Source organism: Balaenoptera musculus, chromosome X (genome assembly GCF_009873245.2).
Source record: "Balaenoptera musculus isolate JJ_BM4_2016_0621 chromosome X, mBalMus1.pri.v3, whole genome shotgun sequence".
Lineage (NCBI taxonomy): Eukaryota > Metazoa > Chordata > Mammalia > Artiodactyla > Balaenopteridae > Balaenoptera > Balaenoptera musculus.
In genome coordinates, this window is record NC_045806.1 from 32,707,666 (window position 1) to 32,824,759 (window position 117,094).

Sequence of the window (117,094 nt, forward strand, 5' to 3'; positions counted from 1 at the left end):
AAGGCCAATCTTTCAGATGCTTTTACACTCCTCATTTATATATACTTACCTATTTATCTCTTTTGCATTCGCTAGTACTCTATATCTGAATTCCAATTTTGTATATCTCATGCGAAACTTAAAGTCCAAATGTATGGTGTTCTTGACAGAAAAAAGGCTAAATGTCCCCATCTGAATAAAAACCAATTTTACTGAGTAGTGGTGGCCTAAAGGTTCAGTTATGTGGAGGTTCTAATTGTGAATTTCAAGTGACCATGTATGAGCCACTCTCACCCGCATGTTCAAGAGAAAGATAATGTTGACGTTTTTCTAGAACATTTAATTGAAAGAGAAAATATAATTAAAGACTGAAAATACTGATTTCTTTTCTTAACTAAGTTTGTCTTGTACAACTTCCAGCCAATAATAAAACCAAATTTCTCTATCAATCTTTCCAGAAGCAGCTCAAATAACCCAAACAACCAAAGATATCTTGCAGGTTTTCTTTTAAAAGTTGTGAGAGAGTGATAAAGTAAGGAGAAATGGTGGAAATCTTCCACTGTATTTAAAAGATCGAAAACCACTGAGTCAAATATCCCCCTCATGTAGTGCCCGCCTACCCCTCTTTGCAGACACGCTCACCAGCATGGCTTTATGTCACATGTTTTTACTTTCCTGCCCACTCGTACCACTGTAGAACCAGAAAACCTCGAAAAAGATTAATTTTATTCTGTCTTATGCATTAGCAACAAAAATTTGTCAACTTGAATCTTTATTACCGGCGATCACATCAAGGCTGAAAAACACAGCATAATCTCTCTTTTCACCTTAGAAGTTGAATTTGTCACACTAAAAAAAAAAAATTCTTTAAGCTTGTAAATGGAACATGTTTGATTTAGGAATCATTGAGAAAGAATAAGCAAAACAACCCCCCACCCCTGCCCCATGACTCTCTTCTAAGGAGAACCAATTTAGAAAAAGACAAAGATACAAGAGGTTAGGTGGTAAGCAGGCAGTGGGAATTCACTTTTTGAAGGAACTACATGCAGAATAATAATGATTGTGGACAAATGCTAACATTTATTCAGTGTTAGACAACAAGTTATACCCTTTATAAGCTTTATCCTAACCATTTTGTGAGGCAGATTCTATTATCACTACCAATTTCTAGATGAGAAAACTGAGGTTTAGGAAGGTTAAATAACTTTCCCAAGGTCACACAGTTAGATTTGGTGGAGCAGGAATTTGACATCAGGTCTCAATGCAACACCTCCACTAATTCATTTCTCAAGAGCTGTTCTCAAAAAGCTCTTATTCTCAATCATGTCCTCCAACGTGACTTCTACAACTGTTCCAAACATTTTCCCTTGTTCCTCTCCCTACCTACCCAGCTTCTCTAAACAAATCACGGCAACTACTTTAAATGATCAAAAACCCGAATCAGTCCAGACCTCTTTCTTTTGCAAATGACAGTCACCCACTTGAGCAAAAGAAAAAATGTACTGGGCCTTATAACTGAATAGTCCTTCAGATAAGGCCAGGTACAGGCATGCCAACAATGTCATCAGGTCACACTTTTTGTCCATTACTCAGTTCTGCTTCCCACTGTGTGGCTTTATCCTCGGCTTGATAGGATGGCCACCAGAAGCTGTAAGTTTAATCCTTTTACTTTAGCAATCCCAGCTTTCCCAATGTTTCTAGTGGAGAAAGCTCAGAATTACTTCTCCTAGAGCAGGCCTGGGATATATGCTTCCCCTTGGGAACATGGAAATCGTTTAGCTCCACTCAAATCACACGTTATGGTAATGCGGGATGGTTGTCTTTCAAAGGAAACTCAAGATATTATTGATAGAATGTAATGGAAGCTGGGTTGGCAAGCACAACAGACCTCGTTCTGACGTCTAGCTGCACGCCTTTTCCCATATTATCACTATATCCCATTTCCAAAGCTTACCTCCATCAGCCTCCTTTAGTCAGTCTTACTGAATTTTGAGTGCATCTTCAGGACTTAAGTGCTGTAATTTTATATCTATATATATCCCATAATAAGACTATAAAGTCATACTCAACAGTTTCAAAACTGTATTAGCCGTTGTCCTTCCCCTCCTGCCCCATACCTATTCTACTACCTGTATCCTTTGGCTTGGTGTAGAGCACCTCCATTGGCCCAATTGTCCAGAGCAGAAAACAGCCATAATCTTTGACTCTTATCCTACATTGCTCCCACATCTAGTTGGTCACCAAACCCTGTAAATCCTATCTGCATAATATCTCTTGACTCGTTCTAAGTCCCTCCATATTTCCTGCTACAGACCTAGCTCAGATTTCCTCATTTCTTGACTATTCTACTTACCATCCCAATACATCTTACTCCTTTCAAATATATTGTCCAATTTTCCAGAAAAATAATCTTTCTAAATCACAGATATGATCCCATCACTCTCCTCTTTACAACCATTCAGTGACTCCCTGTTGTATGACTGCCAGGGATCTCAGTTTCCTTATTGTTAAAGGAAAGGATTAAATTAATGATCTCTTGGATCCTTCCAGCTCCATAATTCTTTTAATCTTTGCCAACCTAAAGCAGTTATTTTTCTTTGGCCATCTGGTAATGGCTTTTTCTGCCTTTTGGATTATGGGCTAAGACTCAGGTTCTTTCTGGGTATCACTCCTTATTGTACCTCATAGGAACGCTGGGTCAAGCTATCTTGAGAAGTCATCTCACATTGAGAACAGCTGGAAAAGTGTAAGCATGGGCATTGCAGAGTCAAAATCAATATAAATTATTTGAGACATATCTGATTCTTTAACTACCACCACTTACATTCATGAAAATGTCTAGAGATCGACTGTATCAGAGAATAAACTCTATGTTATATTTCTGATATTGGAACTTCTTCCAACAATGAGAACTATATAGATGCAGAAGTAGAAATATTGGTTTATCATAAGATGAAGAGCAGAAATGTTAATGCATTATTCATTACTACGTTATTATTTGACATCTGTTGAACTATACCACCATAGAGATCTTTAATCACTCCTTTCCTCCTAATATCCTGAATATTGGAGAAAACCTTAGAAATGACTACATGTAGGAAACTGTTATAACTTTCAAGTTAAAAGAATTTACTCTAACCAAATGAACACCTCCATCTCCACTTGCCGATTTAAGGTAACAACACAGATTCATCAATTTAAAATAGAGGCATATAGGGGCTTCCCTCGCAGTCCAGTGGTTAAGATTTTGCCTTCCAATGCAGGGGGTGTGGGTTTGATCCCTGGTCGGGGAGCTAAGATCCCACATGCCTCGTGGCCAGAAAACCAAAACATAAAATAAAAGCAATATGGTAACAAATTCAATAAAGACTTAAAAAAATAATAGAGGCATAAATTTGCTGTACACCTGAAACCAACAAATCATTGTAAATCAACTATACTCCAATATAAAATAGAAATTAAAAATAAAATAAAATAGAGGCATACCTGTTTTAGCACTGTCCCATACAGCAATGGTTTACTATAGTACATTCAAATCTTATATACATACACACACATTATAGTACCCATAGAAAAATAGTAAATATATTTTTCTCACATCCAGTGTGGTAGGGTGTGCATTATTACTTGCTCTTGGCCAATGTGACTGATCAAACTGGGCTGCCCCTCCTTCAGATGGAGCAATGAGTGCCAGTGCACTTACTTATTGCACCTCGTTTCTAATTCTGCCATTACAGTGTGTGATTATGTTTGACTTATAATGGCTAGAAAAAGCTTCAAATTGATAATACTGGAGGTACAGAAAAAGAGACAAGAAAAAGAATCAAATCCTATGTTAAAAATGCACGTTTTTATGGCCGCCTGTGCAGAGGAGCACAATCAGGAAACTGGTCAAGAAAGCAGACAGCAAAGCTCAGCCATCAGTTTGGGATCGGTGGAAGTTTTTGATATTATCAAGGGTATCACAGACATCAATAAATATCTACTGAGCAAATATTCTGTGCCAGGCATTAATCTAGATGCTGGGGATAAAGCAGGGAACAAGAGAGATGAAAATTCCTGCCCTCATGGGGATGACATTCTAGTGCAGGGAGACAGAAAAGAAAAAACATAAATCAGTAAAAAATTTTTGGACACTAAGTAAATACCTCTTAGACACTAGTGGTTGGGGGAAGGATTGTAATTTAAAATAAGAAGTCCGGGGACTTCCCTGGTGGCGCAGTGGATAGGAATCCGCCTGCCAATGGAGGGGACACAGGTTTGATCCCTGGTCCGGGAAGATCCCACATGCCACAGAGCAACTAAGCCCATGTGCCACAACTACTGAGCCTGCACTCTACAGTCCGTGAGCCACAACTACTGAGCCCATGCGCCACAACTACTGAAGCCCGTGCGCCTAGAGCCCGTGCTCCGCAACAAGAGAAGCCAGTGCAAGGAGAAGCCCATGCACCGCAACAAAGATTAGCTCCCCCTCGCCACAACTAGAGAAAGCCTGCGCACAGCAATGAAGACCCAATGCAGCCAAAAATAAATAAAATTTTTTAAAAATGTTAATTATCCATTCTGTGTAGCAAAATTTTTTTAAATAAATAAAATAAAATAAAATAGGAAGTCGGGGAATACTTCATTGAGAGAGATTTGACGGGGCAAGACATGAGTATATCTTTTGAAGAGTATATCAGGAAGAGAAAACTGCAAAGGAAACTCTCTAAGTTAAAGCTATGACTAATACGTTTGAGCAACATCAAGGCAGCCAGTGTGGCTAGAACTGAAAGAGCAAGGGGAAGAGGAAAAAGAGGAGAAGTTGGGGAAATGATGAAGGTGAGATGGCTGTGAGCCTTTTAGGCCATCCTATGGACTCTGAATTTTACTTTGAGGGACAGGTGAAACATTGATATCATCAGTTAGAAGATGATACGGCTTATATCATTCTGGCTGCTATTTTGAGAAGAGCCTATAGAGGATGAAAGAGCAGAAGCAGGAGAAATCTCCAATTAGGTTGCTGAGCTAAAAAATCAGAGATGTGGCACCCGGTTTGGGCTGGGAGAGGCAGCCCCAAGGCCCCAGCTGGGCTGTCCCAGGCGGCAGCTGTTGGTGTGCCATGGGAGAACTGAGAACGGTAAGCTGGCTGCACCGCACTCCTTGGCTCTTAGACGCCAGAAGATGCAGATCTGAACAAACCACTTGACCGGAGGGTGGAGACAAGATGCGGAATGAGCTCATCCCCCATCATGAAAACCCCAAAATCACTACTAACTGCTGAACAACCATTGATTAAAAAAAATGCTGGAACCTATCAAAAAAGATATCCTACATCCAAAGACAAAGAAGAAGCCACAATGAGACAGTAGGAGGGGCGCAACCGTGATAAAATCAAATCTCATACCTGCTGGGTGGGCAACTCACAAACTGGAAAATAATTACATTGCAGAGGTTCTCCCACAGGAGTGAAAGTTCTGAGCCCCACGCCAGGCTCCCCAGCCTGGGGGTCTGGCATTGGGAGGAGGAGGCCACAGAGCATCTGGCTTTGAAGATAAGTGGGGTTTGATCACAGGAATTCCACAGGACTGGGGGAGACAGAAACTCCACTCTTGGAGGGCACATACAAGTTCTCGTGCGCACCAGGACACAGGGGAAAAAGCAGCTGCCTCCTAAGAGCCTGGGCCGGACCTACCTGCTGGTATTGAAAGGTCTCCTGAAGAGGCGGGGGGTGGCTGTGGCTCACTGCGGAGGCAAGTAAACTGGCAGCGGCAGTTCTGGTGAGTACTCATGAGAGTGAGCCTTCTTAGAGGCTGCCATTTTCTCACCAAGACCTGGCCCTACCAGGCAGCCTGTAGGCTCCAGTGCTGGGACACCTCAGGCCAAACAACCAACAGGGTGGGAACACAGCTCCACCCATCAGCAGACAGGCTGTTTAAAGTCTTCTGAATAAACAGCTGCCCGATAAACACATCCCCTGACATGGCCCTGCCCATCAGAGGGACAAGACCCAGTTCCACCCACCAGTGGGCAGGAACCAGTCCCTCCCACCAGGAAGCCTGCACAAGTCTCTTAGACCAGCCTCACCCATCACGGGGCAGACAGCAAAAGCAAGATGAGCTACAACCCTGCAGCCTGCGGAATGGAAATTACAATCACAGAAAGTTAGACAAGACGGCAGAAGAATACGTACTAGACGAAGGAACAAGATAAAACCCCAGAAGAACAGCTAAGTGAAGTGGAGATAGGCAATCTACCTAAAAAAGAACTCAGAGTAATGACAGTAAAGATGATCCAAGATCTCGGAAAAAGAATGGAGGCACAGACCGAGAAGATACAAGAAATGCTAGAAAGAGCTAGAAGATCTAAAGAACAAACAGAGATGAACAATACAATAACTGAAATGAAAAATACACTAGAAGGAATCAATAGCAGAAAAAATGAGGCAGAAGAATGGATAAGTGAGCTGGAAGACAGAATGGTGGAAATCACTGCCACAGAACAGAATAAAGAAAAAAGAATGAAAATGAGGACAGTCACAGAGAACTCTGGGACAATATTAAACACACCAACATTCGCATTATATGGACCCCAGAAGGAGAAGAGAGAAAGGACCTGAGAAAATATTTGAAGAGACAATAGCTGAAAAATTCCCTAACCTGGGAAAGGAAACAGTCACTCAAGTCCAGGAAGCCCAGAGAGTCCCATACATGATAACACCAAGCAGGAACATGCTGAGACACATATTAATCAAACTGACAAAAAGTAAATACAAAGGAAAAATATTAAAAGCAACAAGGGAAAAGCAACAAATAATGTACAAGGGAATCGCCATAAAGTTATCAGCTGATTTTTCAGCAGAAATTCTGCAGGCCAGTAGGGAGTGGTATAACATATTTAAAGTGATGAAAGGGAAGAACCTACAACCAAGAATACTGTACCCAGCAATGCTCTCATTCAGATATGATGGAGAAATCAAAAGCTTTACAGACAAGCAAAAGCTAAGAGAATTCAGCACCACCAGACCAGCTTGCCAACAAATGCTAAAGGAACTTCTCTAGATGGAAAAGAAAAGACCACAACTAGAAACAAGAAAATTATGAATTGAAAAGCTCACCAATAAAGGCAAACATAAAGTAAAGGTAGGAAATCATCCACACGCAAATATGATATCAAAACCAGGAATCGTGAGAAGAGGAGAGTACAAATGCAGGATACTGGAAATGCAGTTGAAATGAAAAGACCAGCAACTTAAAACAATCTTGTTTATATATAGACTACTATGTCAAAACTTCATGGTAACCACAAACCAAAAATCTACAATAGATACACACACAAAAAAGAAAAAGGAATCCAAACACAACAGTAAAGTTAGTCGTCAAATTACAAGAGAACAAAAGATGAAGGGAAGAAAAAAAGACCTTCAAAAACAAATCCAAAACAATTAACAAAATGGCGGGAATTCCCTGGTAGTCCAGTGGTTAGGACTCTGCACTTTCACTGCTGAGGGCATAGGTTCGATCCCTGGGCCTTTGCACAGCAAAGGAAACCATAAACAAAGCGAAAAGACAGCCCACAGAATAGGAGAAAATATTTGCACACGATGCGACCAACAAGGGATTCATCTCCAAAATATACAAACAGCTCATGCAGCTCAATATCAAAAAAATAAACAACCCAATCAAAAAATGGGCAGAAGACCTAAATAGACATTTCTCCAAAGAATACACACAGATGGTCAAAAAGCACATGAAAAGATGCTCAACATTACTAATTATCAGAGAAATGCAAATCAAAACTACAGTGAGCTATCACCTCACACCAGTCAGAATGTCCATCAACAAAATGTCTACAAACAATAAATGCTAGAGAGGGTGTGGAGAAAAGAGGACCCTCCTACACTGTTGGTGGGAATGTAAATTGGTGCAGTCACCATGGAGAACAGTACAGAGGTTCCTTAAAAAACTAAAAACAGAACTACAATATGATAAAGCAATCCCACTCTTGGGCATATATCCAGAGAAAACCATGGTTCGAAAGGATACATGCAACCCAATGTTCACTGCAGTGCTGTTTACAATAGCCAAGACATGGAAGCAACCTAAATGTCCATCGACAGATGAATGGAAAAAGCAGATGTGGTACATATATACCATGGAATATTACTCAGCCATAAAAATGAATGAAATAATGCCATTTGCAGCAACATGGTTTGACCTGGTGATTATCATACTAAGTGAAGTAAGTCAGACAAATATCATATGATATCCCTTATAAGCGGAATCTAAAAAAATGATACAAATGGACTTATTTATAAAACAGAAACAGACTCACAGACCTAAAACACAAACTTACGGTTACCAAAGGGGAAAGGTGGGGGGAGGGATAAATTGGCAGTTTGGGATTGACATATACACACTACTATATTTAAAATAAATAACCAACAAAGATCTACTGTATAGCACAGTGAATTCTGCTTGATATTCTGTAATAACCTAAATGGAAAAAGAATTTGAAAAAGAATATATATATATATATATATATATATACATATGTAACTGAATCACTATGCTGTAAACCTGAAACTAATACAACATTGTAAATCAATTATACTCTAATATAAAGTAAAAATTTTTTAAAAATCAGAGATGCATCTCCAAAGAGAATGTGCTATAAGGACTGGACATAGCACTGATTCAGTTATCTAAACCATTTTCAAAACGCACGCTTTGAGCAAAACTTTGGAAAACTTTCTGAAAGTAATTTTAAGATGGTTTATCCCATAAAATGTACTAAACCTTACATGTTGAGGTTTGACAGTTATACAACAATTTTTTTTTCATATTCACCCTTAGATAGCAATGATGTTCATAAGAGAAGCCCTTTAATTTTAATATGTTTTTCCTGGATAGTTTTGCATAATTTTTACATGATTTCCTTGATGAACCCACTAAAACTATTTTCCATCCATAGTTTTCCATAATCTGCATACTAAGGAAATACTGAGGAAGAGCTAGGAACTGGGCAATTCAGCAGGATCACAGAAACCACGTGCTGGGAGCTGCCTGTCAGCAAATGCTGCTAGAGATTCTGTAAATATCAGGAAAAGTCTTGCAGGTAAGGACAAAATAAATGGCTTTGGCAAGTTTTGTATAGGTTGCATATTTCTTGTGGGGTCAGTGCTACTTCTAAAGAGTCCAAGTAGATTATTTTGGAACACAACTTTCTGTGTGCCTGAGTACTTGCTGTCTCCCTGCTTAGATTCCTCCATAAAAAGCCTCTTGAGTGCACTATTGATTACAGGGACTTTATGGCATTGGATGATGGGAAGCTAGCAGGATGTTCTAGTTACCATTGCTGAATAACAAATGATCTTCAAACTTAGTAGCTCAAAACAACTATTTTATTTTGTTCATAATATTGTGGGTCAGGGAATTCTGGAATGGTTTGGGATGGGGTTCTCATGGAGCTGTAGTCATCTGAAGGCTCAACTGGGCTGTATATCCAAGGTGGCTCACTCACATAACTGTCAGTTGATTCTTTCAGCTGGGCTGTTGATCCAAGCACCTACAAATGGCCTCTTCATGTTGTCTGCACTTCCTCACAAAATGGCAGCCTCTCTTAGATTCTTACAAGGTGGCTCAGTGCTCCAAATATGAGTGTTTCAGCATGTAACACGGAAGCTGTATCATTTTTTATGACCTAGCCTTGCATGACATGCAGTGTCATTTTGATCACATTCCATTGGTTACAAGTAAGTCATAAGCCCACTCAGATTCCCACTCAGATTCTCAGCCCACTCAGGGGGCACATACCTTACCTCCTGATGAGAGGAGTGTCAAGGTCACATTGTAGAGGAGCATGTGGCAGAGCAGATATTGTTGGGGCCGTAGTTGGAAAATATAATCTCCCACGCAGGGTTAGTTATTAAAAATAGAATGTGTGAAGTCACTGAATTCAAGGTAGAGTATAGAGGTCACCAGACTTCGTGGAGAAACAAAGTAAGGAGGCAGAAACTGCACAATGTTTACATCCTCACATTCAAAAGAGCAAAAGGATCCAAGAAAACAATGGGAGTTTAATCAGGTCAGGCTAAAGTTTCAATAAAGGCTTCACTGCATGCTACACCCCAGGTGACCTGGCTAACGGTTCTCTTATGGCAATTCATACATCATTTCACAAACTTTTAGTGAGTGCCTACTACATGTGCCAGGGACTATTCCAGGCTCTTGGTGCAGATCAGTAAATTAATGTAGCAAAAAGCCCTACCCTCACGGAGAGTATATTCTAGTGGAGTCATGATATTAAAATAAACAATACTGCTTGCAAATTAAGTAAATGACAGTTAGAGGCGAGGCTTCACGTGGTCTAACTAGCTAACTTCGCCCTGAAGAAGGTTCTGTGCTGAGATTTTGCCAGGTGATTGTGCAACAAAGTGGCAAGGTCTTTGGGAAAGAAGTTTACAGGTAAAAGGGTTAATTTGTCCTGTGAGTTTAAGAGGGCTTCTAGATACCACTAATTTCTTGCTTCTCCCAAACCAGGCTGTTTCTCATCCATCTTGCGACCTTTGTTCTACTTGTGGGCATCACTGAAGAAAAGAAACCCCTAGGAACCCTAATACTTCACCCCACCCTGTATACAACACCCTTTGTCATGCAGCTTTGGAGGTACATAAAGACACCCTGTATTTCCTGATGTAATTTGCCAATAGAATAAGGCAGACAAGAGTGTGTCAGCTCTGAGACCAGACCTAAAGAAGTCTTGCATGTTTCCTCTTGTGCTCTGGCCCCTCTGCCATTGCCATGCAGTCATGCCGGAGTTGAACTGCTGGAGGATGAGACATGTGGACCAGAGCCCAGTCAACCCAGTCTCCCCAAGCAACAGCCAGCCCACCCCCAGAGCGCAGCCAAGATCCCAGACGCATGAGCAATAAACTTATTATTATACGCTACAAGATTCTGTGATTGCTTGTTATGCAGCATTTTTTGGCAGGAGGTGGGAGGGGAACACAAGTGGGAAAAAAGCAGAGCTCCTTCTCTCGGAGACTTGCTTCCATTTTATTTTGAAGGCTATCAGCCCAAGTCCCTTTCATTGCTGCTGGTGCTACCTTGGTGCTGGGCTGTGTGGAAGGATAATCAGAGCCAGAATGAACAGAGTTGCCTCTAGATTCATGATGAGGGTGAGGTGGGGAGGAATAAAGTAGAATAAGGCTTCATTTCTGCTTATGCAGGTTTGCATTTGATGTCTCCTTGCCCAAAGGGGCAAAAATCACTCCTAACGCCTACTACGACTGAGGGATGAGGAAGAAGCCCCAAGGAGAAACAGAACATTCCAGATGCTCCTTTGATACCGGTAGCCCATCACACTCCCTGCCTAAAAGTGGACTTAGCTTTTTATTATTATAATTAAAAATGAACCTGTTTCGGCACGTTACAGGAGAACGGAGGCCATGCCATCCGCTCTATGGATGTGTCAGTCCTGGCGGTCATCTTGGCAAACTGAACTCCTTCTCCAGAATACATCAAGCAAGGACAGAGGGACAGCCTATTTAATCTCTGCTTCCAAATCATTGCGACAATTAACACTTTTGAGGAAAAAAATTACCTCCAAGCAAAACTGGCCTTTCAAGTAAGTGGAGCTGCTGCTCTCCCAACAAAGGGTCAGAAACTTTTCCATGAGTCACTCATTCTTTTGTGTCTTGCACCGTCCCTATCAAAATGCAAATACCCCTGGGAAAGGTGAGCTCTTTGGTCTTCACTAGTCAACACTTTGGGAAAGGAAGAATTATTTCAAAACAGCTGAGCAAAAGAAAGGCAATTCATTTGTTTAATTGTTCATTTTCTGTCTTTCCCACTGGACTGTAAGCTCCAAGAGGTCTAGGACCATGTCTATTTTGTTTATCCATCTATTTTCAGGGTCCAGGACCCATAGGAGACACTCAATACGCCTGCGGCGGGTGTTGGGGGGGTTGGAGCAGAAGGGAAGAAACATGGGAAGGAAGGAAAGGAGGGAAGGAAGTAACTAAGGACACACAGAAAAGGGTCAAAACGCCTAATTAAAATTCTCAGCAGCGTTTACCCTTATATTCACTAGTTAATGGCCTCAAGACATTTACGGGGCGCTCAGTATTCATGAATGGGGGTCGGGGGCGGTCTCTAGAGTAGGAGAAAGACAGAACCCCCATCCCTTACCTTATCCTGGTGTGGTTCTTTGAACTTTTACTCCTGGATAGTCCAAGAAAAACAACACGACAGCCAAGGCCGAGAAAAAATTACCCTATGGGGCATTTCACCGTTTTACTGCACGAAACGTGCGTGATGCATTCAAATCCCTCAGCCGTTGGGATGAAACACTCAGCATGAGAAAGCCAAGTTAACCAAGACGAAAAACAAGTTTCAGGAGAGCGCTCAGTTTTTTCCCAGTAGCCTCTACTAGTTAAGTGGCTTCTCAACCTTTACTGTGCATGCGAATCACCTGGGGATCTTGCTAAACATGCTGATTTTGATTCACTAAGTCTGGGGTGAAGTCTGAGCTGCTGCAGTTTTAACATGCTCCCAGGTGTTGCTGATCTGCTGACTCGAGGAGGGCCACCCTGGAGTACACGAGGGACTCGAGGTCTTCGCCTCCGCCGCCAGGTGTGCGTATGCCCAGCCTCAGCGTTCCGCATCGGTGTCCCGCGCGTTCCTGGCCTTCCGCCGAGAGGGGAGGAGCCGGGGGCGGAGCGAGAGGAGTGGCGCGGCCCCCGCGTGGGTCCTGCCGGAGATCACCTCGGCCCCTAGGAGAGGCGGCCGAGCTGCGGCGGCGCAGGAGGGGGCGGGTTCGGCAAGGGCGCGGCCTCTGCGAGGGGAGCGCGAGACGCGCATCCCCCGCGCTCGCCGGGGCCACTCGGGAGCCTCGCGGCAATCCGGTGCCCCACTTGGCAATCCGCTCCGCGCTCCTTCCTCGCGCCCGCCTCCTCTTGTCACCTCCCGTCTCAGCCTCCTCGCTCCATTCCGGCCGCATCCACCGCCATCCGAGTGCCTCAAAGAGCGAGAGGTGGTGCGCGGGACCGCAGGGCGCGCCCTCCGGCAGACCCCGGCCCGGCCTTGGGGGGCACGGGCGGCAGCATGGACACCAAGCGCTGCTTCGCCAACCGCTTCGATGACTACCAGGGCAGCCTGCTGGCGGGCCAGTGCGAGGAGGCGGTGGCGCCCTTGGTCACCGCCACCATCGAGCGCATCCTCCAGGAGCTGCCCCCGCTGGGGGGCGGCGCTGAGGGCCGGGGGGCGGCGGCCGCAGCCAGCAGTTGCCAGGGAGGGCTGTACGGCGGCGTGGCCGGGGTGGCCTACATGCTCTACCACGTCTCTCAGAGCCCGCTCTTCGCCGGGGCCCGGGAGCGCTACCTGCGCTCGGCCAAGCGCCTCATCGACGCGTGCGCCCGCGCCGAGGAGTGGGGCGAGCCGGACGCCGACACCCGCGCCGCCTTCCTGCTCGGGGGCGCGGGCGTGTACGCCGTGGCCACGCTCGTGTACCACGCCCTGGGCCGGTCCGACTACGTGCAGCCGCTGGGCAAGTTCCGGTCTCTGTGCGCCGTCTGCGCGCCCGTTTCCTTCCTCGAGTGCGGCTCCGACGAGCTGTTCGTGGGCCGCGCGGGCTACCTGTGCGCCGCGCTCGTGCTCAAGCAGAAACTCGCCCAAGAGGTAAGAGGCAGCCCCGGCCGCGAGGCGGCGCTCGCCGCCTGCCCGGCCCTGACCCGCCGCCCTGCCCCGGACTCGCGGCTCCGGGAACACCGCCCCTGGCTGTTCTCCACCTCTCTTTGTTACTCTTTGTCTGACATTGTCGTTTCTTGAGTCTCTTGAGGTTTATTTGAGGTTTATCTCCTGGTTTTTTCCCCTCTCCCTCTTCTCTCCCCCCCCTCCACTCTCAGTCTCTCAGTTGGGATTCTGAGCCTTTGCGCTTTGCTGGTGTTTTACAGCGGACGTGGCACCTCCCCAAAAGCCTCTTTGCCCAGTAGTTTTCTGGAGGCCCTTTTAAATGAGTTTTTTTTTTTTTATCCCAAATGAAAGAGATTTCCCTTCCTTTGACCCTCCTGTCAAAAGCTGAAGCACCCTCGAATGTTAGAGTACTAGAAAATAATAGAAGTTTGGGGGGCTGATTATGCTATTATTGTTCCCATCATTAAGGTGAAGGTAAGTTGCTTCTGCGACCCCCAGGTCTGTAACCCAGAATAACTGCCCAGCTATAGGTCTGATGTGCTTCCTGTGTTGCTTTCTATTCAGTTCATTTCATGGCTCTTATAAAATGCAGATCTGATGGGGTGTCCTCTTTTAAATAAATGTAGACAGAATTTTACCCCATTGTGATTCAATGTGTTTTTGTTTTTTTCATTTTCAAGTGCGTCTTTAGGATTGTCAAGACGACAGCATACTTGACAGGGCAGGTTTTCTTAATGAATAGCTTTCCAGTGGCTCCTTGAAATGAATTGGATTTCACAGCTACATATGGGGTGGGTTTTTTTTTTCCGGATTCACTTTGAATACAGCGTGTGGATATTAGAAGAGAATGTGCCAGTTCCTGTAGAGTAGGCAAAAAAAATCCTCCAAAGGATCATAGTAACTAGAACTGAAAGAGAGGCACTTTCATTCATAACCCACTGGAGCCAAATATTGTTCTAGGGAGGAAGTGACACATTTAACTTGGCTCTATTTGGGCGAGAGCGGCGTTTGAAGAAAAATTAAAGGCACACAGTGTTTTTAAAGTGTAATTAACTTAGATAACCTCTACAGAGGCAGGCTTGATTTTTGTTTTAATTTATAGCAGGTGAGGTTAATTCAAGTGAGAAAAAAGATTACTAAAGACTGCACTGTGCTAGCAGGGAAGCAAAGGGCTGTGTGACCAAGTTGTCTTGAAATAGTTCACTCTGCTTCTGAGTCACTGTTATCTGCTAGCGGTTTCCCAAGGGCCCTTCCAGTTGTATAAAACCTTTGAGAAGGCCACAGGGCTATTTACATATCATTTGCATTATATTTGCATCTGCTCCTCAGACCTTGCTGTCTGGCGGCAGGCAATTTTCAAATTCGTGGGTTTTTTTTTTTTCGCCCAGTTGTTTTCCTTAAACTTACTGCTTTCCCTTTCTATGCTTTTCTCTGGAATGGAATGGCAGGGTGGGAGACCCATCAGGCTACGCAGGTGGCAACAGATCAGAAGGACTCCTTGCCCCAAGACTGGTGGCCCAGGGCCAGTCTGCAATGCTGATCCACAAAGACATTTATTAAGACCTCTCTTTTGCCCTGCTGCCAAACCAGATCTCTCTTTTTATACTAATCAAGTTGAGGTGCTCTGGCCCCTGCTCCCAGGACATAGAACAAGCTCTGAGAGTAAAACAAAACACAAAACAAAACCCATCTCTTAGCCTGAGCAAATCAGCTAGTCTCAGTGCCAGCCTCAGCTGTGGTAACCCAAGAAGTTCAGGCTTGAAAGGTGCAGGGCAGAGGCTAAGCATGCCAGGCTGGAAGCCCTTTGAGGGGAAAATACGAGTTTTCTGCACCATCCCCACCCCCATGTCCTAGCCTGCATATGGCTTTGCCCTCAGTAGATGATCCATAAACCTTGATTAAATTGAATTGTGAACTCCTGTCATTTCTCTATAAATAACCTGTCATTCTGTCCTGGGTTTCTTTTCCTCCAATGTCATTTATATTCACTTTCCTCTGGCCCGGTTACCACCCTAGTCTAGCTCCTCCCTACCCTACTAGGCACATCTTTGCCATCTCATAAGTAGTTGGATGAATGAATCACCCTATACTGGGATTAGTGCAATATATGTACTCTGAGCTGGCTTCTCTCACTCAAGCCATTCCATGTATCTCTGAGATACTAGGTTTCTTAAAAACACTTTTCATTATGTCACTACCCTGCTCAACATCCTGCAATGGCTCCCTATTACCTTTTCTCTAGTGGCTGCTCATCTCACTCACAGTTAGAGCTAAGATCCTTTTTGCTCACTCTGCTTCAACCATACCAGCCTTCTTGCTGTTTCAGGTATTTATTGTCTCAGAGTGTTTGTACTCGCTGTTCCCTCTGCTTGGAATACTCTTCCCCTAGCTATTTTTATGGTTAGCTCCCTGACCTTGTCCAAGTTAGCTCCTCAATGAGACCTTCCCTATCCACCCTATTTAAAACTGCCACCTGTCCCCTGACTTATGCCCCTTTCTTACTTCATTTTACTTATTTTGTTTATGTCTTTTTTTTAAATAACAGAACATACTTTATTTTTTAAATTTATTTATTTATTTTTGGCTGTATTGGGTCTTCGTTGTGGTGCGTGGGCTTCTCACTGCGGTGGCTTCTCTTGTTGCAGAGCACAGGCTCTAGGCGCCCAGACTGCAGTAGTTGTGGCACGTGGGCTCAGTAGTTGTGGCTCACGGGCTCTAGAGCACAGGCTCAGTAGTTGTGGCGCACGGGCTTAATTGCTCCACGGCATGTTAGGATCTTCCCGGACCAGGGCTCGAACCCGAGTCCCCTGCATTGGCAGGTGGATTTTTAACCACTGCACCACCAGGGAAGTCCCTGTTTATGTCTTCTTAATTAGAATGTAAGTTTCTTAAGAGTAGAGAGTTTTTGTTTTATTGCTGTACTTAAGCATTAGACAGTGCCTGGTGTATATTTGGGTACTCAGCTTTCCTTGTTTTGGTGGTGGTGCAAATATTGTCTACTCTGTGGCTTGCTTCATCACTCAGTTTTAATGGCGTCCCATTTATCAATATCTTCCTTTATGGTGCTGCTTTTGGTGTTAATGTTTTAAAAAATCCTTTCCTATTTCAATAAAAACTTTAAAAAAATCCTTTCCTACTGCCAGGATATCAGTAAATATTGGTTGAATGCGTGAATAAATGAATACTAGTTTCTTACAAATTTGACCTCAAATCAAACTTAACCACTAGACCAGTGTTTGTTAAACTTTAACATTATAGGCCTCACCTGCAGATCTTGTTAATAAAATACAGATTCTGATTCAGCAGGGCTGGGACTGGGCCTGAGGTTCTGCATTTCTGACAAGTTCCCAGGTGATGCCACTGGTCCAGGGCCTACACTTTGACCAGCAGGGCAATACAGTGCTGCATAGATTTCGGCATTACACCAGCCATGTCTAGTAAGACACCATTTTGTGAAGCTTGATATATTTATTTGTAAGGTTTTAGTTTAGAAGACTGATCGCTGTATCCTCCCATGCTTTCATTATAAGGATCCACAAGAGGAATTTCTGTCAAGGCTTCGAAACAGGAAGAGTTGTGCTCCTCCTGGAAATTGATTGAATTTTTTAAATCTCCAGGATAAGTTGTGTAACTGATTGTGTTTCTCACTTTATGTTGGCTACTAGGAAGCATATGGCAGAATTGTGGTCCACACAGCTTAGGTACAATACCTTATCACGTGTGTTTTTGCATACTAAACTTTGCCCTGGGTTTGTCTAATTGTTTTTCGTCTTTCATTTACCGTTTTCTGAATTTTCTTCCTTACATTTGATTTTATCATTTGTATTTGTTTATAAGATTCATACATTAAAAAAAAGTGTGTGTATGTAGAGAGAGAGACATACATACAGACAGAACGAACCACTCTATCCAGGTAATATATTTTTGGTTAATTTGGCCCTCCTGGAAATACTCAAGGGAAATAGCTTAGAGGGTTTGTTAGGCAGATAGCCTTGAGCAACGGAGCACTAAAGTCTCAAGAAATCACACCATAAAAACTTGCATTGGGTCTATTCTGCTTTCCAGATTGGTGGAAATGTTGCAGGGAAAAGGAAGTTAGAAAGTATGGTGGAGGGATTAAGGGGGAGGCCTAGGGACCACAGTTAAAATAATAACTTTTGCCCCCAGGTGACCTTGGACAAATAATTTAACATCTTGGAGCCTTAATTTCCTCACTTGTAAAATGGATTAATAATAGCTTCCTCCTTCGCTTAGTCTGTCATTCATTCATTCAGTGAATGTCAGGTTTCCACGTGTGCCAGGCACCTTGCTAGATGCCAGGATTGAGGAGTGAACAAAAATCAATATATAGTTATGTTGTCAGAAGGGCTCGGAAGGAGGCAAACAGGAAATAAGTGCAGGCGGGGCTGGAGAGGGGAGGGGCGCTGCCTGGCATGCATTAGCGGGGAAGCATTCTCTGCGGAGGTGATGTCCTAGCTCATCACTGAAGCATGAGAGTGAAGTGGCTGCCTTAAGGGCAGGCATTCCAGGCCTAGGGGACAGCAGGGACAAAGCCCCCGAGGTGGGCAACTGCTTAGAGATTTCCAAGACAAGGAAGGTGGCCTGCCCAGCTGGAGCAGAGTGCGCAAGGGCTAGGGGGCTAGAGACCAGGTAGGAGCTGTGAGCAGGGGAAAAGCAGATCCTGCAGGGCCGGGGCAGTCCAAGTTAGGAGTTCGCATTTGTTTCAGGTTGAAACGGGAACGTCTTCGTCTTATTCACCTTTCAAAAAAAGATTTCCCTGGTTTTCTGTGTAGATAATGGGTTGACCAGTATTAAGAAGGGTCACAAGGGGGGCTGATTAGAGGGGGTCTAAACCCCTTTTGTGCCAAGGACTCCTTTGTAAATCTTGTGAAACCTACAGTACCTCGTTTTAGAAGAACATTTTTAGATGCATAAAATACACAGGATTACAAAGGAAGCTAATTATATTAACATTCGGTTACCAAAACATTTTAAAAATGTGTGATGCAGTAGCATATGTGCTGCTTGATTAACACATTCAATAAGGTTTTGCAGCGGGGCCTAAGGATTATTGTACGTTTGTATCATGAGGGTCAATGATATTTCAAGATATCTTCAACAACTGCAGTGTGACATGAATATATCTGATTTCTATAGGTGGCAAAGTCACAAGTACTCCTGGTGGTTCGTGGTCTGCATTCATAATGAAAGGAAATGTCAAGCTGTTTAAGTAAGATTGAAGAAAATATAGATGTGATTTTCTTTTCCCAAAGGGGACTGTTCTGGAAGTTGCTGCAATGACTCACCCTAGATAAAGTGCCTAGTGTAGTGCTTGGCACAAAGTAGCTGCTTAATGAAATCAGTGTTATTTCCCTTTGCACCTACTAACAAAAAATCAAAAGTGATTCTGAACATCACATAGAAAATTATACCCAATACAAGGAATCTATCTTACTGCCATGATTAAAGGAAAACACCTTTTGCCAGATTGTTAGTTGTGTCCTTAGCTCATTCCTAAGGCAGGTGGTTGGCAGCTGTCTAAGCGGGGATGCCTTTAGCTGCAAATAATGGAATGTCCAGTAGAAAGTGATCTAAATCAGGTAACTGGGCCGCACAGCAGGAGGTGAGCGGCGGGCAGACGAGAGAGCGAAGCTTCATCTGCTGCTCTCCATCGCTCGCTACCACCTGAACCATTCCCCCCTCCACCCCCCCCCCCCCCCCCCACCCCCATGGAGAAATTGTCTTCCACGAAACTGGTCCCTGGTGCCAAAAAGGTTGGGGACTGCTGATCTAAATAATGGGAACACTATTACCTCACTTGACAAGGAGTGTAGAGCTAGGTCATTACAGGATTGGTTCAGCAACTCAGGAAAATCATCAGAACCCAAGCCCTTTCCAACCTTTTTCTCTGCTATTCTGGGTGCTGCCATTCCAAGCATTGTGTTCCCATACAACTGGGTCTGAGGTTTTTTTCTTTGAATTTTTTTCTTATCGTATGGAACATTCTATCCTTGAAGAATTTCCCTTCTGCCTCATTACCCAGCACTTGGTTAACAACCCAGCACTGGCCACTTCTGGTTTCTGGGGATGCCGAAAAGGCTAATATCCTTCATTTCTAACCTCTGACCTCTAGCGGATGCAGGTTCTGACAAGAAGAAAGGGGAGGGCAATGGCTGTTGGGTGGTTACCAAAGTGTCTGCCCCTTGGCTCCCTTACCAAGGTCTGTCTCATGACCTCCCACTTGGCTATTGTCAATAATGCTGCAGTGAACATGAGGATGCAGATATCTCCTCCAGATCCTGTTTTCATTTCATTTGGATAAATACCCAGAAGTGGGAATTCTGGATCATATGGTAGTTCTAGTTTTACTTTTTTGAGGAACATACAGATTGTTGTCCATAGTTGTCGTACCAACTTACATTCCTGCCAACAGTGTACAACGGTTCTCTTTTTGCATCCTCACCAATACTTGTTATCTCTTGCCTTTTTGGTGATAGTCATTCTGACAGGTGTGAGGAGATACCTCATCGTGGTTTTGATTTGCATTTCCCTGATAGTGATACTGAACACCTTTTCATCCAACTGTTGGCTGTTTGTATGTCTTCTTTGGAGAGATGTCTATGCAGTTCCTCTGCCCATTTTTTTAATTGAGTTGTTTGTTTTGCTGTTGAGTTGTATGAGTTCTTTATATATTTTGAATATTAACCTCTTATGGTTCACGAATATTTGCTCCTATTCCATAGGTTGCCTTTTCTTTTTGTTAGTAGTTTCTTTTTGCTGTGCAGAAGCTTTTTAGTTTGATGTAGTTCCACTTATTTTTGATTTTGTTGCTTGTGCTATTGATGTCATATCCAGAAAATCATGACCAAGACCAGTGTCAAGGAGCTTTTCCCCTATGTTTTTTCCCAGGAGTTTTACATTTTCAGGTCTTATGTTTAAGCCTTTAATCCATTTCAAGCTAATTTTTTTAAGTGGTGTAAGATAGGGGTCTGGTTTCATTTTTCTGCATGTGGTTATCCAGTTTTCTCAATATCATTTATTATTGAGACTATCATTTCCCCATTGAGTATTCTTGGCTCCCATGTCAAGTATTAGTTGACCATATATGTGAGGGTTTATTTATGGGCTCTCGATTCTGTTCCATTGGTCTGTGTGTCTGTTTTTATGTCAGTACGATACCATTTTGATTACTATAGCTTTGTAATATAGTTTGAAATCAGGAAGTATGATGCCTCTAGCTCTGTTCTTTTTTCTCAAGATTGCTTTGGCTATTCAGGGTCTTTTGTGGTTCTGTATGAATTTTAGGACTGTGTTTCTCTTTCTGTGAAAATGCCATTGGAATTTTGATAGCAATTGGATTGAATCTATAGATGGCTTTGGGTAGTATGGACATCTTAATATCAATCCTGATCCACAAACACAGGATGTCTTTCCATTTATTCATCTTTAATTTCTTTCATCCAAATCTTAACAGTTTTTAGTATATAGATCTTTCACCTCCTTGGTTAAATTTATTCTGAAGTATTTTATTTTATTTTATTTTATTTTTTAAGATGATTATTTTTTTTTTTAATTTATTTATTTATGGCTGTGTTGGGTCTTCGTTTCTGTGTGAGGGCTTTCTCTAGTTGCGGCGAGTGGGGGCCGCTCTTCATCACGGTGCGCGGGCCTCTCACTATCACGGTCTCTCTTGTTGGGAGCACAGGCTCCAGACGCACAGGCTCAGCAATTGTGGCTCACGGGCCCAGTCGCTGCGCGACATGTGGGATCTTCCCAGACCAGGGCTCGAACCCATGTTCCCTGCATTGGCAGGCAGATTCTCAACCACTGCGCCACCAGGGAAGCCCTGAAGTATTTTATTTTTGATGTTATTATTATAGTGGGATTTCTTTATTTTTCAGGTAGTTTTTTTTTTTTTTAATTTTTATTTATTTATTTATTTATGGCTGCATTGGGTCTTCGTTTCTGTGCGAGGGCTTTCTCCAGTTCCGGCAAGCGGGGGCCACTCTTCATCGCGGTGCGCGGGCCTCTCACCATCGCGGCCTCTCTTGTTGCGGAGCACAGGCTCCAGACGCGCAGGCTCAGTAATTGTGGCTCACGGGCCTAGTTGCTCCGTGGCATGTGGGATCTTCCCAGACCAGGGCTCGAACCCGTGTGCCCTGCATTGGCAGGCAGATTCTCAACCACTGCGCCACCAGGGAAGCCCTCAGGTAGTTTTTTTAGTGTACAGAAGCACAACTGATTTTTGTATGTTGATGCTGTAACCTGCAACTTTACTGAATTCATTTATTCTAGCAGTTTTTCGGTAGACTCTTTAGGACTTTCTATATATATGATTATATCATCTGCAAACAGACAATTTTACTTCTTCCTTTCTGATTTGGATACCTTTTATTTCTTTTTATTGCCTAATTGCTCTGGCTAAAACTTCAGTACTATGTTGAATAAGAGTGAGAGTGGGCAGCCTTGTCTTGTTCCTGATCTTAGAGTAAAAGCTTTCAACCTTTCACCATTGAGTATGATGTTAGCTGTGGGCTTGTCATATATGGTATTTATTATGTTGAGGTATATCCTGTCTATACCCAATTTGTTCACTTTTTATCATTAAAAGATGTTGAATTTTGTCAGATTCTTTCTTTATCTGCATCTGTTGAGATGATCATGATTTTTATCTTTCATTATATTAATGTGATGTGTCACATTTTTAGAGGAAAACATTTTTTATTTACTCACTCATTCAATTACTTATTGAACAGACTATGTGCCATGGAGTGTCCTTTGTGCTATGTATACATTTTTATTTCATAATTTCAGCTGTACTGAGGTACAATTGGCAAACAGAATTGTAAGATGTTTAAAGTGTGCATCATGTGACTTGATATATGTATACATTGTAAATATATGTATACATTGTAAAAGGATGCTCACCATATAGTTAATTAACACATCCATCACCTCACATATTTGCATTTGTTGAACCATCCTTGCATCCCAAGGATCAATCCTACTTGATCCTTGGGTATGATCCCATTAATGTGCTCCTGAATTCAGTTTGCTAGTATTTTGTTGAGAATTTTTACATCTATATTCATCAGGAATATTGGCCTGTAGTATTCTTTTCTTGTAGTGTTCCTATCTGGCTTTAGTATGAGAGTAATGCTGGGCTCATAGAATGAAGTCGGACATGTTCCCTCCTTCTTTTGGAAGAGTTTGAGAAGGATTGACATTAATTTTTCTTTCAATGTTTGGTAGTATTCACTAGTGAAACCATCTTGTCCTGGACTTTTCTTTGTTGAGAGGTTTTTTATTACTGATTCAATATCCTTAGTCATTGTTGGTCTGTTTAGACTTCTATTTCTTCATGATTCAGTCTTGGTAAGTTGTATGTTTCTAGGAATTTATCCATTTCTTCTAGGTTGTCCAATTTGTTGGCATATAATTGTTTATAGTAGTCTCTTATATTTTGTGTTTCTGTGATAACAGTTTTAATGTCTCCTCTTTAATGTCTAATTTTGGGTCTTCTCTCTCTTTTTGTCTTAGTCTAGCTAAAAGTTTGTCAATTTTGTTTGGCTTTTCAAAGAACCAATTCTTAATTTCATTGATTCTTTTCTCTTGTATTCCTGTTCTCCATTTCATTTATTTTGGCTCTAGTGTTTGTTTATAATTTCCTTCCTTCTGCTAACTTTGGGCTTAGTTTTTTTTCTTTTTCTGGTTCCTAGAGGTGTAAATGTTAGGTTATTTGAGAGTTTTTTTCCTGACTTTTTCTTAAAAATTATTACTGTCATACTCACAAGGTAAGCACAAACAATAAGAGGATACAGAAAGATATACAGGCATACCTCAAAGATATTGTGCATTCAGTTCCAAACCACTGCAATGAAGCGAATGTCTCAATAAAGCAAGTCACATGAAGTTTTTGATTTCCCAGTGCAGATAAGTTATGTTTACTCTTATATTGTAGTCTGTTGAGTGTGCAATAGCATTATGTCTAAAAAAAACAATGTATACACCTTAGTTAAAAAATACTTTATTGCTAAAAAATGCTAACCATCTCAGCCTAACATTAGTGAATCATGATAGTAATATCAGAGATCACAGACCATCATAACAAACATAATAATAATGAAAAAGTTTGAAATAGTGGGAGAATTACCAAAATGTGACTCAGAGACACAAAGTGAACAAATGGTGTTGGAAAAATGGCTCTGATACATTTGCTTGACACAGTACCGCCACAAACCTTCAATTTGTAAAGAAAAAAAAAAAAAGGCAATGTCTGTGAAGCACAATGAAGTGCATAAAACAAGGTATGCATGTTTAAAAACATGTCTTCTTTGAACATTTTTAAAGAAATATTCTGGTATATAAAATACCTATATTTTTATCCATTTATGTGATATTTTGTGTGTGTGTGTGTGTATGTGAGTGTGTGTGTGTATTGGGTTGGCCAAAAAGTTCGTTTGGGCTTTTCCGTAAGATCTGATGGAAAAACCAAACGAACTTTCTGGCCAACCCAGTATATACATACACACACTACAGCTTGTTCTCTTATGTGCCTTGTGCATCTTTGCACATTACTGTGTAGAGAGATCTCATTCTTTATACTGGTTTGATTTAATAGCTATACCATAATTTAACCATTATTGATGGACATTAAGTTGATTCAAACTTTTTTCCTTTTTCACTATCAAAATTAATGCTTTAAAGTGTACACACTAGTACATATAATGTGCATATATACGTATACAACATCTACATGTAACATATACATACATACATATGTCTGTATATGTATCTTTGCTTTCTGTTGCAAGTATATATGTAGGATAAATTTTTAAAACCCAATTGCTGAGTCAAAGTTTATAGATATTTTTCACTTGATGGAGATTATCAAACTGTTCTCCAAAAAGGTTACATCAATTTCCATTCCCTCCATGAGCATTTGGGAGTGCCTGTTTTCCCACATTATTTTCTTTTCTTTTTTTTTTTTTTTACATTTTATAATCTAAACTGGGATTTTTTTGAATTTTTGAATTTTATTTATTTATTTTTTATGCAGCAGGTTCTTATTACCTATTTTATACATATTAGTGTATACATGTCAATCCCAATCGCCCAATTCATCCCACCACCACCCCCACCCCCACTGCTTTCCCCCCTTGGTGTCCATACATTTGTTCTCTACATCTGTGTCTCTATTTCTGCCTTGTAAACCAGTTCATCTGTGCTGTTTTTCTAGATTCCACATATATGTGTTAATATACGATATTTTTTTTTCTCTTTCTGACTTCACTCTGTATGACAGACACTAGGTCCATCCACCTCACTACAAATAACTCAATTTCGTTCTTTTTTATGGCTGAGTAATATTCCATTGTATATATGTGCCACATCTTCTTTGTCCATTTGTCTGTCAGTGGGCATTTAGGTTGCTTCCATGTCCTGGCTATTGGAAACAGTGCTGCAGTGAACATTGGGGTGCATGTGTCTTTTTGAATTGTGGTTTTCTCTGGGTATATGCCTAGTAGTGGGATTGCTGGATCATATGGTAATTCTATTTTTATTTTTTTAAGGAACCTCCATACTGTTCTCCATAGTGGCTGTATCAATTTACATTCCCACCAACAGTGCAGGAGGGTTCCCTTTTCTCCACACCCTCTCCAGCATTTGTTGTTTGTAGATTTTCTGATGATGTCCATTCTAACTGGTGTGAGGAGATACCTCATTGTAGTTTTGATTTGCATTTCTCTAATAATTAGTGATGTTGAGCAGCTTTTCATGTGCTTCTTGGCCATCTATATGTCTTGTTTGGAGAAGTATCTATTTAGGTCTTCTGCCCATTTTTTGATTGGGTTGTTTGTTTTTTTAATATTGAGCTTCATGAGCTGTTTATATATTTTGGAGATTAATCCTTTGTCCGTTGATTAGTTTGCAAATATTTTCTCCGATTCTGAGGGTTGTCTTTTCATCTTGTTTGTTGTTTCCTTTGCTGTGCAAAAGCTTTTAAGTTTCATTAGGTCCCATTTGTTTATTTTTGTTTTTATTTCCATTACTCTAGGAGGTGGATCAAAGAAGATCTTGCTGTGATTTATGTCAAAGAGTGTTCTTCCTATGTTTTCCTCTAAGAGTTTTATAGTGTTCGGTCTTACATTTAGGTCTTTAATCCATTTTGAGTTTATTTTTGTGTATGGTGTTAGGGAGTGTTCTAATTTCATTCTTTTACGTGTAGCTGTCCGGTTTTCCCAGCACCACTTATTGAAGAGACTGTCTTTTCTCCATTGTATATCCTTGCCTCCTTTGTCATAGATTAGTTGACCATAGGTGTGTGGGTTTATCTCTGGGCTTTCTATCCTGTTCCATTGATCTATATTTCTGTTTTGGGGCCAGTACCATATTGTCTTGATGACTAGCTTTGTAGTATAGTCTGAAGTCAGGGAGTCTGATTCCTCCAGCTCCATTTTTTTCCCTCAAGACTGCTTTGGCTATTCAGGGTCTTTTGTGTCTCCATACAAATTTTAAGGTTTTTTGTTCTAGTTCTGTAAAAAATGCCATTCGTAATTTGATAGGGATTGCATTGAATCTGTAGATTGCTTTGGGTAGTATAGTCATTTTCACAATATTGATTCTTCCAATCCAGGAACACGGTATATCTCTCCATTTGTGTCATCTTTGATTTCTTTCATCAGTGTCTTATAGTTTTCTGAATACGGCTCTTTTACCTCCTCAGGTAGGTTTATTCCTAGGTATTTTATTCTTTTTGTTGCAATCCCACATTATTTTCAGTACTAGGTTTCATGAGACTTTTTAGCATATGACAAGCTGATGGGTAAAAAATGAGGATGGAAATTTCTCAGATAGGAAATGTGTCCTCTTATCGTTCCATTCAGCACTCACTGAACAAAATGCATATGCAAGATTTCACTCAGTCCGAATTTGAGTGGTCCCTGGTTTGTAAGCAGCTGTGTGTTGTTCATTGCATAAGTAAACCCTGCAGTTGGGCTTGAAATGACAGCAGGTTGGGGAAGCTGGATTTTTGTAAGCTGAGTCCAGTTCCTAATTGCTCGATTATAGACCTCTCAGGAAATGGGGCACTTCTGTGGGCTGCATCTTAGATCCTTTGTTACTCTTGATCCAGAACCCTGTGATGGCTAAAAGGACATAAGAACTAGCACTGCTTGATCCCTTGTTGTGCACACTGTTGTAAGCACTTTACAGATATTATGTCATTTAATACTTATGACCTAGGCACCAGTACTATCTCCATCCTCCCCAGTGAGGGAACCGAGGCACAGAGAGGCTGTGGAACTTGTTCCAGGTTACACAGCTAGTCAGTGGCAGAGGGGGGTTCCATCCCCACAGGCTGGTCGCCAAATCTGTGCTTTCAGTGCGCACTCTTCACACTTTAACGTGCACGCAGATCTCCTGGGGATCCTGGCAAAAATCAGGTTTTGATTCAGCAGGTCTGGGGTGAGGCCCAAGATACTGCATCTCTAGCAAGCTCCCAAGTAACGCTGCTGCTGCTGGTTCATTGAGAAGATTTGAGTAAAAAGCTTGAAATCACTAATTTTTTTTTTTCAATTTTATGGGATTGCCTGTCAACAGATTTGACTGATCCCCCCCACCCGCCTCCGCCAAACTTCATGGTTTTCATCATTTGGCCTTTGTACTGAAAATGATTTCTTCCACAAATGCCAGAATATCAGCTTTCCAATTCGTGGGTGACGCTGAAGGAAAGAATCACTGCCTGGCACGTCTTCTTGCAGGTTTAAGGACTCTGAGTGACTACATGGATTTCTTTTTTTCTGATAAATGTAATTTTGCACTGTATACACAAGGATTTTGTTGTTGTTGTTGTTTGTTTTTTACATTTCTTTAAAGGCCCAAATAGACCATGCTCCAGCAGTTTTAAATCCTTTCATAATAAGAGACACTATCATTCCCAGATCAGATCGAAAACATGATGCTCATAGAACTACTCCCATTTTAGAATCATTCAATTAAATTTACCTGTGTGACATAAAGGAGTGCTGGCCCAACTCTAAATTAAATTGAAGATGCGTAGACTTTTTTCCTTTTTTTTTTTCTGATACAGTGATTTAACAGAATAATCTGGATTTCCTTAGAGATAACTTGTTTACCCCTTTTAATTAATCTACTAATATACATTCCACTAAAACCTAAACTTATCATTTGTCTTGTAATTATTTGGAGAGAGCATGGTTCATAATTTTCTTATTACTGAAGAAGTAAATTGGGGAAATGTGCATAGTAAAAATTATTATTTTTTTCCTGCACCTCGTGGCATGTGGAACTTTCCCAACAAGGGATCAAACCTGTGCCCCCTGCATTGCAAGTGCAGAGTCTTAACCACTGGACCACCAGGGAAGTCCCAAAATTATTTTAAATGTACTGAATTATTTGTTTTGCCAATAACCTGACCTCCCAGTGTTCCATAAGAAGGTGGTTTTAATGGAATTTCACTATATTTATTGACTTCTGAAGGTGAAAATGATAGATTGTATTAATTTCTCATTAACTTGGCTAATTTCCTCTTTGCTGGTTAATGAGAGATGTTTGTCACTCGACTGGCTCCTACACAACACACAGTGGATTTCCTCCATGTGTGGAGGGGGTCCTTTAATATCCCCATGTGGTGATGGTCTCTTAGTAAACTTGCCAACAGTCCATGATGTGTCCAAATAAGCATTTCTCTTCGTGATTCACTTTTACTGATTACTCTCTGACCTACATTCACTAATTAAGTACAATGCCTTGGACGTTGGATGTTTGGTTTGTCTCAAAGAAAAACATGTTGTTCTCATGCGTTATTTATATATATCTAAGTACCTCTTATCTTTTCCTAGTTACTTTCTCTATGGATTTAGCTACTAAGGAAACCTACCAAGTTAACAGACTTATTATTCTTGGGGTGCTAGCCACTTGGACAAATGGAATTTTCAAGAAGTCATTTGATCCATTCTTTCTTTTAGCAAGCTGAACAAAGAAGTGTTTTGTGTAAGGTCACATTTCCTTTTCTGAATAGGTTTAAACATTCAACAACCCAGACAAATGAATGCCTTTGACACTGTGAAGTGTGAGCATTGCTACCTGGGCCATAAAGAAGCTGTTTCCCAGATGAGAGGCAGTCTTACAGACTTCATGGGTGAGAACATCATCTGAATGAGAGGTGGCAAAACAAATATTGGTCATAGCATTATGTGCAGTTAGCTGTTACTGTATCCATCTGCTGGCTCCATTGCTTTGCATGGAATGGATTCCCCGTGCTCAGTGGTGTATTGAAGTCTGGTGTCCATGGCAACCGAAGCATCACCAATCTCAAAGCAAATACTATGGGGACCAGCTGAATCTCCGCTCCTACAGTGACTTTAGGAGGGAGCCACATTCCTAACAGACTTTACAGCTATCTAAGGCTGAAGAGAACCAGTGCTCAACCAGAAAGGAAGTATTGTTCTCATGCACGTTTCAGTAACATAATTTTACTATTTAAAATGTTTCCTCTTTCCTTGTAAGGCAAAGAGAATTGCACGTGTATCACCAGTTGCAGCTGTTGAAATAGGTTAGCGTCTCAATGAAGGCATTAAAAGATGATGGTTAAGAATAGGGCTTTTGGGACTTCCCTGGTGGTCCAGTGGGTAAGACTCTGCACTCCCAATGCAGTTCCCTGGTCCGGGAACTAGATCCTGCACACATGCCGCAAATAAGAAGTCCACAGGCGGCAGCTAAGAAGCCCAGGGCCGCATACCGCAACTAAAGATCTGTGTGCTGCAACTGAGACCCAGTGCAGCTGAAATTAAATAAATAAATGAATATTTTTTTTTAAAAAGAGATTACTTAAAAAGAACAGGGCTTTCAGTCATAGAGCCTTGGGATTGAATCGTGTCTCCATCACAGTAGCTGGTTGACCTCAGCCATGTTACTTAGCATCTTTGAGGCTTGATTTCCTCATCTGCAAAATGTAACACAAGCAGCACCCACTTCATAGGTGTGGTATGAAGATCCACTGAGAATGTGCATGTAACATGCTTAGCAGAGGGTCTGCTAGGCACAGAGTAAAGACTCTGTATAAATCAGTCCTTGTTTTATTAGTATTTTGAGTATTATCGTCATTAATGTGAGACCCTGTGTTGACTAAATAATACAAGTATGTTTTTTGGACATTCAGCCTGTCTAATATTCCCTGTGGTGGTAGTCAGAGCTGCTATGCCCCTGATCACATCAGCAAAGCTTTGAGATCTTCAAACAGAGGCCATAAAGGGCTGGAGGGAAATATCCTCTTCTCTGCCACACAGGAGATTAAGCTGAGCAGCTCACAGAGATTATGTGTCAAAGTAAATTGAGTGGCTGGTCATCACCCCCGAAACCCGAAGCCATGCAAGTTACCCTTTGCACTTTGCTTCCTCCAGGAGGGTGTTCTTTTCTCTTTTTAAAATTTCAGACTCCTTGAAGACTTAATCTAGGAATTGGCTTTCCTGTGTCTGATTTGTACTCCTCAGAGTAAATCACCTAATTGGCTTTATCGGCAGTAAATTGCTATGCAGGTGTTGTTGGAATGTTTGCTTTTTGCTCTCTTCCCCCAGAATCTGAGTGGTAGATTCAAGGACCTCTTTCCTGCTCTTAAGTTCTCTTCTTTGCTTCTAAAGATCATTTGCTTGCATGGCGCTAATTCAGAATTTCAGACAAATTTCAGTAGTTGTGTCTCTGGCGAAAAGACAACTTCAAATGAGTTTTCCTCAGCAAATGTTCCAGATCATGTACAGTCGGTAGCTTGTTTCAGAAAAGGATTAATACAATTAAGGATTCTTCCAAGTGTTTCTTCAGCTTCTGGGCCCAGAAATTATGTTTTTCTTGCATTAATGCACTTTTCTATTTGCATTTCAAGGCTATGTCATATAGACTCACTGTCAATTGTACAAACTTAAATCTATGTTTTACTCTTTAGCTGCTATTCATATTCATTTATGACATGATGATCTTGATATGTATAAACTATACTACTCTATTAGTAGAGGCATCATTATGAGTTCTTACCCCTAATCATTGAGTTGTCATGTATAATCGTTAGTTCTGCTTACAATCTGCAATACCATACCAAGTGGCTCTAGGTCTGTGGCCTTCATCTCCATGGAGGTCTATTATATCTTTCTCTGATCTGTGGCCTTAGGTCAGTGTTTCACACACTTCAGTGTGTATTAGAGTCCCTTGGAGGGCTTGTTCAATCCCCAGAGTTTCTGATTCAGTAGGTCTGGAGTCGGGCCTGAGACTTTGCACTGCTAACAAGTTCCACTGATGCTGCTCGCCTGGAGACTACTTTTTTAGAACCACTGCCTTAGACCATACCCTTAACCTTGGCCGAGCATCTCTGAAATGTGGGAACTGGGTGAAGGCATGTGGTGGTAGTACCACAAACTTATCACCACCACCAGAAAAGAACTCAAAAGACAGGACTCGGACTTTCCTGGTGGTGCAGTGGTTAAGAATCCGCCTGCCAATGCAGGGGACACGGGTTTGAGCCCTGGTCCGGGAAGATCCCTCATGCCGCGGAGCAACTAAGCCCATGCACCACAACTACTGAGCCTGCGCTCTAGAGCCCGTGAGCCACAACTACTGAGCCCACGCACCACAGCTACCGAGGCTGTGCTCTAGAGCTTGTGAGCCACAACTACTGAGCCCGTTCACCACAACTAGTGAAGCCCGTGTGCCTAGAGCCCGTGCTCCGCAACAAGAGAAGCCACTGCAATGAGAAGCCCATGCACCACAACGAAGAGTAGCCCCCGGTCACCGCAACAAAGACCCAACGCAGCCAAAAATAAAATGTAAATAAATAAATAAATTTATATATATATAAAAAAAGATAGGACTCACTATATTACAGGCACTGTGGTTAACATATTATATCCATTTCAGGGGAGAAAACTGGGACTTAGGTTCAGTAACTTGCCTGTCATCACACAGCTGGTCAAGCAGTTAAAGCCACATTTTTCAGACTACAGAGCTTCTTTTAGAGATTTAAGTCAGGTTAGATTTCTGCATGTTTTTCTAGTAACGTATACACTGCCAAGAGGAGAGTGAGTTGTACCCCAAGCCATCTGGAAGGATAGTTTTAACTTGGCTCTCTGAACCTCAGGGTGTTTCTGAAGTTCAGCTTAAGATGGAATAAAAGTGGCAGTACGGGAGAGTGCTCTACATTGGTCCCAAAGTTCCAGAAGCCTGTAAGACTCAACTTCAACTCGGTCATTTACAAGTTTGATAGAGTGGGTAGACTCCCGGATCCTTTCCCAAACCCGAGCAGCTAGATGATGGTCTTAGGCCAGGTTCTCCAAAAGCTGACTCTGAGATATGGGCATGCTCCATTAAGGAGGAGCTCTCAGGAGAAACCAGTATGGGAGTGGGGGAAACAGTGAAGGGTCAGAAGCCAAAACAAAGCTGTGATTTTAGGCTAAGCCCCAGCTTTCTGTCTCATTCTGTAGGGGAGCTCCGGAGTGTAAACCACATCTCAGAGTTTGTCCTGACTAGAGGTGTCGCTCTCCCACCAGTAATTCACTACAGCTGCATGGGGGGGTGTGGTCCTCCGGGTACTTCAAGGCTTCTGGAACAGTGGGGCAAATGTGAAGCACATGAGTTGCTGGATTTAAGGGGCCCACCAGCATGTTGGACGGAAAAAGAATAAAAAGAGATTCTAAACGCTTCTAAGAAGAAAAACAAAACTGCTTCCTTAAAAGGATTTGCACCGGACTTTGAATAGCAACTTAAGAAGCTACAGGACAATGGAGCAAGGCCTCCAAAGTTCACTAAGAAAATTCTCAACTAGAATTCTATAGCAGCCAAAACTATCAAATGTGAGAGTAGAAAAAAATCTTTGCAAGTTCTCAAAAAAACAAAACATTTTTTTTTTCTTTCAAAAGCATGAGGCAGAGGTAATCTAGCTTCACAGAATGTGTTAAAAAAACTTAGGGGACAGACGTTCCAAATGAACCAGCCACCATGTGGAACACTGCAAGAGCTGGTAAAACATTTTTGAGGGGGGTCCATTGCGATGGGAGAATGAACCAAGAAATAGGAAAATATGAGATCTCAAAACCTGGAGCTCCAATGCAGGTGGGATCAGAAAACTTCGAGAGTGATGGTACAGGACAGCCCGAGATGGCAGCTGGGTATCAGGCCTTGAAGGCAGCTGGTAAGTACTGAAGCAGAGCTACAGCCAGGATGATGCTAAGAGAAAAAACAAAAAATAGAACAGGCGGCTTACCTGATATGTTTGGCTGTGCCAAACAGCTTTTAGGGAAGTTTTGCAAATTTTTTGGAAAGTTCGGGCATGAATTTGGTGTAGACAAAATAGAAAACCGAACAATATAATAAGAAAAGGAAATTGGGCTTCCCTGGTGGCGCAGTGGTTAAGAATCCGCCTGGCAACGCAGGGGACACGGGTTTGAGCCCTGGTCCGGGAAGATCCCACATTCCACGGAGCAACTAAGCCCACGTGCCACAACTACTGAGCCTGTGCTCTAGAGCCCGCGAGCCACAACTACTGAGCCTACGTGGCACAACTACTGAAGCCTGCGTGCCTAGAGCCCGTGCTCCGCAACAAGAGAAGCCACCGCAATGAGAAGCCCACGCACCAAAACAAAGAGTAGCCCCTGCTCGCCGCAACTAGAGAAAGCCCATGCAGCAACAAAGACCCAACACAGCCAAAAATAAATAAAAATAAAATAAATTTTTTTTTAAAAAGGAAATTATTAATTTGTGCGGCGGACACGGGGAGAAGGGAAATGGTAATCACTGCACATGGCTTTGTTTAATGAATATTGATTTAACCTCATATTGCTTGGGGGAAAAAAAGTGATATAACTGTTTTGGGTATTTGGGAAAGGAAATGTATGTGTGGAGAGATTATAAGAGAGCTAAGTCTTCATCTTCCATGTTAGGAAATTAATAGATAACACCTTTGATGGAAAAGTCAAGAAATAGCTGTACAAGCATCTCATCTAGAAATATGAAGATAAGTAGCTAGAAAAAAATGCCAAAAAAATGTTTTCAGTTTTTGCCTTGAAGGAGTCAGAATGTGGATGGGGAGGGGTGGGGCAGGAGCCTGCTATTATTTTAAAGAACTCTTCACTTTTTAAGTTATGCACATGTATTTCTTTGAGAAATATAAATGCCAAGAAAATAAGAACTGTTTTTCTTAATCTCACCTGTGCTTTTTAGCTGTGGTTTCTCCATATTCTCTTCTTCACATATATCTTATTTCTGCTCGATGATTGTTCTCAGAGAACATCTATGGAATGTTCCTAATAATAGAATTGATGTCACATAGAGATAAATTTTGTCAACAGATATTTCCCCATCAAAAATATAGCTTGATATATGCGTTTTATTCTTATAAATAATACTAAATTAGGATTTAATGATGACATTTTATTAGTTTGAATGGTCGAATAGCTCTGTCAATTAAAATCTTCATATGGTCTAATTTAAATAGTTGTGCCTTCCTTAATAAAGTATTGAGTAAAATAATGAGGATCAGAGCTATATTTATTTATTTATTTATTTTTTTTTTTTAAATTTTATTTATTTATTTATGGCTGTGTTGGGTCTTCGTTTCTGTGCGAGGGCTTTCTCTAGTTGCAGCAAGTGGGGGCCACTCTTCATCGCGGTGCGCGGGCCTCTCACTATCGCGGCCTCTCTTGTTGCAGAGCACAGGCTCCAGACGCGCAGGCTCAGTAGTTGTGGCTCACGGGCCTAGTCGCTCCGCGGCATGTGGGATCTTCCCAGACCAGGGCTCGAACCCGTGTCCCATGCATTGGTAGGCAGATTCTCAACCACTGCGCCACCAGGGAAGCCCCAGAGCTATATTTATTAAGCTGCTACCCAAGAAGAAGGAGGAGAGAGCCCAGTTAAAATTAAAAGTGAAAAGATAGATGGTTAGAATACAATGAAGACTTGGTGGAACCACTTACATAAAGCAGAATAAGAATAATTTTTTTTTTTTCGAGGCAGTAGCTCTAAGATGCTCCAAGATTCTAAAATGCTTCCAAGTCATTGCAGCCAGTGGTAACTAATTATTATATAGAACATTAAGTCAGCTAAGTACTTTTTACGTAAGCTGTCCCATTTAATTCTCACAATATCTCTTCGAGTTACATATTATTACTACTACCATTTTCTGAACAGAAAATAGAAAGCATTGCAGAGAGGTTGAGTAACTTTCCTGAGGACGTAGGGTCGAGAAGTAGGATAATAACATTTATTGCCCAAGTAGGATACTTTTGGTAGGAACCAGCCAGTTGAGAATCTAAGACAAGAGAGAGAAACCAAGACTTACCTATGGGACTTACGGTCCCCAATTGATAAGGGGTTAAATCTAGTCTAGAACTCAAGTTCTTCTGCAAACTCATGCTCTTTCTGCTGCCTTGGGCTGGTGGTACCCTTAGTGTTAAACAAAGTTCCCCATTCCCTAGATATACCGATAAATGTTGACTGATAAATGGCAAATAATTGTTTCTGTTGAGAGAACCCTCGAGGGAGTAGGTGGAGCTTCTGAATCAGTTCTGGGGCTTCAGGACCAAATTAGTTGCTCACTCTCACCCCAGATTCCACATAGTAGCTTGAAAACTCAAAGAGAGGAGGTGTCTGGAAGGCATTCAGGTACAGGTGACAAGCTCCCAAATAGAACATGGTAAAAAAAAAACTGGGGGTGTGATATTGGAGCCAAGCATGGATGATTAAGTGTGGGAATTGAAAGTGGATGGCAAACTGTGAGGGAAAGGATGCTCAGCAGGAAGTGCCTAACACCACCTGAGCTTCTTTTGTTATTTTTCTTTTTTGTTTAATTATTTACTTTGGCTGCATTGGGTCTTCGTCGCTGGGTCTTCGTTGCTGTGCGTGGCCTTTCTCTAGTTGTGGCGAGCGGGGGCTCCAATTCGTTGCGGTGCGCGGGCTTCTCATTGCGGTGGCTTCTCTTGTTGCAGAGCTCGGGCTCTAGGCATGCAGGCTTCAGTAGTTGTGGCACACGGGCTCAGTAGTTGTGGCTCGCGGGCTCAGTAGTTGTGGTGCACAGGCTTACTTGCTCCGCGGCATGTGGGATCTTTTGTTATTTTTCTCACAAGCCTTTTTTCTCAATCGATCCCTTTCCCTGGCACCTCTGGCTGCCCTTTTTGGGTGTACTGTTCAATGCACATATCGTGTTTGTTTCCATTCTACATGTTTCCGAGGGAGCCTTGCCTGCAGCATGGCTGGGGCAGCTCTAAGCTCTTCATCTCCGCTCCGTTTTTACTACTACTGAGCTGAATAATAGGCAGACTCCCGGCAAACAGAAGATTCTTAATACATATTCACGGAAGGAAGGAAGGAATGAAGATGAACTGTTTTTAATTTCATGAAACTAAATAATCCCCTTTATTTGAGGCTCAGGCAGGGACAACCCACATTTTAAAAGGAGCTCCTATTGAAATGTGTTTTAGCTTTTATGGGTCTGACAGCAGAGCCACATAGGATGAAATACCTGATGGACAGGATAGTTGATTGGTCGTGCATATTGTCATATTTTCATTTGCACTCAGCCTTGTGACAGCCAAGGGGTGGTAAAATTCTACCACTTTTACATTACAAAATGAGAACAGTGCCCAGCTTGTGACAGGTCAAAATGATCCACTTATGCATTTCTGTGCTGGCACACAGAACTGTCCGATTGTTAACATTTAATAGACATTTTAGGAAACTCTAAGTCTGGACCTGTACAGTACGTGACATCTAAAAAGGTTTTTGTTTTTAAAATAATCTGTTACTTTTACATTCATGCAGGTAATAAAAACTTGCGTGTGTTTCTCAACCTTTATCTCTCTCTCTTTAAAACTTGCATTCACTCTTGATAAATTAACCATTGACAGATGTAGACACATAATCAGCTGTTAGAATTTCTTTTTTGTTTGTTTGGAAGGACTTACGCTTTTCCAGAGAAGGAGAACTGAATGTAGAAAACTGTCCCTTTAATTGCATATCAAAATACCGTTCCTCAAACAACTGTTAAAGTAAATATTTATGAATAAGAATATGTAGGGGAGTAGAAGAATCAAAGCCAGTTTTCAGTAAGTATACTTTTACTACAGCTAAGAAATGAATACCTCATCACGTCCGTCGCATAGTGAATAAACAGATACCTGAAGAGATAACTAAGTCAGAAATTAGAAGGAAAAATGTACCCTCAGAATTTTTCTACAGCATACTGTGACTTAATATTTCTCTTCATCTTAGATAGCATGAGCTTTTAATTAGCAAGGCGGTACCCTGTATGGCACAGCTATTTCTGATGTATACTATTGAATATTGACCAACACGTAACTAACTCCCCATCAGTATTTTTAGCAGTCAGAGAAAAGTCCCCAGTTCTTCTTGGTGCAGATGACTTCTTAGAGATTCTAAATAAAACTGTGTAAAATGGCTTTTGACATTTAGCTTTCAAGCTTGAGGCATTCTTTTTTCTTTAGGCAAGCCGTGTTCCTGGCCAAATGTGAATCAAAGACAGAACAATACTCTTTTGATTTCTGTTACTGCCTAGTGTTTTGGTTTTTCTAGAGATTTCAGGCCAAAGGTGCTACCTTCTGAGTAGTCTCTTCTCCTGAAGTTCTGGCAGTTAAGGTGCTATGATGCTTTCAATGTGTTCTCAATGCGCTCTGAATTTTGATTGCCAGGGATTTCCTTGTTTGGGGCTATCTGCAGTTTCACCATAGTGTGTCTAGAGTAGATTTCATGTTAATAACCCTCCTTGTTATAGGTTGTGCTTCTTATATTTATGGATTTGTGTCTTTAATCAGTTCTGGCAATTTCTCAGTCATTGGCCCTTCAAATATCACCTCTTCATTTTTTAACAATTTTACTGAGATACAACAATTCACACATTCGAACTATACAATTCAGTGGTTTTAATGTGTCCATAGGGTTGTCCACAATCGATTTTATTTATTTATTTATTTTAAACATCTTTATTGGAATATAATTGCTTTACGGTGGTATGTTAGTTTCTGCTGTATAACAAAGTGAATCAGCTATATGTATACCACAATCAATTTTAGAAGATTTTCATCACCCCAGAAGGAAACCCTGATGCTGTTAGCAGTCACTCCTCTATTCCACCCAACCCCTCCTCCTATTCCCACTGCTCTAGGCAACCACTAATCTACTTCTTTGTCTTTATGGATTTGCCTCTTCTGGACATTTCATAGGAATGGAACAATACCCTATGTGGTCTTTTGTGATTGGCTGCTTTCACTTAGCAAAATGTTTTCAAAGTCCATCCATGTTAGAGCATGTATCAGTACTTCATTCCTTTTTATTACCAAATATATTTCATTGTACGGATATATCACATTTTATTCATCCTGTTATGTGTTGATGGACATTTGAGTTATTAAAAGTTATTGGCTACTATGAAAAATGCTTCTGTGAACATTCTTGTATAGGTTTTTGCTGTGGACATCTGTTTGCAATGTTTTCACTTCTCTTGGGTGTATACCTAGGAATGGAATTGCTGGGTCATATGGTAATTTTATGTTTAACTTTTTGAGAAACTGTCAGACTGTTTTCCAAAGCAGCTGTGCCATTTTCCATCAACACCAGCAACATACAAGGGTTCTAGTTTCTCCACACCCTCACCAACACTTACTATTATCAGACTTTTTGATTATAGCCATAAGCGGGTGTGAAGTGGTATATAATTGTGCTTTGATATGTATTTTCTTGATGACTAATGATGTTAAACATCTTTTCATGTACTTATTGGCACATCTTTGGAGAAATGTCTTTTTAGATCCTTTGCCCTTAATTAAGTTATTTGTTTTTTATTATTGAGTGTAAAATTTCTTTGTATATTCTGGATACAGATCCCTTATCAGAAATATGATTTACAAATATGTTGTACCATTGTGTGGGTTATCTTTTAACTGTATTGATGGTTTCCTTTGAAGCACAAAATTTAATTTTTATAAAGCCTTATTTATCTACTTTTTCTTTTGCCAGATGTGCTTTTGGCATCACTTCTAAGAAGAGTGACTAAATCAAGTTAGTGATCTTCGCCATTTTTCTTTTTTATATTAGTGCTTCTCTACCTTGGCTGCACATTAGAGTCCCCTGAAGAGCTTTAAAAATTCCTGAAGCCCAGGCCATGCTCTAGAACAATTAAATCAGAATGTCCTGGGAGTGACCTAGGCATCAATAGTTTTATAGCTCCACAAGTGCAACCAAGGTAGAGAACCCCTGCTCTACGTCCTTCTGAGATCCAGATGCACGTATATTCCATCTTTGTATCACTTCATGTTGCTTATCCTCTCTTTTATGTTTTCCATTTACTTATTTCTTTGTGCTGCATTCTAGGTAACTTCATTAGATCTATCTTCCAGTTCACCAGTTCTCCCTTGAGCCGTGTTTCACCTGCCATTAAACCCATCTGTTGAGTTTTACATGTATCAATTTTATTTTTCTTTTCTGTAAGTTCCAGCTGAGCTTTTCTCATGGTTTCATATTGCTTGTTAAGTTTTGTGATTTGACCTTTTTGGGGGAACATTTAATGCATTTTTGGGGGGTACTTCATATCTGGTAATGTAGATGTTGGAAGTCCTTGATGGTGTCATTTTCTTGTTTGTGGTTTCTGCATACTGTCCCTTATGGGGGCATGTTTCCTTGGGTCCTTGATCTTCTACCACGCACATATATTTGGTTGATTTTAATATGTGGTGTCTAAATTGAGGATGCTTCTTTGCAGAGATCTGTGTTCGCTGCTTCTGGGATTCAGGGATACTGCCAGCCTGGAACCATTTTAGCCTTTTTCCTTGGTGTCCCCAGCTTGATGCAGGAGATAGCAACATTTGCCCTCAGGGCGACCTTGCCTGGCTTATCACATATGGTTCTGCTCAAGTTTTTTGTTTCGTTTTGCTTTTTTAGGGGGACTTGGGGCTTCCCCTTGCTGTATTTGAGCCTAACTATATACTGGTAAATAAGTCTCATAAAGGATATGCGGTATTTAATCAATTACAAGATTCTGCCAAATTAAGATGCATTTTTTGTGTACCAGTAAGAAAGAAAAAAAAGGTCCATTAAACTGACATAATACTTCTCATCACTAGCATTTTACACTTATTGAAAGAGCTCGTTTAGAGTTATTTAGACAGTGATTTTTATCATATATCACTCTTGTGTATACCTAGAAGAAAAATATAAGCAAAATAAATTGGTTTATGATATTCACAACACTTTCTTACATTCATACAACAACAGGCTTTAATTACTTTCTCCTTAGAGTCACTAGCATCTGTGATTTTTCTGCAAAATATCATCCTCTGTGCTGTCAAAAGCACTGGTGATGCAGCAGTTCTTTAAAAAGTGTTCCACTTTGTCTCTGGAATTTTTCCAAGTGCTTGACACCCATTTTGGAGGTTTTGATGCACCATGCACAGACCAGGAGAGCTAAGTCCTACTGCATCTAGGCAGATAGTGATTTTGAGATACATTTTAATTACAGAGATATTAAAATTTTTTTTTAAATGGTGCATCTTAGAATCAATAAAATTATGCAGTTCCTCTGTTATAGGGAAAGGCCTTTCTGAGTATCCAGATGAGTGCTACTGAAAGTGTGGCTTGCAGGCCAGTGCCATTCTGCAAATTTGTTCCTGGTCTAAAAGGGTATAAGTACAGAAATGGAGAGTTAAGCATTTAGGAACTTTTTTAGTAATTATACCAAGTAATTTTTTTGTCAGTTGGATCTAATAAAAAAAACTGGGACTCATATTTCATATGTCTTTTTAATTTTATTTTCTGGCAATATATCAATATGTTATTTTACAAAAACATCGGTTCATGATGTATTAGAAATAAACAAAATTGGTCTTTCACCAATGATAGTTGGTAGATAGCCTTGATCTTAATGGGTCTCAAAGTTTAACTTCGGGCAGAATCACCCGGAGGGCTCATTAAACAGGTTTTAGGTGGGTCTGGGATAGAGTGTGAGAATTTGCATTTCTAACAAGTTCCCAGATGATGCTGATGCTGCTGTCCCAGGGACCACAGTTCCAGAGCCACTGCCCTAGACTACCGTATTGCTGGAAGCAGAAAGCTTATCGCCAAGGATTTCCGGCTTGGTTTGTAGGACAAGAAATCCTGATGCTCTCTTGGAAAGTTCCTGCTTCCAGTGATCACTTTTTTTTTTTTAATGAATTTAGAATAACTTCTCTAAACTTGAGTTTGTTTAATCTCCATTCCTTGGTACACCGTTCAGAACACCACTGACTTTCAGGGCTGTCACAATCAATGTAGGCTGCAAGGTATATGCGATCGTATTTGGTTAGATGTTCACACTCTCCTTAGGAAGAGCAAAATGTGCATTTTATTTTTTCAGTGAATTGATGCCATGGTTGGGCGTAAATAAGCTCCCAGTTCTTTTGATAATGCCATGGACAATCCATTGACAGCATTTTAGGGTCTGATCAAATAGCACCAGTGCCCAAGATAACCCTTTCCAGTGGTATAAACCAGACCGCACACCAGACTTCTGAGCTATTTGTGTTGCCTTGTTGAGGTGAGACAGGAGGAAGCATCTTCATGAAAAATTGGTATTGCATATCCACTGCATAGTTCCCAGCAACAACTCTTGTTATCACTGTCATCTCGAAGAATATGTATTAACCTCAGAGACCTTGATAAATGACCCTTTAGGGGAAAATTAATATCTTTAGGTGAGCCAAATATGTTAATCATTGGTGCCGCGGGCAGAGTAAATTTCCTTCTTGCTGCCATGGCAAGTGCCGTAAATCCTTGCAAGGTCCACAGGCAACATTTGTGACCCTCTGAATATTGGGCAATGCCTGCCATTCGCTGGGGTGGGAGTAATTAACATCTCCTGATTTCAGGTGTTATGTTAGGAACATTTTTAGTGTTCTAAACCAGTGCTTCTCAAACTTTAATGTATCTGAATCACCTGGAGAATCTATTAAAGGTCTGTGATGGGGCCTGAGATTCTGCATTTCTTAGAAGCTCCTAGGTGATGCCAGTGTTCCACTGAATGGTCCTTTGCTGAACACTTTTGAACAGTGTGCTCTCATAGAGTACCCCTTCTTGCAAACTAGCAAGTGGGGTACTGGTATAGCTCTTCACCCAGAAGCTCAGCCTGGTCACCTAAAGGCATTGCCTGCTTCTTTATGTTCATTTAGTAAAAAACATTCTGCTTACTCCGTGGACAGTATTCAGATTAGCAACTACTGCTTTTATGTCTGTGTCCTTTACGAACTTTTTACCTTGGTCATTAGAAAGGTCAACTTTATTTTCATCAGAAAATGCTGTTGGGAGACTTCCCTGGTGGTCCAGTGGTTAGGACTCCACGTTTCCACTGCAGGGGACACGGGTTCGATCCCTAGTCAGGGGACTAAGATCCTGCAAGCGGCGCCGCACGGCCAAAAAAAAAAAAAAGAAATGCTGTTGAGGGAAGAGTTGTCATGAATGTCATATTGAAAGTAATTCCATAGCGTTGTATCAGAAGAAAACCCCAAATCCCAAGGAGAGAGGTACGATGCAGACTCTGTGCTGTGCCACTTAATGATGTCCTCAGAAGGCCACAGCTTTCCTTTGTAAACTTCAGCTTGTGATCAGTGATCAGTGGTGCATGAGACCGAGTACTGCTTTAATAAAACGGTTTCATTGCTTGCTTTGGTCTTGGGTGAAACAGCAGTGATGAGAGATATTATTAGAGCCTGTGTGCGGCCATTGCTTACTGCGAGGCGCTCATATGTTTCTATTCCCAAGAAGCAAATTACCATAACCTAACAGGGATTATTTCAAACAACGAAATCTACTCAGATCTGAGGGTGGAAGCTGGATTCCTTTCCTGGCCAAATGTATCACTTACCAGTGCTTTTAGCTGTAGGTGACAGAAAACCTGACTACGGTGGCTTAAACAGATTAGGCTTATTATTCTAACATGTGAAGAGGTCTGGCATTAGATGGCTGCTGGTATTTGTAAAATGAGTTGGTGCTGTCAGGGTCTTAACCAGGTCATAGTTGCAGAATCTGTGGGGAAGCTCCAGACACCATGATTATATTCAAGGCAGGAAGCAGAGGGAAGGCTGTACTAAGTATGTCTGAAGTGACCAGGGAAGCAAAAGCTGTCCAAGACATCACCAAATTTCTCCTTGTATCTGTTGACCAGGGCGCTTGCATGGCCACACAAGGGAGATTGGGAAAGCTTTCATTTATCTGGGCCACGTTGAAAACTGCTGGGTTTCTGTTAGGAAGAAAGAAGGGATAAATGGATATTGGGTAAGCAACTAACTATATGCCACACCTAAAGTAACTAGAAGTAAAATGTCCCTGCCTCTGTGATTCAACTTTGTTCTTAGCAGAATCCAATATTCACTACTAGGAGAGAGAGCCACTGTCTGCTGGGGGTAGGGGGTGGGTTTGGTAGAGTGAAGAAGCAAAGGTCAAACAGCCTTTCAACATCCAAACTCCATTTCCTCCGGGTGAGATAAATATACATATTGGGTTTTGAAGGCACAAATTACACCTAAAATCAAAAGGAAAGGTAATAGACATCACACTGTACACACAGAGTAGTTTGGAAATTCAACAACAGAATTTCCAAAGTCATAAATATGGTGGTACCCCTTATCCTACAATTGTATTTGACAGTTCAGGTATTAAACAGCTTCTGTTGGCAGCTTAATGAATCCCTAAAGATTTGGAAAAAAACCCTTGTACTATTAATTATAATTAGACTGCCTCTTGGGACACTTCAAGATTCAGTTCTTGATAAGGAGCAGTTGATAAGGTCTTTTGATAAAGAATGAAGCAACATGGAACATGAACATATTGGGGGTATTATATTCCTTTTAGAAACGTTCTTTGGACATTGATTCTTAAATAATGACTATCTTTCCAATGATGTTACTACATATTTTCTGTTGATTTTTAGATGACCTTTTGCATCAATTAGAGTTAATTAGACCTGCATTAGATTAGGGTTTTGGCCACTGTGGAGCTGGGTAACTGCTTTTTTAATTCTTCTTCATTTAACCTTATTAAAATAATTTAGTTGCTAGGAGTTCACTCTTATTTTGAAGATGAAGGAAAATACGGTTTGGTGGGGGAGAGGGTGATGTATTTCTCCTTCTTGATTAAAAACAGTGTGTGTATATGGTCAAGATCAGGCCTTTCACCTTGGCTTTGTAACATTTTGAAGGTGATTGCCTTGTTTAATCCTCTCTCTCTGTGCTTTCTGGCTCTGCATTAGCTCATACATTTTTATCTGTAGCCTGGTCACTGGGTGAGAGGGAATGATGATTTGTGTGGTGCAGATTTTAGAATTTGGAGGAGAAAAGTGCAATAAAAGACAACTTTTCATTTTGTTTCATTCGTCTAAAGGCTATAGAAGTGTTTCACAGATTCCCATAGAAAGTCTGGCAGAAGATGGAGATTGGGAAGAGAGATGGGTGCGCTTCTTTTGCTCTGTCTCGAATCAGGAGATTAGTTCTTACACAGACTTCCCATTCCTGCTTTCCAAAGAGAATGCAGAATAGCTTGTGTCAGGTCTAAAGGCCCGTTGGGGTCCTGGTGGGATTGTGTGGCAGAGATAAGACAAAGTAGAGTTTTAGGGTTTTCCGTGTGTACCTCCAAATGGATGACCTGAACTCACACACCCTGGAAGAGGTGAACGTCGGAGTGCTGTGCTCAGATTTCACATCGGTGCCTCCGCCCTTATTGACAGACCTGTAAGCACGACTCCCTCTTTTGTGTTTGCCTAGAACCTGGAACCTGCTTCCATCATAGCGCTTGGCACTTTGGGTCCAGAGCTCTGCCAGGGCAGAGGGCTCTTTGAGGGTAGACCCAAGGCCTCAGACTCCAAAGGGCAAGGAGTGTGTCCTGTCCTGCTCCTCACCGTGCATGGTACCGAGTAAACAGACGCAGATTGAAGCAGCCCACTGTGATGCTTCGATTTGAGTTCGTCTCTCATCTTATGATCCCCATTTTCATGGGAACATTATGCCTGCTTTCACTGTACTTCTTCGACTCATGTTGAGAGAGTTCTTGGTGTGACTTCAAAAGGCACTCAAAATATCTTGACCTTTTCTTTTCAGAGCACAGTGATTAGAAGGGGATACCTGGTGCAGCAGTCAAGCGAAAAAAAAAAAAGTGGGGAGTTGAGGAGAATGAAAAAAGCATGGAGGTTGATGGGCATGGATACCTTCAGGTTTTCAATTAACTTGACATGTCGCTGTCCAAGAAGCATACAGTGAAGTGGGCAGCTCTGTTATTCTTGGGAGATGAGAATATTCTCTGAGCTCTGCAAAATGAGGCTGTGATATTGAAACGCTGCCAGTCTCCCCTCTGGGCAGCTTGCCTGCATTTCACCCAGGCCTTGAGTTCTTTCTCAGCTGCTCTGGCGTCTGTGCCCTTCCTGCTGTTCCCCGCTTTGCCAAAGGCCAGCCTCCCTGAGCTGTGAGAGAATCTGCCCTTTGTTGTACTTGAACAGGGACTGTTTCCAACATTTCAATCGCTCTTCTCCTAGGGAGCCAGAGAGAGAGGGAGGGAGAAGCCGCGTGACAATTGTTTGACTCTCAAGCCAAAATGTAAGGGTTTTCCGAAGCTAAGCATCCCATCTTTAAAGTGAGTGGCCTCCCTCCAAGTCCTTCCGGCTTTGAAATGGTTGTCAGACCTGCCTTTGTCCTGAGAGAGCCCGTGAGAGATTCTGCAGTGATTTCAACTTTGAAGCCCCTGTCAGGAGGCATCTGGAGAGCTTTTGCAGAGACATTCAAGCTTGGGCATGTGTCTCAGTTATCTGTTGCTGCCAAAGAACCTTAAAACTTCCTGGCTTCTGTTTTGGTTATGACTTAGTGCTTCCGAGTCCATCTAGTGGTTTGGCTGGTCTGGGCCAGGCTTGGCTGATCGTGGCTGGGCTTGCCCACGTGTCTGCACTGAGCGAAAGGTCAGCTGGAACTGGCTGGTCTGGGGTGGCCTCACTCGTATGTCTTTCCATTGGCTAGCTGATGGCTGGGGTGATTGGGGTGACTGAACTCCAAGAGTGAGGACGGAAGTACGCAAGGCCTCTGGAGGCTTTGGTTCGGAAGTGCTGCATCACGACTTCCGCGCCTGTTGGCTGAAGCAAAGTCACGTGGGCAGTCAGTGTCAAAGGGTAGTCAGCTGGACTCCACCTCTTGATGAGAGGAACTACAAAGTAAAACTGCAAGGGCCGGGATGCAGAGGGGGAAAGGCTTTGGCCAGCCTTGCAGTCTGTCAGTGTGTGATGTCAGAGGCAGCATGAAGTCGTGTGTTGGGTGTGGATGTGTGTTCTCAGGGTTCTAGGCTTTGGGGAGGTGTGGGGAGGTGGGTGTGCTGGAGAGGGGGTGGGGCAGGTGCTGAGGAGCTTTCCACATCCCCTTGCCTTCAGCATCTCTCATTAGGGCTGCCGTAAACAGTCCCCAACAGCTTCCTTCACCTCACGGGTATCAAAGACCATTTATCCTCCTGCCCTTCCCAGAAGGCCAATGCTAGGTATTAAATGTATATAACTACAGAATGACGCCAGAACAGTGTGGTGGTGTTCAGTAATGTGCTTTTGCTGTTTGCTGTTCACATCAAGAGCCAAAAATGGATAGTGATTATTTAACCCAATTATTAAGCAATTACAGTTGACCCTTGAGCAACATGGGGGTTGGGGGCAGTGAGCTTCTGCACAGACGAAACTCTGCATTATAACTTTACAGTCAGCTCTCCATATCCATAGTTCCACCTCCATGGGATCAGCCAACCTCGGATCATGTAGTACTGTGGTATGTATTTATTGGGAAAAAATCTGCGTGTAAGTGGACCTGTGCAGTTCAAACCCATGTTGTTCAAGGGTCAACCCAATATGGTTGCTTTTGCCATAGTTCTTGCCTTAAGATTGAAATACAGTGACTCAACACCTGAGATTTTTTCCCCTCAGACCAACACAAATACACAGCCTACTTACCAACTATGAAGGTCCATGGTGTACATATTTTTGTGTATTTACCCACCCTTGACTTCATCTTAGTTATCCTGCTCATTTTTATTTCACGTTATCTTCATGGTGGCCTACGAGGTCGTATATGTTGGGCATCCTCCCTTCCTGGCCTCACCTCTCTGACCTCATCTCCTGCCTATCTCCCCCTGGCTCTCACTGCTGCAGACACACCGGCCTCCTTATACTGTTCCTTAAACACACAGATACCCTTCCACGTTAGGGCCTTTGCATGAGTTGTGCCCTCTGCCTAGAAAACTCTTCCCTCACACATCACTTTGGCTAGTGTCCTCACCTCTTTCAGGTCTTTGATCAGATGGCGCCTTTTCTACGAAACGTGCCCTGACCCTCCTATTTAATACAGAATACCGTGCCCCTCCCCACAACCTCCCAACCCTCCTTCCCCGCTCTACATTCTCTTCTCTCCTTAATGCTCATCACCTTTTAGTATACTAGATACTCATTTATCATATTAATTTCATGTTTTCTGAACCTCTTCCTCCTGTGTTTTGGGGGTCCCCAAGACCACCCCAGGATTGTTGATGCACTCAGAGAACTCAAAGGACTCAGTACACAGTCATAACCATGGTTATGATTTACTACAGCGACAGGACACAAAGCAAAATCAGCGAAGGGAAGAGGTGCCCGGAGTGAAATTTGGGGGAAAACCAGGCACTGGCTTCCAAGTGTCCTCTCCCTGCAGAGTCAAAAAGGACACGCTTCATTCCCCTGGCAGCTAGTTGTGACAACACATGGGAGATGTGGTTTGCCAGGGAAGCCCATTAGAGACTCAGCACTCCGGGTCTTTACTAGGGGCTGGTCATGTGGGCGCCCTCTGCCCAGCACGTATCAAAATTCTAGACTCCCAGAAGGAAAGCAGGTGTTCAGAATAAACTATATTGTTTGCACGAACAGTTGAGGCACACCTTTACTAGCCCTGGGCGTGGTTGTCCAGAAATCCAAGTTCTCAAATGCCAGCCAAGGCCAGCCTTGCAAACAGGCCTCTCTAAGAATGGCAGTCTCGGGCCTGCAGTGATAACATTCTTCTCCATAGCACGCAGGAATCTAAGCTCCTTGAGGACAGAGATCTTTGTTTTGTGCCGTCATGCGCCCCCTAGAGCAGTGTCTGACACATAGTAAGTGCTCTAAGTGCTCAACAAATATTTATTGAATAAAGAGAGGGAACACAGGCCCTTGGGTGGACTATTCCCTGTGGCAGAAATACCTCACAAAGGAGGAATAGTCTCCTGATTTACCCCTACGGGGCTTTACCTGAAGCAGCAGGCCCATATACGTACGACTCCCATCCAGACAGCCCCTGTCCAGGGGACCTGAAACAAGCCTGGCCTCCACACCCTCACAAGTCCATTTGTCCAGGAGCAACGTGTTCAGAGTAGTTGCTTGGTGAGGATCCAGGTCCTTTGATCCTGGCTTTCCTCTTCCCATGTTTGTTTTTTGCCATCCTACGGTGCCGAGGGTTGGAATGAAAACTGGCCTAGTTGTGGACCATTTGACTTGACCTGCATCTGGTTGTGACATTTATGCAGGCAATGTCTTAGTTTCTTCTTCTAGTGTTTATTTTTAAAGGCAAAATGGCCATGTGAAAGGACTTTCCCCTCACACGATATACATTTCCTCCTTCTCTGTTTCCAGATCCTGAACCATTTTTCACTGTGACTCTGTAAGCTCTGTAGTTTTCCTATGATCAGTGACTCTTCAGGGTAAAAACCTCAGTTTTTCATTCCCCGTTCCCTCAGTAAATGAAAGATTAAGCTAATTTCAAAACTACTTGTGTCAGGATTTCATCCCATCTGGAAAGCCTATCTGTTTCATAGAAGGCTTGCTTGTCACATTCTGAAGTTTGACAAATTGATGGAATGAATCATTTGTTGAAATTCAGCAAAGAGCGCCCAGCCCTATATTCTATGTCTCGGCTTAAGATTGGTCTCAGCTCAAAAATACTAAATTGCATTTATCAGCAGGAAAAAAGAATGAAGGGTTTTTAAAATGCATATCATAGTACCATCTGAGAATATAAATCTCATGTAACATTTGTCATCAAAATTAAGTTTTAATATTATTGCAAGAATGTGTTGATCTATCATTCCTACCAATAGAATAGGCTAGGTTGGCATATTAATAACAGTTCTAACTAATGCTGAGTCACTTTTGTGTAGGGAGAATATTCTTCTGAATGGAAGGAATTATGAATCTACTCTTAGGGCAAATAAAAAATAATTGCCCATCAAGATTGCCGGACTGATCAGATGAGTTAATATTTCTGGCTGAGAAATGGTAAATTCTGGGGGAGAAAACTGTCAGGGAGCATTCACCGGCGACTTTAACAAATAACTTGGTCTTGACAGAAACGTTTTAAATACAGCTTCTAGATGTTTAAAGTATTTAGTCATCTTGACAAGATTGGGTTAGCCTTTCCTGAAACTTAAAAAAAAACAAAACAAAACTGACATGTTCGAAAAAAGGGAATCATATGGCAGGATATTACAGTACTCGGCCAGAGCGCTTGAGGACAGTGACTTTGTTACTTTCTGGAGCTGGTAAGGACCTAAAAGAATTTCTGCTCCATGTCCTTCGTTTTATAGATGAGAAAACTGAGGTCCAGAGAGGTGCAGGGACTTGATTACAGCCACACAGTAAACTAAAGCGAAGCACAGAAGAGAACTCAGGTTCTTTCACTTTCAGGTTGCTGTGCCATTCTGATCCAATGATATGGTCTAAGGCAGGGGTCCCCAACCCCCGGGCCGCAGACCGATACCAGTCCGCAGCCTGTTAGGAACAGGGCCGCACAGCAGGAGGGGAGCGGCGGGCGAGCGAGCGAAGCTGCATCTGTCGCTCCCCATCGCTCGCATTACCGCCTGAACCACCACCACCACACCCCTGCCCCCGTCCGAGGAAAAACCGTCTTCCATGAAACTGGTCCCTGGTGCCTAAAAGCTTGGGGACCGCTGGTCTAAGGCAGTGGTTCTCAAAATCTAGGGGCATCAGAATCACCTGGAGAGCTTGTTAATACACAGCTTCCTGGGTCCTACTTCAGAGTTTGTTTCCATAGGTCTGGGATAGGGACAGGGAATTTGCATTTCTCTCAAGTTCCCAGGTGATGCTCTTGGTCCTGGTCCAGTGACCACACTTGGAGAACCCCTGGGCTAAGGGTTGGAGGGGATAGTGAGGAAACTAAGAATAAATGTGGAATTTTCTGCAGGGGAAGAGGGAATGACTGACTGACTGATTTTAGCTACTCCTGAGTATCTTCATACTCAGAGAATAGAAGGTCTGTTAGTAATTTTACTTTTCCTATTGTACTTGTACTTATTGTTAAATAAGGTTTCTACTATTAGCCCAAGTGGTAAATTTCTTTCCTGACTCAGAATTATGACCCATTGCGGGCCTGGTAATGGGTAAAGGGGACCACAGCAAATCAGTGCCAAGGAAAAGAAAATCCCTAAGAGGTATTTTAAAATATGGAATAATGGTTGATTGTAAATACCTCTTCAGAATCAAAATCATTACCAGGAAATCATCGAGTTGCCTTTACTCATCTTGAGCATTCCCATTAACATAGGAAGAAAGAGAGCCAGAAATGGTGACTGCAGATAAAAAAATTGGTTAATTGAGTTGACAAAGAGAATTGAACTTAAAGCAGGAATTTTACCGCTCCAAATTTTGTTTTTCTGGGCCAATTAACAAATTTGTTGCCAGAAGTGTGCTTTACGTTTTCCTTGGTGCTACAGAATGTGAAGACTGTCTGATAGTAAGATGATATCTAAACACCAAGTTCTCATGGTAGATTCTAAGCACATCTTTTCATTAACATAAAGTTTATCTTTATTTCTTCTTTTTATCTTTTTGTCGGTATTCATTAGCTAGTTAGATTGAAATGGATGCTTTATAATATATTGAGACAAAATCAAAATTGTTGGTCGCAACCTTTCCTCCTGCCTCTTTTCAGAAATCTCCTACCTGCTAAAAAGAAACCCATATTTGCCTGCTCAGAATCCCTCTAAATTGTCCCCTTCACCTTCCTAGAGTAGGAAGAAATTATTCCTTGCTGGCCTGGAGACTAAATCAAGGTTTTGGGAGAAGGGGAGAGAAGACAGAGTGGAGGAAAAGAACCCAAAAGGATTCTGGGGCTCAAGAGATCATTTGTGTGTAAAAGGTTCCAAAGCAGCTGTGAGGGACAAAGGAACTAGTGATTGGGGAAGGGGTTGAGAAAGTGTTATGTGGGTTATGAAGGGATCTCTATTACTATGTTTTGAAAGACAAAGAAAAGAGCTGCTTTTTCGATGGTCTGTAGCTACTAAAAGAGACACTGCTCCAAGATTAGACCACATGGGTCCTTGGATTTATTAAGTTTACTCAAAGTACCTACGATTCAGTCTTTGCTCTAATAAAATTTGTTTGCAAGAGGGAGTCAAGGGAATCCATGGAAAATTAGGTTTCCAAGGAAACCAGCCTGGATGGGTAAGAGGAACATTATGCCTATCTATCAATTAACAAATATTTACAGTCACATGAGGGCTCTTGCTGTTGGTGAGAAGGGAAACATTCCACACTGCTCCAGCGGAAGTGGTGAAAGAAATAGGGGCATGGAGGTACAGGGGAGAACTTGAGACTACAGGCCTCAAAAAGGGAAAAATATACTGTGGTTTCAGAAAAAAAAAAAGGTTCTGGTAAAAACTCTGAGTCACCGGGCTTCCCTGGTGGCGCAGTGGTTGAGAATCTGCCTGCCAATGCAGGGGACACAGTTTCAAGCCCTGGTCTGGGAAGATCCCACATGCCACGGAGCAACTAGGCCCGTGAGCCACAACTACTGAGCCTGCGCGTCTGGAGCCTGTGCTCCGCAACAAGAGAGGCCGCGATAGTGAGAGGCCCGCGCACCGCGATGAAGAGTGGCCACCGCTCGCCGCAACTAGAGAAAGCCCTCGCACAGAAACGAAGACCCAACACAGCCAAAAATAAAAATAAATAAATAAATAAAGTAACATTTAAAAAAAAAAAAACAAAACTCTGAGTCACCTTTCCATTCTGGGGAAACTGAGTGTATCAGTTACCTATTGCTGTGTGACAAACTGCCTCAAAACTCAGTAGTTCAAAATAACAATCTTTTATTTTGCTCAAAAATGTGCAATTTGGATAGGGTTCAGCAGGGAGGGCTTGTTTTTCTTCTGCTTTTGTCCGCTGGGAGGGCTCAACTTGAGGCTAGAGTAATTATTTTCAAGATGGCTCACTCACATGGGTGGCAAGTTGGTGCTGGTTCTCTACTGGGAGCTCATCTGGACTCGGAGCCTTGGTTTCTCTCCCCATTGGCCTTTCCATGGACTGCTTGGGCTTCCTTACAGCATGGTGGCTGGATTAAGTGAGCATCCTAAGAGAATATGACAAAAGTGCATGGCATTTCATGACCTAGCCTCGGGTGTCGTATACTGTCACTTCTGAAGTACTCTGGTCAAAACAAATCACGGTGTCCTTTGAGGCTCAAGGAGAAGGGGAATGGAAAGGCCCTGGAAAAGCATGTGGATGGACATTTTTGGGTAATCTGCCACACAGGGAAACCTAAGGCATGGTCTAGGCTTTGAGTAAAGTCAAACAGATGTCTCTGTGCTTCTCACCTTGCTTCTTTTCCTCCTTTTATCCCTGTAGACAGAATGCTTAGCCCTTACTAAAAGTCCAGTCCTAGAAGCAGCAACCCTAATCTTCTCCCATCTTTTTTTAAGAGGACAATTTGGGCCATTTTTAAACATTTCAGGTCACAGAGCTGGGAAGGAGAGAGTCAAAAAGAATTACACAAGAGAAGCGGAAGTTGCAAGTGTTCATCAGCAGCCTTTCCGACCAGCAGTGGCCCTCCCTAACACGCTAAGAGGTTCACCGATTCTGGAACTTCACCTGTAGCGGGCACTGTATTAATTGTATATACTCCTTGTCTTAGTTTGGGTTTCACTAAAGTGCACCCTGGGACAAGGATTTGGGAGCAAGTAGTTTACTCGGGAGATGATCTCAGGAAGCACAGTGAGGGAGTAGAAAGTTGAGGGAGTAGAAAGTAAGGGATGGAAGGGAGGAAAGCCAACGAAGTGTATGATACTGAGCCGCTTCCCCCGTGGGCTTCTGGGGCACAGTCCCATGGGGACTTCTGATAGATGGTGTAGGACACACCCCAGAGCTGTCCCTTAGGAGGAATGAGGAGAGTGGAGTGTTTATCCACCAGTTCCTGTCCCTCGTTTGTTGGGGGCATTAACCCTGACACTTCTAGCCTGCCCCGTGCCCAGACCAAACACACTCACGAAGCCAAAGGAAGGCTTCAGGCAGACAGTACCCATCTTGACATTGTCTCCCACATGAGACTGTGCTTCAGCCCAAGACAGAAAAGTAAACTGCTGAATGCCGACTAGCTTTCTCTCCTCCTCTTCCCACGCAGCACCCCCAGCCCTTGTGCATCTCCTCTGCTCCACGGCTCTGGTGGTTTCCTTTTTTTTTTTTTAATTTTTTGTCTCCCATCCCAAACCGTGGTTAGAAGGATGCCTTTGCTTACCTATCTCACCATGGTTTGTGTCATATTCCATCCTTCTCATGGAGGCAGGCCTAGTCATCCTCTCATTTTTTAAAAAATTTTTATTGGAGTCTAGTTGATTTCCAATGTTGTGTTTCAGGTGTACAGCAAAGTGAATCAGCTATACATATCCACCTATCCACTCTTTTTTAGATTCCTTTCCCATATAGGCCATTACAGAGTATTGAGTAGAGTTCCCTGTGCTATATGGTAGGTCCTTGTTAGTTATCTATTTTATATATAGTAGTGTGTATATGTCAGTCCCAGTCTCCCAATTTATCCCTCCCTCCCCCCTTTCCCCCCTGGTAACCATAAGTTTGTTTTCTACATCTGAGTCATCCTCTCATTTAAAACAAAGAGGATAGGGCCTGTCGTCCCCTTCTGATGTGGGAAATGGAAGGGTTCCTTGAATGGCCCGGGTCAAGGTCATAGTAATTATAGCTAGAGGATGAAGGAATTGAAGAAGACTGATACAGGCCAGTGTTCTTAAAGTGATGCTCCTCCAGCACCAATATACCTGGCCTGCTTGATGTGAATACATGCCGGGTGGCAATAGACTGGGGTGCTTCCGAGCTTTGGGTCCAGTTGCCTGAGTTTGAATCCCAGCGCTCCTCACTGGTTGTATGACGCTGGGCAAGTTACCTGAGCCTTCTGTGCCTCATTTTCCTCATCTATAAAGGGTGTCATATGATTGTTTTGTGGATTAGATGGGAGAGAACATGAAATGCATATAGAATGATGCCTGGCAATTACTTAGTGCTCAGTGATGCTTGTTGTTGTTTTTATTATCATTCTTGTCCATATCCCAGACCTAGTGGATCATAATCACCAAAGATAGAGCCTGGAAACCTTCATTTCAAACCAGCCCCTCGTGTGTGATTCATATACATCCTGAAGTTTGAACACCACTTCCCCAGGCTGAGAGACTGAGAGAGCTATCAGGTGATGTCAAGGCAAGATTGATTAGCCCAGGAGCATCTCATTTCCCAGCAACTTCGGGAAATGAGGAGTTTCCTGTAAGTCAGTTCTCCAGATGTCTGGAGCTTTTCTCTTGTTTTAAACACCCAGTCATAAAAGTTAAAACTTGATGTATTATTCATCCTGAAGTCTAAATTCTAGTACACGCTTGCACAGAGAATTCTGGAAATAGTAGTGTTGTTAGCAGTATTTTGGAAGGAGACAGTCATGCAGATAGTAAATATTTATAGACTGCCTTGCTGTGTCCCCTTAGTGTGGTAGGTGCTGAGGATACAGTGACAAACAGGACCAAAACCCTGCCTTCAAGATGCTCACCGTCTAGTGACGGAAAGGCCAGGAAATGGCGCTGATGCAGTAAGAGGCGGTTTTGAGCTTTGTCGCAGGGATGTCCTAAAGGCTGTGGAAGTGGGAGCGGGGCATATGTGGCCCTCATGCTGGGCGCTCTGAGTGCTTGGTCCTGCTAGTTGATGCTCCTGCGTCCTTCCCTGGCTGGCAGTTGACACTCCTTGCTTCTGTCAATTTGCCTGCCTTCAAATGACATTCCTGTCCTCATCTAATGCACTGCTTCTAATCTGCTGTGGGCTGGAAACTGGATACCCTGAACTTGCTGGAACGTTGCCCTCTCAGAAAGGCCTTCTCTGACCTTGCTGTCTAAAATAGTGTGCCCCCCTCCCCCCGACACGGTCTGCAGCCCCTTACCCTGATTGACTTACCTTCGTGGCGTTTGTCACCTCCTGATGACATGTTACATGTATGCATTTATGTCCGATGGTCTGCCTTCTTCACTAGGATGTAAGTGCCAAGAGGGCAGCTTAGTCCACCTCTGTATCCAGCACCTGGAACCTGACTTGGCTCAGAATAGGTTTTTAATAAATATTGAGTGAGTAATAATAATAGCAGATAAATTTCTTTTTTTTTTTCTTTTTTGTCAGAGTATAACTTTCACTCAGTAAAATGCACCCATCTTACACGTGTTCAACTCAACGAACAGGTGTACGTGCGTGCACACATTGTAACCCCACCCAGAGCAGGATACAGCGCCTTTGTGGCACCCACCCAGCAAGTCCCTCAGACCCCTCCCAGTCAGCACCTCCTCCAGAAGGTACCCACTCTTCTGACTTCCACCACCATTGATTAGTTTTGCTCATTCTTGAATTTCATGTAAATGTAACCATGTGGTCTGTGTTCTAATGTGTCAGCCTTCTCAACACTATGCCTGTGAGAGTCATCCATGCTGTTGAGTATAGCGGCACCTCATGCTTTATTTCATTACTTGCAATGTTCTGAGTGAATTTATTGCAATATATTTAACCCATTCTGCTCACATGTGGATTGTTTCCAGGTCTGGCTGATAAGGAAAATAAGTTTTGAGAATGGTCCTGCAAGGCTCTGTGAGTTAGAGGGCATGAATGTCATGGCAACTTTTTTGAATGGTTTACTCTTACCCCATTTTCTCAGTCCTCCATTTCTAGAACTCTACCCCTCCTCCCGTTTTGTCAGGGTTCTGATTTTGCTTGGACCTGTGATGTCTGCCTGGAACTCAGTCAAATTTACAAAACCTCTACTTGGCCTGGTAGAGCAAAGCCACATTCCTGGTGGTTGATTCCCAAGACATAGAAGCAAAATGCTATTAGCTATCCCTCCTGGTGGCCTTCCCTTCTCTTGCTCTTTTGTCCTTGATTCTTGTTCACTTTCTGCTAATTCCCTCCAATAACTGGGGGCACCTTTGGGCCTCATGTGTGTTATAACAGGGGTTCTCAACCACGGCTGCACATTACAATCACTTGGGGAACCTTGAACACCACCATGCCTGAGCCCCACTCCAAAGCAGTTAAATCAGTGTCTCTGCAGGGGTGGTGCCTGGGTATCAGTGTTTTAGATACGCTTCCCAGATGATTCTAATAGCCAGCCAAGTTTGAGAACCATTAGAGGACACATCTTATCATAGGAAATGGTGCAGATGTGTAGAACCAGCTCAGCCCCTTTCCCCCCATCAGACAGAATCAACTTGTTTCTACAGGACTTACTAGATAGGGCTCGTTTGCATGTTGTCAGCTTTGTAAATTGCAGGGAGCAATTTATATTAGAACTGCTTAAAAATGAAGAAGTCAAGGAATGTGGCTTTTTCTTCCACCATATTAGTCACTCCATGGTGTCTAGAGCAGTATTAATTCAAGTTTGGTTCATGTATTACAATTGAGATCCATCATTTAAACTCCAGGCTGTGGCAGAGATGCCTTGAGTACTATTGGATGGGTACTTCTGAAAGACTGTTACTTTTTTTTTTTAATTTACTTTATTGAAGTATAGTTGATTTGCAGTGTTGTGTTGATTTCTGCTCTACGGCAGAGTGATTCACTTATACATATATATACATTGTTTTTCATATTCTTTTCCATTATGGTTTATCACAGGAGATTGAATATAGTTCCCTGTGCTATACAGTAGGAACCTTGCTGTTTGTCCATCATACATATACCAGTTTGCATCTGCTAACCCCAAACTCCCAATCCATCCCTCCCCCACCCCCCTCTGCCTCGGCAACCACCAGTCTGTTCTCTATGTCTGTGAGTCTGTTTCGGACTTGTAGATAAGTTCATTTGTGTTGTGTTTTCGGTTCCATATCTAAGTGATATTATATGGTATTTGTCTGAAAGACTGTTATTTGTGATTATTTTTATTTTTAAGTGGGCACCACATGTAAACAGAATTAGTCCCACCAGGTCAGAAGTGTCATGAGGTCAGGGTCTATTTTTTAATCATCTGTTTCCTGACAATACCCAACAGTATTTTGTCCACTGCAGCTAACATTTGTTATTTACTGCACTCGGCGTTTAAAACTTAATTAATCCTCAACTGTAACAACAGCCTTACTGAACACTTATGCACTGTCCTCTTTTCTAAGCTCTTTGCATGCATTCATTCATCTACTCTACTCAACAGCCCTATGAGTTGAGTTTTTATTATTATCTCCATCTTATGGGTTAAGAAACTGAGGCACACATCAGTTCAGTTCCGTACCAAGGGCTCACAGCTGGTAACTGGTAGAGCCAGGATTCAAGAAATTTGGGCTCAGAGGCTGTTTCCTTATCATCTACCCAGTGCTTCTCAAATTTTAACGCATGTAGAAATCACCTGGGGATCTTGTTAAAAATGCAGAGTCTGGCTCCCTAGATCTGGGGTAGGACCCAAGATTTTGCATTTCTGACAAGCTTTCAGGTGGTGTCGATGCTATAGGTTCATAGTCCACGTTTTGAGTAGCAAGGACATGCCCTGTGAGATCGTTTCTATTTCTGTCCCCACTTTCAGGTGAGTACTCCGAGGCTCAGAGAGGAGAGTGGTTTCACCAGCTTCTCGCAGAAAATACACAGTGAAGCTATAATTAGAATTCATGCAATGGGGTCTCAAAGGTGGTGGTTTAACCAATATGCTTGGGTCCTTGGTATACAGCTATTGAGTGAGTAAGTAAAGGTATAACTTGCACTCAGTAAAATGCACCCATAAGTAAGCATTGGGTGCTGGGTCTAACAGATCACCACTGTGTAGCCAGAGGTTGGAATATAATGAATAGAACCCAGGTAATCACATATCTTTCGTCGGTGCTTTTTACACCTTGGAACTGAATCCACTATCAGCTTTTATCTTGACCGCATTTTCTTCTCATGGCCTAAGCAAGTCCTTCCACCTTTGCTGTTGATAGAACATAAAGGAAACAGCTCAGCAAGTGTTCACTGGGGTTACCTTTCCGTGTGTCTGTTGCTTTGGAAAAAGTGGCACAGATGTGGCATCCTGCTGACATGAATATTTCTTACTAAACTGAACAGCAGTATCAGTAGATGTAGAAGCAATATTCATTTGGAAATAATGCCACTATTTAAGCTTTCGTCATCAGCAAAGCGATTGTTTTCCACTTTTTGGAGGAAAGAAAATATTTCCACGAATAGCCTTGACCCCTGCCCCCAGCCAGGCCCAGTGCAATTGTGCGGTGGATGAGATTCAAGCTCTCATCGGCCACTCTGTCCTGATAACAGAGATTTACTCCCTGGGGGGCCTCCTGAGAACAAGGCCGTCGGAACAAAATAAGAATGAAATTTCATGTTCCTTGCAACAGTTCAACAATTATAGGTTCCGGGAAGAGCTCTCTGTGCGCTCCCACCACCCTGGACAATGTTTTCCAGCTAGATAATGCATCCAGTCAGCCCTGCGTATCCATGGGCTCCATGTCTGCTGATAAGGAGGGCTGACTGTAGGTAAGGGCCTTGAGCATCCTCGGATTTTGGTAGCTGTGGGAGGTCCTGGAATCAATTCCCTGTGAATAGGGAGGGATGACTGTATATGTGACAAAGAGGATTTGCCTGGAAGAAAATTTATTTACTTATTAGATTTTTTTTTAATTAATTAATTAATTTATTTATTTTTGGCTGTGTTGGGTCTTCGTTTCTGTACGAGGGCTTTCTCTAGTTGCGGCAAGCGGGGGCCACTCTTCATCGCGGTGCGCGGGCCTCTCACTATCGTGGCCTCTCTTGTTGCGGAGCACAGGCTCCAGACGCGCAGGCTCAGTAGTTGTGGCTCACGGGCCTAGTTGCTCCGCGGCATGTGGGATCGTCCCAGACCAGGGCTCGAACCCGTGTCCCCTGCATTGGCAGGCAGATTCTCAACCACTGCGCCACCAGGGAAGCCCCAGATTATTTTAAGAGACACTTCTTGGCTCAGAACTGGAGAGAACAAACTGTGTAATAGAAAATATGTGACTTATAAAAAATATGTGATTTCATGCAACAGAAATCAGGGGTGAAATCCTAGCATCTCTACATTGTAATGGGGTCCAGTGTTAAGAAAAGGACTCTTGGCTGTATTTTACTGACTAGAATTCTGAAGCTGTTACTCTCTCTGCAGAAATGTCAGTTGAGGTACTAGTTGTCTCATATTAGTCACTGCTGGGCATGAGAAGTTAGACCTGAAGATTAGTGGCTGTATTCACTTCACTCACTCACTCATTCATTCATTCATTCATTTCATTCAGTTACTCAATAAAAGTTGTTGAGTGCCACTGTGTTAGGTACTCTGAACGTCCCAAGGAACATAAAACATGGTGCCTGCCCTCAAGGCGTTCACAAAATTACTGAGGATACTGTACAAAAAGGAAAGAGGTTAACAGCAAGAGCTGGTGTGTGACAAGGATAATACAAAAGGTACACGGTGCCATAGAGCAGTGTTTCCTCAGAGAATGGCCCTGGGCTCTGCATCAGCACCCTCTGGGAGCTTGTTTGCGATACAGTTCTTGGGCCCCACCCCAGGCCCACTGAATCAGAAGCTCTGTGGTTGGGACCCAGGGATCTGTATTTTAAGCAAGATCCTAAGGTAATTTGTAGGCACATTAAAGTTTTAGAAGCACTGTTTTAAAAGATCACTTGTATCAGAGGAAGAACACACTAAGGTCTTGTCCTCAAGGGTCTGCAACTTAAAGGAAAAAATGAAATTTGAATATGAATAACCGAATGTGATAAGAAGGAACGTTAACAGATGTGACTGTGGGAACAAAGAAGGACGGGAGGTAGCGAAATTTTGCCTGACGGCAGGTAGGGAAATCTGCTTCCTGGAGAGGGCCTTGGAGGATAGGAAATGTATCGGCTAGGCAGGCCCTGGGCTGTCAGTAACAAAACCTGATGGAGAGGGAGTTAAGGAAGAGGGGTGGTTCTTTCTTACAGAAGAAGTAGCCTGGAGGTAGGTGGCCTCCAGCGCTGATTCAGGTACTGAAGGATGTCTGCCCTCTTTTCTTTCCCCCTTACGGTCACAAGGTGGCTGTGGTAAGCTAGGAATCCCATCCTCACCCTACTGTATTCAAATGCAAGACGCAGAGGGCCCTGGGGCCAAAGGATTCTCCTTCTGCTTTCTTATCAAGGAGGCAGCTGTTTCCTAGAGGCCTCCTAGCAAACTCCCCCCTCGCCCCATTGACTAGGACTGGGGCAGATGACCACAAGGGGCTGGTCTACCCTCCGTGGCTTCTAGGAATCCTAGCCCAATACTTATGTAGAATTGGGCTTGTTTCAAGCAGGGAATAAGTATTTGTAAGTGGCAGAGCTTTGGAGTAATCCGCCAACACTGTGTGGCACAGGAGGACTTCAGTGGGTGAAATCAGGAGTACGGGCGTTCCCAGGAGAGGGAGAGTGGAGGGTGTGTGAAGAATAGTTACCAGATGAGTCTGACTGAAGTGTAGGGGTCTTACAAAGGAATTTCCAGACATTTATTTTTATTCTGTGGAAGCCCAATTCACAGAGGAGAGGAGAGCATAGCTGCTTTGGTCAGAAGTAGGATGGGAGGCCTGGAGCTGACCTGCTCAGCCTCTGGCCTATCCCAGCTGAAAGAGGGCTGCTACTGCTTTCTCCCCCCCCCCCCACAAGTTTTATTGAGATATAATTGACATACAGCACTGTTTGAGGTGTCCAGCATAATGATTAGATTTACATATACTGTGAAATGATTATCACCATAGGTTTAGTTAACATCCATCACCTCGTATAGTTCCAAAAAAAAAAATTTGCTTCCTTGTGATGAGAACTTTTGGGATTCTCCTCTCTTAGAAACTTTCAAATATACCATACGGCGGTGTTAACTACAGTCACCATGTTGTACCCAAAGGGCCTCTTGAAGGCCAGACTGAGAAACGATGCCCCAGGCCCTGCTCCTTTGACCCTGCCACACCCGAGGTTCCTTGGGGCCCTCTCCTGGCAGGAGACCATGAGGCGCAGTTAGCAAGGTCCCTCATCTGGCCTCAAACTGGAACTTCACAGGTATGTATGGGAAATACAATGATCCAGGCTGGGTCCACGTGCTTGTTTTTATGGTGGTGGGCTTTGAAAATGCCACATGGGGCCCCGCACCTCTTAATCCTATTCCTGACCCTGAATCGCTAGAACAGGAATTGAGGCGAGCCTTGTGGGGAAACGGCCAGAGGAAGGGGAGCTCTGTTCCTTGTGGGAAGTGGTTTGCCTCCTCACCTCCTGCCCTTACCACCCTGTACTAGTTTCCCAGGGCTGATATAACAAAACACCACAGACTTGGTGGCTTAAACAACAGAAATGTATTGTCTCACCATTCTGGAGGTCAGAAGTACAAGACCAAGGTGTGGGCAGTACTGGGTCCTTCTGAGGACTGAGACGGAGAGTGTGTTCCAGGCCTCTCCCATAGCTTCTGGTGGTTTCCTGGCAGTCTTTGGCGCTCCTTGGCTTGTGGATCTCTGCCTTCATCTTCACGTGGTGTATTCCCTCTATGCCTTCACGTTGTCTTCCCTGTGTGTGTGTCCATCTGTGTGTGAATTTCCACTTTTAAAAAACATTTTATTGGAGTATAGTTGATTTAGAATGTTGTGTTAGTTTCAGGTGTACAGCAAAGTGATTCAGTTATACATATACATATACTCATTCTTTTTCAGATTCTTTTCCCATATAGGTTACTACAGAGCACTGAGTATAGTTCCCTGTGCTATACAGTAGGTCCTTGTTGGTTATCTATTTTATACATAGTAGTGTATGTATGTTAATCCCAACCTCCTAATTTATCCCTCCCCGCCACACATTTCCCCTTCGGTAACCATAAGTTTGTTTTTGAAATCTGTGAGTCTGTTTCTGTTTTGTAAATCACTTCATTTATATCATTTTTTTAAATTAGATTCCACATATGAGTGATATCATATATTTGTCTTTCTCTGTCTGACTTACTTTGCTTAGTATGAAAACCTCTAGGTCCATCCATGTCGCTGCAGTTGGCATTATTTCATTCTTTTTATGGCTGAGTAGTATTCCATTGTGCATATATGCCACATCTTCTTTATCCATTCCTCTGCTGATGGACATTTACGTTGCTTCCATGTCTTGGCTATTGTGAATAGTGCTTCAATGACGAGTTTCCACTTTTTATAAGGATACAGTCACATGGGATTAAGGCCCACCATAATGACCTCAACTTAACCATCAATTTCTAAATAAGGTCACACCCACGGGTATTGGAGGTTAGGACTGCCAACATCTCTTTTTCGGAGCAATATAATTTAGTCCATAACACATCCCATATTCCAAACCTCCACTTCCCTTTCTCTGGGGCCTTCCCCTCCCACTCTTGTTCCCAGTGGTCACAGTCTAGTCACTTAACTCTTACACCACTGGAATTTAGTGGGGGAAGGTGGGTGATTTCAAGGAATATTTCAACCTCACTGTTCTGTTTGAAGGGATGATTGTGTAGAATAGTGTATTAAAAGAAACTCTGGGACTAAATTATATACCTATATTCAATCTTGTGCATGGGATCCTAAGTTTGAAGAAAAAAGAATGGAATCAAAAGACTGAATAATAATTATTATAATTTTACCACTATTATCATTTATATAGCGCTTTCACACAGATTCTCATTTGGAAACACGTTCCTTTTTTTGCCAGTGGTCAAGATCCCTTGTTCCCATCCCCTTTTACCTCATAATAAGTTCTCCTTGAGGATGTTTTCTGACAGGATTGTCTGCAGAAAACCCTTTACTTAGAGATGTAACCGGATCTTCCTAAATTTAGCAGAGTTCATGCCACACTGAGCTGAAACCCAAGTAAGGGAAGATGGAGAGAGAGAGTAAATGAGACACTGAAGAAATGTGAAATAGAATTTATAGAAAAAATCACTTTTTTTTGGTAAGGGCACTGACAAAGGTGGGGTCAAAATTTGGTTGAGCCAAGTTATTTTTAGGTTATATGGTCCTCATTTGGCGACATGCTTTATTTTTTAAACTTGGAAACTTGCTAATTAAATACTAGTTACTAGTGACAAAAATCTGCCCTTGATCAAGGAAGCAAAAAGGGGAAGTTACGACACTGGCTTTGGTCTCTCCACTTTCTTGCATTGGACCAGTTGTCAGATGTTACGATCATTTCCTCTTACTCAGTGGAAATTTCCTCTTACCCCGTTTTTCTCTGCAAATGAAAAACAGCTGCACAGAACCTCCATTCAGCCCTCCCTGTACTCAGAGATTCTTATTCGTGTCATCACGTCTTCTCTCTCCTTTATCCCAGTCCATCAACAAGCTCCATTCATTTCTCCTCATCAGAGCACTTGAAGCATGACACCAAACCATTGCTTACACTGTCATGCCTACCTAGAATGCTTTTCCCTCTGAATTTTCTGCCAAAATCTCTCCTTTCTTCATTGAATACTTAGCCGAGGAGAGAGTTCTGGAGCACATCTAGGAAGGCATAAAATGGGGAAGCCCCCAGAAAGGCAGGTTAAACACATCCTGAGGTGACGCAGCTTGGCTTCCTCATCTCTCCCTGTAGCCCTCCTAATCGGCCATGCCTCAAGTGCTCATTGTTATCGACCAGTTGGGGTTTTCTGGATCTCTACTTTCCTAAAACCCAGCTAACTTCTAGGATGAAATGCAGTGTGTGGGTGTCTCCAGAGAAAGAAGGCCCAAGGCGAAAGAGCAGGTGACTCTTGAGGTCTCAGACATGGGAAGACAACTACAACCAACAGGGCACACTTGGAGGTTTGGGTACCACTTGGCTGCTGAAGGATGAAACCTCTCCTAAAGAAGAAAAGGAGGCAGATATTCAGACCTGTGATAGAGTCAGTGAATTTCATCTACCCAGTTCCCATCAGGTCCAGGGAAACAGGGACCAGCTCCAGAGTCTGTGTGGTCTTACAGAAGCTGGGGCAAGTTGCAGAGAAGTTCCAAGGACTTAAGTCCAGTGTAGCCTGGATTTGGGTACCACTGGAACACAAACTCTTCCGTGCCCATGCAGTTCTTAATTGCTGGTAGCCCCACGTCCAGAACCAGAGATCCCAGCATGCCTATGGCCATTTTGCATCCAAGTGCCACCAGGGCACTTGCAAATGGGGCCAAGACTATAGAACTAACCATGAGACTATGGCCAGGACTGAGGAGTTCAGCTATATTCTTCAACACCTTCAGACCCTTGATAGCAACTGTTGAAAACTGGTAAATGAGATCTTGTCTCCAGTACAATCATTTGGATCCTTGGCTGTTCTTTAATGTTGAACCCCACATGCCCGACTTAAAGGAGTGTCCTTGCCAGAGATGCTTGAGATGCCCTCGCCATCACACGAGTTCTTCTAGAGCACTCCTGGAATGACCTAAAAGGGCCGGTGAAGTGGCACCGACCCTTAGCTTACAACTTCTCGACGCTGATCCCCACAGATCACATCCTGGTTTCTGTCACATCAGTAGCTCCCCTGTCTCATTTAAATCCAAATGAAGAAAATCTTAATACAAGATTTCATCGTTTCCAGATTGGACCGGGCCGGCTTTGGGTATCTCAGTAACAAGTACCTTTGTCCTTTTCAGTCCATTATTTTGCTCCTGAGGCAGTGTCTACAGCTCTGGTGGGTAGTACAGTATTTGTGTAGCCCTGCCCCTTTTGTCCAATTACACATACTTTGAGGTCATGCACTGTGTCTTTTATTAGTTTTTCAGACTCTACGCACAGCTTGACACAGTATTTGCCGGACACAGGCATACTATTGCTTAACATGTAAATTCAAGGTGTTTGGTTGATTCTGAAGAAGATCAATTATGTAGTCTTTCTCTAGCTGTAGGCATTAAGTTCCAGAAAACCCAGAGGCTAAAGGAAATCCTGGTTGAAGGTCATCTTTATGGCAGAGGTAAGGGTGGGTGGCTCAATGGCAACCCATTACAGATATTTTCACATTCACTGAATCAAAACATTAAAAGCGGCATTCTGAATAGAATATTAATAACATTTTGTCACCTTCAGTTAATATTTGGTGATTTTTTTTTTTTTACTTTCCTCAGCTCGCGTGAGAATTATGTCTTCTCTCCAATTGCAAGAAAATGATTTGCTTTCTTGCAGAAAATATTCATGTGTGAAAAACCAGTTTTGGCCTGTGTCTGGTCCTATGTCCAGCATTTCAGTCCTTCTGATTTTAGGACTTGAAATTGTTGACCTTGAACTTCAAGTGGTCCACCTTAGCGAGCCACCGTATCCCAGGGATGTGGAGGCCCTTGGAAGCTTGAGATGGAAAAAGCTCTGTTGGGGTGGATCTAGCTCAGCTCCTGCCCCAAGCCCCTTAACTGGTGGGATCCCTTCAGCCCCGCCCCCAGAAGCCCAAGCCAGAGCACCTGCCATCAGCTCCTCTCACACGCATCTCTCTCCAGTGCCCCCAAGGAGAGTTTCCAGTTCTGAGGTCAAGGCTGGTCTCATCTTCTTTTGTCTTTCCCAAGACATCATTGCCAGAGCCCCTGCTGCTCTTCACCGTCTGTTTTACCTCCTAATTCTCAGCTCCCTCTTTATTCTAAGAGCCACCCCCTCCCAGGATGGACCTCCCACATGGCATCTCACCAGTTCTTAGGCTGGTGAAAAGGCGTTAGGATTGTATATACGTGAGAGGGGAACTCAAGTTGGGGAGAAATTTGGGTACTCATCACGGAGAGCTTCCAAAGTTTCCATGTCCATACTGTAACTCAGGGGTCCCTAACCCCCGGGCCATGGACCGGTACTGGTCCGCAACCTGTTAGGTTGCAGGAGGTGAGTAGCGGGCGAGCAAGCGAGCGAGCGAAGGTTCATCTATATTTACAGCTGCTTCCCATCGCTCGCATTACCACCTGAGCTCCGCCTCCCGTCAGCATTATGGTGAGTTGTATAATTCTTTCATATATTACAATGTGACAATAATAGAAATAAAGTGCACAATAAATGTAATTCACTTGAATCATCCCAAAACCATTCCACCCCCACCCCCCTGGTCCGTAGAAAAATTGTCTTCCACGAAACCGGTCCCTGGTGCCAAAAAGGCTGGGGACCACTGCTTTAACTCATTTTACAAGCCATAGTTTATAGACCTTGTCCTTGGATCCCTTCCTTTCTCTGGAAGGGGTTCCCCATTGCCTCCCTGGTGTTCACCAGAGTCGTGATATAATTGGAGGTTGTGCAAAAAGGGGGACTTTTGGTCAAATATTTTCTTCGCAAACTCTGACCCACTCTTGGAGATCCATACTACACTGAGAAATTCTACGTTGGGGGAAAAAAACCCCACTTTTTTTAGCTTAGCACTTCTCAAATATTTAACCACAAGGACCAGGACCGTGCCCTCCCCTCTCCCCACCCCCCACCATAGATCACCTATTATCATCAAGTAGGAAAGAATTTTGCAAACACTAGGGTAACCCATGAGTTGCACACTTCCACATGGTTTCCAAGCCTGCTGCAAAGTGGACTGAGCTTCTCTACTCAGCCCAAATGTTCTCTGTCTCTCCTTCAGAGTGTGATATACTATGCCACCGGGGGCCATTTTCTCCATTTGCTGGCGCTCCACCTCTAGGCCTTCGCTCGTGCCTTTTTACCCACCTGGATACTTTTACCCTTAGGCACAGCTTATGTTCCAAATCCCGTGTGAAACCTTCTCCAGCCTCTCCAACTGCCAATACGCTTTGTCTCCAGTCCTGCACCAAGTGAAGGCCTAATTCTCTCCCAGCAATGAAACTGTACATTCCCATTAGGCATGACCATATCACATCCAACTGCACTGTTTCTCCTTCGCTTCTTTTGAGGATGTAAAAAACGCACTAACCACCTCTTCATTGACTGATGGATAACATGGTACCATACAAGTGGCACCTTTTGATCTGCAGTTTTGGGGGCATGGAGTGTGATTTCCTTAACCAGGTACAGTTCAGTTCTTCCTGAGAATGCGGCTACCCTGCATTTACCCCCATGAAAGCCTAGCATACTTATTTCTACTTTATTTTAAGGAGAGAATGAATGTTATGGGGTTTTCCCCCCTGATTTAACAGAAGTGACGGCTTAGAAATTTCATAATGGCTCAGTGCCTAAGAAACACTTCAATTCTCCCTGGACCAGTCATACCACAGTGGTAACTTGAGGGTCTTGTTCCTTCCACCTCTCTGCAGTAGAAGTTGAGCAATGACGATAATGCAGACATTATCTTTCATGTGCCCTCAGAGTTATGTAAATGACCCTACCTTCCTTGCTGACTGAAAAACTGTCATTAGTTTGCTTTTCAGGTCATTCTCTGTCTACTGAATGAAATTCAATAGTCCTTGGGAATTCAGCCTTCTGCAGTCTAATCACTAGATCATTGTTAAAAAAAAAAGGTTATCCTTTTAAATGAATCAATTTTTCTAGAGTAATAGAAAGGCAGTTAGGTTTTGTTTTTGTTTTTCCTGTATACCTTTAGGAACTGTTCAGTTTTTTTTGTTTTTTGTTTTTAATTTTTATTATTTATTTATTTTTGGCTGTGTTGGGTCTTCGTTTCTGTGCAAGGGCTTTCTCTAGTTGCGGCAAGCGGGGGCCACTCTTCATCGTGATGCGCGGGCCTCTAACTATCGCGGCCTCTCTTGTTGCGGAGCACAGGCTCCAGACGCGCAGGCTCAGTAGTTGTGGCTCATGGGCCTAGTTGCTCCGTGGCATGTGGGATCTTCCCAGACCAGGGCTCGAACCCGTGTCCCCTGCATTGGCAGGCAGATTCTCAACCACTGCGCCACCAGGGAAGCCCCCCGACTGTTCAGTTTTTACTTTTATTAACTAGATTTTCATTTTTAAAAATATTGCATGTACTTGGTAAACACACACATCCAAGTGTACAGAGGGTACACATTGGGCCCTCCGTATCCGCAGGTTTCTCGTCCACGGATTTGCAGATCGGTTGGTTGTATCAGGGGATGGGAAACCCAGGGATACAGAGGGCCGACCGTATTTTTTGTACTACACCATTTTATATAAGGATCTTGAGCATCCGAGGATTTTGGTATCTGCGGGGGTCCTGGAACCATCCCCTGTAGATACGAGGGACGACTACATAAAATGAGAAATAAGTCCTCCTCTCACCTCAGATTCTCAGTCTCCAGTTATCCCCATGAGTGAACAATTTTACCTGTTCCTTGTAAATCTTCCCAGGAATATTTTAACATCTCCACCACACACATGCACGTGTGAGTGGAACATGCTACAAACACTGTTATACACTCTACTTTTTTTTTAATCCAACCAGATAAGTTGGAGAACTTTCCATATCAGCACACCTAGATCTACTTTATACCTTTCATTACTGAATAATATTTCATTGAGTGGGTGGTACCACACTTCATTTAACTAGTACCCTGGTAACAGGCATTTTGGTTGTTTCTAGTCTCTTGCCATTGTATATAACACTACAATGCATTATACATATATCTTCGTACACCTGGGAACGAATATTTGTTGAAATTGCTAAGACAATTTTTGATCGGTGTTGTGAAGTTCCTTCCCAAGTGGCAGCACCTATTTACTTTCCCCCTTAATAGTGTATGAGTGTTTCCCCACAAGTTGCCTGTGCTACAGATTTTACTCACCCGTTTCTGCCCCTCTGCTAGATTAAACATGGTATCTAATTTTAATTTGCATTTCTCTAATTATGTGCAAAGGTGATCTTTGCATAAGTTTTATTAAGTTTTTTGCATATCATTATATGCAGATTCTTTGTTCATGTCCTTTTCCTTTTTCCTTTGAATTGTTACTCTTTCTCTGACTGGTTTGTGAAATTTTAAATGTTAATATCGTCTGTCATATATTTTGCCAACATATGTAAAATCATTCCTAATGTGTGTTCTTCTACAACTTTTCTGATTACTTTTTAAATGTTGTCTAAATATTTTATCCATCTGGAAATTATTTTATTATACTAAATGATTGTAAGTTCCATGGGAATAGAGGCCAAGTTTTAAATTAGCCGTTGTATACCTAATATCTCACACATTATTTTAGTACCAGTTGTGGCCAAGATACAATGGGTAGCACATTTCTGGCATTTTCTTTGCTCTTTTTACCAACTTTCTCTCAAAAGATTCTCTGACCTGAAGTTTGGGAGGGATAAGCCATACCATACCACACTTTACTGAAATAGCAGCAGTTGGGCAACAGCGGTGGAGGTGATGGTGATGGTTAAGGAGTCGACCTCCACCCTGACCTCCGTCACTTCCTCCTCATGATGGGCCTTGGGTAGCACCCAGAAGTGTATCGCCCCACATTCAGCACTTTCCTGGCACTCCCATGTGAGATTTGGTCACCTTCAACTGTCTCTGAGTGGAAGAAAACTCACAGTACTGTGTACCAGTCAAACTGAGGGCAGTGGGGAGAGGGGGATGTCCTAGAAGATTCTTTGGAATGTGCTTTGACTAAGGTAGCTACATGCACTGCCATGTGCAGACTCCCCTGGGTGGTTACACATCGGAGCTCACCTCTTCCGTTAGTTTGGAGTCTGGAATTGATAGCAAGGTGGGGCTGAGTGAACTTCAAAACATTGTTACCATTTTAAAATTTCTTACAAACACCCCTAAATCTCAGTGGCTTACAATGACAAACATTTATTTTTCCTCACTCCTGGGGCAGCTCCGTGTGGGTTCAAGTTGGCTCTGTGTGTGTCCTCATTCTCCTTGGGCTGTCAGTTACCTGGAAGATGTTCTTCTCATGGCAAGTGCAAAAGGACGGACCAAGTCACATTACCATATTGAGCTCACCAAGGTCAAGTTGAAGGGATTTCCAAGTAGCTTCTGCCTACCTCTGATAGAACACAATATAGGGAACTAGTGAAGATAATGGACATTGGAGTCTGACAACACTGGGATGGCAGACACTGTTGAATGCCTGCTCAAAAACTATCTCCTCTTCCTTCCATGCTGGTGGACACTAGTCCCCACAGTACAGGCTTATAACACCAGATGCTTTTCTAGCCTCTCTTGCAGCTGTAGGTAGCCATGTTACACAGCTTTGGCCAATGAGACATCAGGAGAACCCTGCTGGGTGCCCCTGGGAAATTATTTTCCTATTTGAGTAATCCACTTAATTCCTCAACTCCTCAATATTCTTATCTGCAAGTTGGGGCTAGATATATTTCACAGTGTTGTTGTATTAGTCAGATTCGCTTTGTAACAAACAATCCCACATCTCGGTAACTTACAATAACTAACATATATTGATTTTTCTTGCTAATGGTCTGCAGGTTATCTGGAGGGGGGGGGTGGCTCTGCTTCAGGCCGTGAGTAGGGTTTAGCCCCACTTCATGTGTTTCAGAACAAGACAAACTATGCAAGCATGTTTAAAGTTTCTACTTATGTCACTAACATTCCTCTGACCAAAGCAGTTCACATGGCCAAGACCATCAATAAATAAGGCAGCGAAATATGCTCTGCCCACAATGGGGAGTACTGCAGTTATGTGACAAAGGTGTGGGTGTATAATCCTGTAAGAGTAGAATGAAGATTTAGAATAAGAATCCAACCTCTCGCACTTGCTAGACGTGTAAGCATAAACAAATCACTAGCTTCTTAGAACCTTCGTTTACTCATCTTCCAGATGGCACAGGGCTCTTTGCTCTGGATTGGTATGAAGATTAAACATAGACCATGTACCGTAGGTGGCCCTCCCCTGCCCCCACAACCAAATTCTGATTGTTCACTAATGAGTTCCTCCCCCAAGTCAGGTGTGGCGTGTGATGTAATGTTGGCTTCCCCTGAGGTTGATGAGTGGATTGAGAAGTCAACATCAAGGCTCCCTGCGGGAGGAGGCAATCCATTTATTCACTGAACACCTGAAACCATCATTTCAAGGTCATTGTCATGCTTTCATGCTTCAATAAACCGTAACTTTTTTTTTCTTTTTTTGGCACATGACACTTAATTCAGTCTGACAAGAGCATACAAACACTGGTATTTTAGGGTTGATGTTTGGCTGTTTCATAGGCTCCCTCTGCTGGAGTAAAACATCAGGTTTTGTCCTCAAGACTTGAACATCCTTTCCCTTTAATTGAAAGCAAATGTAATCAACAATTTGCTGCATGGCTAGACTGGCTTTTCACACAGTGTTTCTGCTGCCATGTCCTAAATTTACCTGCCACAGAGCTGTAATACCAACGGGCACTCTTGCCTTTTCAAAACAGAGCCTTACAAAAGAGACTGACTTTAAAGAATTTGCCAGAATTGTGAATTGTTTTTTTTGTTTTTTGGGATTTTTTTAAACATCTTTATTGGAGTATAATTGCTTTACAATGGTGTGTTAGTTTCTGCTTTATAACAAAGTGAATCAGTTATACATATACATATGTTCCCATGTCTCTTCCCTCTTGCATCTCCCTCCCTCCCACCCTCCCTATCCCACCCCTCTAGGTGGTCACAAAGCACAGAGCTGATCTCCCTGTGCTATGCGGTTGCTTCCCACTAGCTGTCTATTTTACGTTTGGTAGTGTATATATGTCCATGCCACTCTCTCACTTTGTCACATCTTACCCTTCCCCCTCCCCATATCCTCAAGTCCATTCTCTAGTAGGTCTGTGTCTTTATTCCCATCTTGCCACTAGGTTCTTCATGACTTTTTGTTTTTTCCTTAGATTCCATATATATGTATTAGCATACGGTATTTGTTTTTCTCTTTCTGACTTACTTCACTCTGTATGACAGACTCTAACTCCATCCACCTCACTACAAATAACTCCATTTCATTTCTTTTTATGGCTGAGTAATATTCCATTGTATATATATGTGCCACATCTTCTTTATCCATTCATCCGATGATGGACACTTAGGTTGCTTCCATGTCCTGGCTATTGTAAATAGAGCTGCAATGAACATTTTGGTACATGACTCTTTTTGAATTATGGTTTTCTCAGGGTATATGCCCAGTAGTGGCATTGCTGGGTCATATAGTAGTTCTATTTTTAATTTTTTAAGGAACCTCCATACTGTTCTCCATAGTGGCTGTATCAATTTACATTCCCACCAACAGTGCAAGAGGGTTCCCTTTTCTCCACACCCTCTCCAGCATTTACTGTTTGTAGATTTTTTGATGATGGCCATTCTAACCAGTGTGAGGTGATACCTCATTGTAGTTTTGATTTGCATTTCTCTAATAGTTAGTTATGTTGAGAATCTTTTCATGTGCCTCTTGGCCATCTGTTTGTCTTCTTTGGTGAAATGTCTGTTTAGGTCTTCCGTCCATTTTTTGATTGGGTTGTTTGTTTTTTTGATATTGAGCTGCATGAGTTGCTTGTATGTTTTGGAGATTAATCCTTTGTCAGTTGCTTCATTTGCAAATATTTTCTCCCATTCTGAGGGTTGTCTTTTCGTCTTGTTTATGGTTTCCTTTGCTGTGCAAAAGCTTTTGAGTTTCATTAGGTCCCATTTGTTTATTTTTGTTTTTATTTCCATTTCTCTAGGGGCTGGGTCAAAAAGGATCTTGCTGTGATTTATGTCATAGAGTGTTCTGCCTATGTTTTCCTCTAAGAGTTTGATAGTGTCTGACCTTACATTTAGGTCTTTAATCCATTTTGAGTTTATTTTTGTGTATGGTGTTAGGGAGTGTTCTAATTTCATACTTTTACATGTACCTGTCCAGTTTTCCCAGCACCACTTATTGATTTGTTAATAATAAGCAGGTTCTTGTGTCCTGTGAGTAATGCCCTTGCTACTTCAATTCTAACCTTCTCAGTTTTAGAACATCTGGGAGTATTATGGGAAGGCTGTGACAGGCCTATTTAGAGGTGCTTGCTAAAAGGAAATTAACCTGAGTCACCAGGTTTGTTATGTTATGGAGGTAGACTATAATTTTGTGTAGAAAAAGTGAGGATTGCTGCAAAGCCAGCACTGGCCCCTGCCAGGGGCGGGAGCCACCCTTTCTCAGGACACACATGTTTCGAGGGCCATCAAAAGGAGATTTCATGTGAATTTATTTTTTATAAAGCCACTGTTCACTGCTTAACGTTTATGGAGTTCCACTTTATTTCTGGCTTGGCAGGGTGCCAAATATGTCGTCTTCTCCTTTTTCACCTCTCTATCTTTTGGGAGTCACGTTTTGGATTTAAATGACTCAGTAGGGTATTCAGTGAATTCTGAATCAATAGACTCAAAGAAGCTTCTGTGTGATGGTATTTAGAGTAGAGGGGAATCTCACAATAATGATGACTCCAAGGTACGTGTGGTCGTGTTGGCACCTCCATTTCTGCCACAGCCAGCAACAGTCTTCTCCGACAGTTCTGGAACTCCAAGTATGGTCTGAACCAGCACCACCGGCATCACCTGTGAACTTGTTAGAAATGCACAAAATTCAGGCCTCCCTCCAGACCTACTGAATCTGACTCTGCACGTTCACAAGATCCGCAGGGAATCCAGATGCATGTTCAAATGCGAGAAGCGTTGGTCTGGAGTAAGGGGACTCACACGGTAATGCCCAGCCTGAGGTACGTGAGAGAGTGCGGGCACCTCAGAAGCTGCCATGGGCAGGAACACCTTACTCCTGCCCTCATCTGAGGTCTGTGACTAACACCCATGGGCCCAGGGCCAGCTCCACCCATCAGCTTTATAATGCCAGGCAATGAGCCCATAATCCCTGCCCTGCAATCAGTGTTTACGTTCCTTGTTGACTGGCGCTTGCCGACTTTGACCTCGTGGACTCCGACTTCCTGGACCTGTACCTGTCTGCTCTCCACCGACTTAGCTGACTCACATGACTCCCGGAGTCTCTTTAACAGCTGGTCTTCTTTGGCCCAGATGCCTAAGTTCTGGTCCTGTCCAGCTGGGATGTAGCCAGGCCTAAGTGGTGACACACCTTACTGTTGAGACAGTATTAAAAGAGCTTGTGTGTGTCCAGCAACTCAAGCCTTAAATTAGTCGTAACTTAAAAAGTCTCAGACGATGGAAATTCAAGTTGAAGTAGCTTAATTCTAAAAGGGTGGAGGTGGGCACCAGTATGGATCAAATATCATGACATCACTTCTGGGAGCTTTCTGCCCCAAATACATAACTTGAATCTAATCATGAGGAACACTGTACACATCCAGATGGAGGGGCGTCCTATAAAATAAATTGCCCGTACTCTTCCAAGATGTCAAAGTCAAGAAAGACAAAGAAAGGCTGAGGGTCTGTTCTAGATTAATGAAGTCTAAAGGGCATGACAACTAAATGCAATGTGAGATTCTGGATTGGGTTCTGTAACAGAAAACACACACACACACACACACATATATGTATATGTATGTGTGTGTATATATATATATATCTTTCAGGGGCATTAGTGGGATTATTGGAAAATTTTAAATATGGACTATAGATTACATAATAAATATTTGTATCAATGTTGAATTTCCTGGTTTTTGATAATTACACTGTAGTTAGGTAAGAGGATGTCCTTGTTTGTAAGAAATATACACTGAAGTATTTGGGGGTAAAGGGGCATCCTGTCTGCAACTTACTCTAAAATTCCCCCTTTGAAAATAAGCAATGATAAAGCCAATGTGACAAAATGTTAACAAAAGATGACTATGGGTAAATGGTATATGGGAAATTTTGCATCATTCTTATAATCCTTTGGAATTCTATACTGAACATTTACAAAATAAAATTAAAAGGGGGTTTTATTAACAGAATCCTGGGGAACTTCACAGAATTAAATGAAGAGATGTCAGACTCAGGGCAGCATGGGGACCTTGGGAACTTGAAGTGAAGCCACCAGAGCAAACTCTGACCTTGGTAAATTTCTTTAACGAAATGATAGAAACCTGGAAATTTAGAGCAAGAAAGGGCTTTTAAGGTCCTTTCATGTCTCCATTTCATGGATGAAAAAACTGAGATCCAGACAGCAAAAGTGATTTGCCTGGGGAATCACAGATAATTACTTCAGTTTCCAACTGTAGATGTTTAGAATTCCTCTTCATATTGGTTTATAAATGGATCCCCAAAGTTTATTCTTTTCCTTAAACTTTGAAGTTAGGATATGAGTTGAAGTAAGAACAAGATTAACATATATAAGTATGCAATAACATGAATGTAGGTTTTATGAACAAATATCTAAACAAGATTCCCCCCCATGATTAACATGGTTCTCCCCCAATTTTGTCATTAAATGTATATATGATAAGTACAATATTTAAACATAAAAAGCAATGTCGTTGTCTTTGAACACAATTCTATTTGTATGTGAAAATCAGCTAGAAGATTTGAATTTCTCCACTCGCCATGTGGGTAGGTACATTCTGTCCTTTCCCATGCCCCTTTCCTCACCTCATAGAATACATTGTCTGTCGGTGGAAAGGTAACGCTAATCTACACTTGATTCTTGGAAATGTCCCTAGTGGTTTGGAGAGACTGTGATTGCCGACCGTTTAGAAAGCGTAATATCAGGCATGTAGGGACTCGTAGAAGTCATCTAGTCCCACCCATTCCTTTGAAAGGTGAGCCTGCCTGCGGTTGGCTACTCACTCTCACCTCAACTCCTACACCTGTTTCACACTAAGGAACAGATTTAGAACGGAATAGGATCTATTTGCATATATCGAAATAATTATCTTCTTTGAGATCACTTCTGAAATAGCAGTATAATTAGAGAAAGCAGAGCTCCTTTAATCATGCTTCCTGTAATCCTGTATTGTCTTTTGGTGTCGAAAAGGCATTTGTGTAGCGCTTGGACCATTAGACTGGGAGCTGACCAAGGCTCCCTGACCAAGGCTGACCTGCCTTGACCAATTACCTGCCTTGACAGCTTTTGAGAGAGAATGCCAATCCTAGCCGAAGGATCCTAGGTGGTGGAGTGCAAAATCGAGTGGCTTAGCGTGTGGTGAGAAGCAGTGAATTTTTTTAAAAAAGGAATTAAGTGTGCTTTCCATCACCTGTGTTCAGACATGATCATGAATGGCTAACATAAATTTTTCAGAGAATGTGGATTCCTATAGTTCTTTCTGGTGCCAGACACTGCTGCCTGCCAGATATTCATTTTCCACGTTGTCTTTACTAACAAAAGCCTAATCTTGTTTGGCATAGAAATGTTCTCGGATAATTATTTGGTTTTCCAACTTCTCTGTCAGGGTGGCTATGTCAAACAGTACTAGCTAATAACATGTCAATATAAGTCTGCTCGGGAGTTCGGGGAAACCTTTTGCTTTCCTGAGAAAATGGGCATGACTGGTGCTGGCTTCCCCATTTCTTCCTGCCTTGAATATAAACATGACGCCTGGAGTTACAGCAGCCATTTTGTGCCTATGAGCCATTATGAGGGAAGGAAGAGAGAATTGTGACATCCTGGCTGTGACATCGCAAACCAGTAAACATTATCAGCAGTCAGCCACTTCCAGACTTTCTTTAATGTGCGAAAATAACCTTTTATTTGATTAAGCCACTGGAAGTCGGATTTTCTAGCAGTTTAAGAGTGTAGTAGACCCTTTTAGGGAAGTCTGCCTAGCTCAAAATAATCACAGTTCTTTGTGAAACACCATCCTCCTCCCTCTCTGGGTGGATTTTTGCACCCATATTGATGCAGTTGGGGTGAATGCACCTGACCGAGGCTGAGCCAATCAGATTCTCTCTCAGGGATTTGAAATTAGGTTTCAGTGGTTCTAGATGATCCTGAAGTGTGACTAAACCTGAGGGACACTATAAGACTTGGAAGCTGGTGTGTATCATGGTGTGATGGAGGTCACCTTCAGCCGTAGAGAAGGAGAGAAAATGGGTCTGTAGAAGGTGAAAGAGAGAGGCAGAGACCAGTGTCACCAAAAGAGAGAACACTGCCTGGGATCTGGCAGCTTTCTGGCTTCCAGTGTGACTCCCTTCTCAGGCCTGGCTGCCCTCAGATCCCTAGCTTCCTTCCAGAGAACTGGGCAGCCCTGTGTGATTGGCAGGGTTGTGCCCTGCACAAGGGCACCTGGCCAAAAGGGCAAGGGAAGTGAAATCCAGCCTCAGTGTTTTGGTCACTAAGCCTTGGCCTGGGGCTGCATCAGCCCAGAGGTAATGTGCCACTTTATGCAATTCATCTGCCCGGAAGGGAGCCCACCTTTTTTTTTTTTTTTTAATTTCACACAAGATTTAGGAAGGCCCTTCTTCAGGATACCTAGCAAAGTTGGTGTCTTCCGACCAAAGGACCTTGACATTCAGACAAAATGTGTTAATGAACAGCTAAACCACTTGTTCTATCATTTGATAGATAAGCTGTTCAATACCTTGATTTATTTTGCTTTTTAAAATTGAAGTATAGTTTACATATAGCAAAATGTATGAATCTTAACTGCATAGTTCAATGATTTCACTGTGACTCATATATTTATTACCCAGATTAAGAAAAAGAACATTTCCATCATTCCAGAAAGTCCCTTTATCCCAGTTAGTACCACTTGCCTCACACACACACACAAAAGATACCGGAGGAGGGACTTCCCTGGTGGCGCAGAGGTTAAGAATCCGCCTGCCAATGCAGGGGACACGGGTTTGATCCCTGGTCTGGGAAGATCCCACATGCTGCGGAGCAACCAAGCCCGTGCACCACAACTACTGAGCCTGCGCTCTAGAGCCCGCGAGCCACAACTACTGAGCCTGTTCGCCTAGAGCCTGTGCTCCGCAACAAGAGAAGCCACCGCAATGAGAAGCCCGCGCACCGCAACGAGGAGTCGCCCCCGCTCGCCGCAACTAAAGAAAGCCCGCGCGCAGCAGCAAAGACCCAACACAGCCAAAAATAAATAATAAATAAGTTAATTAATTTTTAAAAAAAGATACTGGAGGTCACCACTCTTCTGACCTCTGTCACCATAGTTTGAGTTTGCCTATTCTTGAAGTTCACATAAATGGAACCATATAGCAAGTACTCCTTTGTGCCTGGCTCCTTTAGTTCGGCATGTTCATGAGATCCAATCCCTGTTGTATGTATCAGTAATTTGTTCTCTTTATTGTTGAGTAGTATTCCATTGTGTGAATATTCCAAATTTATTCATTCTCCTGTCGATGGACATTTAGGATGTTTCCAGGTCTTATGAATAAAGCTTATGAATTAAGCTGCTGTGGACATTCTTATACTAGTGGACCTAGGTACTTCTTTCCTTTGGATGCTGATGTACTGTAGTAGAAGTCCAAATTATACATCTTTCACAGTAAGTCTATTTATCTCACATGCATTTATCACGTGGATCAGTTTTGTCTGGAGTTGTTCCGTCATCGTGTAGTTGGGAGACCTTATTTTGTAAGTGCCTCTTCATAACTGATTATATATTTAATGTATCTCCCCCTTTACCTATTAAACATGGGGCTCCTCTCTCAGTATCATGGAGATGCGTGCTTTTGAAAAATTGGTAAATGGTCAGTAGTATTTTGTGTTACAACTCATGAAGCATATTTATAGAGATGGTTCCTGGCATCAAGCTTATAATTAAGAGTCTAGTCCGTGACCAGGAATAGCAACAGCACAGCTTACATGAACCACATAAGATTAAGCTGAGTTCCTTGTTCCAACCACCTGTGCTATTTGCAATACTAAATCATGCTGGATTTGCAATGTAAAGCAATGTCTGTGTCCCAGCATCCTGAGTGGAGCTTTTTTTAAAAAAAAGGTGAGTGTTCAGTCCTACCTCCTATAAAATCTTCGTATAGACTGGGAGCTTTGTTTTTAAACCTTTCCATGTAATCATCTGCTATAGCAACTGGCCAACTGGCCATTTCTGTCCTATGTACATCCTTACACTTTTGGTGATTACCCTCAGTTGAACATCGGAGCCTGTGAATGGATTTCATCTCCTGTTAAATTTTCCCCAGGCAACCTGAGATGTGGCACACAATTTACTTAACATTGATTTCTTTATGAAGACAGTCCCATTAAAATAATAACAAATTATGGAAAGTGGCCACATAAGGCATATTGGGGGCAATAAAATATGGAGCACAATATGAATTTATTCAGACTGGAATGTCATCTCCACAATGGCAGAGGTTTTTCTCTCTTTTGTTGACAGATGTTCTCTGAGTGAGCCATAGTAGGGCTCGATTAACATTTACAGGATAAACCTTATATAAGACAAAGACCTTAGTCACTAACTTACAAGGTTGTAAATCCTGCTTTGCTTAGTACTGGTTATATAACCCGGTGGTTCACCCCAGCCTTTGTAAGGACCAGGACGAAGCCTCCCTAGCTGTGTTCATTCCACAGCAACCACGTGGAACTTGTGGATACTGAAATCTAAGGAAGCGGCTTTGGGGAGTTTCCTGTCCTTAACAGAGCAAAGGTGTCAATTTACTTCACTCTTCTCTCCTCTTCAGCCACAGAGCCAGCTCCTCCTGAGACCCTCTCTTCTCCTCCTTCCCCTCGGCCTAAAATGAAAATTGAAAGCAGCCACAGAGACGCTTTTGTTCATCCTGGCTGCCTGGTCCCTAATGGGGCGGGGTGCGGGGAAGTTGGGGGGTGGCCACTCCCTTCAGCATACCTGCATGCCCAGGTCACCTCAAATCTCCTTTTTGGATATGTTGTTTATATAGAAAGCGATTCTTTCGGAATCTTATAAGCTAGCTCTCCTAAAGACCCCTGGCTACAACTGTTTCCGAAAAGAAACCAGAAAACAAAAAACCAGAATCATTTTCCCTTCGAAGTACCCGAAAGCACGGTGTCACCATAACGAAACTACTTTGGACAGGATCACACAGAGGATTCCCTCCAATGCCTCAATGAATACAAGAGGAGGAAGGAAAGTTAGATACATACTTATAAATCATCATGAACCAGAAAGGTCTCAGGAAGTTACTTGGTCACCTACCTCATTTTACCAATGAAGACTGTGAAGGCAAAGAGGTTACATCACTCGTTCAGGGCCATATAATGACAAAGCCAGAAATTCCAAATTTCCCAGCCACGGTCACCCAGTCCTCCCCACCCCCGCAATAGGTTTAGGTTTTATTTTGCATGCAGAGAAGGTACTATTCAGGGCCTTAGCTTCCTTTAGCCCCAAGGAACACTTTTTTTTAAAAAATTGGAGTATAGTTGGCGTTACACTGCTGTGTCAGTTTCTGCTGTGCAGCAAAGTGAATCGGCCATACATATATGCCCTCTTCTTTGGATTTCCTTCCCATTTAGGTCATCACAGAGCATTGAGTAGAGTTCCCTGTGCTATACAGTAGGTTCTCATTAGTTATCTATTTTATACATAGTAGTTATATATGTCAATCCCAATCTCCCATTTCATCCCACCCCCCAGGAACACATTTATTAAAATGTATTTTAAGGTATTAGGGAAAAAAAGAAGACAAAAAGATGTAAGCCGTTTTAAAGAGTCTCTGCCTTCTCTCCCCCACTTGTGACCTTCAGGGCACCCATCAATCCCACAGGCCCATGGCAAAGAAACCCTCCTAGCTTATTTTGTCGAAAATATCTAGGTGAAAGGGTTATTGAGCCTTAAAATGTCACAAATGTCTCAGATATTGTTCTTCTAGGACCATTTTCGTGACTAGCTCTCTCAAGTGACAGGGCAGGTAGTACATAATACTGTCACTTAAGTTGGGGTGACAGTGGTTCCTGGTAAAGAAGAAGATTGCTTCACAGCACTTGTTGCTGAGGCTCCCGCAAGTCTCCTCTCTGTCTCCCCAAATCGACTTTGAGGATTGGAGGATCTACTATCCTGGGGGCAGATTGGAGAGTGTCCCTTGTCCCTGACCTGGAGCAAGATAAGTGGAAGGAGTAGGAAGGTCACCCAGGGCGATGGCAGCAAGGTGACAGTGTGTTTGCCAGGCTTTGTCTCTGGGCTCTAGGATAGCACTTAAGAAAAATCAATCACAACCTTGTCAGTACAGCCAGCACTGAAAACTGCATTTGAATTTGTCCACTCAGGCAGTCAGCCTCACTTTAAAGAGCTCCGGAGCTAGAGGTTTCCATGGAAACAGAGAAATATGTGGGCAAAAATTGCTTTACAGGGAAATGAATGCTAGCAGTGCTGTTAGGTTGGCACTTTACAGCTGCCCAGTTGATGCGAGTTTGTAAGTAATCCAATGAACAGTGACTTTAAAAAAGGAAATACTTTTTCTCTCATAACAAGGGTCTGGAGATAGGTGCTCCTAGTTGTGGTACAGATGCCCAACGATGTCCACAACCTCCAAGATCTTTTTCCTCTATCATTCTGTGAATGTTGGTGTTTCATCCACAAGCTTATTACCTCAGGATGTAAAATGGCTGCTACAGCTCCAGGCCTCACATAAACATTCAAGGCACCAAAAAGAGGAAAGGCAGGTAACAGCCAAGTCTGTCCAGTTTATTTCCATTTATCATGAAATCAAAAGCTTTCCAAGAAGCTCCCACCTCAGCAGATTTCTCCATTGATCAAAGTGAGGTCACATAGCCAACTCGAGCTTCAAGGAAGTCTGAGAACTGAATATCTGGCAAGGGACAATAGGATTGACATGACTGGCTGAAGCTGATATTCACTATCTATCACCTGGAGTTAAACACAGTTGTCAGCCTAATAAAATTGAGACCCAGTTAGCAAGGAATAAGGGGAGAATGGATGTTGACTGGCTAACTAATAGTATAAGCCATAAGTATGTAATCAGAATTGACCTTTCCAAGTAAGAAAGGCATTTACTCGATACCTGACTATACACAACTACTCACCTCTATATTCCTGTAATCTCTAGCCCAGTGTCATGCACACAGCAAGCACTTGAAAAATGTCTGTTGAACCATGGTTTGAGACTAGTGCAATGACATAACCGTGGCTTAGAGGAGGGTCTGACGTGAAATGGTCAATTACGCATCAGGCCTTAATAACGTAGTCATTCACTTTGGAGGCATCGGGAGACAAAGACTCCAGATAGTCAAGTAACCAATGCCAAGAGGCTAAAACAACTTCTAGTTCCCTAAGCTTTCTACTAGGAAGAAAGCACATAAGAGAGTATGCATCTTTTTTTTTAGTAAGAAGTTATGACTTTTTTAATTGAAGTATAGTTCATTTACAATGTGTTAATTTCTGCTGTACAGCACAGTGATTCAGTTATACATATGTATACATTCTTTTTTATATTCTTTTCCATTATGGTTTATCACAGCATATTGGATATAGTTCCCTGTGCTATACAGTATGTCCTTGTTGTTTGTCTATTTTATATATAGTAATATATATCTGTTAATCCCAAATTCCCAATTTATCCCTCCCCCCCTTTTCCCTTTGGTAACCATGTTTGTTTTCTATGTCAGTGAGTCTCCTTCTGTTTTGTAAATAAGTTCATTTGTATAATTTTTTTAGATTCCACATATAAGTGATATCATATGATGTTTGTCTTTCTCTGTGTGACTTACTTCACTTAGTATGATAATCTCTAGGTCCATCCACCTCACTACAAATAACTCAATTTTGTTTCCCTTTATGGCTGAGTAATATTCCATTGTATATATGTACCACATCTGCTTTATCCATTCATCTGTACATGGACATTTAGGTTGTTTCCATGTCTTGGATATTGTGAATAGTGCTGCTATGAACACAGGAGTGCATGTATCTTTTTGAATTATAGTTTTGTCTGGATATATGCCCAGCGGTGGGATTGCTGGATCACATGGGAAAATATGCATCTTCATAAAATAAAATGCCTAGAATAGAGGTTAAGTTAAACATGCGCTATAATCTCATTGCAAAGGGCTTTTTGCCTAGCCTGTACAAAATGAAACCACTGAAACATCCCATCCCGTCCACGTCCCAGAATTAATGCCCAAATAAGTATTTATAGATTTGTAAATGGTTGCCGTAAAGTGTTGAATCACAAAATGACAAGATACTATTGCTGAAAGACACATTAAAGACCACCTCAGCTTAACTCCTTGTTTTTTCAGGTGAGGAAACTGAGGACCAGAGAGGTTACATGATTGGTCTAAAGTAACAAAGTTAGTGACAGAGACTTGTCTAGAAACCAGGTAAACTTGAGAAGTAGTTTTGAAAGAGCAAAGCAATGTGGTTTGGAGATAGTGGGACAGTGAAACGCCCAAAGTGTGGTGATGAGGAAAGAAAAGTAAATACACAGACATGAAGAGCCATACGTTACTAGTCTATGACTTACAAGTTACGGTGACTTAGGAATGCAAGCTGACACAAGCTGGTCCTTGGATGGAAGATGGGGTGCGGGAGGTGAGCAGGGCTATTTTATGAGGGGGATTCTGAGCGCAGACCTCCAAGGCCTGTGCTGCTGAATGGTGGGGTTGAGTCACTGCTGGACTTGCAACGTCTGTCTTAACCCCAGCTTACTGCATTGCTCACGTGCTTCATGGCAGGAGTTGTGCTAAGTGTCTTATATGGAATCCTCATAACAATCCAGTGAGATAGGGAGGTCTTATTAGCGATACTTTTTACAAATGAGTCAACTGAGGCTTAGAAAGTATAAGTAACTTGCCTAAATCCACACTGCTAGAGAGTGGTGAAGCGAAGTTTCTCAGTGATTCTCAAACTTGACCGCACTCTGGAATCACCTGGAGAGTTTTCATAAATACTGATGCCTATGTCCCACACCCTGAGAGGCTGATGTCATCGATTTGGGGTGTGGTCAGAGACTAAATTCATGTTTCAGGCCACCAAGTTTAAGCAGCAATAGAAAGCCAATATAAAAGTTAACAAGAAAGTAAAGTATTTCCTTTTAAGTATGGTTGTTTTACAATGTTGTGTGAATTTCTGCTGTATAGCAAAGTGATTCAGTTATACATATATATACATTCTTTGTCATATTCTTTTCCATTATGGTTTATCACAGGATACTGAATACGGTTCCCTGTGCTATATAGCAGGGCCTTGTTGTTTATCCATCCTATACATACTGGTTTGCATCTGCTAATTCCAAATGGGAACTGCTTTTTTAATAATAGTCTCACCATCACCTGAGGAAGTAGGTGGGGCAAGTCATTGTGATCCACCTTTTGTAGATAAGGAAACTCAGGCTCTGAGACCTTTCCTGTCTTGCAAGAAATAGAACAGGAAATCATCTAGTGACACTTGGTGCAGACTGGGTTACCAGGTACTTGTAATAAATCTTTCAAGCCAGCAGTCAGTCAGCAAGAATGGGGTAAAACCTGTTTTTCTTTTCTAGTTTCCAGTGTTTTCTTGGCTTGGGTTTCTTGACATGAGAAGGGAAAAGAAACAACTTTGAAATGGTATCTGGGACCAAGTGTTTATAAGTGAAATTCTCTGTTGAATCCCTCTAAAAGATTGGAAGATAATCATTAAGTAGAGCAACCCCCTTCCGATTCCTCATCGCCCAGCATAATGATGGTCAGGGAGCATCAGGAAAACCAGATGGAAGGGACTTGCTCATTCTGCACCAGCACATGCGCCCCATTTGGAGACTAATTAAGAAAATAAACCTGGCCACATTGGCTAAGAGAGCTCCCCAGTGGGTTTTGCAGATTTAGCCACACTTTTCCTACACATGGCATATTGGAAGAGAATTTCCCATTGTTGCTCCTTCTCTTTTCTGGGTAATCTGATCATTGAAATTATGGTATGCAGTGTTCTTGCCTGGTGCCCCCTCTTGCTTCCTTGAATGTTTTTGGGAACTTCCTACAGTTCCTTCCAAGTTCTCACCCTTCCCAAGAGAAATCCTCTGCTGCAACCAGCCTCTGTGCGCCTATAATCCCATCGCTTGCTATTTCAGGTGTGGTCCTGGGACCAGCAGCAGCCTCGCCTGGGAGCTTGTTAGAACTGTATTCTCCTGGCCCCGTCCCTGACCTACTGAATCAGAATCTGCATTTTTAACAAGAGCACCAGGTGATTTGTGTGCACATTGCAGTGTGAGAAGCATTGCCCTAATACACAGGGTTTTCCCCATCATCCCACAGCTTAAAATACCCTCTCTCCCTCCCACCCCCCGCCACTTTCATTTATCCACTTCCTAATTGTCCTTCAAAGCTTAAGCTCATGTCCCTCTCCCTCTGTGAAGCCCTTAATATTCACTCCCTCCACCTTACCGCTATAGATCATAACTTTGAGAATTTAAACAAATGCGAAATATCTCATTATTTAAATGATTCAGCTGTTAAGATGATATCTTCTCTCAAAGTGCCTGGCACAGGCCTGGCACATAATATGAATTGTCTGATTCATCAAGATCTGTTTCCTATTTGAAAGCCTTCCCTTAGCCCTACTTTATCTCTTTAAGCTTCTTCTGCATCAAAGCAGCTCCCCTGAGTTTTTGTCTTCTCAACACCTGAAGTACATCTCCACCCACTCCAGAGATTTCCTGAAGGCCTGGCTCTTACCTGTAACCTAGTGGCTTCCAACTGACTCAAAGCCCCAAACAGGCCTCAAAAGTAAAACTCTAACCATATGTTTATATTGACTTTGTACCCAAAAAGTTTCCCTAACTTTTAAATTTGGGTAGTGAATTTTTTTAGAAAAATTTACTTTAGGGTATGGGATGTTTTTCTGCTCCACCATGGTACCCACAGGAAACTCAGGATTGTCTCTGGCTCTCTTGTGGACATGCCGTGCAGCGGTATCTCTGTTACTGGCCCAAGACCCTGAGACAAGAGCCACACCTTTGAGGCTGCCATCTCCCCAATTCCAGGTGGGAGTGAGGGACACACATCCTAACTACCTATAGATCCCCAAACCTTTTCGGGGGATTATAGGATCTCTCCTAATGCTTAGCACAAGGGAGTGGAGCTAGGAGAGCAGGAACTCCACACTGACTTTCAGTTTCCTGGTTTCGCCTCCTTCCACCTTGAACAGCTTTAGCTCCATCCTGACTCTACATATCCTTCAAGTCTGTTGTTTGTATTATCAACTTTAAGTACTAAAATACCCAGTTTCTAACAACTCAACAGCCTTTTTTCCTCAGAGCTATTATCTCCACGGGTCTCAAAAAAAGAATGAATATATGTATAACTGAATCACTTTGCTGTACACCTGAAAGTAACACAACATTGTAAATCAACTATACTCCAATAAAATTTTTTTAGAAAGTTAACATAAAAAAAAGTCATTTTGATGTTCATTGGTCATCAAATGGCTTTTTTCTCTCTCAGGCAGAAGCTTGTGCTACCACCAGAATGGCGGGGCAAAGGAGTGGATGAAATAAATTGCTGGAGGAAATCACCTAAGTTCATGTCAGATTCTTGCTCTGTTACATATGTGTTTGGCGTGATACTGGAGTGACCTTCTGCATTCCATCTGGGTGGGCAGTCACATACTTTGGGCATTTTGGACGGTTGCTTGCTAATGCTGGCAGTGGTTGATATCAAGCTAGCAAAGACTGCCACTTCAGAGGGCCTGTGGGCGGGACACTTAACCCTGGAAAGGGGTCTGTGGTGAGGCAGGCTTTCTGTGGCTTGGCCCATTTCATTCATTTCCTTAACAAAGGTCATCGCTCCTCAGCAGGGAGTTGGTTCCATCAGAGCACAACCTTTAGGCGGGGCCAGGAAACAGAATGGGCTTTATTGCTCTCTCGTCTCTTCATACTCAGAGCCCAGCCCAATGGGACTATTTCACAGCAAACACCTCCGTTCAAGGATCAGCAAAGGGAATCGATTAAACTAATGAAAATATTTACACCAAACCACCAGAGACTTGCTTTGTATTTTTGAGATATCTTAATTTATTTCAATTCAGTGTAAAAACAAATTTTTATTTAAAGAACCAAATCCAAATACCATATGATATCACTTATATGTGGAATCTAGTGAGGTGGATGGACCTAGAGTCTGTCATACAGAGTGAAATAAGTCAGAAAGAGAAAAACAAATACCGTAAGCTAACACATATATATGGACTCTAAAAAAAAGAAATGGTTCTGATGAACCTAGGGGCAGGACAGGAATAAAGATGCAGACGTAGAGAATGGACTCGAGGACACGGGGAGGGGCAAGGGTAAGCCGGGACGAAGGGAGAGAGTGGCATGGACATATATACACTACCAAATGTAAAACCGATAGCTAGTGGGAAGCAGCCGCATAGCACAGGGAGATCAGCTCGGTGCTTTGTGACCACCTAGAGGGGTGGGAAAGGGAGGGTGGGAGGGAGACGCAAGAGGGAGGAGATATGGGGATATATGTACATGTATAGCTGATTCACTTTGTTATACAGCAGAAACTAACGCAACATTGTAAAGCAATTATACTCCAATAAAGATGTTAAAAAAATAAATATTTTTTTAAAAATAAATAAATAAATAAATAAATAAAATATACCACAAATGAACCGAAACAGACTCACAGACAGAGAACAGACTTGTGGTTGCCAAGGAGGAGGAACGTGGGGGGGAGGAAGGACTGGGAGTTTGGGGTTAGCAGATGCAAACTATTACATATAGGATGGATAAACAGCAAGGTCCTACTGTACAGCACAGGGAACTGTATTCAGTATCCTGGGATAAACCATAATGGAAAAGAATATAAAAAAAGAATGTATATATGTGTATAACTGAGTCACTTTGCTGTACAGCTGAAATTAACATTGATTGACAACATTGTCAATCAACTATAATTTTTAAAAATTTTTTAAAATTTTTTAAAAAGAACCAAATCCATCCAAGACATCAACACATGCATAGCCTTATGTGCTACAGATACAGGAGAGGGAATTTGGGTTTGTTCTGATAAAGGCCTAACGCACAGGGAGCTGCTCTCTGCCATCCCCAGTCACTTTTTTCCCCAGTGGAAATGCCATTTCCTCATTCCCAAGGCCTCAGAGTGTTTCAGCAGCACAGACGGAGGCCGTCTTCTTGGAAGTGTGTGCGCTCGTGTGTTCCTCTGTGCTGGGAGTGCAGCCTGGAGGGATGTCTGAGAGGGCAGACAAATGAGAGAACACGAAGCAGCCCCTGCCCCGCGTCTCATCTCCTTTCTTCCTAACGTACTGTGTGTTGGGCGGGGACCAGTACCCTCTTCTTCAGTGCTCTCCTCTGCACACTTTTCATGTACACTGTTTTTCCCCTTTTTATTTGCTGATCAATAAAACCAAGGGTAGGTCTTGTCTGTTCCCAGCGATAAAGAACTGCACGCATAACTGGTCTTTATCCGGCCCGACAAGCGCTGTTTCTCTTTGTTTTTCACAGTGTTTCTGCGAGATAAGAGGAAACCACCCAGACATGATGCATGACCGGGGAAGTTTTGAAATATTTTATAAACTCATTCTCTATTCTGAGCTGTGGATCAGGGATGAAAAGAAAGAGGGCACCACATAGAACCAAAGTTGATTTTCCTTTTCTGGGTTAAAAACAAGCAGGTGGGGCGGGGAGAGAAAGCAGACATGAATAAATGTTCAGCTGAGGAAAGAATAATCCAGTTTTCAATTATCAGCACAGAAGTCAAATAGGGAGAATTTTAGTCATTCAAATGAGTATGTACCCTGAAAATCCAGTTGCCTTTTCCTATCACAAAAACTGCCTCTGTCACATGGATTCAAGACCAATAGTGGCATACAGGATCTCAGTTCAGGTGAAGAGCCAGATATATTCCCAGGAAATTATGGGATGGGACCAGGATAGACTCCTCTTAAGTGCATGCCCTTTGAGGCTCTTGGCAGGTTTCTGAGAGTAAGCCAGGATGGAGGGGTTGATATGAGGCCGATGATGCAAGATATTACATAGAGTAAGACTAAATGTGAGATCAGTTGGTGCTGATAAAGGTACAGAGAGAGTAAGATGTTGTCAGTGGCAAATGAAACTTTGGTAACAATTCGAATGGATGCAGAGGAGGAAATCATTTAGGAGAAATGTGCCGTCCAGCTAAGGAAAGACCCGAGGCTGAGCCCTGAAATGATGGTGGGAAGGCATGGGAAGATAGGGTCTTTAGGATTTCTAGGCAGAAAGGAGGAGTAAACCCAAGAGGCAAAGATAGGTACCTAATAAAAGGGAAACTTAAGTTGGAACCCATGACGTAATTGTTTCTGAGCAACCAGATGGAAAATGAGGAGATGAAGTCTTAGTGAAGCTGATGTGTTAAATATTCTGCATTACTGTTTCTTTCCACCCCTGCCTGGGTTCATGAACTATTTTTTTAATTAAAAAAATGTTTTTAATTGAATTACAGTGGATTTACAGTATTTCAAGTGTACAGCAAAGTGGTTCAGTTACATATATATATATATATATATATATATATATATATATATATATATATATATTCCTTTTCAGATTCTTTTCCCTTATAGGTTATTACAAGATATTGAATATAGTTCCCTGTGCTATACAGTAGGTCTTTGTTGTTTATCTATTTTATATATAATAATATATATCTGTTAATCCCAAATTCCCAATTTAATCCCTCCCCCCCTTTCCCCTTTGGTAACCACAAGATTTTTTCTATGTCAGTGAGTCTATTTCTCTTTTGTAAATAAGCTCATTTATATCATTTTTTTAGATTCCACATATAAGCCATATCATATGATATTTGTCTTTCTCTGTCTGACTTACTTCACTTAGTGTGATAATCTCTAGGTCCATCCATCTTGCTGCAAATGGCATTATTTCATTCTTTTTTATGGGTGACTAATATTCCATTGTGTATATGTGCCACATCTTCTTTATTCATTCATCTGTCAATGGACACTTAGGTTGCTTCCATGTCCTGGCTATTGTAAATAGAGCTGCAATGAACATTGTGGTACATGACCCTTTTGGAATTATGGTTTTCTCAGGGTATATGCCCAGTAGTGGGATTGCTAGATCGTATGGTAGTACTATTTTTAGTTTTTTAAGGAACCTCCATACTGTTCTCCATAGTGGCTGTATCAATTTACATTCCCACCAACAGTGCAAGAGGGTTCCCTTTTCTCCACACCCTCTCCAGCATTTATTATTCGTAGACTTTTTGATGATGGCCATTCTGACCGGTGTGAGGTGGGCTCATGAACTTTAATCACTCTATTGTAGACTTTTGTCTATGTCTATGTCCAGTGCTGGATAGTAAGTTCCTTGTAGGAAAAAAAATGTGTCCTAGGCTTTCTAGAGTTTCCCCCACAATACCTACTAGAGGGCCTCACTGGAATAGTAGCTCAGTAATGTTAACTGGCAGAATTAATTAATGAACAACTTCCTCTTCATGTGATTATTTTTCCAAATTAAATGCTAGATTTGAAGGGGCCACAACCTGGATTATATTTTGCCCTTCTAATGTTGTGTAAATCAGAGGAGCAAGTTATGACTTAAGAAATCATTAGTTATTTCAAAAGGAATGGGTGAGTCTAATGGCAGATATCAGGTAGGAAAATTTGATGTGTGAGTCTTCGGAGAAAGGCCAAAATCCAATAGATTGTTCCTTGATCCCAGATTCGTGCAGTCAGGCCAAGGCTGAACTTTAGGTGATTTTTTCTGTTTTTGGTTACTCTGGCTAGTACTCTTCCTGTGTAGGTCTGCCTTTTTGGAAGGTTGGCTTCATGAGAGTAAAGGTCTTGTCACCTTGTTCACTGTTGTGTCTCCAGCGTCTAGAACAGGCTTTCCTGCTTATAGTAAGGGCTTAAGAAATAACTGTGGAAGGAAGGGGAAGAGGGAGGGAGGGGGTGAATAAAGAAAAGAGGAGAGGGGGGGCTCTGCTTTTCATGGCAGTCCACCTGGCACTTACTCGCTCATCAGTTACCAAAGGCCCCCTCGGGCTCAGAGTCAAGAACCAAGGATACCAAAATGATGAGACACAACAGTCTTTGCATCTGATCATCCAGTAGAAAGAAAGAGACAGAACGCAACAGGCGACAAGTGCTGTGCCAAAGGGAGCATCCAGTGTACCCCGAGGCAGAGTGGCAGACGGAGAGCATTGCAAACGTGAGCAGAACCCTGATAAATGCAATGATGCTTTGTAGGCTTGAGAACATTTTAACCTGTATAGCCCTAAAACTTACGGTACCTAGATTGAATAAAATATGGGAGACGGCCTTTTAGCTGTTCTCTATTCAGCATCATTTTGATAGTAAAAGTTCTTTTGCCTTGGTCCTTATTGGACTTTGGTTTCCTTCGTGGACTGCAAAAGGCTCCAGAGGGTCTGTCATGCAGCAGCTTGTCATAGAATTGTGGCTTTATAAGCACAGTCGAAATGACACAAACGGAAGGCCCATTGTCTGAGCCAGACCCGCGCCATACATCAGAAGTAACAGCTTTGCTAAGCATGGTCGCTTAGGACCAGTCTTAATTCTTTCCTGAGCAACTTCTTGTTCCTGTGACAAAGATTAATGATATAACAGCTGTTAGGTGGTCTCTGCCATTTATTAAAACCTATAGCAGTAAAGGTGTGTGTTTCCCATCAGAACTGCAAATTTTCTGAAGAGGGGAGATAAACTTGACAACGAAGAGAGAATCAGTGGTTTTAAAAAAAAGGTATGGTGGGCTGAGCTTATTTACAAATAGGAAAAGGACTGAGGGGATATGCTGATGGACTTTTTAAGCAAGAAAACCCAGTGTCTGAGGAATAATGAAGATCCTGACTTGACTTCTGCTTCTTTTCCTTACTCAGGTGCTGACCCCAGCACAGATCAAATCAATTTGCCAGGCGATCCTGGACTCCGGGAAGCAATATGCCATGAAAAAGAGGAAACCATTCCCACTGATGTATTCTTACTATGGAACCGAATACTTGGGTGAGTAAGGGTGTTGGCAAAGGCCTGGAGGAGGAAGGCAGTCTCTAACAGCAGCATTGGCTAAAGACTGGAAGATTTTGTTTTTGACATAGGTCATCACTATTGCTTTCAGTGGGAACCCTTTAAAAGGCCATTTAAAAACAAATATCGATGGATACTACAAAGCACAATTTCATATTTGTTTTCAGAGTCTACCTGTCAGAAATGGAGCTATTTGGGTGGGAGGGAGACGCAAGAGGGAGGGGATATGGGGATATATGTATACATATATCTGATGCACTTTGTTATGCAGCAGAAACTAACATGACATTGTAAAACAATTATACTCCAATAAAGATGTTAAAACAAAAAAGAAGAAAAAGGAAAAAAAAGAAATGGAGCTATTTTAACAATGACTTTCACTAAAGACTAAAATCCTTTATTCTCAATTGTGAATTCACTGACCTAATTTTGCTGAAAGTTTAACAGCTTATATGCTCACTGCCAGTAGTACCTCTGCACAGGGAAGCAGGATTCAGCCACTGACAGTTTCGAGTTTTTAACATTAGTGGATTAATAACAGACTACTGAATCACAATGACTACTTCTGAGATACGAGGCTTGTAAAGTGAAAGTTAGTTACTACCCCTTTGAATCCTTCAGTGGCTCCCCATCACTCCTTGCAAGCATGACTTGCAAGCCCCTTTGTAGATTGCCTGCCTCCCTCTCCAAACTCAAGCTTTATCTCTCCCTTCCCTGGTTCTGTCCAGCATAGTCTCCAGCAGGCAAAGTGTTCTCATACCTTTGTAACCTTTGTGCCTGGTCCTTTTGCCTAGAATGCCTGGCTTTCCCCAACCCCTTCATCAATCTGTAATACTTAACGCCCAGACTTCAAACTGGTCCTCCTCCCAATTGTGTGAATTAATGATGCTTTGCTTGTCTATATAGGAGCAGCTCATGGCCTGTCGTCCATCCTCCAGATGCTTCTTTCGTACCATGAGCACCTTAAGCCCTCAGATCAGGAGCTGGTGTGGCAGAGCGTGGACTTCCTTATGGAGCAGGAACAGAACTGCAACTGGCCACCTGAGCTCGGCGAGGCCATTGAGAGGGAGAACGAGCTGGTGCACTGGTGCCACGGCGCCCCAGGTCTCACTCCTGTTATTATCTGATAGCATTGCCTTTCACTGGGCTTAGCCAAAGACGGGTGCCTTTTCTGAGAAGTGAGGGTATTTCTCATCTTATGCCATTACCATGGGAGATGAAAAGGTCAAGATGAAACTTTTCAAAGCCAAGAAAGTCTCCATCAGTAAAGGATGTCCAGAAATGATCCTGTGTTTAAAAACTATATGATCTTTATCTACAGTATTTGTATACAAATTAAACTAGTGCTGCCCAACAAAATATAATACGAGCCACATATGAAATTAACTTTCTAGTAGCCCTATTAAAAACATAGAAAGAAACAGGTGAGATGAATTTTAATAATAGATCTACCCCAATATACGCCAAATATTATTTCAACATGCAACCAATTTAAAAATCGAGTGACTTCATATTTTTTAAATATCCAGTCTTTGCAATCCCGTGTCTCTGTTATACTTACGTCCCATCCTGATACAGACTAGCCACGTTGCAAGCGCTCAGTAGTAACTTCATGGGACAGTGCAGATCTGGAACCTGGCAGTTCAAAACACGGTCCCTGGATTAGTGGCACGGGAGTTTGTTAGATATCCAGAATCTCAGGCCCCACCCCAGCCCCACTGAATCCGAATCTGCACTTCAACAAGATCCCTAGGTGATTTGTACGCACATTAAGGTTGAAGATGGACTGTTCTGTAATTCTTCTCCAAATGAGGGTTTCCATTATCACCTAATGAAAAGTCTAGAGAAATGAGAAGCCATTTGCAGTGAACTCTCTGGAATCGAGCCTGGAAACTTATCAGACCCCATCTTTTCCTTTTTTTTTTTTTTTTTTCCAATCCCATTACACTGCTAATTAGGCCTTAGAGAAGGGGCAATTCAAAAAAGACAGTGCATTTTGGTCGATTGGCCAGAGGAGAGACTTAAAATACCAAAATAACACACACATTTTTGATTAGGAGTGTATTTAATTTTCAAGGCTATGCTTCAGTGCCATGAGTACAGCTTTAAAATATATTTGATTTCTCTTTCATTTGTTACCTGATTTTTATTACTTCCTTTCCCCGCCTTACCTAATTAATGTTCTTTAATCCAACTGGAATTTCATTTTTTCTTCAGTACAGTTTGAGGTGACGAATGATAGAAGTCTTAGTCCATTGGCCATATTTTCTCTGCCTGCCAGTTTTACTTAAGGAAGGACTTCAAAGGCTCCCACGTGTGCTTGTACCAGCGCCAGGGCATTGTGCACTATGTCCAGGCTAATTCCCACCAGTGATCATTTGAGCCCACTTTTTTCTTGCTTTGAACTTTCTGAAGAAAAACAGCAGTTATTTACCATTCTGGAAATGATATCTCTTCATGTTACGCTCAACACTCCCATTTCCTATTCCCTTTAATCATTTTCAGCAAAGGCCTTTGGGTATCCTCCAAGCACCCCAGGATCCTTGAATTTTGGAGATGTCCCAAATTAAATACAGCCTATTTTGAAAGGATTCAGTGTATAGTAAAAGCCCTGTGAAGAGTGGGAAGATAATTTACTAAAATGAGTGGCTGGGTCACGTAATTGATGTGGGGCTCTTGAAGGGCAGTTATTCCATTCTCTCTGTACATCACATCCCATCTGTCTTTGTAAATCATGGACCATAATAGTACAGCATAGGATTCATCACCTTGGGGACTTTATTTATCCTCATTTATCATTCATGTTCAGTATCTTGGTTAGATTAAACGCAGGTTGCAGGGCAAAATCATTCAATCCACATATTCACTGGACTGCCAAAAATAAACTAATTCACAAATGAATAAAGAACCAAATGGAGTCCATTATGTCTGCCAACCCGCACTTCCATCTCAAGGGTATTGGTCTTCCTTTTAAGAGATGTGCTAAAAATAGCATCAAGAGTGATTATAAATCTGATAAGTGCAGGTTAAAGACCATCATGATGCCTCTGAAGTTGGCAACAGTAAGCTCTCCAAAAATTCTAAAACAAGAGATGACCTAGAAAAATATTTCTCACTTATGTGAGGAGAGCATTTTTTGAGAGTAGATTTATGAACAGTGCAGATGGTTTGGGGCGGCAGACTGATTCTGTGATTAAAAACCTGCCAGAAATAATCCACAGTGTGGAACTTCATCAATGATACCTTATCTTCATCAATGATACTATAATTGTTTCCTGTTGACTTTCTTTCAACCCACCTCTACAGGTGACAGCCTTAGTTATCATTTATGCTCTGTGAATATACTTCTGGACTCTTAAGTTAATAACTCTGGGTTCTAATTGTAGTTCCAACACTAACCAGCTAAGTAACCTTGAGAAAACCACTTTGTTTCTTTTGTGCCTTTGTTCATCTGTGAAAGGAGTGTATTGAGGTGGAGCAGTGAAACTCAGTCTTTTTTTCACCACAGACCCCTTTAATCCTGTGGACCCTTACCGTTCCTGAGGGATATGGCCCAAAAGATTTGCAGACACCCACATTTATAAATACCCAGTGCGGCGTAGAGTTTTTCTCACTAAATACAACGAAGTATAGCAGGCAGATTCACCTGACCCCTTCCTAGCCTTGAAGATTCTGCAGTACAGGGCAAAAGTCATTTACAAAATCATTAAAACAAATGCTGTGGCTAAAAGAAACTCTAGATCGCATTATGTTACATCATTACTGTGGTCACACTGACAGCGCATTTCCTTTACTCTGGGTGAAACACAGGTGTAGCTATATTTTTTTTAAATCATTTCATGAGGGCTCCTGGGTAGGTGACTTTGAATAGAGAACAGTAAGTACTTGTACAGTGCAGGTGTCTTTGGTCGCTAAGCTTTGTAGCACACACCGTACAATGCGTGCTTCGGTCAAATTCCGGATCCCAGAATGGACCTGTGCGCTGATTCTCTAGGATGTTGAAACGAAACGTGCCAAGTCTGGCTATCACGAGGCTCTGCTGGATCACATGTTTCCAAGATTTAGCCTCTCAAACCATATTTCTTAAGTAATAATTCCTTTTCCCATTTGTATTTGACAAAGACATATATCATTGCTGCCTCCGGGTTTCATGTCAAAGCACAATAATCAGTGTTCCCAGGATGAAATGACACCGTTCCCAGCAAAAGCAAAGAAATCCAACGTCCTTTCCTTTTAGATTAAGCCACCTTATTGTGGATTTCATTAGGTTAGGTAAGGAGACAATAGGTGTAGAAGTTTTTCAAGGTCCTGTCCATGTACCATTCCATGATCCAGGCTGCAGGAAGAGGCCCTTTGTCTCTGGCCAGAACCATAGGATCAATACCCATTAAGCTGCCTGGGGCTAACGGCTTGGTTTAGCAATTAGACCATCTCAACCCGTCTTCCTTCCACATCTTTCACCTCCGCTTCAGCATTGGCCTGCGCTGGGGTGAGAAATGGGACATTATAGGGTCAGCAGACATCTGTGGAGGCCTTGCCATGTGTCAAACACCATGCCACAGATCGGGGAGCAAAAATGAACAAGACAGAGTACCTGCCCTTGGGTAGCTGGCACAATACTAGGGGTGGCAGCCATGAAAACAAGTAATTTCAACAGACTTACAAGTATAGAAGACAAACTAGTGGGTACCAGTGGGTACCAGTGGGGAGAAGGAAGGGAGGAGGGGCAAGATGGGGGTAGGAGATTAAGAAATACACACTACTATGTATAAAATAGATAAGCAACAAGGATATATTGTATAGCACAGGGAATTATAGTCATCTTGTAATAACTTTTAATGGAGTTTAGTCAGTAAAAATACTGAATCACTATCCGGTACACCTGAAACGAATATAATATTACAAATCAACTATACTTCAATTTAAAAATTATATTAAAAAAACAGGTAATTTTAATATGATACTGTGTGAGTGCTAAGGTTTGTATAAGGAGTGATGGGAGCTCAAAGGAGGGATTTCTGGTCCTCCTCCAGGTTCCGGGAAGGCTTCCTGGAGGAGGTGATGCCTGAGATAAGTTAGACTAAGAAAGGTTCCCACCTTTCTTTGTTTGTTCCGAGAAAAGTCAGTCAGAGGCATGGAACCACATGGTGAAGGAAGGGGAACTGTGGGGTGGTTTGGTTTCACTGAAGTAAACGCTTCATGGAGGGCATGAAGGCCCTTACTAAAATGAGTGGCTGGGGGAGAAGTGGCAGGAGGACAGAGTAGGAGCTGGGTGGCAAAGGGCTCTCTGTGTCTCACCTGGAGAGTAGCTTCACCTGGATTCTGAGTTGGGGGGAAGCTAAGAGGCACAGATGACCCCACAGAGTTGCTCTGTCTTGAGGCAGCCAATCATTGGCCAAAACCTGCTGGGGGAGGTGCATAGCATAGCCGCCCCTTTGGCTGAGGCCGTATCTCCCAAGAAGAGGGCAGCAGTGAGCTTTGTCAGCAGTCAACTCACAGCAGCTGGGGGATGGGGCACCTGCCAGTAAAGTAAAGGGATCCGATAGAGCACCAAGGGCTTCCGGTTCACCTGGCCTGTACCTCCTCCTCCTTTGGTCCCCAGGTTAGATGGTGTCATTTCACCAGTGGGCCTTTCCTACCTCCAAGTGTCGGTTAGGAGCCTTCCTCTGTGCTTCCTCAATGCCCCTCTGTCCCCTCACGTAGCCTAATGAATGCCCCAGTTAGGTTGTAAAGACTAATGAACGCAGGGGCTTTTATTTATTTATTTATTTTTAAACCATCTGCTTCTCTTTTTTTTTTTATAAATTTATTTATTTACTCATTTATTTAATTTTTGGCTGCGTTGGGTCTTCGTTGCTGCGCGCGGGCTTTCTCTAGTTGCGGTGAGCGGGGGCTACTCTTCGTTGCGGTGCGCGGGCTTCTCATTGCGGTGGCTTCTCTTGCTGCGGAGCACGGGCTCTAGGCACGCGGGCTTCAGTAGTTGTGGCTCATGGGCTCTAGAGCGCAGGCTCAGCAGTTGTGGCGCACGGGCTTAGTTGCTCTGCGGCATGTGGGATCTTCCCGGACCAGGGCTCAAACCCGTGTCCCCTGCATTGGCAGGAGGATTCTTAACCACTGCGCCACCAGAGAAGCCCTGGCAGGGGCTTTTAAAAACCTTAGCACCTACTACTGTCCTGGTATATAGTAGGTGCTCAATTAATATCTAAATAGCCACCCATCCTGTGAGCTGTCTCTTTCATTAGCCTCTTTGCCATCTTTCTGCTGACACGATCAGCTGATAGCTACCCTATTGCCCTTCTTTCAGTCTTGGTTGACCCCACAGTGGGGCATTTTGTCTATAATACTAATCACATCATTAAAAATATAAACCAACCAATTCACAACAAAACACTCCCACTGGTTCCCTACTGCCCACGAATACAGTCCAAGCTGCCCAACTGGACTTGTAAAATCATCCAAAATATGAGCCCAATCTACCCTTCCAGCCCATGGTCCTGTTGCTTAGAACACTGCCCCACTGGTCTTCATGTGACTTGTTTATTGTGGCTTAGAAACTTTGCCCTTGCTGATTTGATGCCTGGAATGCTCTCTCTCCATGTCCTCAGGCCTGCAGTTTCCTATGCATCCTACACAGTCCTGGAGAAAGCCTTACTTCCATCAAAGCTTCCCCTGACTGTCTCCCTCAGGGAACTTCCACTTTTCTGATCCCTCTAGTATTATTTTCAGAGCCATTCATTTTATGTCCCAACAGCATCATGAACTACATGTCTTATTATGTATCAATCAAAAGTACATATTTTTCTCTCCCTTTCTAGACAGTGCCTTCCTGAAGGGCAGGAATCGTGTTTAGCATTTATTGTGTATCACCCAGGGCCAGAAGTGGCAACAGAATTTGGGGGACCCAGTACAAAATAAACATGCAGACCCCTTTTTAAAAAATGATTAAGAATTTCAAGATGGCAACAACAGAGCATTCAATCCAGGGTGGGGCCCTTCTGGAGGCCCTTTGTGAGGCTGTACAGGTCACATGCCCATGAAGCTGGCCCTGCCTAGGGCTGTGCATACAGCAGATCATCAATGAGCACTTTCAAATGAATGGATACAGTGAATGAATGAATGTGTAATTAACTAAGTTCAATTCTTTTAAAAATCATTCTTTGTGGGAATGACACTTTCTTCCTAAAACTGAAGGAGGACAGTGCCATAGGTGACCATTGTCAGTGGTTGACTTGGAAAGCACTGGCTGAGGAGAGCCCATTGTTACGTGTTCGTCATAGGGAGTGTTAAAGGATACATTTTTAAAAGAGAATAAAATCATGACTCTCATACAGACATAAACATATGTCAACAATTTTAACTCATAAATTAATGAGGGAACCACAAAGGTATTACAACTGGTTCAAAGGAAAATCCAAAGAGTGGACATATTTCTAGGCTATTAGGAACGCTGACATGAATTTACTTAATAGATGCAGAAACTAGCTGCTTCCACGAAGACTGAGGGAAGCCAATGCAGCATCTACCGGACAGAATATGAGTTTCTAGAGACAGGTATTATTTACATTACTGTCAGTTTTCTACAAGGTAATTTCTGTCTTTACACAGTTGTAAAATAGGCTAGTCAAAGACAAAGGCAGAGATAACCTTGATGGATGAGCTAGTCAAAATATCTACTAAATTCCAGTCTTTCCCACTTTCTATACGAGAAGGGTAGGCGAGGCAGGAGAGAGAGTGATCTTGTGTTATTAATCTCCTCTCTGAATATGAGCACCTGGAACGTGGGGGAAATTGTTTCTATTAATAGCTGTCACTTCTCTTGTTTCCATTCCTGCCTGTGTAATTGAGATTGCCTTGGCTGAGGAGTTTTGAAGGAACGTGTCTTTCCTTGGAACAATCAAGTGGGGAGGGCCTCACTTCACAGCTGAAGCCAGAGTCTTGGCCAGGTCACTTGGGATCATTGTTGTTTTTGGAAGGACTCCCAGTTTGGCTCTTAAGAAAAGGTGTGTAGTTATAAGTACTTTAACATTACAAATTCTGAACATCCGTGGGGGAATGGGCAAAGTGTGTAAACATTTAGCCATTCCCAAAAGCCAGATATGCATAATGCTTACCAGGGTATGTGTCATCAAATATTAACCCATTTGTAAATTATGGATTTTATCAATCTAGATACTTGTTACTCTTGCTCTCAGGGCCGGTATCACCATACAATTCAAACAACGTAAACTAAATCTCACAGGTAAAGTAAGACTCCCTTGGAGAAGATCCTATAGCCTTGCTACTCAAAATGTGGTCCCCGGAAGGGCCGTCGTTAGAAATGCAGTATCTCTGGGCCCACCTCAGACCTACTAGATTAGAGTGGATATTTTACCGATACATTGGTGATTTGTGAGCCTCTTAGAGTTTGAGAAGTTCTGCTCTATAGTATTAAGCCCTGAAAATCACCTCTAATGTCTTTGATGTTTTCACAGGAATTGCCTATCTGTTTGCAAAAGCTTATCTGGTTTCCAAGAAACCACAGTACCTGGACACATGTATCCGGTGTGGGGAACTGACGTGGCAGAAGGGCCTGCTAAAGAAGGGGCCAGGGATTTGCCACGGGGTAGCTGGCAGTGCCTATGTCTTCCTGCTGCTATACCGGCTCACGGGAAACTCTAAATACATCTACCGAGCCCAAAGGTCAGCCTTTCTTTGCATGGTTTTTTTTTTCTCCAAATGTTAATACAGTTAATGTTCTGAACAGGTAATAGAGTCACATAGTTTTAAAGTGTAAAAAGAAATACTTCCACTGTGCACTATAGCAATTTAGTTCACTTCCCAGGAGATAGTTACCAGTCTCTTAGTTATCTTCTCAGGGATATACATATCTGTATATATACACAAGCAGATAGGCATATATGTAATATTTTATCCCTCTTTTTTGTTACAAATGGTAGCACTTCGCTATCTTTTTTTTTTTTTTTTTTTTAGAAATTCACGTTCTTTTATTTATTTATTTATTTATGTATGACTGTGTTGAGTCTTCGTTTCTGTGCTAGGGCTTCCTCTAGTTGCGGCAAGCGGGGACCACTCTTCATCGCGGCGCGCGGGCCTCTCACCATCGTGGCCTCTCTTGTTGCGGAGCACAGGCTCCAGACGCGCAGGCTCAGCAGTTGTGGCCCACGGGCCTAGTTGCTCCGTGGCATGTGGGATCTTCCCAGACCAGGGCTCGAACCCGTGTCCCCTGCATTAGCAGGCAGATTCTCAACCACTGCACCACCAGGGAAGCCCAGCACTTCGCTATCTTAACGATCACCCTAAATCAGTAAATAAAGGACTTTTCATTTTTATTGCTGCATAGTATTACATCTTCTGAATGAGCCATAGTTTATTTAACCAGTCCCATATGGAGGGCAATTTGGACTCTTTCCAATATTTTGCATTACCTATAATGCTATGATGAAAAACCTTGTACATATATCATTTTGTTCACGTATGGGTATATCTGTAAGTAAATCCCTGGAAGTGGAATTACTGGGCCAAAGGATATGTATATTTGCGATTTTTTTTTTTATTGTGGTGAGAACACTTAATATGAGATCTATTCTCTTAGCATATTTTAAAATGTACAGTAGTATCTTGTTAGCTATAGACACAATGTTGGACAGCAGATCTCTAGAACTTATTCACCTTCAGTAACAAACTTTATACCCATTGAGCAAAAACTCCCCATTTCCCCTCCCCCACCCCAGCCTTTGGCAGCCCTCATTGTATTCTCTGCTTCTATGAGCTTGACTGACTGTTGTACATTCCTCATGTAAGTGTTATCATGGAGTATTTGTCTTTTTGTGACTGGCTTATTTCACTTAGCATAATGGCCTCATTTATCATTTAGAACAGTGCCTGGCCCATAGTAACTGCAATGTAAGTGTTCACTGTTAATTATCACTAACAATTTGAGTTATATCATTCTAGACATTTCTCTATGCATGAATGCATGTTCCTATATATATATATATATATATATATATATATATATATGTATTATATGTACATATTAATAAGATCCTACAATTATGTATGTGTAACAGTACTATACATACTGTTTGCAGTTTATAATTTTAAATAAACAGTTTTTAAGGGGCACCCTTTATTTCAGTTTGTATAGATCTATCTCATTGTTTTAATGACTATATAGTTATTTATTATAGTTGTACCATGATTAATTTAACCAATCTTTAAGTAATGGACACTTGGTATATGTGCAATCTTTACTAGTACAAACAAAATTGTCCCAAATATCCAACACATACCTTTCTGTGCACTATGAGAAAAATTTTTAAATTGAAGTCATTAAATCCAGAGGCATTTTAAACTGTCTCTGTCTTTTGCCCATTTTTTCCTATTGTGATGCTTATTTTGAGGACTGTAACTCTTTGTCAATACATGATGTAAATATTTTTCTACTTTGCCATTTTTCTTTCAACTTAGCTCATGGTCTTTTGCCAGATGAAAATTTTAAGTATTTTTCTTGATAAAGTTGACAAACTTTCAAGATTTCTGGACTTTGTGTTATAGTTAAAAAGACCTTTCCCACTCTAAGATTATAAAAATATTAATTTACACTGACTTTTAATACTTTTATGATTTTATTTTCATTTTTAAAATAAATTTGTACCCCTTCACCCATCTCTCCCACCAATTTAGAAGTTACTTTAACTTTTAAATCATTGATTCGTTTAGAGCTTACTTTTTAAAATAGTGTCAGATGGATATCTATCTTTGTGTTTTCTAATGAAAAAACAAAACTTTCCCATAACATCTGTTGGCCAATTACCCCAATCATTTGAAATTCCAGTTTTATCATAAACTGAATTTATATAAATGTGTGGGTTTGTTTCTGGACTTTCTATATTTCATTATTCATTTATTTCTAGTTTTTCTTAGCTGTTCTCTCTCATTTATTCTTCCAATTGTATTTTAGAGTCAACTTTTCAAAAATTAAAAAAATCCTACAGACATTTGATTGGAATTTCAATGAATTTATATGTTACTTAGTGAGAACTCACATTTTTAGAATATTGAGTTTTTCCATCCAAGAGTATGGTATGTTTTCCCTTTATTTAAGTTTGTAAAAATGTCATTTGGTAAAGTTTTGATCTTATGAAGAAGGACTTGTATGTTTCTTGTTAATTTTATTACTATGTATTTTATGTTTCCAGGATTGTGAGTGGAATCTTTTCCTCCCCTATATTTTCGGGTTATTTATTACTGGCATTTATGAAGACTTTAAAAAACATACATATTATTGCAGTTTCGCAATCTAAGACGCCCTTCTCTCATATAAATCTGCATTGTATCTTACAAACATCTTAGTTTTGATAAATATCAAAATGATATATCTGGCCACCTTACTGAACTCCATTAATCTTTCTATTAGATTCCATTGGGTTTTCTAAGTAGGCACACATATTATCTGCAAATAATTATAATTTTGTTACTTCCATTCTCAACTATATACTCTTTTTTTTTTCATTTCCTATCACATGGGTCAGAATCTCCATAACAACGTTCAATAAAAATAAGGATAATAAACATCCTTGCCTTTATGCTGATTTCATTAAGAGTGAGTCTGTGTTTCACCGTGATCTTTTAAATTTGCTTCTTATAATGTGTATCATGTTGGATTATGACACTCCTCTGTTCAGGATAATCTGATGGCTTCTCACATGAATCAGAGTAAAAGCCAAAGTCTGTTCTCTGAACAAAAAGCCATCCAGGATCTTGCCTCCCATTACGCCTCTGATATCATGCCCTACTTGTCTTGCTCCTGGTTCTTTGCACCACAGTGGCTTCCTTGTGACTCTGTTAAGATGCCAGGTACAGTCTACCTCAAGGCCTTTGAAGTTTTGGTCTCCTTCACCTGTGATGTTCACTTTCTACGTATATGTCCCAGTTCTCTCACTTCATTCAGACCATCACTCAAAAGTCATTTTGTCAGAGAGGTCTTCCCAAGGCAATTTATCTAATATTCGATCTTTAAAAAAAACCATAAAATACCCTTTATGATATTTGCATGTATGCACAGAAGGAAAAATACTAACATATGTGAGTCCCCCATTTGTAGCTCCATTGTTTTGGAAGTCTGTTAATATATTTTGATTCATGGCTCCCTAATCTGTTTAGGTTGCAACCTGACCCTTTATTTCCCAAATATAGGGAAAAAAAGTCATTTGGGATCTTACTTAGGCTAATGTGATATCACCTTTGGAATAAATTTCATCGGGGTTGTCATTCTCTAGAAAGCCTATTAAAAAGAATCAGAACAACCCCTCTATTTTTCTGGGAGACTGGTCCTAGTTTACAGAGTCTTAATTATAAGTCTGGGATTACAGGGCCCTTCAGACAACTTAAATTTCTCACTTACAGGTAAAGACTGAAAATGTGCGGGTAATATCTGAATATTGTTTGGGCATTGCATTTAATTGTTTAGTGTACTGAAATTTCCACTTCATCATAACTCAAAGTTAAATATGGTGTGGTCCAAACTGGGGAGACTTCCTTTGGCCATTCCTAAAACAGTAAAGTCAAACAATATGTACCTTCCTGGAATAAACATTACTTGGTCATCGCCTACTACTCTTTTAACACAGAGTTGGAATTTATGGTTCCAGAAAAATATTTGACCACCTTTTAAGTTTCTTCTATGATTATTTAATTATTCAGGTTTTCTACCTCTTTTTGAATTATTTTTGGTAGTGAATAAACTACTATAAAAGCATCTAGTTCATATGTATTTTCGAATGTTTGACATAAAGTTCTAACAGTATAGTTCCATAATATTTAAAATTTCCCATGTCTGTGATTACATGCCATTTCACATTCCTAATGGTTTTCCTTTTTGGCCAGACACACCAGCATTTTGTCTATGTTGCTTATCCTTTCAAGGAACTGGCTTTTGGTTTTTATTAATTATTTTTGTTTTTCTCTTTTGCTTCCTAATACATTGTTTTCTGCCTTTATTTTTGGTTTTCCAGTGTTCCTTCCCTTTATTTTGTTATTTTCTACAGTTTTTAAAAAGTGCTTAATTAGAATACCTTCCATCTTTATAACATCAACAACAACTCAGATCAATGGATTTTCCTCTGAGTTCAGTTTTGGTCATAGTCAATAGGTTTTGATATGTAATGTTATCAGTGTCTGTAATTCTTTTTAGTTCCATAATTACCATTCTGACTTCTATTTTGATAGAGTTTTTTAGAAAAATGAATTTGTTAGTTTGAATTTTGCACCATTGGGTAGATTTTGGAAACAATCATTTTCACTTTAGTATGATAACATGTTGTATAGGTCAGAATACAATGAAACTGCTACTCTCACACATTGCTGGTACTCTTGTAAATTGCTATATATCATTTAGAAGTTATTTTGAAAAGCACAAAAAATGTTCATCATATTACTTTTTTTTTTTAATTTATTTATTTATTTTGGGGTGTGTTGGGTCTTCGTTTCTGTGCGAGGGCTTTCTCTAGTTGTGGCAAGTGGGGGCCACTCTTCATCGCGGTGCGCGGGCCTCTCACTGTCGTGGCCTCTCTTGTTGCGGAGCACAGGCTCCAGACGCGCAGGCTCAGTAGTTGTGGCTCACGGGCCTAGTTGCTCCGCGGCATGTGGGATCTTCCCAGACCAGGGCTCGAACCCGTGTCCTGTGCATTGGCAGGCAGGTTCTCAACCACTGCGCCACCAGGGAAACCCCATCATATTACTTTTAAATAAAAAAATGTAGGATACTAAATATTATACAGACTCTGATTTCAATAATGTAATAAATAACTCTAACCCTAGGGGGGAAAAAGGTCAGAGGAGGGAGCAAAATTAACTGTGGATTTCTCTTAAAATGTGGTGGGATGGTTGTCTCTATTTTACAAATATTCTGCTATACTATGTTTTTGTGAAAAAATTCTGTTTACCATGTATGGAATGCTTGCTCTTTGCTCAGAGCCGTAATATATGGTATCTTTGATCTTTACAGATAATCTTATGCAATTCTGCAACTTCACCGTTTTAAAGTCAGATTAAGAAATTTGCCAAAGGTCATCTAACTTGAAGTTATCAGAGTTGCATATTGCAACCCCAAAGCCCTTCCTCTTCCTGCTACACCAGGGCTTCGCAATCTAGGATTCGTGAATTTACTTGAGAAAAGTATTACATTTCAAGCTGAAATGTAGCATTTCCTTCGATTCTGAATTCGCAGTAGCTGTGACTCTGTCACCAATAGATGTCATAGATATTCTCATGTTATTAGTCTTGTTGCAGATATTGTGAAATATATTTTACTCCCATCACTACTTAGAAATGTCAGCAGTTATTAGACCCACTACTAGATCTTGTTATTTAATGTGTTAATAAAGAATCCATATATCACTGTATCACAAATTCGGTTGAAAAATTTTTGCTAACCGTGCTTTAATATAATTAATTTCCTTGGGAATCCTGTGTATTTTTCTTCACATATTTGAAGACTTTTTTTTTTTCTGAGAAGGAGTCCAGGCTGCCAAATGATCCATAGCACTAAAACAGTTAAGACTCTCGAAGCTGTACCACGAAGTTTCAGTGTGTAATTACAAATTTTGAATTAACTCTTAAGATGCATCATTATTCTACTGTTTAAAATTTTGACTTCCATTAAAAATTGTTGCATATTCAGGAAAACAGTTGAGAGAAAAATTGTCCCAGACAGAATTACAGTATGTTTCCTGCTGATTTATTTTAAGCTAGTGTCAATTCTAAGAGCCCTAAAAAGATCAAACAAGTAATCACTCTTCATAGGACCCCCTGTGTAGTAGCAATAATCTAAATTTACGGCAGAATCAGCTGTCAGGCCTTTTCAACCTGTGAGCTCTAGCCTCTGAATTAGTGATTATTTTTGTTGTTGATGGGAATGGGTAGAGCAAGTCTGTAAAGAGGTGACAGCACTTTAAAACCTGTAAGCTACTAAAAATGTTACTCATTATAAATGATTTGAATAGGCTTTGTGGCAAATACAGGTAAAAGAAAAAAAGATCTCTCATAGAGAATTTAGAGGTCAGTGATTTATTTTTAAGGCAGGTGTCCTAAAAATAATCTATCTTGTAGCTGAGCTTGCTGTTTGATGTCATGATTATAAAGTGTTGCTTGCCTTTTCCCATTCATCTTATTCTTTTGTTTGCCCAAAGCACAGATTGTATAAAATCTTGCCCATTTATTTTCAGTCTCTGCTCTGTATCACATATAAATGAAACCTAGCTCAGAAACAATATGCCTGCAGAAACACAGCATATTTACTTTTTTTTAAAGACAGAGGCCTATATCAGCTTGCTTCTATTCAAGATAAATAAAAGTATGGCTATTTATCTGTCTTTTTTACTTTTAATTATTGGATGACAGAAGGAATGAAATCCTCAGAAACTGCTTTGCTTTGCAAATGCTGAAAATAATTGAATTTACTTGGCAGCATGATCTGTTGTGAAACATACACAATGGCATAATGGCTTCTCCGTTTTTTAACAGGGAAGAAGGCTTCCTTCAGGTATTATACACGTCTGGAAAGAGAATGATGCTAAAACTTGAACTTAGCGGAGAGGAGGAAGAAGCAACCCAGGGCCAATAATATGGAAACACTCATGTGAAAACTGTTCATATTTTCTCCTTCCCTTAGGTTTGCTGAATTTTTATTTACCGAGGAATTCAAGGCTGGTTCCCGGGTCCTTGAAAGTATATACAGCTTGTATGAAGGCTTCTCCGGGACGGTGTGCTTTCTGACTGATCTGCTGCAGCCCAACCAGGCTGAGTTCCCTCTCTTCAGCGTCTTTGTTTAGAAGGCTCTGTGTCCCACCGTGGCCCTGCAGAAGGTTCCTGAGATTTCCTGAGCCTACTACCTGAGGCAGTTTCCACATAAGCCACATTCAATGGTATCACAACCATGAGCCGTAACATGGCTGTCGGAAGGAAGGGAGGGAGCAAGCAGGTGAAGGCAGCATGATACCTGATTGAAGGGAGAACGGTGTGAGAACCTGCAGACATAAAGACACTACAACTCTTCTAAAACCCCTGGAGATGGAACAGTTGAGGGAATAGATGTGAGACCAGAGATCCGAGGAAAAAGGGAAAGAGAAATCATCTGTCTTTCACTTGCGGGACAGAAAACAAAATTGAAATGTGGACTATGGCAATGAAATGCCAAAAATACCTTTGCAATTGGAGAGAGAATTTGACCGTTTGTGGGTGCCCTCCACCCCTAAATTCAGAAATAAAGACGATCAGAAAACTAAAGTAATTGCCCAGCTAAAACTGCTAGGAGGGGCGTGTCAGGTTGCCGAAGGACAAAAAGGGAAACTCTTGGTTGTCCTTTGCCTTTACTTATTGAAATTCATGATTTTTAATGAATGGAGAAATTTGCATATGAATCTCTATTTTTTAGCATTACCCTGGGCACTTTAAAGAGATCATATCATAACTTAGTTTAAACCCCCAAATTCCAAGTTCCCTTAGGTCTTAGAGCGTCTCTCTTCCTGGGTTCCTTTTTCTTTCCGAAAGCTCAATTAGAATAGCAAAATTCACAGGCTAGCAAATACTGTAGCAAGTGTTATACTGTCAAGTGTTTTTCTCAATTTGAAGCATAAGCTGTGTACTGTCTATTGTTAGTAATTTTTTAAATGCTTATGTAATCCCTATGAAGCTATTAGCTGAACTGTAAAATATACTCGTGGAAAAAATCACTCATCTCAAAGATCAGGGTAACCACTACGAAGGTGGGTCATTTCCGCCTTGGATGGAATACTGTGTCCCCTGGGACAGGCACCCAGTGGCCTAGAAAGGGACCAGTGATTATGAAAAGAACACTGCTCAATTTTATACTGTAAGATTAAGAGATGCGTGAACTGGGCTTCCCTGGTGGCGCAGTGGTTGAGAATCTGCCTGCCAATGCAGGGGACACGGGTTCGAGCCCTGGTCTGGGAAGATCCCACATGCCGCGGAGCAACAAGGCCCGTGAGCCACAACTACTGAGCCTGCGCGTCTGGAGCCTGTGCTCCGCAACTAGAGAGGCCGCGACAGTGAGAGGCCCGCGCACCGCGATGAAGAGTGGCCCCCGCTTGCCGCAACTGGAGAAAGCCCTCGCACAGAAACGAAGACCCAACACAGCCAAAAATAAATAAAATAAAATAAATTAATTAAAAACAAAAAAACAAAAAAAAACAAAAAAAAAACAAAAAAAAAAGAGATGCGTGAACTCCCTGGCTGATCACCTTACCCTCCAAGACACAGGCTCCACTAGAATTTGTCTACAGTACCCAGTGAGCCAAGTTGTCATATTAAATTCAGCCCTGCCATAAACACATAGAAGCTGTAAAACTACTTCAAGTAAATAGTGGTTTCCAGAACATTGTGGGAGCATCTGTCACTTCAATACTCAGAACATGAGTTTATCCATTTTCTAGAATTTGGTCAGTGTCAATTACATATATCAGAGTGAGGAGGAAATTGCATACTGTATAAGACTTAACAATTATTTAAATAGTCATTAAATATTTGGATATACGTGATAGATGTAGAATATGTATCATTAAGTGCTTAGGTTTACATCAGGATGTATATATATCTAGATATGTGTCTAGATATATAGATAGATAGATAGATACCTAAGCGCTTATTCAGTTCAGTAGTTCCTAACTTCTTGATTCGTAGATGAACTTTGGGAGGAGTTGGGGAATATTTTGTTGCCTAAAAATGTGTGTGTGTGTGTGTGTGTGTGTGTGTGTGTGTGCGCACGCGCACGCTCTTTTTTCTGGGAAGAGGATCTCTAGCATTCACAAGATTCTCAAAGAATCTGGGGCTGAAGAAAGGTAAGAACTGTCTGGATATTTTCTGACTTTCTTTATGTTTGCACTCATCAGAACAAACTAGGACAAAGTGGTTTTGAAAAGCATGCACGTTTGTAGCTCATTGTTTCATTTTCACATCCTCAGATATAAGTATATAAAATTGGCCTCAATTGTTCATCTTTGAACATACTCAGATTGGGGCAATACCACATAAATAGCAGCTTTCAGGTGACTCCCAAAGTTGGGTTCTACAAGTTCTTTCATGAATGGTCAAGGACCTCTCAGAAAGCCTTAAGACAAAATGCCTTCTACAAAGTAGTCTCCTTTTGAAATGAGAGTGGTAGCTGCTTTCCACCATCTGGATTTAAATTCATTTCATCTGACCCCTATAGGCTGACGGTAATAAGCATTCAATATACAGGGCTTTATATAGAACGCATGCTTTTTTCATCGTCCAGCAACACTTCAAGGTGATTTACGTAATTGATCCAAAGTCTCACAGGATGTTGTTGTGCTAATCGTTGTGAAAAGACAACCATTTTGTCAAATCCAAGAAAAGGCCATGTTTGTATCTTTATGAATTGACACCTCAGTAAATTAGAAACAAGGGTAAGCTTGTTTAGCACTTAAACATGTTGAACGTTTTTATTTTCCTGAGAGAGTAGAATTACAACTTTGGGTAGGTCTTCTTCTATCTTGTTTTCCCAAGAAATGGGAAAAAGACCCTTTAGTGTTGCTGTAGAAAAGTGTGGCATGTCACTTCTTGTTTAATTAACCAAGCTGTTCCCTTCAATGTAATATTCTTTTTTGAATAGCGCTGAAGTGTGTTGCCTCTTGAAGGCTATGAGGGGATTTTCACCACCACTAGTATAACTTTAATGTTATTTACTATATGTGATGCGAACAATTATAAACCTGAAGGTAACAGTGGATATTTGAGGATAGATTGAAAGAATCTCTCAACAATGGGGGAGACTGCGTTATACTTGGAGAACAGGAAGTTTTGGAAAATATTACAACTCCGTGTATTTTGTTTCATTAACACAATTATGTACCTTCTCTTTCATGTACCCCCTGCCATGTATCTTTATTTTGCCTAATCCCATTTCAGTCATCAGATTTTACTTTTTTATTCCATTTGTAACCTGGTAACTGAGAACAGAGGTTTGAGAGCATATATTCCCCTGTGCTTCTTTAGGTAATTGACTACACTATTAAGATAATTGTATTCACTTTCTGATAACTCTGAGAAACAGAGTCATTTTCTTGGCCTGTGCTAAATTGGAACTTTTCCAAGGCAATTTGTATCTTTAACTTTCTTTGACACACTTAAGATTTTAATCAAGACACTGTTCAAATTGTTTCAATTTCTGTAGAGAGCAAATCTCAATAAATTCAATGCAACAAATGTAAGTTTGTGATTTATAGCCATGTTCAGGGAACACATGATTAAAAGAAAAAACATTAGTAATGCAAAGAGCCCTGTTTTGGAAATCTCAAATCCTTGCTCGGTGACCTCCATGGGCAGCTATAATCACCATCATCACCCTCTCCACCTCACAGGGTAGTCAGTGATAAAATGGATATAAGAGAGTTTTATAATAGGCAGGTCCTTTATATGTTTAAAAGGGAAGCTATAGTTTAAGTACCTATTACGTGCATACAAAACCATGCTCAATTATGACTTCAAGTAAGCATTTCAGCCAAATGGAATCTCCCTGTCTGGATGCAGAGCTTGGAGTCTGGATCACTTGATGGGTAAAAACAAAGTATGTTCTTTATATTCTAGAACCAATCCTGACTATAGCATTTGTGCCTCAGAAAGTTCTGATTCACTGGGGCTGAGTACAAATGAATAGGCTGGTTCACTGAGGAGCTCCTTTTAATGGAAATATTTATTTTGCTCACTGGAAACAAAGGATTACAGTGCCAGTAACTTGAGAAAAGGAGCTGCAGGCTAGGTCTGCAGAGAAAACATGAACTGGGAAATAAAGTAATTTGGAGTTGAGTTTGGTCTGCACTTTCATTCAGGCCTCAGAACTGCATGACATAGAGCAATAGAAATATACTCTCCACGGCATATAAGGCCTTCCTTTGGGGACCTGGAAGGAAACACTGTCCCAAATCGATAGAGAAATGACGAAGCCTCATATTCGCCAAGGCCGGGTGATTTTGGCATAAACTTGGCAAGGAAAGCAAATGAGAAGGCAGACAAGGGGGTGGGTGGAGGAAAGCTTGCCTCAGCCCAGCATCTCAGCGTGAGTTGTGGAGGCATGTTCATTGCTGCTAAAAACCAGTCATCTTAGTCATGGGTTTTATTGCTTCCTGGGACCACTAATCCCAAACCACCCCTGATTCAGCAACTTCTTGTTCTCCTTCTCCTCTTAAATAGTAGGTTCTGATTTTTTTTTTTTTCCTGTGTCTGCTTAATCATGTGACCTCCTGTCACCTGGAGGGCAGGCTTTCTCCTTATCTCTTCCATCCACGTCAGTTGGTAGCTAAGAGCTCCAGGCTCAGGAAGGCTGGACTCCCCTCTGGGTGGAAGGGCCGATCTCAAGGTCAGCAGCGGAAGGAGTTGGACCCATTCTGCAGTCACATCACAGGTCCAAGACAGGCTAGCCGGGGTGCAGCTGTTCACGAGAGGAGAACAACGGCTGCGTTTATCCTGCTTCTCCTCCATAAAGAAACCTGGTCATTTTATTTGTACTGCTGTGGGGAAAATAAAAAAAAACAAAGTTCATGCTACATTAAATATCTGGGCCTCCTGCATTATCATAAATCTCATACTGGGGGAGGGTGCCCTCTCTCTCCTTGTTTCTTTAATTGCAAGTGGTAATGAATTGAGGCCTGATGGATGAGGCCTTTGGGGTGGAAAATATATTTGTTTTTATTTTCTCAAAGTACTGAACCTTGTCATTTCCACGTGGACTTCTCCACAAATGGCAAAGTCCCTTACCTGCAGAATTTCCTGCACCTCTTTTGCGTTTGTGTACCCATTACCCCCCTGAACTGAATTTGAAAAAATAATTCAAAATGAAAACCAAATCATCCATATTTTTATTCTTTGCCCGGGGTGGGGGTTGGTGAATAGCATGATTGAAAGAGCAGATGACCCTTTCTTTCCTTGCCTTTCTCCTCCACACACAATATCCAGGAAGGAGAGGGAGAGAGGGAAAAAGATACACGAGCCTTGACTGCCAAAGACTCTGAAAACACAGTTTGCAAGGACTTCCTGTTCGTTTCCTGTTTGGGTTTTTTGTTTTTGTCCCTACAGGAAATAGTTTGTGTGTGTGTCTGTGTGTGTGTGAAAGAGAGAGAATGGGAGGGAGAGAGACTGACTTAGAGTCAGAATCACATATGAAATAAAACCCCACATTTAGCTCGGAGATGTATCTGAATGAACAGATATATGCAAGCGTAAACATTAATGAGTGGCTCTTCATTGTGTGTTAACTGCTCTCTAATAAATTACCAGGTAATTAATGAGGGCTCTAGTTATACTTCGAGTTGTCTATCTTAAGCATTCATTTTCATTAAAACTTCTGCTGCCAGGTTAAAGCCGTTAGTAGCCATCTTGTAGAAGAGAACAGATGTGAGTTTAACAAATAGAGCCGCCAATGTGAGCCACATATGTAGTTTTAAAATTTTCTAGCAGCCACATTAAAAGTGCGAAAAAAGTGAAATTAACTTTAATGATGTAGTTGATTTAACTCAGTCTATCCAAAATATTATCGATTCAACATGTAATCAATATAAAGTTATTAATGAGATATTTGACAGTTTTTGGTACTGACTCTTCAAAATCTGGTGTGTATTTTACACTTACTACACATCTCCAGTCGGACTAGCCACACTTCAAGTGCTCAAGAGCCACATGTGGGTTGGCTGTTGCGTTGGACAGCAGGGCTAGTGTCCCTCTGCTGTGTCACAGTATTGAGAAGGTCCTCCTACAGCGTATGTGTATTTTTGTTGTTACAAGAGAAAATGGAAACCAAACGCTACATGTTACTTGAGTACTGCGGTGTTTCCCCAAGTGCAGGACACTAGGATCAAGAGCTGCCCTGTGGAAAAATAGATTCGGTGATGAAATAAGTTAGGAAAGTTCTATTCTTGTACCCCCTTTTGGAGATTTACATGGTGTGCTAACATAGCACAGACTCTGAGAAAACTCTCTTGGGTAAAGGAGCCTATTGGAAGTTGAGTTCTGTGTCTGTAAGGTTCCACCTTCTGAGTGTGACTGTTAGTCTGGCATGGTACATTTATGGTATGCTTATAATATTTTTTTTTCCTACCGAGGTGTTCTAACACCCCTTGCCTCCCCCCGCCCACCCCGCCAGGCCCATGAAAGATACCAGAACAATGGTTCTGTCCCTGAGTATCTATCCCCATTAATTATCTTGCCCTCACAAAAACCTGAGGTCATTCTTTACTACACTTTTGGGGACAAGAATTCTGGAAATTGCCACAAGTGTCTCTGCGTAAGGAAAACTGTGTCTTCCCCTCCTCCACTCTTTTCAGAGCCTATCTCTACTTATTCTTTGTATTCAGAATCACCCGAGAGCCAAGATATGTCTTCTTGATCTAGAACCACCTACTAAACTGAAACCAGCAGATGGCTGTAATGTCTTGTACGTGGACCAGATTTTCAGAAAGTACCCAAATACACACCTTCCTCTCATTCTTTCAGAAATGATGAGAACTCTACAAAGATGAGAGGAGAAACATCTGAATGTGTGTATGTGTAAACACAGAATACAGTTTCATAAGTAGAGTAATACCGTTCCTGCTAATGCTTTTTAAAAAAATATTTTGTGTGTGGTGTTAATTTACATGCTTTAGTGTGTACTGTTATTGTAAAGTGTGTAAAGTAGTTGTGACAGCAATCAGTTTGAAGAAGATATACACTATACTTAACAACTGTCAATCTTTAGCAAATGATCTTTTTGCCTTTGTTTTAGTTGGACCTCTGACGCTGCCCCCGTAAGTTTTGTTTTACGATCTGTACTGAAGTGGCAATTACCAGTTAAACAACCTCTGTCGCTGAATTTGGTCCACGTTGACTGTAGTAATGCTTATATGTGGATGTATTTAAATAAGATTGATTTAAATGATCTGTTTTGTCTCTGTTTTTTAGCACTTTAGTATTTCAATATTAGAGATGTCTTCTGAAGACTCTAGCAGCAGTAGAATCCCTTCGCTCTTGAAAACGCAAATTATACTATGAGTTTCATATAGACTTTCCAGAAGTAGGAGTGGAACATTCTAAGTACAAAAGTTTGGCTTTAGAATCTGTCTGATTAGGAAGGGTAGTCCATTCCCTAAACAGGTAACAGCCTTCCCAACTTTGAACATCTGGGGGAGCTCTACTTGGGAAAGAAGTCTGAATTTTAATCTCATGGATTTAATGGCGCTAAATTAACACAAATTTTTAAAATGGATTTTGTAGAATCCAATTATTAGGGGAAATCATTTAGCAAAGCCATATACTGGGGAATAGTCAAACACCACGTGCTAGTTTTGGAATGTGCATTTCCCAAGTAAATAGAATTTACTTCACCAAAAAGATTTTTCTGCACAATTCACAATACTTACAGAAATATGATTGTATCATTGGAGAAAAAAAAAAGCTCACCTCTCTAATGATACATTTCACATTCACTAGTAAACTAGTGTAATTCCTTAATTATTTGGGGGGGGGATGCAAAAGAATAATCTGTCCATAGAATATAACTGCTTATTCCTAACTGTATTTAGGAACGAATATATACTATTATTTAAAGTACTATTGAATTTTGAAGAACTGCTCAATAAATTCGTATTATTAATAAAATTGTACTCTTTACAATACATTTGCCTCAGCACAAATGCAGTTAAAAACATAAATTTATTTTAAAATACACCAAATAATACAGATTAGTTATCATGACTTTAAAATTCTAATTTCCAATAGCATTAAATCCCACACCAGTTATGTGTTGTATATAACTAAAACGTTTAAAGTCTTGCACACAAAATGAGAGGCTTCTTCAAAAATGCCTTTTTTGCCAAAAACAGGTTCTACGACCTATTGCTAATTATTATATTTCTTTGGGGTACTTTGAAGCGCTTTCAAAGACATATCTGTAGCAGTTAGATCTAAATTTAGAGCAGAACATTCTGTCAGATATTTTGCCATATCACAAAATGTTGTAGTACTGTATTTTATAATAAAACCAAATTCTCAAGTATTCTGGTATATTATGTATTATTAGAGCAAAAAACCACTTTCTAGCTGTCTATTATTGTGTATATAATATTTTAAGAAAATAATGGGTATTTCAGTCCAAGCAAGAAAGTATAATGCAATACGTGACATTCAGTTAATCTTTAGTCAAAATCCATTTAGGTATTTGACAGGGAAACTAGCAATCATACGCTTGAATGTATACATTATTCTCAAGAACAAAATGGCAAACGATAATACATAAAGACATAGTCACTGGGGCAAGTTAGCCGGTGTGCAGACTGAAAAGGATCAACTTGCCAATGCTCATCAGATTTTTTGTTATTGGTTGTTCCTGGAAGGGGAAGTGCTACAGTCAGTTGATGTTGCCTCCCCTTAGGTGGGGGACTTGCTCACAGTCAGTGCATGGTATAGTGAAATCTCTTTGGAAGCAGGGTTGAGTCAGAAGCTTAGAGATGCACCTCACTGTCTTTAAAACTGCTGTTACAATGTTCTGAGCACTGTGATCTTTCCAAATGTGTTTTCTGTATTTGTTTTGTACTGTAGAAAATAATACACCATAAACTGGACTCGGTAGTGTTTCAAGCGATGTTATTTATTGGCTTATTGCCCCCCGCATATTTAGGGACAGTTTACTTAATAATATAAAACCTGTGATAATCCTTTGCCTTAAAAATAAAATCTAATGCTAAATATTGAGTGTGCTCTAATAATTTTAAGCTACAGATTAATTTTTCCTTTAACACTTAAGAAAGTGTCAAATAAAATATTACACGAATACTCTGTGGAGTGTTGCTGCCTATTCTGTTCTTGTGACAGTATGTGTATCTTGATCCAGGACATGATGACCTGCTGGGTTCTATAAATAGATATTAGTAATCCTTTTAGAGAATGGGCCTGGCACTTAGCTGTGAGCTGAATACCTCCCCTTAACTCTTATAAATAGATTTTCCCATGCCACAGAAGAATGAAGAAAAACAGCCCTTCATGTTCTCTCTCTACAATTTTTGTCTTGATTCCTACTGAATCTTCACATTTTATTTGTGTTGCCATCATATTCCTAAATAGAAAAATGCCAGAGATGCCTGAAGATGGATGAAATCACCTAATTTCAGCAGGGAAAGGGATCTTGCAATTATTCAAGTGCAGTTTCTTATGGAACAGTTAGAACCCGAGTTGTAGAGAGGTTTAGTGACTGCTCAAGCTCTGAGCGACAAGGGTGGGCTGACCCCATCCTGATGTCCAGAAGATTGTCACAGCTCCAATAAATGAAAAGGAACTGTGTTAGTCTTGGGGCTGGCACACAGCAGCAAGTAGAGGGAGATATGGCGTGGGCTAGAAAACCATTTCCTTATTAGGTCCTGGTCTTCGCCTGGCTGATTTAATCAGTTATAGAGGAATATATTTTGAAGGCAGTTTTTCTGCGAAAGAAAGCGTTGGCTCTTAGGGATTATCACAGAT

The 117,094-nt window shown here is 41.7% G+C and overlaps 1 protein-coding gene across 1 annotated transcript; it reads left to right on the top strand.

The window, feature by feature from the left end:
• The first annotated feature begins 12,755 nt into the window (after positions 1-12,755).
• On the top strand, positions 12,756-108,476 carry LANCL3 (LanC like 3). The gene is made up of 5 exons (XM_036839174.1): positions 12,756-13,637; positions 91,429-91,552; positions 92,480-92,677; positions 100,045-100,252; positions 107,247-108,476. Exons 1-5 carry the CDS (start codon positions 13,065-13,067, stop codon positions 107,404-107,406), a joined length of 1,263 nt encoding a protein of 420 aa, XP_036695069.1. The 5' UTR covers positions 12,756-13,064; the 3' UTR covers positions 107,407-108,476.
• The last annotated feature ends 8,618 nt before the right edge of the window (positions 108,477-117,094 follow it).

Bases quoted from the DNA above. Each gene is read 5' to 3' on its own strand.
- LANCL3 (XM_036839174.1), top strand. From the start codon at position 13,065: ATGGACACCAAGCGCTGCTTCGCCAACCGCTTCGATGACTACCAGGGC. The intron at 13,638-91,428 runs GTAAGAGGCAGC...TTCCTTACTCAG, and splicing joins AGCAGAAACTCGCCCAAGAG to GTGCTGACCCCAGCACAGAT. The intron at 91,553-92,479 runs GTGAGTAAGGGT...TTGTCTATATAG, and splicing joins CTATGGAACCGAATACTTGG to GAGCAGCTCATGGCCTGTCG.